A 144,179-nucleotide genomic window follows, 5' to 3' on the forward strand; every position below is an offset into this window, starting at 1 on the left:
GAAAACTGATTGTTGGAATAGAAGCAAAGCTCTAGAATTTTTTGTCTAGAATTAAGGAGCAAAAGATACAAAATGAAGAAAGTCACTCATGATCACCCTTGACACTGTTCTTTGTTATATCTTTTCATCTTACTAAATTGCCATGTATATTGATCTTAAATTGATTGCAATGCATGAACAGGCTGTGGTCACCACAGTATGAGTTATTTCATATTGCTGCATTTCCTTGAGGAAAATTGCCCTTGTGATGTGTCATGTAGTAGTTGAAACCAAAGGCTTCAGATTATGCTGCTTGGATTTGAATCACTGTCCCATGACTTTCAAGCTAGTACTTTAACTTGGGAACTTTTCTTTTTTAATGTAAGTGTTCTATTGAGGTAACACTGGTTTGTAACACTACATAAGTTTCATGTGTACAACATTATATTTCAACTTCTGTATACACTACAGCATGCTCACCAAAAAAAGTTTTTCCATTCATCACAATACAGTTGACCCCTTTACCAATTTCTCCTTCCTCCTACCTCTCTTGCCCCCTGGTAACTACTATTCTGTTCTCTGTATCTATATGGGGGGGGTTGTTTGTTTGTTTTGGTTTGTTCATTGATTTTTTCTTCTTTTTTTACAGTCCATATATGAGTGAAATCATATGGTATTTGTCTTTCTCTGTCTGACCTATTTCACTTAACATAATACCTTCAGGGTCCACACATGTTGCTGCAAATGGCAAGATTTTATCTTTTTATGGCTGAGTAGTATTTCACTGTCCATCCTTATCCACTGTCCGTGGATGGGCACTTAGGTTATTTCTATATAGCTATATTATATATGTTATATATTATATAAATATATATGATATTAACTCCTTACTGTTTATGTGATTTGCAAAATTTTCTCCCTTTTGGTAAGTTGCCTTTTCATTTTGTTAATGGTTTCCTTTTCTGGGCAGCAGTTTTTCAGTTTGATGTAATCCCATGTGTTTATTTTTGCTTTTGTTTCCCTTTCCTAAGGAGACATATCCAGAAAGATATTGCTAAGACCAGTGTCAAAGAGTATACTGACCATGTTTTCTTCTAGGAGTTTTGTGGTTTCAGGTCTTACATTCAAGCCTTTAATCCATTTTGAATTGATGTTTGTGTATGCTGTAAGATAGTGATCTAGTTTCATTATTTTTCATTCTGTCCAATTTTCCCAATACCATTTGAAGAGACTATCCTTTCTCCATCGTATGTTCTTTACTTCTTTGTGCTAAATTAACTGAAAATATATGTATGAATTTATTTCTGGGCTTTCAATTCTCCATTGATCTATGTATCTGTTTTTCTGCCAATACCATGCTGTGTTGATTACTATAGCTTTGTGGTATAATTTGCAATCAGGGAGTATGATACCCTCAACTTTGTTCTTTTTCTTTCAGGATTGCTTTCACTATTCAGGGTCTTTTATGGTTCCACATAGATTTTAGAATTTTTTGTTCTATTTCTGTGAAAAATGTCATTGGGATTTTGACAGGAATTGTATTGAATCTGTAGTTTGCTTTAGGTAGTATAGGCATTTTAACAATGTTAATTATTTCAATCCATGTGCATGGAATATCTTTTCATTTCTTAGTGTTTTTTTTTTCAATTTCTTTCAACAATGTTTTATAATTTTCAGTGTATGGATCTTTCACCTCCTTGGTTAAATTTATTCCTAGGTATTTTATTTTTTGATGTAGTTGAAAATGGGATTGTTTTGATTTCTTTTACTTTCAGTTTGTTGTTAGTGTATAGAAATACAACATATTTTGTATATTGATTTTGTACCCTGTAATTTTACAGTATTTCTTTATTATTTCTAATGGTTTTTTGGTGGAGTTTTTAGGGTTTTCTACATATAAAACCATGTCATCCACAAATAGTGATAGTTTTACTTCTTCCTTTCTGATGTAGATGCCTTTTATTGCTGTTTTCTTGCCTAACTGCTCTGATGAGGACTTGCAATACTATGTTGAATAAGAGTGGTGAGAGTGGGCATCCTTGACTTGTTCCTGATTGTAGAGGGATAGCTTTCAGTTTCACCACTGAGTATGATGTAAGCTGTGGGCTTAACATATATGGCCTTTATTATGTTGAGGTACATTCCTTCTATACCCATTTTATTGAGAGTTTTTATCATAAATGTGTGTTGAATCTTGTCAATGCTTTTTATGCAACTATTAAGATAATCATGTGGTTTTTACCTTTCATTTTGTTAATGTGGTATATCATGTTGATTGATTTGAAGATGTTGAAATATCCTTGCATCCCTGGAATAAATCCCATTTGATCATGGTGTATGATCCTTTTAATGCATTGTTGTATTTGGTTTGTTAATATTTTATTGAGGATTTTTGCATGCATGTTCATTAGAGATGTTGGCCTGTAATTTTCTGTGTGTTGTCCTTGTGTAGTTTTGGTATCAGGGGAGTGTTGGATTCATAAAATGAGTTAGGAAGCATTCCTTCTTCTTCAATTTTTTGGAAGAGTTTGAGAAGGATAGACATTAAATCTTCTTTGAATGTTTGGCATAATTTACCTGTGAAGCTGCCTGATCCTGAACTTTTGTTTTGGGGGTGGTTTTTGATTACTGTTTCAATCTCCTTACTTACTTACTTACTCTTACTAGTGATTGGTATATTCAAATTTTCTATTTCTTCATGATTCAGTCTTGGAAGGTTGTATGAATTTAGCTATTTCTTCTAGGTTGTCCAATTTGTTGTTGTGTAGCTATTCATATTATTCTCTTATAACCCTTTGTATTTCTGTAGTATCCATTGTAATTTCTCCTCTTTTGTTTCTGATTTTATTTATCTGAAACTTCTCGCTTTTTTTCTTAGTGAGTGTAGCTAAAAGTTTGCCACTTTTGTTTACCTTTTCAAAGAACTAGCTCTTAGTTATATTGATCTTTTCTATTGTTTTTGTAGTGTCTATTTCATTTATTTTCACTCTGATCTTTTTTTTTTTTTTTTTTTTAAAGGATTTTCTTATTTATTTATTTATTTATTTATTATTTTTGGCTGTGTTGGGTCTTCGGTTCATGCGAGGGCTTTCTCCAGTTGCGGCAAGCGGGGGCCACTCTTCATCGTGGTGCGGGGACCGCTCTTCATCGCGGTGCGCGGGCCTCTCTCCATCGCGGCCCCTCCCGTCGCGGGGCACAGGCTCCAGACGCGCAGGCTCAGCAATTGTGGCTCACGGGCCCAGCCGCTCCGCGGCATGTGGGATCTTCCCAGACCAGGGCTCGAACCCGTGTCCCCTGCATTAGCAGGCAGATTCTCAACCACTGCGCCACCAGGGAAGCCCTCACTCTGATCTTTATTATTACTTTCCTTCTGCTGACTTTGGGCTTATTTGTTCTTCTTTTTCTAGTTCCTTTAGGTGTAAAATTAGATTGTTTATTTGAGATTTTTCTTATTTCTTGAGGTAGGCCTTTATCACTATGAACTTCCCTCTTAGAACTGTTTTTGCTGCCTCCTACAGATTTTGGTATGTTGTATTTTCATTTTCATTGGTCTTCAGGTATTTTTCAATTTCTCCTTTGATATCTTCATTGACCCAATAGGCTGTTGTTTAGTCTTCACATATTTGTGATTTTCCCAGCTTTCTTTTTGTAGTTGATATGTAGTTTCCTACCATTGTGATTGGAAAAGATGCTGATATTATTTCAGTTTTTTAAAATTTATTGAGACTTGTTTTATGTCCTAACATATGGTCTCACCTTGATTTTCAAGGTTCCATTGAGAAGAATTTATATTTGCTGTATTTGGATGGAATGTTCTATATTTAAGGCCATTGTTTTCTTGTTGACTCTCTGTCTGGATGGTCTATCCATTGATGTAAGTGGGGTTTTTAAATCCCCTACTATTATTGTATTGCTGTCAATTTCACCCTTTAAGTCTGTTAATAATTGCTTTATATATTATGGTGCTCCTGTGTTAGATGCATATATATTAATAACTGTTATGTCTTCTTGATGACTTGTCCCCTTTATCATAATATAATGTCTACCTTTGTCTCTTGCTACATTTTTTGGCTTGCAGTTTATTTTATCTGATATGAGTATAGCTACACTCACTTTCTTTTGGCTGTCATTTGCTTCGAGTATCATGTTTCATCCTTTCACTTTGCACTTATGTTTGCTTTTAGAGCTGAGATGAGTCTCCTGGAGGCAGCATATAGTTGGAGCTTGTTTTTTAATCCATCTATCAGCTCTGTGTCTCTTGATTAATGAATTCAATTCATTTGTATTTAGGGTGATTATTGATAAATGGGGACTTAGTACTGCCATTTTATCTTTTGTCTTCTGGTTACTCTATATCTCCGTTGTTTCTTTTTCCTTGTGTTTTTGTCTGCCATTTTGGTTTGGTGATATTTCTGTTTCCTCTCTTTTTATATTGCATGTCACTGCTTCGGATTTATGTTTTGTGATTATCATGAGGTTTGTATAAAATGTCTCATAGATAAAATAGTCCTTTTTCTGCTGATGGCATCTTATCTTCATTTGCCTTTACTGGTTCTGTCCTTTTCTTCTGCCTCTTTTATGTTTTTGTTGTTTCAAATTATCCCTTTTTATGTTGTGAGTTCATTACCAAATTGAAGTAGCTATAGTTATTTTTTCCTGCTTTTTCCCTTTATTCTTTATGCTATAATTGTTTAACAACCTATTTGGATACAGAGTTGCAAGTTTCTGATTCTGTCTATTTATCACCCTACTCAAAGTTTTGTGTACTTTTTTGCCTTTCCATTTCAGGTAGAAGAGCTCCTTTCAACATTTCATGCAAGGCAGATCTAGTTGTGATGAACTCCCTCAGCTTTTATTTGTCTGGGAAAGCCTTTATTTCTCTTTCATATCTGAAGGATAACTTTGCTGGATAGAGTATTTTTGGCTGACAGTTTTTATCTCTCAATATTTTGAGTATGTCATTCCATTCTCCTAGCCTGTAGAGTTTCTGAGAAATCTGCTGATAGCCTAATGAGGGATCCTTTGGAGGTTACCCCCACCCCCACCCGGCTGCCTTTAAAATTTTCTTTGTCATTAACTTCTGACAGTTTCAATATGTGTCTTGGAGAAGGTATTTTTGCATTGAGGCAATTAAGTGTTCTTTTAGTTTCATTGACTTATATACCCATTTCCTTCCCCAGGTTTGGGAATTTTTCAGCTATTACTTCTTTAAATCAACTCACTGCTCCCTTCTCCCTCTCATCTCCTTCTGAGATACTTATTATTATTATGTTGTCCTTCCTAATGGAGTCAGATAGTTCTTGTAGAATTTCTTCATTTTTTTGATCTTAGCTCTCTTTCCTTTTCTACCTGTATCATTTCTAGATACCTATCTTTGTTCTTGCAAATTCTGTCTTCCATATGGTCTGTTTGATTTTCAGTGATGTCTAATGCATTCTTCATCTCATTTTTTGAGTTCTTCATCTCCAGAATTTCTGTTTGGTTCTTTTTCAGAGTTTCAATCTCTTTAATAAAGTATCCCTTTGTTCATTAATTTTATTCTTGAGCTCATTGAACTGCCTTTCTGAGTTTTCTTAGAGCTCAGTGAGTTTCTTCATGATATCAGTTAGATCAGAATTCTGGAGAATTGTCATTTTCTTTTGTAATACTGTGTTATTGTGGTTTTTCATGGTGCTTGATGAGTTGTTCCTCTGCCAGAGCATTTGAAGTAGTGAACACTTTTCTTCTTTAGGTAAAGTATTTTCTACTGGATTCTAACAACTCAACAGGTTAGTAATTAGAGGTCTTTATTTTCCTTTTCAGTAAGTGGCACTAGAGCACAAGCTTTTGATTTCTTTTACCTGAGCTGTCTCCAGCTATATTTGAGAATCCACCTTCTTTCTACCCTCTACCTCCTCTTCCAGAGGTGTTGCCAATGGCCTCATTGTCACTGCTTGTGTCTTCAGGGTCACTGGTGCCTTGCTGCTGCCAGTGTTGCTGCAGTCAATGGTATCACCACCTAGGGCACCGGGATGGCAGATGCCTCCATCACATCCAAGTTTGCCTGGGTCACACAGAGGGAGATGAAGCGTGGCAGGTAGAGTCATGGTCACAGGCACCTCTGCCATATCCAGGGTTTTTAGGTTTTGGGGCACCAATGCTGTGGCCCAGAATTGTGGGCACCTCCACAGCTGGAAGGACAGGGTCACAGGCCCCACTGCTGCTTCTGCTTGGTTCCCTGTGGCCACAGGTGTCACTGTGGTCAGGATGCTGGAGTCACATGTGCTACCTCCCCTGCTGTTACCAGGCTCTCTGGGGCTCAGTCCCCATGGCCAGAGGGCCAGGATCACAAGCACCACCTCTACTTTTCCCTGGTTCTGTCTCCTCTATGTGTTCCAGTCCACCCACCTTTAGATGTACAGATGTGTGGAACTCTCCAGCATCTCGGTGTGTTGGGCAAAGAAACATTTGTTGAGTCAGGGATGTTTTACTGTTGTAGATTAAAGGGGGCAGATTAAAAGAGCATCTCACACCACCATGATGCTGACATCTGTCCTTGGGAGCTTTTCCTAATTTTCCTCTTTGTTCCTCTGTTTTCTCATCCAAGAAAGCAGGGATATTGCTCCAACTAGTAAGGATGCTATGAGTATAAAATGAAATAATATATGTTAAGTGCTTGTCATAATACCTGACACATAGTAGTTGCTCATAAATTTTGGCTGCTATTATTATTTTATTGCCTACCAAAAATTAGTGCTTTTAAGATCTCACTCTTATAAGAAGTGAAACTAAAGCAATTCCCTACTGAGAACAAATATGCTTTCTGGTCCCTAAGTTAAACAGTTCTGAAAGAATTATATTTTCCTGTTTTTCATGCTAAATAATACTGGGCTGAACAAAGATATTTGTTACCAGAAGCACCTGCTCCTGGAAGGTAAGACTGTGAGCCAAGTAAAAACAACTTACTTGTCAAGATTAACAGCTGGCTCAAGAAGATTGAAATCATATAAAGTATCTTTTCTGGCCACAGTGGTATGAAACTAGAAACCAACAAGAAGAAAGCTGGAAAATTTATAAGCATGTGGAAACTAAACAATACACTCCTAAACAACCAATAGTTCAAAGAAGAAATAAAAATTTTAAAAAATCTCAGAACAAATGGAAATGGAAATACAACACACCAAAACCTACAGCATGCTGCAAAAGCAGTTAATAGAGGAAATTTTATTGTTATAAACGTATATGTTACGAAAATAGAGAGATCCCAAATAAACTACACATCAAGGAACTAAAAAAAGGAACAAACTAAGCCCCAAAATAAGCAGAAGGAAGGAAATAACAAAAATCAGAGTAAATGAAATAGAGACAGGAAAAAATAGAAAATACCAACAAAACTAAGAGTTGTTTTTTTGAAAAGATAAACAAAATTGACAAACTTTTAGCTAGACTAACCACAGGGTGGGGGAAAGAAGACTCAAATAAATAAAATCAGAAATGAAAGAGGAGACATTACAAAAGGTACCACAAAAATACATAAGATCATAAAAGACTACTAAGAACAATTATATACCAGCAAATTGGATAACCTAGAATAAATGGATAAATTCCTAGAAATATACACCTCACCAAGACTGAATCATGAAGAAATAGAAAATATGAACAGACCAATAATAAGTAAGGAGATTGAATCAGTAGTCAAAAACCTTCCAACACAGAAATGTCCAGGATGAGATGGTTTCATTAATGAATTCTATCAAACACTTAGAGACGAATTAAAGCCAATCCTTCTCAAATTATTTCAAAAAAACTGAAGAAGAGGGAACCATCACAAACTCATTTTAAGAGGCCCTAATACCAAAGCCAGATAAGGTCACTACAAGAAAACTATAGACCAATATCCCTGATGGATATAGATACAAAAATTCTCAACAAAATATTAGCAAACTGAATTCAACAATATATTAAAGAGATCATGCACCATGATCAAGTGGGATTTATCCCCAGGATGCAAGGATGATTCAACATATGCAAATCAAAAATGTGACACACCACATTAAATAGAATAAAAGGTAAAAACAATATGATCCTCTCAATAGATGCAGAAAAAGCATTTGACAAAATACAACATCTTTTCATGATAAAAACCCTCAACAAATTAGGTATAGAAGGAACATACTTCAACATAATGAAGGTCATGTACAACAAACCCACAGCTAACATCATACTCAATGGTGAAAGAGTGAAAGCTTTTTCTCTAAGATCACAAACAAGACAGATGCCCACTCTCACCTCTTATTCAACACAGTAGTGAAATTCCTAGTTAGAGCAATTAGACAAGATAAAGAAATAAAAGGTATCCAAATCAGAAAGGAAGAAGTAAAATTGTCATTATTTGATCTTATACATAGGAAACCCTAAAAACTATACAGCACACACATACAAACAGACACAAAAATTGTTAGAAAGAATAAGTAAACTCAACAAAATTGCAGAATACAAAATCAACACACAAAAATCAGTTGCATTTATACATTCTAACAATGAACAATCAAAAATGGAAATTTGGAGAACAATCCCATTTACAATAGCATCAAACAGAAAAAAAAAATACTTGGGAATAAATTCAACCAAGGAGGTAAAAGACTTCTACACTGAAAACCACAAAACATTGATGAAAGAAATTAAAGAAAATACCATAAAGGGAAAGACATCCTGTGTTCATGAATTGGAAGACAATATTGTTACAATGTCCATACTACCTCCAAAGAGTCTACATATTCAAAGCAATCCCTATTAAAATCTCATTTTTTACAGAAGTAGGAAAAAAATCCTAAAATTCATCTGGAACCACAAAACACCCTGCATAGCCAAAACAACTCTATGAAAGAAAACAAAGTTGAAGGCATCACATCTCCTGATTTTTAAACCTATTGCAAAACTACAATGATCAAAAGAGTATGGTACTGCCATAAAGACAGACATATAAAACAATGATACAGAATAGAGAACCCAGAAATAAACCCACACATATAAGGTCAACTAATCTTTGACAGAAGTACCAAGAACACACAATGGGAAAGAATAGTCTCTTCAACAGATGGTGTTGGGGAAACTGGCTATCCACATGCAAAAGAACGAAATTGTATGCTTATGTTACACCATACACAAAAATCATTTCAAAATATATTAAACACTTAAACATAAAATCTTAAACTGTAAAATTCTTAAAAGAAAATTTAAGGGAAAATCTTTATGACATTGGTCATGGCAAAGATTTATTGGATATGATGCCAAAAGCACAGGCAACAGAATCAAAAATAGACAAGTAGGATTACATCAAACTAAAAAGCTTCTGCCCAGCAAAGGAAATGATCAACAGAGTGAAAAGGCAAACTATGGAAAGGGAGAAAAATATTGACAAACCATATATATGATAAGAGATTAATATCCAAAATATATAAGGTAATACTACAACTCAATGACAAAACAAAACCAACAACAACAACAAAACCAAATAACCCAATTTTAAAATGGGCCAAGGATTTGAATAGACTTTCTCCAAAGAAGCCAACAGGTATGTGAAAGATGCTGAACATCACTAATCAGGGAAATGCCAATCAAAACCACAATGAGATATCACTTCACACCTGTTAGGATGGCCGGTATCAATCAGTCAATCAATCAATAGTCAACAAGTGTTGGCAAGGTTGTGGAGAAACTGGAATGTTTGCACACAGTTGGTGGGAATGTGAAATGTGCAGTTGTTATGGAAAACAGTATGGAAGTTCCTCAAAAATTTAAAAATAAAACTACCATATGATCCAGCTGACCCACTTCTGGGTATTTATCCAAAAGAATTGAAATCAGGATCTTGAAGACATATTTGCACTCCCACATTTATTGCAACACTCTTCACAATAGCCAAGGTATGGAAACCACCTAAATGTCTATTGTCCAATGAATGGATAAAGAAAATGTGGTATATAGAGACAATGGAATATCATTCAGCATTAAAAAAGGAAGGAAATCCCACTATATGTGACAAAATGGATGAGCTTTGAGGACATTATGCTAAGTCACAGAAGGGTAAATACTGCATGATTCCACTTACATGAGGTACCTAAAATAGCCAAACTCACAGAAGCAAAAAGGAGAATGGTGATTGCCAGGGGCAGGGAGGAGGAGGAGGAATGGGGAGTTAAAGTACAACAGGTAAAAAGTTTTGGTTAAAAGGAAAAAGTTCTAGAGATCTGCTGTACAACATTGTGTTTATAATTAACAATACTGTACTGTACACTTAAAAATTTGTTAAGAGTGCAGATCTTACGTTAAGTATTTTGAGCATCATTTTTTTTAAAAGTAATTTCCAACAAGCCAAACTGTAGGGCTAATTTGGCTAATAGCACCTGACCACCGGGATCATGACCCCCATGTATATCATGATCCTTTGGGCCCAGGACAAGGGACCATCATAGTAAGTGCTCAAAAGTAGATACTGAAAAAATGAAAACAAAATTAGGTCCATACTTTTGTGGATGTATTTCCACAATAAGTTTTTAATTCCCAAAGGAGAGAGTGATAACTTATTAATACGACTTCTCAAATTTTGTTCTCTGAGAAAATCTGATGTAGGTTTGGCTTAAAAATGAAAATATATCCATTACTTATAACAAAAGAGAATTAAAAGTAGCTCTATTATGAGAAAGGAGGCAATTTCCAAAAGATTGACACGATTCTTCTGTAAATAGCACATTTCTCACTAGAGGGAGCTCAGAACCCACTGATCAATGGCTAGAGAAGCAGAATAAAACGTCACTTCACTAGGGGATAAACGATTTCCAAAAGCTGGGAATATTTCATATACCAATTTTCTTTCAATTATTAACCTCTGCAATTTTAAATTATATAAAAGATGAATAATGCAAAGTTTCCTAATAACCAGTTGATTAATTTAATAAGCTAGTATTGTAAATAAGTATAGTGGGGGCAAATAAGATATATGGCATTATTCATGCCCTCTTGGGGGAAGAAACTCCTCGTATTCATGAGAAAGAGCAAATAATATAAAGTAATGATGATTATGGGTACCTAAAAAGGTTTCTTGCTCTCTTGTTGCTCTTTACCTGTTTCTAAAGGTAATTTTGTGGGGCTGTCCTTCTTATCTCTGTGCTTCTTTTTAAATAACATCCCCATATTTCAAATACATTTTTTTTTCTTATGGACCAACGTATTTAACCAGGTTCGACTGAAGCCGTGATGCTTGGAAGCAATCATTTGATTTTTGCTTATTTGTGCACCTATCATTTATGTTCAGATTTTACTGTGTAGATTTTACTGTTTAGCTTTCAGAGACAATCTCAAACACACACACACCTGCGGGTTTTTTGCTTGTTTTTTATCTGTTTTAATTCTTGGTTGGAGAGAGAACTTCACTCCAGAAAGTAGAAGAGCAGATCCAGTCCCAGTCCAGGATGTGGGCATAACGCCTGATTCCCAGATAGGGCTTGCACAGGGAGAGCCTGTGAGTGCAGCTTTCCATGGAACTCACCTCCGGAAGTCAGCGAGATTCTCTGAGACCATGTGCACAAGCTGGGCTTGCAAAGTAAAGACAACGCTCTACATGCCCAGACCTCAGCCCTGGGCACCGAACTCGGTCGAACAGATCGAAGGAAGCAAAGCACGCATGCGCATGGCGAAGCTGGAGTCGAAGACGCGCGGGTCGGGCGCACGCATGCGGCAGAAAGGCGGGAGGCGGGAGCGCGCGCCTGGGTGGCTGCTGTAGCCCTGGGTTAGCCAGAGCAGGAAGTGAACGTGCTATGGCTCACAGGCCGAAAAGGACTTTCCGGCAGCGCCGAGCGGACTCTAGTGACAGCGACAGCACCCAGGAGCCATTTGCTGAACCCGGGGCGCCGCGGGAGCATGCAGACCTGGGCCCTGCGGAGGAAGGGCTGCCGTCTGGAGGAGGCCGCGCAGAAGCGGCGGAACTACCACGCCGGGCCTGGGGTCGGGGCCGCGGCCGGGTCTGGGCCAGTTCCCGGCACGCCGCGAGAGCGGCTCCGCGCTTGGACGGAGGCTCGGACGTCCCAGGTGACGCGGGGCAGCAGGGTGGGTGCCCGGGTCGGGGTGTGGGGAGGATGGGGAAAGAGCCCGCGTGGTTCTCTAAAGGTTTCTACAACCCTTTGCCAACCACGAACAACGATGAATCGCGGAGATACCTGCCTGCGAACACTGGCCTGCTGCCTGCATCTCCGTATTGGGCCCCTTGGGGGAGTAGAAATAATAATACTGCAAGGTTTGGGCTTGTCCGTGTTTGCACTGTCAGATAAACCCTCACCAATTATATATAGCTTTAGTGCTGCACTTTATGCTTATGAAGAACCTAAATCATCACAGAAGAGTTTAAAAATTCCTGATACTCCTAGGTAGGTGAAGGTACTTTCTGTCCCCAATTCTTTTCCTCGAAAACAAGCAAAACGATACACTAGAAAAATTTAGATGACAGGCTTTGGGACATTTTCTTTTGCGTTCTGTTTTTTAATCGGTTGTTTAAAGAAAAGATAAAAATAGCAATATATGCCACTAACAACAGATTGGTGACCCTGTAGAGTACCAATAATGGTGTTAAATACAATGTAGTAATTTTGAAGTACCTTTGCGTTCTTAAAAATAGAATTCAAGCAGCATAAACTTGTTTACATAAGATGTGTTCTAGTTTGAATTGGAGTTTAATAATAATATAGTTAAAAATAAAACTATATAGTTAGGAAAAGTTAGAAATAAAAACACAGGAACAAGGACTTGGAAGGAACTTGTATAAGTACGGTCTTGAAGTTTAAATACATTAACTTCTGACTCAGACACACATAAAAATATTTGAGATTATGTTTCATTCTAAAAGAAACTTCTAAAAAAATTCAATAGTGAAGCTCGTAGTAAAGGCCCTAAAAGCAACCAGCTTCTCCAGATAAGTGACACTTTTTACCTACTTCTGTCTGCAAACCATGTTTCTCCAGGATGCCTAACACTCAAGTTTAATGAACTGAGGTAATCCCTGGCCTGTTGACATGAGTAGAATCTCCAATTTGTCACCTGTGGATGATGCCACCAATAGAATGATGATTCGGCATTTCTGGCTTGTCACAGGATGAAATAACCATGTAGAAAACAAGCCTATGTTGCTAATCATATGTTACATAATTTATTGTTATTTCCAAGACAGTATACATGGTATAATTTCAATAAATAAAAAAGTATCTGTAAAAAAAAATTATATAGTTTTTGGTTAGTCTTGAGGTAAAAAAATTTTCTCCCCACTATTTTTAGTCCAAGTGATTTTGGTGATTTCTTAGTCATTGTTATAATCACCTGTTTATCTGAAGTTCTGATGACTTTTAAAATATTTTTTGCTTTATGTAAGAGTCATCTGGTTAAACTTTAATGGGGGGGGGGCCAGGAGTTGCCTCTTCTCTTGCCTTCTAAAACAGTGAAACAGTGGTTCTCAAACTTTTTGGTTTTAAGAGTACCCTTTTGGTCTTAAAGGTATACCCTTTATACTCTTAAGAATAATTAAGGATCCTAAAGAGCTTTTGTTTCTGTGGATTATATTTATAATATTTACCATCTTAGGAATTAAGATAAATTTTTATTAATTCTTTTTTTAAATTAACTCATGTAGGGATAAGAAACATTTTTATGAAAAATAACTGTTTTCTGAAAAATAGTAAGAGTGACGTTTTCAACTTGCAAATCTCTTTAATGTCTGGCTTAATGGAAGACAGCTGAATTCTCACAGATATTTCTGCATTCAGTCTATTGAAATATGTTGTTTTGTTTGAATGTGTGAAGAAAACCACAGATAGATGATTAGGAGTACTTAAGAGCCTTTTTAGTTCATTGAAGGTGTTCTGCTTTAATATTACAACGAAGCTCAAAAAGTAATAAGTTCTTAAAGGTTAGTTTGCAATGTGTGTCGACTGAAGAAAATGCACAACGTGAAAGTTTGTGAGTTAAGTTTTATTTGGGGCAAAATGAGAACTATAGCCCAGGAGACAGCGTTTCAGGTAGCTTTGAGAAACTGCTCCACAGAGGCAGGGGAGAGGTCAGTGTTACATATGATATTAGTGAAGAGGGGTTTGTGGGGTCAAACACACATTTTGGCAGAGGCTTGCTGCTAGTCATGAGGAGTAGATGTCACCATTAATGATTTTAGTGCTTTTCAAGATATGAGGAGATGTAAGGATTGGGCTCATAAAATCTTCTGAAAATATCTGTCTGAAGGCCTGTTCTGCCAGTTTTTCCCAAAGCACAGAGTACCTCATTCCTCATCTCTGTCCTGAACTCCTTTCAGGGTGTGTTGAAAATCAGCAGCTACAGCAGTTTGTGACTTAATCCTTGTAGATGCAGAAGACAAGTGCCAATTTTTAGTTGGCACGAGAACGCTGAAACCATATCAGTCAATTTTTTTGTACTCCACTAGATTAAAATCTGTCAGTGTGTTTTGCACTTTGAATGGCTCTTTTACCCATGCATGATTGGTAACATCATGCATTGACTCTTTGGAAAGTAGTGGTTCACCGAGTTGCAGTTCTTGCAAGTGTTGGTACAATTTATCACAATGTCAAAAAAAACCTCTCTTAATGCTACTACTAACATCATCAGTCTTTAAGTATTGGAAAGCTATCAAGTTCACAGTAGAGGGTATGTTTTCCCAAAATTATAGACTTGACTTGAAATCTCTAATTCTTGAAGTGATAGGCACAACTTTGGTCGTTTTTAAGAAAATGTTTGTCAGATACCCGTGTCTGAATAACTAGAGTTTGTCTGTCATTCTTTCAAGTAGAAAGGTTTTCCTCCTCGAAGACAGTGGTTAAGTTCAACTTGCAGCTCATCACACAAGTGCTTTTCCTTGAGGCAACCATTGCATTTCAGTATGTGCCAGAAGTGCTTTATGCATGCTTCCATTTTGATCCACAGAATATTAAAAAGATATGTACTCAGGGCCAAAATTTAATAAAATTAAATTTTTATTGCTTCATTAAGGACAATAAGTGAAACTGACTATTTTTCTTGCTAGTACAAGGTGGCAAAGAATACAGTGGATGCTTCTGCACATTGGTATCACTGTTATGATTCATACTAAAAGATTAGCAGTTTTACCCACCAACGGAGTAAAAAGGGCAAGTAACATGTTAATGTTGTGATGAAAGTAGTTTGGCTTTTCCCTCAGACCGGCTGAAAGGGTCTGAGGGACCTCCAAGGGTTGATGGATCATACTCTGAGAACCACTGCTCTGGTGTAACTTTACTTCACTTTAAGAAGATGTAGGAGTTGTCATAAATAGCAGTAGCTAAGAAAAATGTAAGCTACAGCTATATTCCTTGTCTTTTACACTTGATCTTAGCCAAAAGGCCAAGAAGCAATATATTACTTTGTCTTTTAATTCTTAATTTTACTCCAGCTTTTTTGAAATTTATATAGGTTTTCTAATTAAGGAACGTTCTTAGTATAAGACTACTTATTTATGTAATCTTAAATCTTAAGGTTATTCACAACTATTACAAAATATTTGTGAACTAGCAAGTCCTTTTTTGTCAATAATACCATAAATTCCTTTACACTTTGCTCATTGGATTCTCACAATACCTCTGTGGGTGTTCTCTCTTAATGCTGTTTTTGTTTAATAGATTAATTGACTGTGTCCTTTCCAGAATCACACAATGGAAATAGATCCATGATTTGGTTTGAGGCTACAGTACTCATTATAGTACTTCTTACCACCCGCCATTGAAATGTAACTTAGTATTTATATTACAAGAGCCTAAATTCCAGAGTTGGATGAAATTAGATTGAAAGCCCAGCTTCTCCATTTTGTAACTTTGTGACATTGGACATGTTATTTAGCCTTTCCAATCCTTAGTGTTCTCATCAGTAATAGCATTTACTTTATAGAGTTGTGAATGTTAAATGAAATAAATCTTGTAAAACAGACTTCAGTATGTCTAGCACATAGGAAATGTACGTTAAGTATTCTTTTCTTTTTCTACTTATTCACTATCACTATTTTTCTTTTTTCATTTAAATATTCTTTCACTTTTTGTCATTTTCTTTTTTCTCTTATGTTCCCTTTCCTCTTTTTGTTTCATTCTTTAATGAAGGGACTATTTTACTAGTTAAGTAGATAACACAAATAGGATACATCCTTGTACATTTATTAGACCATCCATTGATTTCAGAAAGAATGGAAGTTAGAGAAAGATCTGCATATCTACTTTAAATATGTGGAGTAAAATTAAAACACCATATTTTACATATGCCATGTATTTTTCATAATTTCAATTATTGATTGCAACATCTTGACTCTTTCTTGTTATATTCAAAAAACATCCTGTTAGAATCCAGAGCGGTTGATCTTTCAACAGACGAAGAGGATGGAACACATCATTCTTCAGAAAGTAAAGATGATCAGAGTTCATCTTCCAATAGCTCTAGCTCGCTGGAAGAAGAGTTTACATCACTAGGTTGGTAACTTCTGAATTTTGTTTAACAACTTTATTTCTAATATTAGTATTTTTCTATAGCAGTGATTTTTTTAAGTTTAATTTTCTTTTTTTATACTGCAGGTTCTTATTAGTTATCTGTTTTATACATATTAGTGTATATATGTCAATCCCAATCTCCCAATTCATCCCACCCCCCACCACCCCACTTTCCCCCCTTGGTGTCCTTGCGTTTGATCTCTACATCTGTGTCACTGTTTTCCTTGCAAACTGGTTCATCTGTACCATTTTTCTAGATTCCACATATATGCGTTAATATACAATATTTGTTTTTCTCTTTCTGACTTACGTCGCTCTGTATGACAGTCTCTAGGTCCATCCACATCTCTACAAATGACCCAGTTTCGTTCCTTTTTATGGCTAATATTCCATTGTATATTGTACCACATCTTCTTTATCCAATCGTCTGTCGATGGACATTTAGGTTGCTTCCATGACCTGGCTATTGTACATAGTGCTGCAGTGAACACTGGGGTGCATGTGTCTTTTTGAATTATGGTTTTCTCTGGGTATATGCCCAGTAGTGGGATTGCTGGGTCATATGGTAATTCTTTATTTAGTTTTTGAAGGAACCTCCATATTGTTCTCCATAGTGGCTGTATCAATTTACATTCCCACCAACAGTACGAGAGTGTTGCCTTTTCTCCACACCCTCTCCAGCATGTGTTGTTTGTAGATTTTCTGATGATGCCCATTGTAACTGGCGTGAGGTGACACCTCATTGTAGTTTTGATTTGCATTTCTCTAATAATTAGTGATGTTGAGCAGCTTTTCATGTGCCACTTGGCCATCTGTATGTCTTCTTTGGAGAAATGTCTATTTACGTCTTCTACCATTTTTTGATTGGGTTCTTTGTTTTTTTTAATATTGAGCTGCATGAACTGTTTATGTATTTTGGAGATTAATCCTTTGTCCGTTGATTTGTCTGCAAATATTTTCTCCCATTCTGAGGGCTGTCTTTTCATCTTGTTTACAGTTTCCTTTGCTGTGCAGAAGCTTTTTTATTTATTTATTTTAATTAATTTATTTATCTATTTATTTTTGGGTGTGTTGGGTCTTCGTTTCTGTGTGAGGGCTTTCTCTCATTGCGGCGAGCGGGGGCCACTCTTCATCGCGGTGCATGGGCCTCTCACTGTCGCGGCCTCTCTTGTTGCGGAGCACAGGCTCCAGACGTGCAGGCTCACGGGCCTAGTTGCTCCACGGCATGTGGGATCTTCCCAGACCAGGGCTCAGACCCGTGTCTCCTGCAATGGCAGGCAGATTGTCAACCGCTGCGCCACCAGGGAAGCCCCTGCAAAAGCTTTTAAGTTTCATTAGGTCCCATTTGTTTATTTTTATTTTTATTTCCATTACTCTAGGAGGTGGATCAAAAAAGATCTTGCCATGATTTATGTCAAAGAGTGTTCTTTCTATGTTTTCCTCTAAGAGTTTCCCGTCTTACATTAGGTCTTTAATCCGTTTTGAGTTTATTTTTGTGTGTGGTGTTAGGGAGTGTTCTAATTTCATTCTTCTACATGTAGCTGTCCAGTTTTCCCAGCACCGCTCATTAAAGAGACTGTCTTTTCTCCATTGCATGTCCTTGCCTCCTTTGTCATAGATTAGTTGACCGTAGGTGCGTAGGTTTATCTCTGGGCTTTCTATCCTGTTCCATTATTCTGTATTTCTGTTTTTGTGCCAGAAACATATTGTTTTGATTACTGTAGCTTTGTAGTATAGTCTGAAGTCAGGGAGTCTGATTCCTCCAGCTCCGTTTTTTTCCCTCAAGATTGCTTTGGCTATTCGGGGTCTTTTGTGTCTCCATACAAATTTTCAGATTTTTTGTTCTAGTTCTATAAAAAATGCTATTGGTAATTTGATAGGGATTGCATTGAATCTGTAGATTGCTTTGGGTAGTATAGTCATTTTTCACAATATTGGTTCTTCCAATCCAAAAACATGGTATATCTCTCCATCTGTTTGTGTTATCTTCGATTTCTTTCATCAGTGTCTTATAGTTTTCTGAGTACAGGCCTTTTACCTCCCTAGGTAGGTTTATTACTAGGTATTCTATTCTTTTTGTTGCAATGGTGAATGGGATTATTTCCTTAATTTCCCTTTCTGATCTTTTGTTGTTAGTTTATAAAAATGCAAGCGATTTCTCTGCATTCATTTTGTATCCTGCAACTTTGCCAAATTCATTGATTAGCTCCAGTAGTTTTCTGGTGGCATCTTTAGGATTCTCTATGTATAGTATCATGTCATCTGCAAACAGTGACAGTTTTACTACTTCTTTTCCAATTTGGATTCCTTTTATTTCTTTTTCTTTTCTGATTGCCATGACTAGGATTTCCAAAACTATGTTGAATAATAGTGGTGAGAGTGGACATCCTTGTCTCGTTCCTGATCTTAGAGGAAATGCTTTCAGTTTTTCACCATTGAGAATGATGATTGCTGTGGGTTTGTCATATATGGCCTTTATTATGTTGAGGTAGGTTCCCTCTATGCCCACTTTCTGGAGAGTTTTTTATCATAAATGGGTGTTGAATTTTGTCAGAAGCTTTTTCTGCAGCTATTAAGATGATCATATGGTTTTTATTCTTCAGTTTGTTAATGTGGTGTATCACATTGGTTGATTTGCATATATTGAAGAATCCTTGCATCCCTGGGATAAATCCCACTTGGTCATGGTGTATGATCCTTTTAATGTGTCGTTGGATTCTGTTTGCTAGTATTTTGTTGAGGAGATTTGCCTCTGTATTCATCAGTGATATTGGTATGTAATTTTCTTTTTTTGTAGTATCTTTGTCTGGTTTTCGTATCAGGGTGATTGTAGCCTCGTAGAATGAGTTTGGGAGTATTCCTTCCTCTACAATTTTTTGGAAGAGTTTGAGAAGGATGGGTGTTACCTCTTCTCTAAATGTTTGCTAGAATTCACCTGTGAAGCCATCTGGTCCTGGACTTTTGTTTGTTGGAAGATTTTTAGTCACAGTTTCCATTTCATTACTTGTGATTGGTGTGTTCATATTTTCTATTTCTTCCTGGTTCAGTCTTGGAAGGTTATACCTTTCTAAGAATTTGTCCATTTCTTTCAGGTTGTCCATTTTATTGGCATGCTTTGTATTTCTGTGGTGTCCATTGTAGCTTCTCCTTTTTCATTTCTAATTTTATTGATTTGAGTCCTCTCCCTCTTTTTCTTGATGAGTCTAGCTAAAGGTTTATCAATTTTATCTTCTCAAAGAACCACCTTTTAGTTTTATTGATCTTTGCTATTGTTTTTTTTTGTTTCTATTTCATTTATTTCTGCTCTGATCTTTATGATTTCTTTCATTCTACTAACTTTGGGTTTTGTTTGTTCTTCTTTCTCTAGTTCTTTTAAGTGTAAAGTTAGATTGTTTGGAATTTTTTTTGTTTCTTGAGGTAGGATTTTATTGCTATAAACTTCCCACCTAGAACTGCTTTTGCTGTATTCCAGAGGTTTTGGATCGTCATGTTTTCATTGTCATTTTTCTCTAGGTATTTTTGATTTCCTCTTTGATTCCTTCAGTGATCCCTTGGTTATTTAATAACATATTGTTTAGCGTCCATGTGTTTGTGTTTTTTACGTTTTTTTTCCTGTAATTTATTTGTTATCTCATAGCGTTGTGGTCAGAAAAGATTCTTGATATGATTTCCGTTTTCTTAAATTTACCAAGGCTTGATTTGTGACCGAAGATGTGATCTATCCTGGAGAATGTTCCGTGCGCACTTGAGAAGAAAGTGTAATCTGCTGTTTTTGAATGGAATGTCCTATAAATATCAATTAAATCTATCTAGTCTATTGTGTCATTTAAAGCTTGTGTTTCCTCATTAATTTTCTGTCTGGATGATCTGTCCATTGGTATACATGAGGTGTTAAAGTCCCCCACGATTATTGTGTGGCTGTCGATTTCCTCTTTTATAGCTGTTAGCTTTTGCATTATGTATTGAGGTGCTCCCATGTTGGGTGTATATATGTTTATAATTGTTATGTCTTCTTCTTGGATTGATCCCTTGATCATTATGTAGTGTCCTTCCTTGTGGCTCGTAACATTCTTTATTTTAAAGTCTATTTTATTTGAAATGAGTATTGCTACTGCAGCTTCTTTTGATTTCCATTCACATGGAATATCTTTTTCCATCCCTTCACTTTCAGTGTGTATGTGTCCCGAGGACTGAAGTAGGTCTCTTGTGGACATCATATATTTGGATCTTGTTTTTGTATCCATACAGCAAGCCTGTGTCTTTTGGTAGGAGCATTTAATCCATTCACATTTAAGGTAATTATCGATATGTATGTTACTATTACCATTTTCTTACTGGTTTTGAGTTTGTTTTCATAGGTCCTTTTCTTCTCTTGTGTTTCACACTTAGAGAAGTTCCTTTAGCATTTGTTGTAGAGCTGGTTTGGTGGTGCTGAATTCTCTTAGCTTTTGCTTGTCAGTAAAGCTTTTGATTTCTTCTTTGAATCTGAATGAGATCTTTGCAGGTAGAGTAGTCTTGGTTGTAGGTTCTTCCCTTTCATCACTTTAAATATATCGTGTCCCTCCCTTCTGGCTTGTACAGTTTCTGCTGAGAAATCAGCTGTTAACCTTACGGGAGCTTCCTTGTATGTTGTCATTTTTGCCTTGTTGCTTTTAATAATTTTTCTTTGTCTTAATTTTTTTCAATTTGATTACTATGCATCTTGGCGTGTTTCTCCTTGGGTTTATCCTGCCTGGGACTCTCTGCACTTCCTGGACTTGGGTGGCTATTTCCTTTCCCATGTTAGGGAAGTTTTCGACTATAATCTCTTCAGATATTTTCTCAGGTTCTTTCTCTCTCTCTTCTCCTTCTGGGACCCATATGAGGTGAATGTTGGTGAGTTTAATGTTGTCCCAGAGGTCTCTTAGGTTGTCTTCATTTCTTTTCATTCTTTTTTCTTTAGTCTGTTCCACAGCAGTGAATTCCACCATTCTGTCTTCCAGGTCACTTATCCGTTCTTCTGCCTCAGTTATTCTGCTATTGATTCCTTCTAGTGTAGTTTTCATTTCAGTTATTGTATTGTTCATGTCTGTTTTTTCTTTAATTATTCAAGGTGTTTGTTCTTTTAGTTCTTCTAGGTCTTTGTTAAATATTTTTTGCATTTTCTTGATCTTTGTCTCCATTCTTTTTCCGAGGCCCTGGATCATCTTCACTATCATTATTCTGAATTCTTTTTCTGGAAGGTTGCCTATCTCCACTTCATTTAGTTGTTTTTCTGGGGTTTTATCTTGATCCTTCATCTGGTACATAGTCCTCTTCCTTTTCCTTTTGTCTCTCTGTGAATGTGGTTTTCGTTGCACAGGCTGCAGGATTGTAGTTCTTTTTCCTTCTGCTGTCTGTCCTCTGGTGGATGAGGCTATCTAAGAGGCTTGTGCAAGCTTCCTGATGGGAAGGACTGGTGGTGGGCAGAGCTCAGTAAAACTTTAATCCGCTTGTCTGCTTATGGGTGGGGCTGAGTTCCCTCCCTGTTAGTTGTTTGACCTGAGGTGACCCAGCACTGGAGGCTACAGTCTCTTTGGTGGGGCTAATGGCAGACTACGGAAGGGCTCATGCCAAGGAGTACTTCCCAGAACTTCTGCTGCCAGTGTCCTTGTCCCCGCGGTGAGTCACAGCCACCCCCTACCTCTGCAGGAGACCCTCCAACACTAGTAGGTAGGTCTGGTTCAGTCCCCTATGGGGTCACTGCTCCTTCCCCCTGGGTCCTGATGTGCACGCTAGTTTGTGTGTGCCCTCCAAGAGTGGGGTCTCTGTTTCCCCCAGTCCTGTCAAAGTCCTGCAGTCAAATCCCGCTAGCCTTCAAAGTCTGATTCCCTGGGAATTCCTCCTCCTGTTGCCGGACCTCCAGGTTGAGAAGTCTGACGTGGGGCTCAGAACCTTCACTCCAGTGGGTGGACTTCTGTGGTATAATTGTTCTCCAGTTTGTGAGTCACCCACCCAGTGGTTATGGGATTTGATTTTATTGTGATTGTGCCCCACTCCCGTCTCATTGTGGCTTCTCCTTTGTCTTTTGATGTGGTTTATCTTTTTTGGTGAGTTCCAGTGTCTTCCTGTCAATGATTGTTCAGCAGTTAGTTGTGATTCTGGTGCTCTCATAAGAGGGAGTGAGCGCACGTCCTTGTACTCCACCATCTTGAACCAATCTCCTATACCAGTGATTCTTACTATTAATAAACTCTAGCGAAGTGTGGGGCAAATAAGTCATTACCAATGATTGTCAAGGGACCAAAATTGGCTGCTCGGTTCCATTACATAACATGCCCACGGTCAGATGGCTTATAAGAGGCAGAGCTAGGATTCCAACCCAGGGAATCTGCTCCAGAGCCTAGGTTCTTAACCACTGTGCTATACTGGGTGATTCATGGCAGTATCTAAAAATGGTAAGAATTTGTCTGTGAGGATGTTTCAGGTATAGGATGTAGCATATATAAAACCCTAGGGAAGATAACATAGCATGTGCAGAGAACTAAAATGTAGTTGTTGGACTGAAAATACTTGGTTTAAGTTTAATAAAGAAGAACAAAAAGAAGAGGGACTGACTGGAGTCAGATAATACAGGGTTTTAAGGGAACTACTGAAAATTTTATGCAAATAGATGACATGACCATTTTTGTGTTTTAGAAAGATAAATCCAGTTCTGGGGTTGGCAGATTACCACCTGTGGACCAAATGTGGGCCATTGTCTGCTTTTGTGAATGAAATTTTATTAAAGCCATGCTCATTCAATTATGTATTGTCTTTGGCTGCTTTTGCACTACAATGGCAGAGCTGAGAAGTTGTAACAGAGACTTTATGGCCCAAAAAGCCAGAAATATTTATTGGCCTTCTACTCTAGCTCAAGGGTTCTTAACTTGTCTTGTGCTGTGGACTCTTTTCAGTCTCATGAAGCCTAAGACCCCTTCTGAGGAAAACAAAGTAAAATGTATAGCTTTATAAAGGAAACATTAATTTGAAGTATAATTGTTAAAATATTTTTTTAAAGATTTGTAGTATAGTAGTAAGTGCTTTATTAACATGTGAAGTAACAGGACCCAGAAGCTCTTCTAATTTTTTTTCTTAAACAAGTTCACTAAACTACAGAAGTAATTAGTGATGAAGCCAGTATTAAGAATTGAAGCCTAGTAGACAAGTGAAGCTTTGTCTAGACTCTAGGTACAGTGCTGTCCAATAAAACTTTCTGTGAAGGTTCTGTATCTTCACAGTCCAGTACATTAGCCACTAGCCACATGTATCTATAGAGTTCTTGAAATGTGGCTAGTGTGACTAAGGAACTGGACTTTTAATTTACTTAAATTTAAATAGTCACATATGGCTGGTGGTTACAGTACTGAACAGTGGTGCTGTAGAAGATGGCAGATTAGACAGTGTAAGGCAGTAATTGTAAAGTGTAGGTAGCATTGGGAACCTAAGGAGAAAATGCAGTGTTTGGAAATATGTAGGATAGTTTTAAATTATCATAGTGCCTGAGGTGTTGCTGGCATGTAGTGCCCTGAGGGCAAGAGATGATACAGATAAAGAATGTGGGACAGTTTACCAAGGTGAAGAATTGTCCCTCCTTTGATGCCCCTTTGAGAAACACTGATTGAAAGATGAAAACTTGTCCTGTAAGGAACACTTTGTGGTTTTTTTTTTTTTTTCTTTTTTTCTGGAGAGGAAAAGAGTAAGAAGGAATGAGATAAGTTTAAGGACTGGTATGTAGAGATGGAGTGCATTTATTTTTTTCTTCAGATGATAGAACTATTAGAATGATCCAGTACTGGAATATTGGCCTTGAGATGTGCACTGTTGCAGAGACTGCTTATCAATTGGGCATGATATTAACCTTTATTCTTTTTTTTTTTTAAATTGAAGTATAGTTGATTTACAATATTGTATTAGTTTCAGGTGTACAGCAAACTGATTCAGTTATATATATACTTTCCAGATTATTTTCCATTATGGGTTATTATAAGATATTGAATATAGTTCCCTGTGCTGTACAGTAGGTCCTTGTTGTTTATCTCTTTTATGTATAGTAGTTTGTATCTATTAATCCCATACTCCTAATTTATCCCTCCCCCACACCCTTTCCCCTCTGGTAAACATAAGTTTTTTCCTATGTCTGTGAGTCTGTTTTTGTTCTGTTCTTGCCTCCTTTGTCATAGATTAATTGACAGTAGTTGTGTGTATTTATTTCTAGGCTCTCTATTGTTTTCCATTGATCTATATATCTTCTTTTGTGCTAATACCATGCTGTTTTGATTACTGTAGCTCTGTAGGACTGTCTGAAGTCCAGGAGAGTTATGCTTCCAGCTTTCTTCTTTCTCCTCAGGATTGCTTTGGCAATTCTGGGTATTTTGTGGTTCCTTATACATTTTAGGATTATTTGTTCTAGTTCTGTGAAAAATATCATGGGCAGTTTGATAGGGATTGCATTAAATCTGTAGATTGCCTTGTATGGCCATTTTAACAATATTAATTCTTCCAATCCAAGAGCAGGTGATATCTTTCCATTTCTTTGAATCATCATCAATTTCCTGTATCACTGTTTTATGTATAGTTCTTAGCATATAGGTCTTTCACCTCCTTAGTTAGGTTTCTTCCTAGGATTTTTTTTTTTTTTTTTGGAATTTTTTTTTTGATGTGATTTTAAATGGGTTTGTTTTTTTACTTTCTCTTTCTGATATTTCATTGTTAAAGAAATGCAACAGATTTCTGTATATTAATCTTGTATCCTAACTATCTTGCTGAATTTATTTATTCTAATAGTTTTTATGTGGAATCTTTATGGTTTTCTGTATAGAGTATCATGTCATCTATGTATAATGACAGTTTTATCTCTTATGTTCCAGTTTGGATACATTTTATTTCTTGTCTGATTGCTGTGTCTAGGGCTGCCAAAACTATGTTGAATAGAAGTGGTAAGATATTTGTCTTTCTCTGTGTGACTGACTTCATTTAGTATGATAATCTCCAGGTCCATCCATGTTGCTGCAAATGGCATTATTTCATTCTTTTCGATAAATATCACAAATATCATATGATATCACTTATATGCGGAATCTAAAAAAAATGATACAAATGAACTTATTTACAAAACAGAGTCACAGACTTAGAGAATGAACTTATGGTTACCAGGGGGGAAGGGTGGGAGGGAGGGATAGATTGGGAGTTTGGGATTGACATGTACACACTGCTATATTTAAAATAGATAACCAACAAAGACCTACTGAGTAGCACAGGGAACTCTGCTCAATGCTCTGTAATAACCTAAATAGGAAAAAATTTTGAAAAAGAATAGATACATGTATATGTATAACTGAATTATTTTGATGTATACCTGAAATTAACACAACATTGTTAATCAACTATACTCCAGTATAAAATAATAAATAAATAAATAAGAGACACAATTCTTATTTGCATTCCTTGTAGAAAAATCAAGTACACATAGCACCGTTGCCTAGAATCATTACATTTCTTTAAAATGTAAGCAGAATTAAATCTTTCATGATTATTTTATGAGATGGTAATATATTTTTCTCCTTTGACCCATGTACTTGGTAATGTATTGGAATAAATTCTGGAATGTATACTGACTAAGAAAAAAAAAGTGGTAAGAGTGGCATCCTTGTTCAGAATTTAGTGGGAAGGCATTCAGCTTTTCACCATTGAGTATTATATAGGCTGTGGGTTTGTCATAAATAGCTTTTATTATGGTGAGATATGTTCCCTCTATACCCACTTTGGTGAGAGTTTTTATAATGAATGGATGTTGAAGTTTGTCAGATGCTTTTTTATGCATCTATTGAGACAGTCATGTGATTCTGGGCTTTCCTTTTGTCGATGTGGTGTATCACATTGATTGATTTGTGTATGTTGAACCATCCTTGTGACCCTGGGATGAATCCAGCCTGATCATGATATATAATCTTTTTTATGTATTCTTGGATTTGATTTACTATTTTGTTGAGGATTTTTGCATTGATATTCATCAAAGATTTTGGCCTATAATTTTCTTTTTTTTTTGTAGTGTCTTTGTCTGGTTTTGGTAGCAGGGTGATGGTGGCTTCATAGAGTGAATTTGGGAGTGTTCCCTCATCTTCAGTCTTTTGGAAGAGTTTGAGAAGGATAAGGATAAGTTCCTCATTGTATGTTTGGTAGAATTCCCCTGTGAAGCCGTCAGGCCCTGGGCTTTTGTTTGTAGGGAGTTTTTTTTATTACCAGTTCTATTTCACTTCTAGTGATCAGTCTGTTCAAAGTATCTGTGTCTTCTTGATTCAGTTTTGGCAGACTGTATGTTTCTAGAAACTTGTTCATCTTTCTTGGTTGTCCAATTTGTTGGCATATAATTGTTCATAGTATTCTCTTATGATTTTTTGTATTTCTGTGGTATCAGTGTTATTTCTCCTCTTCCATTTCTTATTTTATTTACTTGGCTCCTCTCTCTTTTCTTCTTGGTGAGCCTGGCTAGAGGTTTGTCGATTTTGTTTATCTTTTCAAAAAACCAGCTCTTGGTTTTATTGATCTTTTCTATTGTTTTTTTGATCTCTATTTTATTTATGTCCTCTCTGATCTTTATTATTTCCTTCCTTCTGCTGACTTTGGGTTTTGTTTGTTCTTTTTCTGATTCTTTTAAGTGGTAGGTTAGGTTGTTTATTTGAGAATTTTCTTGTTTCTTGAGGAAGGATTGTATCACTATCAACTTCCCTCCTAGAACTGCTTTGCTGTATCCCATAGATTTTATATGGTTGTGTTTTCATTGTCATTTGTCTTGAGGTATTTTCTGACTTCTTTTATTTCATTGTTGATGCATTGGTTTTTTATTAGTGTGTTGTTTAGTCTCCATGTGTTTGTTCTTTTCCCATTTTTCTGTCTGTGGTTGATTTCTACTTTCATACCAGTATGGTCAGAAATGCTTAAAATACTTTCTATACTCTTAAAATTTTGAGGCTTGTTTTGTGCCCCAGTATGTGGTTAACCCTACTGAATGTTCCATGTGCACTTGAAAAGAATGTGTATTCTGCTTTTTTTGTCTGTAGTGTCCTGTAGAAGTCAATTAAGTCCAACTGGTCTGTTGTGTCATTTAGGTCCTCTGTTGCCTTATTGATTTGCTCTCTGGAAGGTCTGTCCATTGATGTCAGTGGGGTATTAAAGTCTCCCACTATTACTGTATTCCTGTCAATTTCTCCCTTTGTGCCTGTTAGTATTTGCTTTATATACTTAGGTGCTCCTATATTGGGTACATATATGTTAATGAGTGTAACACCCTCTTCTTGTATTGATCCCTTTATCATTATATAATATCCTTCTTTGTCTTTATGGCCTTTGTTTTAAAGTCTGTTTTGTCTGATATGAGTATTGCTACCACCACTTTCTCATCGTTTCCATTTGCATGGAATATCTTTTTCCATCCCCTCATTTTCTATCTGTGTGTGTCTTCCACCCTGATGTGAGTCTCTGGTAAGCATCATATTATGGGTTCTTGTTTTCTTATGCAACCTGCCCCTCTGTGTCTTTTAATCAGAGCATTTAGTCCATTGACATTGAAAGTAATTATTGATAGGTATGTATTTGTTGCCATCTTAAACCTTGTTTTCCAGTTATTTTTGTAGTTCTTTTCTGTTTCTTCTTTTTGTTTTTCCTTTTGTAGTTTGATGGTTTTCTTTTATATTATGCTTGAGTTCCTTTCTTTTTGGATTTTGTGAATCGATTGTATGTTTTAAATTCGTGGTTACCATGGGGTTCAAGTATGTTGACCCATAACTATACTTGCTTTAAAGTGATAGTCATACAAGTTCAAACACATTGTAAAAAAAAATCTACATCTTTAGAGTCCCCCTCCCTCACATTTTTTTATTTTGATGTCATATTTTACATCTTCATGCTTATTCTTTTGCTGTTCATTGTAGTTATAATTGCTTTTACAAAAATATTTTTAATTATTGTTTTTAAATCTATGTACCAGCTTGTTTAAGTGGTCTTCAGTCCTTTTATATATTGGCTTTCCCATTGTGATTTTCCCTTACCTATAGATTCTTGTTTCTCTTTTATTTAGAGAAGACCTTTCAATATTTCTTCTAGGGTAGGTTTAGTAATACTGAATTCTTTTAGTTTTTGCTTGTCTGAGAAATTCTTTCTCTCTCCTTCTATTCTAAATGATAATCTTGCTGGGTAGAGTATCCTAGGTTGCAGGGTTTTCCCTTTCAGGACTTTGAATATATCATGCCACTCCTTTCTGGCCTGCAGAGTTTCTGCAGAGAAATCAATTGATAGCCTTATGGTGGTTCCCTTGTAATTAACTCTTTGTTTTTCTCTTGCTACCTTTAGAATCCTCTCTTTAACTTTTGCCATTTTAATTATGATGTATCTTGGTGTGGGTCACTTTGTGTTCATCTTGTTTGGGACCCTCTGTGCTTCCTGTGCCTGGATATCTGTTTCTTTCTTCAAGGTTTGGGATGTTTTCAGCCATAATTTCTTCAAATATAATTTCAATCCCCTTTTCTCTCTCTTCTCCTTATGGAACCTCTATTATGCATAGTTTGGCATGCTTTATATTATTGCATAGTTCTTATATGTTATCTTCATATTCTGTTCATTTGTCTTTCTGTCTGTTGTTCTGATTGAGTGATTTCCATTATTCTGTCTTCCAGATCACTTACATGTTCTGTGTTATTTAGTCTGCTATTCATTGCTTCTAGATTGGTTTTTATCTCAGCAGTTGAGTTGTCTAATTTTGATTTGGTTCATCTTCATAGTTTCTAGTTCCTTGTTACAGTGCTCTGCATTTCTATTGATAACCTTTCTTAATTCCTTTAGCATTTTTATTACCTTCTTTTTGAACTCAAGGTCTAGTAGACTGGTGAGGTTTGTTTCAGAAATTATTTGTTCTTTCAGGGGATTTCTCTTGTTCTTTTAATTAAGAGTAGTTCCTCTGCTTTTTCATTTTACTTAACTTTCTCTCTGTGAATTTAGGAGAAACATTTATCTACTGTGGTCTTGAAGGGGTGTTTTTATGTGGGAGCATCCCTGTGTAGACTGTGTGAGTCAAATATTTTTGGTGTGTGGGCTGGTTTTGATGTGGGTGCCAGCCACTTCTTTCCTTAGCATTTGCTGGCCATTAACCCTTTGATAGGGGGTGTGATTGGTGTTGAAGCGCCTAGAACCTGGGCTCTATGGTGGGCAGGACCTCCTCTTTGATCTGAGGCTACCACAGCTCTGTTGAGGGTGGGGACTGCTCCACAACTGTTGGAGTAGAAGCCCTGAAGTTTGTGTTTGATGAAACTTCATTGCCCTTGAGTGCGTGCCCTGCCCCAAAGGAGGCGACTGTTGGTGCAAGTGGGGCCTGTGTGGTCACACTGAACCCATGCACTGCCTAGGCAGGAATCTGCAGTTCCTCTCAGATTCAGTGCAGTGTTGTGTCCCTTTCTCTGTTGTGTTCATTCCAGACCTAGTGGTAGGCTCTTTTGCGGAGTGGGCTGTGGCTGGAGGCTGCGGCGCTGTGACTGCAGGATCAGGGTGGTTGTGCTGCTGCCTGGGCTGCCTCTGTGGTACACCTCTCCCAGGACCTGTCCACCCCAGTTCCAGCTCCAAGCTGAGGTGTGGAGTGGGCAGGGTCTGGAGCACCCCCACCGGCAGATGAACCACTGCATGCTGCTGCCCAGGACCTTTCCACCGAACCTCAATGCCCAGCCACTGTGCATTTCTGTGATACCACCTGGTGTGCTCACTGACAAAGTGTGCCACAGCTGGACCCACCCCTCCCTGTGTACATTGACAGTGGGCTCCATGGTTCAGCCTGGACCACAACCCAGGCCGTCAGGGCTGTCTCCACTGTCTCCACGCAGGTAAATGGACTCCTCTCCCACATCCTGTCTGCCCAAGATTCAGCACTTAACGTGTTTGTGGTCCCACTTGGCGCATGCTTCGGATTGGGAAGTGAGGTGAGGCTTGGGAAGTGCAGCAAGGCATCAGCCACCAGCACTGGTCCCATTCCATCCTGATTGTTAGGAAGCCAGCATGCCTGCACTCCTCACAAGTGTAGTCTAGGCTTCCCCAGCCCCTCTGTCTGTCCCAGCAGATTTCCCAGCTGGCCCAGGGGGCTCCCCAGGCAAGGGTCTGCCCGTGTGGACCTTCTCTCCTTTACAGATCTCTCCCAGGCGCACAGATCCTTTCGCTTTTTTTTTTTTTTTTTTTTTCCTGTCCTACCCAGTTACATGGAGATCCTTCTTGCAGCTTTGATTATGTGGGAGATCTGCCTGTTTCCAGTTGGTTTTCTATGGGAATTATTCCACATGTAGATGTATTTTTGATGTGTTCATGGGGAGAGGTGAGCTCCTACTCTGCCATCTTGATCCCCCTCATAACCTCTACTCTTCAGATAGGATGATGTATGTGAAAATTATTTATGAATTATAAATCTACAAAAACATGATTTTTTTTATTATAAAGCAATATGCTAATATTATTAATTCATCTCATGTCTGACCAACATCTGCTATGTGGGAACCCTTGAGCTAGGTGTTAGATACAGACAGGACAGGATGGAATACTCTTCTCTTCCTTGAACTTGTATTTCTTTATTGTAGTTTGAGAGAGGATTAGCTTTATGTAACACTAGTATTTCGCTAGTGAGTCCATTGCTTGTGATTTATTAATTAAACCCCACCAAATCACTTGCCGGTGAATTGCTTCAAGTATTTCTGTTTCTGTATTCATACACTTGAATATTTGAACCTAAGTGCATCATCTTAACTCTGGTGACCCATTAAAATCCCCTAGAGGGATATAAAAACATACTGCTGCTCAACTCCACCTCAGATCAACTGCATTTAGATCCCGTGTTTTGGATGGGAGCCTAGTTATCAGATTATCAACCTTCCCAGGTGATTCTAATGCATATAGCCAGGGTCAAGAAATGCTGGCATTATCCTGAGTGTTTTGGGAGGATGAAGAGACACCTTACCTGCATCATTTTCCTGGTACTATTCTACAAAAATTTCTAGTCTATAAAAAATAAATCACTTATTTGATATTCCTTGTTTTTAATGAGCGTATGTTGCTTTCTAGGGCTCATCACTTACTGCTTCATAATTAATTCAAGCACTACTTGTTTTCCTTAGTTCTAGTGTCAAGTATATTGATCTATAATTTCTGAAATCTCTCTATCTCTTTCAAAAATCAGAGTATTTGTGTATCTCCTGGCATATGGCATCTTTTCTATTTATTTCTCAAAGGATTTGGACCAATTTGTGGGAAAGGTTAGAAAATTTTACTCAGTGGCTTGGTATCCCTAATTAATATCTTGAAGTGCTTGAAACAATGATTTCTCTTGCTATTTTGTTTACCTTAGTATTTTGCTTAAGAAACCATTTGTTTCCAGAGTGTAAAGATAAATTTCAGCTTAGATCATGCATGAAGAAACTTGTTTTGAGTTAGAAGAGTCTATATTAATGAAGTTTGTACTGAATAAAATGAAGAAAAAATAAAACAAGCCTCTATTAAAAGATGTTGTCCCTTAAATATTTTAAACCTGGTAAATTACCTGATTATTTCTTTTATACTTTTTAACTTATGTTTATTCATGTGAGAATCGCCACAGGACCTTGGAGGCTGATTTGAATGTGTGCTGTGTTTTAGTCTGTTTCTCACTCCCTATGTGCCTGGATGCCCAAAGGCGAGGGGCAGGTCATAGTAGAATGTCCCTGTTACTTTATAAGGCAGACTGCTCTACCACTTATCATTCTACCCTCCATGCTTCAAGAGTAGCTCCATGCTCAGCCCTCTCCACATCCCTACCCTGATAATTTCAGAGCTTCTGTTAATGAGAAATAGCTAGCCCTCAACAAAAAGTCAGCAACAACACCTGATGAAGAAGAGAGATAAAAGATAAATTGGAGTCATTTCAATATTTTCTGATACTTCTAGATTTGTTTCATTTCTTTAATTTATATTTAATCTCTATCAAAATAATTATCTTCTATTGATACAAATTTTGAATGATTATTCATATCAAAATAGTGAAAAAATTAGAAAAACAGTGTTCTTTTCCTTTAACTATGAGGAATATTTCTTTCTGTTGGTATTTTGTTTTCAATGTCCTCCTCTTTGTTTCTTTCAGTAAATATCCCTGATGCAGCTTTTATTCAGGCAGCCTACCGAAAACGTGAATTGGCCAGGGCCCAAGAGGACTATATTTCTTTGGATGTAAAACATGCCTTCACCATCTCTGGTATGAGGAAAAACACTGAATATCCTGAGAGTGAGCCTGATGATCATGAAAATATAATACCATTTACCCCGAAGCTTCAAACACTTAGACAAAAGATGGCTGAAGAAACAGGTACATATTTAATTTATTTATAATAAATGAACATTAAGGCATTTTTCCTTAGAATATAATATTATGATAAAAATATCCATAAAAACATAATGTAGTGTCTCCTGTTCTAAAGGTTATTTATTTTTTTAATACCAATTTACTTACTGACATCATGGCTTCTAAAATACATGTCTGTATCAAAATGTTATCAAAGGGTACATGCAATAATAATGTTTACTGTTATCTGATCTCCACTTGATCTTTCTTGGCAGGTTAAAAAATTTGTAGAGTTGCTTATTTTTGATATTGAAAACTTTCATTGTCACCTTTATAAGATTTTTTTTTAACATGGAAACATTGGTAGGATTTTGGTGTCATGTGTTAAAATCTTCCCTGCTCTAGTAAAAAGTTTTCCTCAACCAATAATCCTTAGGTATCAAATAACTATTTTCACATTTCTCATTTATAAACAATAATGATTTACCAAGTTTTTGTCATTTCAAATAATACTATTTCAGAATGAGACTCTTGGTTCCTATTAACCCAGAAATTATTTTTGCATGTTTAGATTCTCAGGTAGAATTGAGAATCTCTGATAAAACCAAATGTTGCATTTTTTCCAAGCTTTTTTATATGTGAGACCATGATGTTTTGAGTGAGACAGTTTGGTGATAAATGCAGATTCTGAAGTCAGATTGCTAGATTCAGGTCCTAGGTTCAACACAGTCCTTAGATATAGGACTGTGTTATGTAACATGCTGATATCTGAGTTTCTTTGTTTATAAAGAGAGAGTGAATTATGAATTGTGAAGAAAAGGTTAACACATATAAAGAGCTGCTAAGCCATTTATAAGCTCCCCAATTGCTAATTGCTGCTGCTATTAGAATGGAAAAATATAGAATATTTATACATGAACTTTTTTTTCAAGCAGCCAGAAATGAAGAAACAAGTGAAGATAGTGAAGAAGATAAAAAATATCAAGATATTTGGGAGCAGCAGCAGATGAGAAAAGCAGTTAAAATCACAAAGGTAATAATCTTTTATGCCATATGTATTAGTTTCCTGTGGCTACTGTAACAAATTACCACAAACTTGATGGCTAAAACAACAGACATTTATTCTCTCACAGTTGTTGAGGCTAGAAGTCTCAATTCAAGGTGTTGGCAGGGCTGTGCTCCTTTTGAAGGCCCTAGGAAAGAATTCTTTCTTTTTTCCTTTTTCCCCCACCCCCCTGTTTTTCTTTTTTTAATTGAAGTAAAGTTGACATAACAGTATTATGTTAGTTTCAGGTGTACAAGATAGTGATTGACTTTTAAATACATTATGAAATAAATCACCATGATAAGTCTAGTAACAATCTTTCACCACGCAAAATTATTACAGTGTAATTGACTATGTTCCTTATGCTGTATATCATATCCCTGTGACTTATTTATTTTATAACTGGAAGTTTGTACCTCTTAATCCCCTTCTCTTATTTCACCCTACCCCCATCCGCCTCCCCTCAGGCAACCACCAGTTTGCTCTTTGTGTCTATATTGTCTGTTTCTGTCTTGTTTGTTTCATTTTTTAGATTCCACATATAAGTGAGATCAAAGAGATTGTCTTTCTCTGTCTTGTTACACTTAGCATAATACCCTCTATGTCCATCCATGTTGTTGCAAATGGCATGATTTCATTCTTTTTTATAGCTGAATAATATTCAATTGTGTATATATACCACATATTCTTTATCTATTTGTATATCAATGGACACTTAAATTGCTTCCATATCTTGGCAATTGTGAATAATGCTGCAGTGAGCATAGGGTTGCATATAACTTTTCAAATTAACATTTTCGTTTTCTTCAGGTAATTACCCAGAGTGGAATTGCAGGATCATATGGTAGTTCTATTTTTAATATTTTGAGGAATCTCCGTGCTGTTTTCCATGGTGGCTGCACCAATTTACATTCCCATCAACAATGAACAAGGGTTCCCTTTTCTCCACATCCTTGCCAACCCTTGTTGTTTGTTGTCTTTTTGATAATAACCATTCTAATATGTATGAGGTATCTTATTTTGGTGTTGATTTGCATTTCCCTGATGATTAGTGATGTTGAGCATCCTTTCATATTTCTGTTGGCCATTTGTAAACCTTCTTTGAAGAAACGTCTTTTCAGATCCTCTGTGCATTTTTTGATCAGATTGTTTTTTTGATATTGAGGTGTATGAGTTATTTATATAATTTGAATATTAACAATTTATCAGATATATCATTTGCAGATACCTCCTCCCATTCAGTAGAGTGCCTTTTTGTTTTATTGATGGTTTCCTTTGCTTGTGCAGAAGGTTTTCAATTTGTAGTCTGATTTGATTATCTTTGCTTTTATTGCCCTTGCCTGAGAAGACATATCCAAAAAATATTGCTGAGACTCATGTTAAAGAGCATACTACCTATGTTTTCTTCTAGTTTTATGGTTTCAAAAATGAGTTTTGTATATGGTATAAGAAAGTGGTCCAGTTTCATTCTTTTGCATGCAGCTGTCCAGTTTTCCCAGCACCATTTATTGAAGGGACTATCTTTTCCCCCATTGTATATCCTTGTCGCCTTTGTTGTAGATTAATTGACCATATAAGCATGGGTTTATATCTGGTCTCTCTATTCTGTTCCATTGATCTATGTGTCTGTTTTTGTGACAGTAACATACTGTTTTGATTACAATATAGTTTGAAATATATAGAGTGAAATCCGGGAGTTTGATATCTCTAGCTTTGTTCTTTCTCAAGATTGCTTTGGCTATTTCAGGGTTTTTGTAGTTCCATATAAATGTCAAGATTATTTGTTCTAGTTCCATGAAATATTTCATTGGTATTTTGGTAGGGATTGCATTGAATCTCCCAGCAGAGAATTCTTTCTTGCTTTTTGTAAGTTCTGGTAGCTCCAGGTATTCCTTGCTTTGTGACTACATAAATTCTATCTCTACCTCCTTCTTCACATGGCCTTCTCTATGCCTCTACTTTGTGTGTCTCTTATAAGGATACTTGTCATTGGATTTAGGGCCTACTTGGATAATCCAGAATGATCTCATCTTGAGATTCTTCACTTAATTATAACCACAAAGACTCTTTTTCCAAATAAGGTCATATTCAGAGGTTCCAGGGGTTAGGATATAGACCTATCTTTGGGAGGTCATCATTCAACCCACTATACCATGTGCATTATGTTTTTTTCCCACTAGATTATAAATACTTCTACATATTGTAAGTCCCTTGAGGGAACCATCTTTTTTACTTTTAATTTTACAGTTATATGGTAGATGCCTAAATGTGAAGTTCAAACAAATAAATAGTGAGGGTTAAAACAAAACTAACAAACAAAAAAAAGTATTATACTTGGGGTGGAAAGTCCTAGATTTGGGTTGTGGCTCTACCACTAAAAAATACTCTCTCTGAAGTCAAGAATTATTAACTACTTTTTTCAGTTTTATATCCCATAGTGCCTAATATTGTGAGAGCTCAATAATTATTTGTGTGACTTTGAGAAAATAATTTCATGTTTCTAAATCTCAGTTTTCTCATCAATAAAGTGGGAATAATAAAGTGGGAATGATAATGTTACCTACCTGAGTAGGTGGCTGTAAGGCTCAAAGTTATAATGATCTAATCTAAGTCAAAGTGCTTATAAATTTTATAACAAATGCAAGTTTTATTTTTAATCTTTTTAATAGGAATGCTTTGAAAGATTTTTTGCTCTTTTAAGCAAGAAAGTATTGTACGATCTTCATGTTATTAAAACTAAAAAGCTAAGTAAAAGTAAGCCTTCAGTTGCAATTTAGAAGTCTCTGAGCCATTTTTTTTTTTTTTTAGTTATTTGCAATCTGAATTTTTTTGCTATTAGTAAGAACTGGTAAATATTTGCTTGGTTTTTTTCCTTCCTTTTTTTTTTTCTTTCTTTTGTTCAGATGTGTGTTTTTTGAACTTTTCTCTTAAGGTAATGGCCAAGAGTGGTATTACTAATAAAGAAGATGAACATTTTTATGGCACTTACTACATTTTTCTCTGTTGTCTTCTAGAGAAAATTTAGATCACTCCGTAATGCCACTGTTATTATGGGAATGTTTTACCATAATCTTGCCAGCTTTAGGTATAAGTTCACTTGGTGAAAATGGAATCTCAAGTTTATTTGATTTGCATTTTTATTACTGATGTGGGTACATTTACTGATTTCTTTATTAAAGATTTACTGCATACCACTGTATTCATTTCCTGTGACTGCTCTGATAAATTACTGCAAACTGAATGACTTGAAAGCACCAAATTCTATTTTCTCACACTTTTGGAGGCCAGAAGTCCAAAATCAAGGTGTTGATATAGCTACACTCCTTCCAAAAAGCTCTAGAGGATAATCTATTCCTTGACTATTTTAGCTTCTGGTGGCTGTTGGCATTCCTTGGTGTATAGCTGTATCTCTCTACTCCATCTTCACATCACCTCCTCTTTTTGCATCCCAAACTGTCTCTCCTTCTCTTCTATGAGGCTACATGTAATTACAGTTAGGACTCATTTAGTTAATCCAGGATAAGCTCCTATTCTCCAGAACCTGAACTTAATCACATCTTTTGCCATATAAGGTAATATTAATTCACAGGTTTGGGATTTTAGAACCTGGGCATATCTTTTGGGGATCACCGTGTAGCCTCTGTAACTACTTAACAGTGGTAGACAAAAGAATGTACAATCTTTGCAGGGGAGAGACAGCTAAACCAAATAATTGTAGTAAAATCTTACAAGGTTCTGTGGCAGAATTCTGTACAGGGTTCTGAAATAGCACAAAGGAACAAGTGAGTGGTCAGTTTTATAGGCGAGAGGGTGGATGGGAAGGTTTGGAAAAGCCTGTAAGAAAATGGTCAAATTTGAATGAGTCTTTGAAAGATGTTTATGATGTAAGGGATTTGAAGCAGAAGAGGATATCAGGGGTGAAGACATGAAGTTTGAAAAGGTCTGGTTAATTTGGGAATTTGTAGGTATGATTCGAACTGGATAGGAGACTTGCTAAGAATTTATATGAGAAATGATGGAGTCTCATGGAAAATATAAAAAGTATAGTTAAGCCATTGAGTTGACTAATTATCTGGTCCACTTCTTCACATATCCTTTTCTAAAACAGGTTCTTCAGAACCTTTTCAACATTCTAAGCATGATGGTGATGAGTGAGTTATGATGAGCCAGAGGACAGTAATATGAAATGTACTGAGTTACAACATATATGAGCTAGGAATGCATTCCTCTGCAAGTAACAGAAAACCCAAATAATGGTGGCTTAAAGAAAATTAAAAGCTTTACCTAGAAACCCACCAGCAGACTTCCATTTGCTTTCCTTTCATTAAACTGGAGTTAGGTGGCAACATCTATCATGAAAAACAGGTGTTTGGTTTGTTGTTGTTTTAATTTATTTTACTGAAGTATAGTTTATTTATAATATTGTGTTAATTTCTACTGTACAGGAAAGTGATTCAGTTATACATATATATACATTCTTTTTCATATTCTTTTCCATTATGATTTATCACAGGATATTGAATAGAGTTCCCTGGGCTATAGAGTAGGACCTTGTTGATTATCATTCTGTATATAATAGTTTCCATCTGCTAATCCCAAACTCCCAATCTATCCCTCCCCCACTCCCCCTTGTCAACCACAAGTCTGTTCTCTATGTCTGTGAGTATGTTTCTGTTTTGTAGACAAGTTCATTTCTGTCATATTTTAGACTCCACATATAAGTGATATCATATGGTATTTGTCTCTCTTTCTGACTTACTTCACTTAGTATGATAATATCTAGGGCCATCCATGTTGCTGCAAATGGCATTATTTCATTCCTTTTTATGGCTGAGTAGTATTCCATTGTATATATGTACCACATCATCTTTTTTTTTTTTTTTTTTATCATCTTTATCCATTCATCTTCAATGGGCATTTAGGTTGTTTCCATGTCTTGGCTATTGTAAATAGTGTTGCAATGAACATTGGGGTGCATGTATCTTTTTGAATTATAGTTTTCTCTGGATGTATGCCCAGGAGTGGGATTGCAAGATCATATGGCAACTCTATTTTTAGTTTTTTGAGGAACGTCCATACTGTTTTCCACAGTGGCTGCACCAATTAGCATTCCCAACAACAGTGTAGGAGGGTTCCCTTTTCTCCATACCCTCTCCAGCATTTGTTATTTGTATACTTTTTAATGATGGCCATTCTGACTGGTGTGAGGTGATACCTCATTGTAATTTTGTTTTGCATTTTTCTAATAATTATCAGTATTCAGCATCTTTTCATGTGCCTGTTGGACATCTGTATGTCTTTTTAGATAAATTTCTATTTAGGTCTTCTGCCCATTTTTCTATTGGGTTGGTTTTTTTTGTTACTGAGTTGTATGAGCTGTTTGTAGATTTTGGAAATTAAGCCCCTGTCAGTTACATCATTTGCAAATATTTTCTTCCAGTCTGTAGGTTGTCTTTCCATTTTGTTTATGGTTTCCTTTGCTGTGCAAAAGCTTATAAGTTTGATTAGGTCCAACTTGTTTATTTGTGCTTCTATTTCTGTTGCCTTGGGAGACTGACCTAAGAAAACATTGGTAGGATTTATTTCAGAGAATGTTTTGCCTATGTTCTCATAGAGTTTTATGGTGTCATGTCTTATATTTAAGTCTGTAAGCCATTTTGAGTTTACTTTTTGTGTATGGAGTAAAGGTATGTTCTAACTTCATTGATTTACATGTGGCTGTCCAACTTTCCCAACACCACTTCCTGAAGAGACTGTCTTTTCTCCATTGTATATTCTTGCCTCCTTTGTTGAAGATTAATTGACCATAGGTGTGTGGGTTTATTTCTGGTCCCTCTCTTTTCCATTGATCCATATGTCTGTTTTTGTGCCGGTACCATGCTGTTTTTTTTTTTTTTTTTTTTTTTTTTTTAATGCTATTCTTGTCTGCTTACATTCTTTTTATGTATGTATGTATGTATGTATGTATGGCTTTGTTGGGTCTTCGTTTCTGTGCGAGGGCTTTCTCTAGTTGTGGCAAGCGGGGGCCACTCTTCATCGCGGTGTGGGGGCCACTCTTCATCGCGGTGCGCGGGCCTCTCACTATCGCGGCCTCTCGTTGCCGAGCACAGGCTCCAGACGCGCAGGCTCAGTAATTGTGGCTCACGGGCCGAGTTGCTCCGCAGCATGTGGGATCTTCCCAGACCAGGGCTCGAACCCGCGTCCCCTGCATTAGCAGGCAGATTCTCAACCACTGCGCCACCAGGGAAGCCCCCATGCTGTTTTTATTACTGTGGCTTTCTAGGATTGTCTGAAGTTTGGGAGGGTTATACCTCCAGCTTTGTTCGTTTTCTTCAGGATTGCTTTGGCAATTCTGGGTATTTTATGGTTCTATATAAATTTTAGGATTATTTGTTGTAGTTTGGTGAAAAATGGTATAGGTAATTTGATAGGCATCAGATTAAATCTGTAGATTGCTTTGGGTAGCATGGCCTTTTTAACAATATTAATTCTTCCAATCCAAGAGCATGGGATATCTCCCATTTCTTTAAATCATCTTCAATTTCCTTTATTAATGTTTTATATTTCTCAGCATATATCTTTCACCTCCTTGGTGAGGTTTATTCCTAAGTATTTTCTTTTTTGATATGATTTTAAAAGGGATTGTTTTTTTCTTTCCCTTTCTGGTATTTTGTTGTTAGTGTAAAGAAATGCAACCAATTTCTGTGTGTTAATCTTGTATCCTGGCTACCTTGTGAATTCGTTTAACAGTTCTGATAGTTTTTCTGTGGGTCATTAGGGTTTTCTACATATCATGTCATATAATGACAGTTTTACCTCTTCCCTTCCAATTTGGATCCCTTTTATTTCTTTTTCTTGTCTGATTGCTGTGGCTAGGACTTCCAGTACTATGTTGAATAGAAGAGGTGAGAGTGAGCATCCTTGTGTTGATCTAGATTTTAGCGTGAAGGCTTTCAGTTTTTCACCATTGAGTATTATATTGGCTGTAGGTTTGTCATAGTTTTTATTATATTGAAATATGTTCTCTCTATACCCAGTTTGGTATGAGTTTTTATCATGAATGAATGTTGAATTTTGTCAAATGCTTTTTCTGCATCTGTTGAGATGATCATGTAGTTTTTGTCTTTTCTGTGTCAGTGTGGTGTATCACATTGATTGATTTGCATATTTTGAACCATCCTTGTGACCCTGGGATGAATCCAACTTGGTCATAGTGTATGATCTTTCTTATGTGTTGTTGGATTCAGTCTGCTAGTATTTTACTGAGAATTTTTGCATCTATAATCATCAAAGATATTGGCCAGTAATTTTCTTCTTTTGTAGTGTCTTTGTTTGGTTTTGGTATCAGGGTGATGATGGCTTCATAGAATGTCTTTGGGAGTTTTCCCTCCTCTTCACGCTTTTGGAAGAGTTTGAGAAGGATCAGTATGAGTCCTTTTTTGTGTGCTTGGTAGGATTCGCCTGTGAAGCCGTCAGGCCCTGGACTTTTGTTTGTAGGGAGTTTTTTTATTACAGATTCTATTTCACTTCTAGTGATTGGTCTGTCCAAGGTATCTATTTCTTCTTGATTCAATTTTGGTGGGATGTTTCTAGAAACTTGTCCATTTCTTCTAGGTTGTTCAATTTGTTGGCATATAATTGTTCATAGTATTCACTTATGGTGTTTTTTATTTCTGCAGTATCAGTTGTGATTTCTCCTCTTTCACTTCTCATTTTGTTTATTTGAATCCCCTCTCTTTTCTTCTTGGTGAGCCTATCTAGAGGTTTGTCAATCTTGTTTATCCTTTCAAAGAACCAGCTCTTGGTTTTATTGATTTCTTTCTATTGTTTTTTTAACCCCTATTTCATTTATTTCCTCTCTGGTCCTTATTATTTCCTTCCTTCTGCTTACTTTGGGTTTTGTTTGTTCTTCTTTTTCTAATTCTTTTAGGTGTTAGGGTAGGTTTTTATTTGGGATTTTTCTTGTTCTTTGAGGGAGGCCTGTATCACAATGAACTGCCCTCTAAGAACTGCTCTGCTGTAGCCCATGGATTTTTGTATGATTGTATTTTCATTGTCATTTGTCTCAAGGTATTTTTTAATTTCCTCTTTGATTTCATCATTGACCCATTGGTTTTTTTGGTAGCATGTTGTTTAGTCTCCATGTAATCTTTTTTTTTTTTTTTCTCTTTTCTTTTTCTGTGGTTGATTTCAGTTTCAAGCTGTTGTGGTTAGAAAACCTGCTTGAAAAAATTTCTATACTCTTAAATTTGTTGAGGCTTGTTTTGTGCCTCAGTATGTGGTCAACCCTAGAGAATGTTCCATGTGCACTTGAAAAGACTGTGTATTGGGTTTTTTGGATATAATGTCCTGAAAATATCAATTAAGTCTAAATGCTCTAGTGTATCATTTAGGATCTCTGCTGCGTTATTGATTTTCTGTCTAGAAGATCTGTCCATTGATTTGAGTAGGGTGTTTAAGTCTCCTACTATTATTGTACTCCCATCCCTTTTCCCCTTTATGTCTGTTAGTATTTGTTTTATGTATTTGGGTGCTCCTATATTGGGTGCATATATGTTGACAAATGTAATATCCTCCTCTTGTATTGATCCTTTCATCATTATATAGTGTTCCTCTTTATCTTTCTTTATGACCTTTGTTTTAAAGTTCATTTTGCCTGATATGAGTAGTGCTACCCCTGCTTTCTTGTCATTTCTGTTTGCATGAGATATCTTTTTCCATCCCCTCACTTTTAGTCTGTGTCCTTCACTCTGAAGTGGGTCTCTTGTAGACAGCATATGGTAGGCTCTTGTTTTTTAATCCAATCTGCCACTCTGTATTTTTTGATTGCAGCATTTAGTCCATTGACATTTAAGGTAATTATTGATAGGTATGTATTTATTGCCATTTTTAACCTTGTTTTCCAGTTGATTTTGTATTTTTTCTTTGTTCCTTTCTTTTTGTTTTTCCTTTTGTGGTTTGATAATTTTCTTTTGTATTATACTTGTTCCCTTCTTTTTGGTTTTTGTGAATCTGTTGTATGTTTTTTGATTTGTGGTAACCCATATGGTTTTCAAGTATGTTGACCCATTACTATATCTACTTGCTTTAGACTGATAATCATATAGGCTCAAACACATTCTAAAATTTAAAAATCTACATTTTTTTACTCTCCTACCCGGCATTTTATGATTTTGATACCCTCTTTTACATCTTCATGTTTATCCTTTTTCTGTTCATTTTGCTTATCATCCCTTTCACAAAAATGTTTTTGTTTTTTACTTTAATCTGTATCCTGGCTTAAGTGATTTACTTTCCATTTTTGATTTTCTCTTTTATATAGATTATTGCTTCTTTTCTATTTAGAGAAGGCCTTTAATTATTTCTTTTAGTATAGGTTTAGTATTGCTGTTATTCTTTTAGTTTTTGCTCTTCTGAGAAATTCTGTCTCTCTCCTTCTATTCCAAATGATAATCTTGCTGAGTAGAGTATCCTAGATTGCAGATTTTTTCCTTTCAGGACTTTGACTATAACTTGCCACTCCTTTCTGTCCTACAATGTTTTCTATAGGAAAATCAGGTAATAGCCTTATGGTGGTTCCTTTGCAATTAACTCTTTTTACTCCCTTCTGGCCTGCAGTGTTTTCTATAGGGAAATCAGGTAATAGCCTTATGCGGTTTCCCTTGTAATTAACCCTTTTACTCTTGGTGCCTTTAGAATCCTCTCTTTATCTTTAACTTTTGCCACTTTAATCATAATATGTCTTGGTGTAGGTCTGCTTGGGTTCATCTTGTTTGGGACCCTCTGTGCTTCCTGTGCCTAGATATCTGTTTCCTTCTTTAGGTTTGGGAAGTTTTCAGCCATAATTTCGTCAAATACATTTTCGATCCCCTTGTCTCTTTCTTCCCCTTCTGAAATTCCTATTATGCCTAGATTGGCACACTTTATATTTAAGATTTTAAAAACTTTTATTGTGGACATATAATAATATAATGAATCCCCCTCTGTGGACCATCATTCAGCTTCAAAGATTGCCAACTATTGGCTAACTTTGTTTCATCGATGCCCTCATGTACTCACCCTGCCCATATTATTATGTTTTAGTTAATAGACTTTTTTTTTTTTAGAGAAGTTTTAGGTTCACAAAAAATTAAGCAGATAATATGCAGCATTCCCACCTCTCCCTCTTCACCTAGTTTCTCCCATTATTAACATCTTGCATTAGTGTGGTACATTTGTTACAATTGATGAACAATACTGAGACATTATTATTAACCAAAGTCTATAGCTTATATTACAGTTCACTCTTTGTGTTGTACAGTTCTATGAGCATAAGCTGTTTATTCCACAATTTATAGAGTCGATTATCCCTAAGACCATAAATGTCTGGACTAAATGTAAACTGCCTTCTAAATCTTTAGTCCAGGAACCAGTGAAGTGATAAAAAAAGCCCTTGGAACTAACTGAAAATTGTAAAGTTGAGACAACAGCAGACCATACTAAAAATCACCACTCCTGGTACATAAAAGCAACTGTAGCGCAAGTCATCTTTGCCCAAAGTGTGGGTGGGGCTGTGGGCTGAGGAGGAGCCTTCATCCTGCCCTGGCCCTTGTGGGCCTGGAGGAGACAGAACCCACTCTTCAAGGAACAGTAATTTTAATTGAAACAACATTGTTGAGGCAGCAGGAGCAGGAAGGAGAGCGTAGAACTTTCCACAAGCATGACTGGAGTCAGAACCTCCGAGGTCCTTGCAGCAGGGAAGAGAGGCCTTTGAGTCAAGTACTGCAGTTCAGTGCTTTGGCCTGGGTGCTATACATGTCACTTCTACTCAGACTTCCTTAGCTGCAAGGAGGCATGTGGCTGTGCCCGGCTTCAAGGGAGAGCAGAAGTATCCTACCTTAACGGCAGTGTCCATGTACTCCAGTTGCTGGGGCCTCCACAAACTATGACCCATGGAGACTGCTGCTGCCATTAAGTCCCAGAGGTGGGGATGGGGGAGAGGTTCGGGGCTGCTTCAAGGCCTGGGCCCCACCAGTGGGTGACCCTGGCGAGGGCTCTGGAGCTCTGCAGGACACAGCCCTCAGCCTGTCCCTGAGCCCCTAGCTCACCCTCCAGCCTGAGGCCAGAGGACCTGGAGGGCCCAGGGAGAAGGCTGTGATCCTCCTCTCACTGCACTCTCTGCAGCGAGGACCACTGCCAGGCTGATTGTTGGCAGAGCAGGACCTCTAACCACTGGCAAGCTTTATATTATCCCATAGATCTTTTATATTGCTTCCATTTTTTTCATTTCTTTTATATTGGCTTTCTGTCTGCTGTTCTGATTGGGTGATTTACATTATTTTGTCTTTCAGAACACATTTGTTCTGCATCATTCAGTCTGCTATTTATTGCCTTTAGCTCAGCTTTCATCTGGGCAACTGAGTTTTCTAATTTTTCTTGGCTCCTCTATATAGTTTCTAGTTCCTTTTTACAGTAATATGTATTTCAATTATAGCCTTTCTTAATTCCTTCAGTATTTTCACTATCTCCTTGTTGAAATCAGTATCTATTAGATGAAGATGTCTGTTTCACTGTTTGTTCTTTCAGGGCAATTCTCTTGATCTTTTAATTGGGAGTGGTTGTTCTGCTTCTTCATTTTACTTATATTTCTCTTACTCTATGAGTTTAGGAGAAACAGTTAACTACTGTGGTCTTGGAGGGCAATTTTTATGTGGGAGTATCCATGTGTAGCCTGCATAGGTTTAATATTTTTGGTGGGAGGGCTGTTTTTAGTATGGCTGCCTCTTTCCTCAGTGTGTGCTGGCCGTTATCACCTTAAAAGGGGGTGTGACTGGTGTTGTGGTGACCCGAGCCTGAACTGAATGTTGAGCGGAGCCTCCTCTTTGCTCTGTGGTTGTCACAGCCCTGTTGGCAGCAGTGTCTACCCCCTAGTTGTTGGAGTAGAAACCCTCAGATCTGTTTCTGATGTGTGGTGTGAGATAGGTGGAATTGGAGCACTCCCACTGAGAGAGGAGCCACTGAGTGTTCCTCTACCGGAGCTATCCACTGTGAAGTGCGCGCCATGGTGTCACCTGAAACCCATTGTGAAAGCTCACAAAGTATACTGTTGGTGGCATGCCCTTGGCCCCACCTCAACTTTGGGAATGCAGGCAGTAGTCCCTGGTGTCCCTCAGGCCCTGTGTTTACAAAGCCACCAGCGCAAATCAACCAGTGCAGATCCACTGAAGTCAGGTACCACGACTGCAGTAGTTGCACACCTGGACCCGCCATGGGAGCTATGGAAGCAACGCAGACCCTGTCCCAGCCTGCATGTGCGTGCACCCACAGAGCCCACAGATGCTAAGGCCAGACCCATCAGAGCTGCAGGAGCACCCGTTGTCCATTCAGATGTCGTGCAGTCGCTGAGTTTTTACAAAGCCAGTGGCCGTGGCATAAATCTGCAGATCACACAGTTGTGGGGAGATGGCTTAGATTTCAGCCCCGCTTCCTAAGTTGTGTGACCTCTGGTAATCAACTCGGATTTCAGCCCTGCCTCCACTTGTGGGCAACCCCCTGGTACTTGCATGCTCCCAGAGCTTGTAGAGGTGGTGCCAAGCCAGCTGAGAGCATGCAGAGAAGGAGGCTGCTATGGCGACCCCGCCCCTCCCTTCACTCACATGCACGTTAACAGTGGGGTTTCAGTGGCAGTCCCACTCCCTCTGTGAGCATGCCAAATGTGAGGCTGCTAATGGCAGGCACCGCCCCTCCCTTCTCACACCCCCTTAACAATGACACTTCACTTCTATGGCGGGCCCAGGCTTCTTCCATGTATACCCACCAGTTGTCGCTGTACCACACTCCAGCCCCTTCCTGCTGTCTCCACACAGCCAACCCCAGTCCTCCCCCTGGGTCTGTCCTCTAAAGCTGGAGTATCAGCACCCAGCCCCCGTGTGCACCAGCCAATGTGCATCTCAGGCTGGGGAGTGCAGGGCAGTGGCCTAGACCATCTGTTCTGGTCTCTCTATGCAAACTGGCTGCTGCTGTCTCCTCTGAGCCTCTGAAGCTCCCTTTCTGTCCCACATGAGGGGGCTTCCGAGGTATGGGAACCTTTTCCTCTTTCGTGACTCCCTCCCAGGGACACAGGTCCCATCCCGCTTCCCTTTTTTTTTTTTTCTTTCATCCTACCCAATTACATGGAGATCTTTCTTGCACTTTTAGGTTCTGAGATCTGCCAGGTTCAGTAGGTGTTCTGTGAGAATTGTTCCACAGAGATGTATTTTTCATGTATTTGTGGATGGAGGTGACCTCCATGTCCTTCTATTCTGCCACCTTGATTGGAGCCTCCAGTATGTGGTTTTTTGAGAGTATATTAGATCATAAACAGAACTAGCTATATAAACACTGAGAACCAAGCTTTTGTGAAAAATAAGATTTTGTAATTTGCCTCTTGCACGTGAATTTAAAGTTCTAAATTTTAAAACTGTGTGCAAATTTTAAAAACATTTTATTACAACCATGAAAAATGTCAGAGGCATGGAATTTTGAGCTGGTGAGACCTTGGTGTATCCAATCTGCTTTCATGCTATTAATATTTGTAACACTAATGAATGTTGAAAACAATATAAATTTTCATATTATTTTTAGGGACGAGACATAGATCTCTCTCATAGCAGTGAATCTCAAACAGTGAAGAAGTTCGATGCTTCCATTTCATTTCCACCAGTAAATTTAGAAATTATAAAGAAGCAACTAAATACTAGGTAAGTAATATTAATTTTAAAATTTACATTTGTCATAGACATTTAATAGTAAAAAAAATGAGCACTATAATCTTTTTAACTATTAAATATTAGTATTAAACAGATTTATAGGAAAAAATTAGCATCACCTGGGTTACCACATTAACATAACTGATTTCCTTTTTTATATGTCTTTTAGTGTTTATAATAAATATATATCATATAGTTATAATCAATAAAATCCAGTTCTGCTTTTTTCACTTACTATTTTTGTTAGCATTTATCTGCATTGTTAAATAGCCTTTAATTTTTCAAAATAATATGTCGGGAGTGATGGCAGCAAGATGCCAGAATAAGAAGCCCTAGACTTCGTTGCCTCACAGAGATACCAACTTAACAACAACATACTGTCCAAAAAGCCTTTATGAGTACTCCAGAAATCAGGAAGTTGTAGTACCCCAGGCAAGCTCAAAGCCCAAAATAGCCACATCGTAATGGGTAAGAAAAACCATTTCATTCCAACTGCATCTAGCCCCTCTCACAAGCCAGCACTGCTTTTGATGGAGAGAAAAAACCCAAGTCATAGCTTTTCCATTGGGAAGGAGAAAGAAGAGTGGAACACTGTCTTTTGGAAGTACTGCCCAAGGGACTTGTTTCTGTCTTGTCTGTCTCAGAGCACTGATGGGGAACCATCATACATTAGATGCCTGAGGGCCACAGAGGACAAGAAAGAGCTAAGCAGCCTGTTGCAGAGCCAGAAAGTCTGCAGTACTACAAACACCAGAGGGAACAAGAGACTACAGAATCCTGAAAAAGAAACCCACAAATCTCTATAATTAGGAAATTTCATATAGAAGCCCAGAGAAGGTGCATCCCCCAGGAAAGGTTTGAGAAGACACTCTTCCCCACACAACACCACTGGGAATCTCCAGTCAGGCTGATTGAAATGCACTTAAGGGAAACAGCTTCATATGGGGGAGAAACTCCCCTTAAGTGCGTTTTCAAATACACAAAACACAACAGAAAGATAACCAGATACATGAAGAAACAAGGAAACATGGCCCAATCAAAGGGCCAAAATTAATTCCAGAACTAAAAGAAACAGAGGTCTATGAATTACCTGACAGAGAATTCAGAATAATCTTCTTAAAGAAGATTAATGTGCCATAAGAGATCACAGACAACTAAAGAAATCAGGGAGATGATACATGAACAAGGTTGGAATACCAACAGAGTTGGAAACTAAGAAAGAACCAGAGGTTCTAGAGCTGAAAGTGTAATAACTGAACTAAAAAATTTACTGAAGGTAAGCAGACTATATCAAGCAGAAGAAACAAGCAAGACCTCAAAGAGTGATCATTTGAAATTACCAAGTCAGAGTAACAAAAAGAGAAAAGAATAAAGAAAAGTGAAGAAAGCCTAAGGGATTTATATGATGCTATCAAACAGAACAACATATACATTATGGGAATCCAAGAAGGAGAAGAGTAGCAGAATGGGACAGAGAGCTTATCTGAAGATATAATGGCCAAAGACTTATCAGCCTGAGGAAGGAAATGGGCATTCAACTTCAAAAAGTTAAAGGGACTCCAACAAGGATGAACACAAGGAGGCTTACACTGAGACAAGTATAATCAAACTTTCTAGATACAAAGAAAGAATTTAAAAAGCCACAAAACGAAAGCACCTCATCATGTACAAGAGAGCCCCGTAAGATTAACAGGAGACTTCTCAACAGAAGCATTACAGGGGCCAGAAGGGAGTAGGATGATATATTCAAAGCACTGAAAGAAAGAAACTGCCAACAGAGATTACTGTATCCAGCAAAACTGTCCTTCATGTATGAAGGAGAAATAAAGACCTCAGGTAAACAAAGCTGAGGGAGTTCATTACACTAGACCTGCCTTACAAAAATTGCTGAAAGATATCCTTCAAGTTGAAATGAAAGGACACGAGACAGTAGCATGAAGCATACAAAAATACGAAGTTCTCTGGTAAAGGTAAATAAATATATAAATACAGAATCCTGTAATACTGTAAGAGTGGTGTGAAAATCCCTTTTAATATAGAATTTTAAAGGTAAAAGCACAAAAATAACTATAACATGTTAATGGATACAAAATTTTTAAGTGTAATTTGTGATATCAATAACAAGATATGGAGGGGGAGATATAAAGGAGTAGAGTTTTTGTATGTGATTGAAGTGAAGATGTTGTCAGTTTAAAATAGATTATTAGAATTATAAGATGTTTTTTGGTAATCCCCATGGTAAACAAAAAGGAAATACCTATAGAAGATATGCAGAGGAAAATGAAAATGATCCAGAGCACATCACTACAAAAAAAAATCAACAAAACAGAAGGCAGCAAGAGAGGGAGAGGGACAAAATAACAAGACAGACAAAAATCAATTTAAAAATAACAATCGTAAGTCCTTCCATATCAATAATTACTTCAAATGTAAATGGATTATATTCTATAATCAAAAGACATATAGTGGCTGAATAGGTTGGGAAAAATAAAAGAAGCAAGATCCGGGAATTCTCTGGTGATCCAGTGGTTAGGATTCTGTGCTTTCACTGCCTAGCACCTGAGTCTGATCCCTGGTCAGGGAACTAAGGTCCCACAAGCTGCACAGCCAAAAAATTTTAAAAAGCAAGAGCCAACTATATACTATCTGCAAGAGGCTCACTTAGATTTAAGGATGCATATAGGATGAAAGTGATAGGATTGCAAAAATATTCCATGAAAACAGTAAACAAAAGAGAGAGGAGTGGCATTACTTAGAGAAAAGAATTTTAAGTTTAAAACTACAAGAGACAAGGATATTATGTAATATAAAAGGGTCAATTTATTGGGACAATCTAGCAATTATTTATATATATATGTATGCAACAGTAGAGCACCTAACTGTATAAAGCAAATATTGACAGAGCTGAAGGGAGAAATAGCAATATTATAATAGTATGAGACCTCAATATCACACTTGCAAATAATTGATGAAATAAACAGAGAATCCTAAGGAAACAGTGATCTTGAACAAAGCTAAATGAACCTAACAAATATATGGAATGTTCCACCCAACAGCAGCAGAATATACTTTCTTTTCAAGCACACAGATCATACTCTGCAGGATAGATCCCACATTAGGTCACAAACAAGTCTTAACAAATTTAAGGTTGAAATCATACCTTTTCCAAGCACAGTGCAGTGAGACTAGAAATCAGTAACAGAAAGGGAAAGGGAAAATTCACAAATGTGTGGAAACTAAACACGCTCTTGAACAACCAATGTACCAAAGAAGAAATCAAAATGGAAACTATAAAGTATCTTGAGGCAAATGAAAACAAAAACACCAAAAGTTATGGGATGCAGCAAAAGCAGTACTAAGAGGGAAGTTTATAGCAATGAACACATTAAAAAAGAAGAAAGATATCAAATCAACAACCTAACTGTACCTCAAAAAACTTAAAAAAGAACAAACTGAGCCCAGAATTATCAGAAGGAAGGAAATAGTAAAGATTAGAGCAGAATTAAACATAATAGAGCATAGAAAAAAACTGAAGAAAAATCAAAACTGAAAGTTGTTTTTTTTTTAAGATCAAAAAAATTGACAAACCTTTAGCCAGGCTAAGTGAAAAAGAGAATAGGTTCAAATAACAAAAATAAGAAAGAGAAATGTTACAGCTAATGCCACAGAAACAAAAAGGATCATAAGATACTACTCTAAACAATTATACACCAACAAACTAGATAACCAAGAAGAAATGGATCAATTTCAAGAAACATACAACCTACCAAGACTGATTTATAAAGAGATGAAAAATTTGAACAAACCTGTTACTAGTTAGGAGATTGAATTAGTAGTTAAAAACCTACCAACAAAGAAAAGCCCAGGACAGATAACCTCACTGTATAATTCTACCAAACATTTAAAGATGAATTAACACCATTCCTTCTCAAACCCTTCCAAAAACTGAAGAGGCGATAACATTCCCAAACTCATTCTATGAGGTCAGCATTACCCTGATCCCAAAATCTCAGACAAAGATAGTACAAGAAAAGAAAGTTAATAAGCCAATATTCCTGATGAATATTGATGTAAAAACCCTCAGGAAAATACTAGCAAATGTAATTAACAATACATTAAGAGGATTATACACATGACCAAGTGGGATTTATTCCTGGAATACAAGGATGATTCGTAAGAAAATCAGTGTGGTATACTACATTAACAGAATGAAGGGCAAAAACCACATGATCATCTCAATTGATACAGAAGACACCTTTGAGAAAATTAAGCACACTTTCATGATAAAAACCCTCACCCAACTAGGAATAGGAAGAAATTACTTGAACATAATAAAGGCCATATACGAGTAGCCCACAGCGAACATCATATTCAGTGGTGGAAAACCAAAATCTTTCCCTGTAAGATCAGGAACAAGGCAAGGATGCCTATTCTTGTCACTTCTATTCAAAGTATTGGGAGTCCTAGCCAGAGAATTCACGCAAGAAAAATAAGTAGATAAATAAATAAATAAAAGACATCCAAATGGGAAAGGAAGAAGTAAAATTATCTCTGTTCACAGATGATATGATCTTTTATGTAGGAAAGCCTGAAGACTACACTTACACACACACACACACACACACACACACACACACACACACACCTTGTTAGAGCTAATAAACAGATCTAGCAAATTGCAGAATGAAATATCAACACACAAAAATCAGTTGTTTCTATGCACTAACAATGAAAAGTCCAAAACTATATATTTAGAAAACACTCATTTACAATAGAATTAAAAAGAATAAAATTTAGGAATTAACTTAGTCAAGGAGGCAAAAGATTTGTACATCAAAAATTATAAAACATTGCTGAAAGAAATTGAAGACATAAGTAAATGGAAAGACATCCCATGTTCATGGATTAGAAAACTTAATACTGTTAAAATGTCCATATTACCCAAAGCAATCTATAGATGCAATGCATTCTCTATCAAAATCCCAATGGCATTTTTTGCAGAAATAGGAAGAAATCCTGAAATTCATATGGAATCTCAAAGGACCCAAGAAAGAAAAAGCACAGGCAACAAAAGCAAAAATAGACAAGTGGGACTACATCAAACTAAAATGTTTCTGCCTAACAAAGGAAATAATCAACAGAGTGAAAAGGCAACCAACGGAATAGGAGAAAATATTTGTAAACCATATATATGATAAGTGGTTAATACCCAAAATATATAAGTAGCTCATATAACTCAACAACAGACTATCCAACTGAAAAATGGGCAAAGGACTGGAATAGACATTTCTCAAAGAAGACATACAAGTGGTGAACAAACATGAAAAGATGCTCAACATCACCAATCAGGGAATTAACAAATCATAACCACACTGAGCTATCACCTCATACCCATTAAGGTGGCCACTATGAAAAATACAGAAATTGACTAGTATTGTCAAAGATATAGAGAAAAGGGAACTCTTATACACTGTTGGTGGGAATGTAAAATGGTCAGCTGCTATGGAGAACAATTTCCGAAAAAGTTAAAAATAGAATTACCATATGATCCAGCAATCCAACTTTTGGATATATAGCCAAAAGAATTCAAAAGAAAACAGTTCAAGAGATATTTGCACATTACAGCATTATTTACAATAGCTTAGAGATAGAAGCAACTTAAATGTCCATCAGCAGATGAATGGGTAAAGAAAATGTGGTATTTACACACAATGGAGTATTATCAGTGGTAAAAAAAAAAGATATCCTGTCATGCCACAACATGGATGAACCTTGAGGACTAAGAGAAATAAACCAGTTACAAAAAGATAAATACTGCATGATTCTACTTATATGAAGTATCTAAAGTAGTCATACTCTTTGGAACTGAAAGTAGAATGGTGGTTGCCAAGGGTGGGGGGAAATGGGAGTTGTTGATCAGTGGGTATAGAATTTCAGTTCTGCAAGATGAAAAAGTTCTAAAGATCTGTTATACAACAATGTGCATATCGTTAACACTACTGTAATATACTTTAATGGTTAAGATTGTAAATTTTGTTATATGTTTTTGACTGCAATAAAAAATAATAAGCATATTAGTAACATTTTGTTCATTGATACAGTTAGTATATCATGATTTATTTAAGTATTTCTGTGTTAGACATTGACATTTTGATTTCTAAATTTGTCTATTATAAATAATGCTACAGATGTTCATTATGAACGTTTTGTTCCTATAAGTCACTTAAACTGTTATTTTCTTTTTTTTTATAAACTTATTATTTTTGTCTGTGTTGGGTCTTCATTGTGGTGCACGGGCTTCTCATTGTGGTGGCTTCTCGTTGCGGAGCATGGACTCTAGGTGTATAGGCTCAGTAGTTGTGGCTCACGGGCTCTAGAATGCAGGCTCAATAGTTGTGGTGCACAGGCTTAGTTGCTCTGCAGCATGTGGGATCTTCCCAGACCAGGGCTCGAACCCGTGTCCCGTGCATTGGCAGGCGATTCTTGACCACTGCACCACCAGGGAAGTCCCAAAACGGTTATATTATTTCTTAAGATAAGTTTCTGGGGAAAGTTAACTGCAGCAAAATTAGGCATATTTTTATGGTTCTTGATACAAATACATTTCTAAAGCACAGCTAACCATTCATTATCTAATGCTATTAATAGTTATCTCTTAAATAGTATTAATCTCACGTTTATAAATAGTATTTTTTGTTAAAAATAAGGCAAACCCCATAATAGTTTGTTTTGTTTTAAATATTTATATATTTTCTGTTTTACTACTTAGGATCTAGTGTGCATCTTTAGATATATGAAAGAATAAGTATGACAGTAAAAGTCTCATTAGTCCTTACAACATTTAATACAAGGAGAGAGCTTGGTTCTCCTGCCACCAAAGCAAGTATTCTTAAAGAACATTTTTGTTGCTTTTTTTTTTTTTTTTATACCTGGGAAGTTTTTTCTAATACCTTGGAATAGGTTCAGAATTTTCTCCCCCTGTATCTTTTGTATAAATCAGGTTTACAGTAGCTTCATTCCTTGATCACACTGCAACTAAAATATGTTGGTCATGGTTTATTTAAATAGTTTGATGCAGAAAAGGACCTTCTGTAACATTTTATTGTGAAAGATATGAAAATTTTAGATGTACCATTTTTAGATTTCAGGTTATCTCTGTATTCTAGGAGGTTGGCAAACTACCAGCCTACTGCCCCTTTTTGTATATAAGGTTTTATTGAAACATAGCCATGCTTGTGCAATGTATTGTCTGTAGCTGCTTTTGTGCTACAGCATAAAATTGAGGAGTTACAACAGCAACCATCGAGCTTCCAAAGCCTAAAATGTTTACTATCTGGCCCTTTACCAAAAAAGTTTGCCAGCCTCTGTTCTAGGTCATTGTTTTTCAGTAGTGATGTTAAGTGATGAGATTATCTTGATTAAAGATGATTTTTGTAATGTTTTCACTATCATTTACTCTCCTTCTGATACAGAGCTAGAATTATAGATAGATTTCATCTAGAATCACATATAACTCAGAACTTTTTTTTTTTTGAGATTGTGTTTGAGAGAGTTGTCTTGCATGAGTAATAGAACAGAAAAAAATAGCAGACCACTGATATAGATTAGCATTTCACTTTATCCAGATAAATGTTATTTTTAACTTTAGTGTACTTTATTTTTTTTATTAACGGGGTTCTTTATTTTAAAAGAAAATGTATTTTATGGTTTAAAGACAGAAAAGTCAAACAGTACAAAAGCTTATACAGAGAAAAGGAAGTCATCTTCCCCAGAGGAAACCATTTCTACCAGTTTCCTATGTTTCCTTACAGAAGTAATATATATGTATGTCTGTATAAGCACATATGTACTTATATATTGCCCCATTTTTAATACAAAATTGAAGCACACTTATATACCCTGTTCCATACCTTGTTTTTCCATATATGTACTTACACGTTTACTGCTGTAACCGGCAATACTACACTTAAAGCATTTAAAGCTACACTTTAATACTACACTTAAAGCATTAATAATGCTTGCTGTACATTATTATCTTGATTTATTTCTTAACTGCCTCTGTTTTTTATATAAAGCAAGGAAAGACTTTCAGAGACAAATGCAGTAGTCATTGTTCAAGGGAAACTTGAGAAGAGGACATTTGGCCTAAGCAAGTGCTTGCTAATGAGTTTTCATTTTAGAGGAGGTTAGCAGAAGTTTAATTTTTTTTAATTGTTTGATTCAAGTCCACATACTATGAATTTGTTATTTCATTTAGTTAATTCTCTAATTCTAATGTGCTCACAGTGTCAAATATTAGTGTAAAATACATTCTAGATTTTTTATGTGTTTGTTATATGTAAGGGGTAAGTGAATTTTAAAAGATAAGCAGATGTTGAATTGTATTTGAGAGTTTTTTTTATGTTACATCAGTTGATACATGTGATATTCACAAGAGCTGAAAGAAACTGGGCTTTCTGAACATCAACAGAGCAGTATAGGGGCTACAGCAACAACAGAGGGAATGAAATGCACCTCACGGAACATCAAATTCTAATGACAAAACAGAAACCATTATGAGTCACAAAACAGATAAATTATATCAAATCATAACATGCTCAAATGGTTTTAATACCAGCTCAGATACCCATATTGCAAGGAAGACCACAGACTGATTTAACAGTAACTCCACATGGACTCCTGTGTTTCAAATATAAAACCACTGATTATTGCAGGAACTCACCTTGTTTATAAAATCTGATCAATCCACACTTACTAACTTCTCCTCTAAGACTAACTTATGATTAGCTCCAGCACCTAAAAATCTTTAAGTGTCCTTTCCTACCTTTCCCTTTGAAACCTCTTTTATCCTGGTGTTTTCCTTTGCTCTACAAGTCTTATAAACCCAGGTTCATATGATTGTCAGTTTACTTGGTGGTCTTTATAAGGTAGATTTGAAAAAAATTTTCATTAGACCGCTACTTACTATAATAGAAATAAAACTTTGTAATATAAAGCAATTTTTATTTATTTTTATTTTATATTTATTTAGATTAACATTACTACAGGATACTCACCGCTCACACCTGAGGGAATATGAAAAATACATACAAGATGTCAAGAGCTCAAAGAGTACCATCCAGAACCTAGAGAATTCATCAAATCAAGTTCTAAATTTTAAATTCTATAAAAGCATGAAAGTTTATGTGGATAATTTAATTGACTGTCTTAATAAAAAGGTACATATCTATAAATATGTAATCATTTCCTTTTTATGGAGAAATTCCCTTACAATGTGATTTTTTTAAAAGTCTAAATCCCATAAGTAAATATTTCATCTAGGACTCTTGCTACACATTTTTGACATACTGGAGTATTAAGTGTTCCCTCAATGTTGGACAGTTAGACGTTTTTTGTAATCATTTTGCAACTTATAAATAGCAGTATACATTTTTAAAATTCCATCTGTTTAAGAAAAGTTCCTAGAAAGTAAATTATTAAGTGAAAGGGTCTAAATATTTTTAAGGCTTACGAAACATTGCTAAATTATCCTCCAGAAAGATTGTATCTAGTTTACTACATTAAAAAATGGTTTTTGTTTTTACATATTTATTTTGATCTCAAACAAGCCCTTTGTTTTGTTAACACATGTAGTTTTTCTTCTTTTGAATAATTGTGTCCTTTGCCCTGCTATCTTCTTGGTTTATACGGAGGTTTTTTGTGGGTTTTTTTTCCTTTTTTCTTTTTCCAGTATATGGTGAACAGTTCTTTATTGCTTAAAAATTTTAGTGCTTTATCCTATTTGATGTAGGTAAACATTCCAATTTGCTTTGTCTTTTGATTTTGTTTGCAATGGTTTTTTCACATTAGATATGTTTTTTTGTTTTTAATTTTTTTTATTGAAGTATAGTTGATTTACAACGTGTTAGTTTCTGGTATACAGCAAAGTGATTCGGTTATGTATATGTATGTTCATTTTCATATTTTTTTCCATTATGGTTTATTACAGGATATTGAATATAGTTCCCCGTGATGTACAGTCGGACCTGGTTGTTTATTTTATATATAGTAGTTTGTATCCACTAATCCCAAACTCCTAATTTATCCCTCCCCCACCCCCTTTCTCCTTTGGTAACCATAAATTTGTTTTCTGTGTCTATGACACAGAAATATGTTGTCTATGTCTGTTTCTGTTTTGTAAATAAGTTCATTTGTATCATATTTTAGATTCTGCATATAAGTGATATCATATGGTATTTGTCTTTCTCCTTCTGACTTATTTCACTTAGTATGATAATCTCTAGGTCCATCCATGTTGCTGCAAATGGCATTATTTCATTCTTTTTTATGGCTGAGTAGTATTCCATTGCGTGTGTGTGTGTGTGTGTGTGTGCATGCGTGTGTACACCACATCTTCCTTATCCATTCATCTGTCAGTGGACATTTAGGTTGTTTCCATGTCTTGGCTATTGTAAATAATGCTGCTGTGAACATTGGTGTGCATGTATCTTTTCAAATTAAGAGTTTTCTCCAGATACATGCCCAGGAGTGGGATTGCAAGATCATATGGCAACTCTAGTTTTAGTTTTTTAAGGAACCCCCATACTGTTTTCCATAATGGCTGCACCAGTTTACATTCCCACCAACAGTGTAGCAGGGTTCCCTTTTCTCCACACCCTCTCCAGCATTTGTTATATGTAGACTTTTTGATGTTGGCCATTGTGACCAGTGTGAGGTGATACCTCATTGTAGTTTTGATTTGCATTTCTCTAGTAATTAGCAATGTCATCAGATGTTTTGAAATTTTTGTGTTAATCAGATTTATGAATCATTCTTTTCCATTATAATTTCTGTTTTTGTTTTATACATACTAAGTCCTTACACTGGGGTCTTAAGTTGTCCTTTTTTTAAAGTAGACTAATCATTTTTAAAATATACTCTACTTTCTGCATTACTTTTAATTTACTTTTAAAATATTATAAATAATTGTATTTTCTGCCCTATTGTTTTAAGTTGACTACCTTTAATATCACTTGGTAGTTACTTTTCTGAAATATCTATTACAATGTAACTTTCTTCATTCATCCTTGAAGAATTCCACTGTCAAAGGCTTGAATCCATAGCATTAGCTATGGAACATTGTTGGAGTTGGGGGGATTGTTGCCCAAGAAATATAAAAATGCCAATTTCAACTAATCACTCAATTCTTCTTGACAGCTTTCTTACTTGTCTGGTTAGGTCTCTTCCATTCTCTATTTTTTTCAAATTTTACCAGTTTCCTCAAGTGTTCCCTACAGTCTGCCCCTGCTCAGCCTGTGAAAAATAGCTGCAGTCATCATTTCCTCCTTCTCTTTTAGCTCAAAAAAGAATCCTTCTTCTTATCTATCCACTCTTACCATGTTCCTGACTCCAGCCCGTTAGGTTTTATTATTTATGATATTTATAGCTGTTTTAATACACTAAGTTGATTTTCTAGTTTTATTAGTATTAAAAGTATTGGAAGCTAGGTCTGTTCCTCACAATGTTCTTTTAATTGAGATGAGATGGTATAAAAAATGTTTCTGTATATGAGAATTGAGCATGTAATGTGCTTATATATAAATATTATTTTTTATAATTCATTAATGATGACCCACAAAATGTTACTTATATATGTATTTCAGATTATCAACATCCAAGAAATAGAATCAGCCATGCATGCACTCCTTGTAAAACAAGCCATGATCTTTATGAAACGCAGGCAAGATGAATTAAAACATGAATCAGCGTATTTACAACAGTTATCACGTTAGTGTTTTTCATGTTCAATGTGATTTTTTATTCATTAAGCTAAATTATCAGCTAAAAGATAAAAATATTTTTATTCCTGTATAAAAAATGTTTTTTGAGTATTTTCCCACTAACCTTTCACTTAGCCCCTTCCAAAAATCCCAAACCATTTAAGCTAGGGCTTCAAAATGTCTTAAATGCAGTCTAAAACTAAACAATGAAAATTATAACTTCTAATCACTTAGTATTTGAAACAAAATATTTATAGGACCATTTAATGACTGTTTGGAGATGACTTGACATAAATATATAGACTGTGTCAGAAATACAACTTTATAAATTTTCCATAGCCCGTCCACAGATTGTTTGTGGAGGTTAAAGAAATTCTGGTGGTTTCAGCATAGAATCATCTGTAAGATCTTATTATATTAATAAAAGATTTGGATGCTTCCCTTCAGTTCTCACACTGGTTTTGTATTTTCAGAGATGTCTTCCATTGATTAAGGTGCTGTCAGGGTATAGTGAAAGAAATGGGACCATAGCATCAAGTAGATGATAAAAGCAAAATGAGAATGACTCAAATACATGACATTCAGTTGGTCATAAATTACAGTACATGCTAAAATAGGAAATAATATGAATGACATATTGGTAATGCAGATGTTTCTAGCATTTGACTATAGGGACAGAAAAAAAACTGGTGAAAACTGCTGAAAAAGAATACGAGGGAAAGAAACTTTATATTAAATTTTGTTACTGTTCTCAAGTGCTGAACTATATTCGCCATACAAGGTACATTTTCTTAGACTAGCAAACTCAATGACTGTTAATATTGTGATAGGGAGTTAACATTGCAATTTCATTGCATGATGAAATATGCAATTTAAGCATATTCTATGTGTGTGTCTTTATATATACAGATATGTATATATACCTAAGATATAACTTGTTTTCAAAGTGTTTCACTGTATTTCTTTTGAGAATTTGCAGTATGAAATCAGTTTTATTCATTAACAGGCAAAGCTGAGATGTCAACAAATAGAAGCTTGGCTATAGATGAAAAAACTCAGTGGATTTTAGAAGAGATTGAATCTCGAAGGTAACTATATAAAGACTTAAAGCATCATTGAGCAAGTATTTTTTGCTACTTAAATACAATTAACCATATAGTATAAATAACCATAACCTAGCATATTAATTTGTGAGAATGATGTAAAACCAAAATTTATGGTTTAAAGATGCACTGGTATATTTGGATCAGTCAGAAGGAATGGGTAAAATGACATTTGTCAGGCTGGGAATGGCTCATACCTAGAAGCTGGTCCTAATTACATTGTTACCTGCTCTTCCAAATCTGGGTAGGCTATGGGAATGTCTTACAGGAAAAAAGAGGGAGAACCAATTCAGATTAATGAAGCTAAAATGTCAAAAATATTAACATAAAATTGCATGCAAATGTGATGGTTTATTTCTGGGTATTTTAAGTAAGTGATGACTTTACTTTTTGTTTTAAAGCATTTCTTTTCAACAGGAGCTATTTGTTTTTTATTTGGTTTTGGTTTATTGCAAAATATAGGGCACGAAGAAGACAAGCAAGGGTTCTTTCTGGGAATTGTACTCATCAGGAAGGAACATCTAGTGATGATGAACTATCTTCAGACATGATTGACTTCCAAAAAAGCCAAGGTCAGTTATCAAGTTTCTAATGTGTCTTGAAGTATTGAAATGATGGAAAATGCTTTACTGTGATTGCCCTTAATTATTTAAGCTATGTAAAATAGTTGGTAAAATTCAGGAAAAAAGGAATACATTTTTTTTTTGCATATATGACTTGTCCTTACCTCTGAAAAAATGGATAAAATGGAGGAGCATGATGAGTATTCCTGAGTTTTCTCCGTCAACCTTTTTCATCTCCTGTTATAAAGGAACCATGAACATTTTTGGCTTCATTTCACTACTGCATACTTTCTATATTATAATTTTTAATTTAAAATAATTGAATTTAGTAAAGCCCAGTTTTAGCATTATAAGGTAAAATATGTATAGTTGAGTGTGGGCTTTACAGTCAACCAGATGAGTTCAAAGAGGGGATCTAGTCTGTGTGATCATTGGCAGATTCCTTGACTTCACTATATCTGATATTGTTGTTTGTTTGCTTGTTCTTTGTCTGTAAATAGGTAGGCTAGAAGCACCTACCTTATAGGGAACATAGTTATGATGATGAAATGAGATAATGTATTTATAATGTTTTGGCATATAGCAGGGGCTCAATAAACAGCAGACTTTACTAGTGTCAATTGTTACTAAAGTGTTTTTTTAATAAAACCTAATTTATATGTTAACGTCAAAGGATAATTTTCAGCTCAGTTGATTACATAAGTTATATATAACTATGTTTATAGGAAGCAAACTTCAAAATCATAAACTTAAAATGCATATTATACAGAGACTCATTTTCTTCACAGGTGACATTTTACAGGATCATAAGAAGATTTTTGAAGATGTACACGATGATTTTTGTAATATCCAGAATATTTTATTGAAATTTCAACAATGGCGAGAAAAGTTTCCTGATTCTTATTATGAAGCTTTCATTAGTTTATGCATTCCGAAGCTTTTAAATCCCCTAATACGATTTCAGTTGATTGATTGGAATCCTCTTAAGGTACATAAGCTTAACATGTGAAAAAAATAATCCTGATCACATTTAGTTACTTAAATCCTCTAGTTATCAGGTTAACTATAAAGTACCTTACCTTTAACATTGGAATTGATAATTTGTGCTTTGGAGTAATAGTCTGCACTCGTCTTTTCTTGGTTCTCACTCTGTTTTTAAGGCTGAGTGACACTTAACATCAGTAAAAGAAACACTTTTTCTTTTAAATCTTCTTCTATGATAAGTTTAAGATCACTCAAAAAAGTAAAGGTAGTATTAGACCTTAAGAATTTTACTGTCTGTTTGAGTGAAATTAAAATAGGTACCAAGAGTTCTGAAGTTGGAGATGACATAATGGGAATACTTGGCTAGGAAAGCTACAATGAAGATGAGGAATTTAAATGAGGATTTGAAGGATATATAGAATTTAAACAGGAAGACAGAGGAAGGAAAGGGTATTTCATAAAGGTACATAGGGAGAAATATTAGTTTAGTAGAGACTGCGTAGATCCTAAATTAAGAGATATGAACTTGTTTTGATAGGTAATGGGAGGCGTGACATGATGAAGGTAATGTTTTAGGAAGCCCTGAGCAACAGGCTAACTTGGAGGCTAGGGAGAAAGAGTTGAAGGTATATACTGAAAGGCTATTGCTGTAGCCCAAGTGCAGGGTGAAGAATTCCTCACGTGGGGTGATAGTGACAAAGGGAAGGGAAAGAAAGTGTTGATTACAAGGGAAGAGAAAGAAAGTGTTGATTACAAGTGGCGTTATGAAGTAAGAATCAGTAAAATACTGAGAATAACCCTAACACAACACATCAAAAAGATGACCCCAAGGTTTGGAGTCTGAGTTATTAGTACAATGGTAGTTCCATTCATAAAAATGGTGACTTTTCAGAGAGGAAAACATTTTTGATGGAAGTTTTACTTTATAGACAATGAAATGATGATGGGACATCCATGTGGATATGCCTGTTAAGCAAACAGAAATGAGAAAATGAAACTCTAGGAAGAAAGGAGAGCTGAAAATAAAGATTTAACAAAGTAAAGGATGGATCCCTGTCGTTTTATCTTCCTCTGCTCTAGTCATGCATGCCTTTAGGCTCTGTGTTAGGGCCATGCAGTGTTCATAGTTTAGGAGCCAAGCTTATCCCTAAGAAAGTGGTAGGTAGTTGGTCGGAAAGCAGCCTAGTTGTTAACCACTCCAGCTGAACTGAGTACTCTGTTACATCTGGCAAAGATCTGTTCATTCAGTTATTCAGCAAATAATAATTGGCCATCTGCTGTTTGTTTAATAATAAGCTAAACCACATGCAAAGTATACATTTGTGCCAGTGAGACTTGAGAGAGCCAGAAGTGAATTTTGCGTGAGGTAAGTGTATTTTTATAAACAAAGTCCATGGCTATTTTAACTGCTGTTGTTATAAACGTATATTTTGCTCCTAACAGTACCTGCCATGTAGTAGGCTCTGAACACATAGTGGACATTTCTGGATATGAATGAATGCATGAAACGCAGTGTTCTGTCCTACTGCCTAGACATCATGTCTTAGTCATGTCATCCTGCCTACCCTTGGTGGTCTAGTACTGTATATATTGGGTTAAAATATGGAATTATTCTCCTTTGATCCTTAGAAAAGCTCTGGTAATTACTGAAAAAGTTAACTATTTAAAAATAAACTAATGTTTAAGAATTTATTTATAACTTGGATAATTTTATTTATAAGTTTGATTCCATAGGTCTAAAACAGATGCCATGGTTCACATCTATAGAGGAATTTATAGATAGCAGTATGGAAGATTCAAAGAAGGAAGATAGTTCTGATAAGAAAATCTTGTCTACTGTCATCAGCAAAACAATTATTCCTCGACTTACAGGTACTGTTTTGTAATCTTGGTAAAATTAAATTGTTCTTTGGCAAAGTATAAGATCATTAATTTCTGTTACAGTCACAAATTTTTTTAGACGTTTTTGAACACAAGAACTGTAATATGCAGTAAAAATCAACAGATGTTATAATTTAAGCTGATTAAAAATGCTTGTTTGTGCAAGTGATTGGCTATCAAACTCCTGATACTTTTGGATCTTTAGTATTTGTGACATTAGTGTTACTTTTATTTTTATTTTTTTAAATTTATTTATTTTATTTTTGGCTGCGTTGGGTCTTCATTGCTGCGCACAGGCTTTTCTCTAGTTGGCGGCGAGCGGGCTGTAGAGTGCAGGCTCAGTAGTTGTGGTGCACGGGCTTAGTTGCTCTGTGGCATGTGGAATCTTCCTGGACCAGGGCTCAAACCCGTGTCCCCTGCATTGGCAGGTGGATTCTTAACCACTGCACCACCAGGGAAGCCCTAGTATTACTTTCATTAGTTACTTTTTTATAAGTCATTTATTAGGGGCACACTTTCATCTCTACTACATGTATTTCTTTCTTTCCCTTAACTTCTCCTCTTATGTTTCTTTTTTTTTTTTTTAATTTTTATTGGAGTATGGTTGATTTACATTGTTGTGTTAGTTTCAGATGTACAGCAAAGTGAATCAGTTATACATATCCACTCTCTTTTTGGATTCTTTTCCCATATAGGCCATTACAGAGTATTGAGTAGAGTTCCCTGTGCTATACAGCAGGTTCTTATTAGTTATCAATTTTATATATAGTAGTATGTACATGTCAATCCCAATCTCTTGATTTACCCCTCCCCCCCATCCCTTGGTAACTATAAGTTTGTTTTCCATATCCATGACTCTACTTCTATTTTGTAAATAAATTCATTTGTACCCTTATTTTTAGATTCCACATATAAGCGATAACGTGATATTTGTCTTTGTCTGACTTACTTCACCCAGTATGACAATCTCTAGGTCCATCCATGTTGCTGCAAATGACATTATTTGTTCTTTTTTATGGCTGAGTAATATTCCATTGTATATATGTACCACATCTTCTTTATACATTCCTCTGTTGATGGACATTTAGGTTGCTTCCATGTCCTGGCTATTGTAAACAGTGCTGCAGTGAACATTGGGGTGCATGTATCATTTTGAATTATGGTTTTCTCCAGGTATATGCCCAGGAGTGAGATTGCTGGGTCATATGGTAGTTCTATTTTTAGTTTTTTAAGGAACCTCCCATACTGTTCTCCATAGTGGCTGTACCAATTCACATCCCCATCAACAGTGTAGGAGGGTTCCCTTTTCTCCACATCCCCTCCAGCACTTACTGTTGGTGGACTTTTTGATGATTGCCATTCTGACCGGTGTGAGGTTATACCTCATTGTAGTTTTTATTTGCATTTCTCTAATAATTAGTGACGTTGAGCAGCTTTTCATGTGCTTTTTGGCCATCTGTATGTCTTCTTCAGAGAAATGCCTATGCAGATCTTCCGCCCATTCTTTGATTGGGTTATTTGTTTTTTTGATATTGAGCTGCATGAGCTGTTTGTATATTTTGAGATTAATCCCTTGTAGGTTCCTTCATTTGCAAATATTTTCTCCCATTCTGAGGCTTGTCTCTTTGTTTTGTTTATGGTTTCCTTTGCTGTACAAAAGATTTCAAGTTTAGGGTATTCCCTGGCAGTCCAGTGGTTAGGATTCCCATGTTCTCACTTCTGAGGTCCTGGGTTTGATCCCTGGTTGGGGAACTAAAATTCCACAAGCCATGTGGCGTGGCAAAAGATTTTAAGTTTAATTAGATCCCATTTGTTTATTTTTGTTTTTATTTTCACTAGGAGGTGGATCAAAAAAGATCTTGTTGCAATTTATGTTAGAGAGTGTTCTGCCTATGTTTTCCTCTAAAAGTTTTATAGTGGCTGGCCTTACATTTAGGTCTTTAATCCATTTTGAGTTTATTTTTGTGTATGGTGTGTTTCTTCTTTCTTTAAAAAACATTACTACATTTCCCTCACATCTGCCACTAGCACTCAGAAGCCCTTGGGCATTGATGCTTGTGCTTCAGTCTGAAGACTTGTTTTATCTGAAATTGTACTTGATAAGGATCTGTTCCACCATGTCACTGAGAATGGATTCTGACAGCAAAGTCTGCAGAAGTCTTAAAAGATGAAGCAACTTACTTTATATTGCTTCTCAGCCAACTTGACTGTACTTTAAAGATTTTTCTTCATATAACTTGCAGTGCAATCATGGGGTATCTTAGAAAGATAGTACTTTTAACTATTTACTTTTAGCTATTAAGCACTATTAATGATAGCATAGAATATATGTGCCTCATTTAAGTACTCATCTGAAAACTCCAAATATTTCACTTACAAGTAAACAGTTCCTCAAATAAGTAGCATTATGAGAAATTAATACTGTATATTTATTCTCAAGTCCTATCCTGGACCTTCTTCATACTCTTCATGAGCTCCCTGGGTAATTGCAGACTCTCCTCTAGTGCCATCTCTATCTGTGTTGCTCAGTATGGTAACCACTAGCAATATGTAGCTATTAAAATATAAATTTCAAATTAGTAAAATTAAAATTCAGTTCTCAGTCACACTAGTCACATTTTAAATCTTCAATAGCCATATATCACTCATGGCTATCATATTAAATAGTGCAGATGTAAGATGTTTTTTCCATCATCACAGAAAGTTCTTTTGGATGGTACTATTCTGCTTCATTTTAAATCAGAAAGAACTGGAAGAACAAGTCCAGATGTCTTCTTAGAGCACCAGATCTCTCTTATCAAAGTACCTTCTGAGTACATCTACTTGACAACTCAAACTCCACATGCAAAATTATACTTGTCATCTTTGCTGCAGACCTGCTCCTCTTATATTCCTTGTCTAGAAAATGGTACCTCCATCTACCCACATATTCAAACCAGAACTTTCAAGTCATCCACTCCTCCCTTTTTCTTACCTCCTTATATAAGCAATTGCCAAGTCTGTTTTTTTTTTCCTTTTTCTAACCCATTTTCTATACAAAAACCATGGTGATCTATCTAAAATATGTCTGATTCTGTCATACCTCACGTAAAACACTTTAATTATTCTTAACTGTCTTTAGGATGAAGTCTAAACTCTTTAACATGCTTTCCAGGCCTTTCAGGATTTTGTCTCCTTTTAGTAGTGCTTTAGCCCCATCTCCTGCCAAGCTCGGTTCCTTCTTCCCCTCATTTCCACCTCTACTGGACTTCAGCTATATTCTCCTTGGCCTTTATATCTTCTACCCTCCATCCACTTGACAAATCCCCTAACTCTACCTCTTTCATCTAGCTAACTTCTCCTCATCTTTCAGAACTCAGTATGGACATCACTTCTAGGAACTGGATTAGGCATACCTTTCAGGGTTCCTGTAGCACTCTGAACTCATACTTAGGGTGGCATCTACACATTTAATTATAATTGCTTACCTAAACTTTTGTATTTGCCATTAGACAGAATTGTTCAGAGGCAGTTACCTAGTCTTACTTATTGCTTTGTTTCCTGTCGTTAATGCTAGGCACATAGTAGGCTCTCAGTATTAGTTGACCAAATATTTCTAAGGTTATTACAAGCCTAACCTTCTAGACGCCTGAGAAATCACTGTTTTATATTTGACTTGGGGTGTTTCTTTTTAACCTATTTAAATTTAAAAAAGTTATTTAACGTGTATTTTACAAGGGTCAAGCACAGTTGTTACTTCAGTGTATACAGCAATGAACAAAATAATAATCCCTGCTCTCATGGAGCTTACATTCCATGAAGAAGACAAATGATAAACAAGATAAATAAATAAAATCTAGAGTATGTTGGTTAAAATGGCCAAGGAGAAAAATAAAGTAAGGGAAAGAGATACAAATTATGAAAGAGTAGTGCAATTTAAAATAGGTTGGCCAGGGAAAGCTTTCCTGGGAAGGTCACAAATGAGCAGATTCCAAAAGGAAGTAAAGAAGTGGCCCATATGAATATCTGAGGTAACAGCATCCAAGGCAGCAGAAACAGCAAGTACAAAGGCCCTGAGGCAGGAGCTAGCCTGATTTGCTTGAAAAACAGCACATAAGCCAGGGTAACTTTAGTAGAATGAGCAAGGGGGAGACTAAGAAGTGGTGAGCAGGATGAAGTGTCTGTGTCATATGGGGCCTTATAATCATTTGTAAGGACTTCTACTTAAGTGAAAGAGTGAGAAGCAGTTGGAGAGTTTAGAGCAGAGAAGTGACAAGATCTGCCTTAACATTTTAACAGAATTACTCTGGTTATTGTGTTGAGGATGAACTGTAGGCAGACCAGTTAGGAAGCTTTTGCAGTAATCCAAGCAACAGATGATAGTAGCTTAGGCTTGAGTGTTAAAAGTGGAGGTGGCTGGAAAGTGGTTGAATTCTGTATAAAGTATAAATATAAATAGGAAAGAGAAGGTAAGTGACCTGAGTCCTGAGGTACTCCAGCATTTAGAAAGTCAACAAGATGACAAGCAAACAGTAAAGGAGACCAGAGAGGTAGGTGGGAAACGGGAGTAGTATCCTGGAAGCCAAGTAAAGAAAAGTGTTGCAATTGTTGCTGATAAATCAGATGGGGAGTAGAATCAACCATTAGATTTTACAAATGTGAAGGTTATCTGTGACTTGGTAAGAGTAGTTTAGGAGAATAGTTGGAGATAAGGCCTAACTGAAGTGAATTCAGGAGTTTGAGGAGAGAAATTGGAGATAGGAAGTTTTTTGAGTAATTTTGTTATAAAATGAAGGAAAGAAAGAAGGCAGCACTGGAGGGGAAAGTAGGGTCAAGAGAGGGATTATTTTTAATACAAGAGAAATAATTGTAGAGTGATAGAAAAGATCCAGTAGAAGTGAGAGGGCAGAATTCCAGGAACAGGATCTTCAAGAAAGCCAAAGGGGTTAGGGTCTTTTGTACAAATAAAGGGTTGGCCTTGGCAAGGAGTGTAGTGCTTTGTCCATAGGAATGGGAGACAAGTTAGAGTTTATGAGCACAGGTGCTGGTAGTTGTGTAGATGCTGTAGGAGGAGCTTGTGGAGCTTCTCTTCTGATTGATTCTATTTTTCTCATCAAATGGGGAAGTAATCAGCTGAGAGTGAGAGCAAGTGTGGAGAAAAGAAAACATAAGAAATAGTCACCTGGAAGAGTAAAGTCCATTAACTGAGAGCAAGGGGGAAGGATAAGGCAGGAAATAATTGTCTAGGCCACAGGGAAAGAGAATGGACCAGGGAAACAGAATGTGATTGCTGGGCAGCATTAAGGTCTCACTGGAGTTTCATGGTGATCAATTTAAAGTGTATTTTTTTCCAGCTATGTTTTAGCTGCATGGTTGCAGGCACAGATGCTGTGACAAGGTGATTTAACTAGGGTTGCAGTTGAGCCAGACTGCAACAAAAGAGAGTGTATGCAAATACGTAATGGTACTGATTGTCATGGATTTTAAACCACATAAGGAGGGAAGTAGTGTTTGCTAAAGGCCTCAATTGTTTATATGTGATAAGCAAAGCTTAGTCTAGTAACTAAATTGTGCACCACCAAAAATTTTTGTTTCAGACTTTGTAGAATTCATTTGGGATCCCTTATCAACCTCACAGACAACAAATTTAATAACACAGAGCAGAATGATTCTTGAAGAACATTCCACTTGTGAAAATGAAGTTATTAGTAAAGGCAAACAGGTAATAATTTCTAGAATTATGAATTTCTTGATATATTTGTAAATTAATATAATTTATTATAAATCTTTGTTTACAGAAGATGCAGAAGAAGTAATTATCAGAAAACTATTTAGGGAAAAATATTTAGGATTGACCATTTTTTGCTCTTTATAATTAATAAGATGAAAGAATACACCTTGATATTTCTGAACATTCTTACAGGAATGGTAATGCTTATAAAAGGATACACATACATTCAATAAGATCCAGATTATTACTTTCATTCTTATTAGCTTATTTCTCTCTGTTCAGTGGTCTGCTTTGTGTTCTCATGGCCCAGCCAGCTGTCTTTCAGGTTTGTGAATATACATTGGCCCTGCAGAGACAAAAAGGCATAAATACATTAGTGCAAATTCATTCCTTCTAAAAGAAAAAAAAAAATAATTACCTTTGTTTTTTGGCAAAAGTCTAGTAGTATTATGACCTTACTTTAACAATGATTTTAAAACTAGGCTAACATTTATTATATTAACTAGTTTTCTATAATCTGCCAAAGTTGAGAACAGTAATCTCTTTGAGGATTCAAGCTTCAATAGGATAGATTCTCATCTTAGCATAATTTAGAATTGAGTTTCACTGAACATAAGACATAAAGAGGAAGGAACTTTTTAGAGGCTCTGTTGAGAGTGTTGAATCTTACTCTTATTGTAGTACTCTTTTTTATCATTCTGTTTGTTGATAATAATATTGTATACTCATGCAGTTAAATAAGTAAACCAATTTTATGTTGAGTTTTAAGAGAATTAAGAGAGAGATTGACAGACTGGAGGGTACCCAGAGTGGAATAACCAAGGTGGTTGAAAAAGCAAGGAGACATGTCATATTCATATTCTGAACACCAGTAAGTTTTAGCACTTGGAATTGCTGTCATGAAGGAGGGAAGCTGTAAGAAATAAGAGGGAGAATAGGGATACTAGCACGATTCTGCCTTTAAGAAGCATGTTATCTTAGAGGAAGCAAGATGTACATAAACTGTTATTTCAAATAGGAAGTAAGTGGGAGTGACAAGGAACACTTGTTTATCTAATTCCTGCTATGTACTAGACACTCTGTTAGGTCTTATTCCTGTATCATCCCACTTAGTCCCAGCAATCCTATTAACAACGGTGACAGCTTAATCTTACAGTTGAAGAATCTGAATCTTGAAAAGTTGTTCACAGTAAAGCCTTGAGTCAGAACTAGGATTTGTACCTTGGTTAGTCTTACTTTAAAGCCCAGGCTCATCTCACTGACCACATTGCCTCCCCATGAGTGGCCCAGATAAAGGGCTATGAAACCTCAAAAGAGAGGCAGGAGAGAGAAATTACTTTCTGCAGTGAAAGAATTTTTGTTAGATGTGGCATTTGAGCAGGGACCCTGAAGGAAGGAATAGGATTTGAACAGTAGCAACTGATGGAGTAAGGGCATTTTCCACTTACCTCCAACAGGATAAAAACATGTGAAAATCATGCATGAATTAGAAAGATTCAACTTAAAAGAAGATGTGCATAGAGATAGTGTTTATATTTGAAGAAGGAATGGATTTATTCTGTGTTGTTATAAAGCATAGAACCAAGATTAGTAGGTTAGAGCTACAAGGAAGCAGCTATATAATCCTGTATTTGCTCTCTATGTGGGATTATTTAATTATAGCCCAAATGTAAATAGTGCTTTGCCATTTTTTAAACACTTTCACATTTTCTCATTTGATCCTGATAACCTTGTAAAATGTGTTGACTTTAATTGCATTTTACAGGTGAAGAATCTGGGGCCCAGAGTTCCAAGTCACTTTTAAAAGATAAAAGTGGCAGACCCAGCACTTTGTAACCACTAAAGTCTTTCAACCGTGTTATGGATTCACTCATGAAGTTTTTATACTGGTAATTTTAATTCTGGAAGCCCTCCCACTCTGAATGTTGAAAATGGGGTCTTTGCATTCGTAGAAGACTAGAACTACATCAGGACTTTTCAACTTTGGCACTCTTGACATTTGGAACAGATAGTTCTTTGTGGGAGGCTGTCCTATGCATTAAGTTCCCCTGGCCTCTACTCACTAGATGCCAGTAGCACTCCCCTGTCTTGACAACCAAAAATATCTCTAGACTTATAAAATATTCTGAGGCATGGCAAAATTACCCCTACTTGAGAATCAGTGTACTATGTAATATTCCAGGTTAGTAACACAGTTTGCCAGTGAGCTCACTCAATTTTTTTCAGTGATATTTAAGAATTGAAGAGAATGAGAAAGGTTCCAGAAGAACAAGTCAGACAGCATAGTTCCTGATTTTGAAGTGAAAAGCAAATGATTCTGTAAACTAATGTCTGGTGAGAATAGTTTTGATTCTGGTTAATGTTCTAAAATAGATTATTACAGAGATGGATTACAAGCACTTAAAATAAGAAAGCAGTGTTTACTGTAATCTTTCATTGATGGGGTTCCTAAATACAAACAACTGTTTATCAAAGCATATTCTTCCATATTATCTCAGTTACTTTCACTGATAAATAAGGAACTGTACAGGTACAGTAGATAATGTATTTAAATATGTTAAGATTTTCTTATAGATCAAATGGGAAAAGATATGGTATAGTTAGATATAAAGAAAACTGGTAGAGTATACCTAAAGAATACTGACCCATAGGGCCAGAATCTTCTCAGCTTTGTCCTGTTCAGTATTTTTATTGAACTGGATGAAGATGTAAAATACATGCTAATAAAATTTCTCAGTGCTGAAAGCTAGGAATTCTATCATAGATCTATGGATAATAGAATTAGAATCCAAAAGAATTTCAAAATACTGAGAAAATGGGCTGACTCTCAAAACATAAAATGTAAAAGGAATATACATATGTCCTACCATTGTGTTCAAAAATTCAACTGCATAAATAAAAGATGGGAGAGGCACAGCTTTGAAGCATCATAGGTAACACAGAGAGGGATTATAATCAACCGTAAACCCAATGAGTCAACAGTGTCACTTGAGTAGCAGAAAGACTAATGGGAGTTCATCCTACTAGGTGTCTGCTCTTTTGAGTAAAAATGTTGTATGTGCTTTCCTCACAAGTAAGACTTCCCTGGGTATTTTGCATTTAATTTTAGGTTAAAGTATATTAAATGGAGAGTGTCTAAGATGATATGGGAAAGAGAAAATGTAGAAAAGTGAGATATCAATCTTAAACCTGAAGAGTTTTCATATGGAAGGATGATTAGATTTGCTCTGCATGATCCTGAGAAGTAAACCAGGACCAACGTATGGAAGGTGTAGGGGAGAGAAGTTTGTTTCTCATTAACTGAAATCTAATAGTCAAAAGATGCCCGAAGTTATGCACAGCCTCAGGGGATAGTGCAAAGGTTGATTGACCGGTTAGTGGAAATGTGAAAGTGACATCAGATGAATGCTTAGATAGATTAGTAGTTTTCAGATTTCTTTTTCTATCCACAGAAACTTTTTCAAATAAAGTCTTACACACCCCTGTACACAGACACACACAAAAGTAATGCTGCTCTTGCTGTGGTGAGCACCTACTCTCATTCTCCCCTGAGGGCCTCAACATCTGCCCATGCCACCCAGGATTATCACTATGGATATGCAGAGCATCATAAAAACTACTAGCTAGAGCTTTTAAGTGCCTTTTCAGAGCTGTTTTAGAGTCTTTATATAGTGCTCGCTTCAGCAGCACATATACTAAAATTGGAATGATACACAGATTAGGATGGCCCCTGTGCAAGGATGACACACAGATTCGTGAAGCATCCCATATTTTTATCATGTGTGTGAAACTTTTGAAAATTGTAAAGCATTGTAGAATTCAAAGAATCTTTCAATAAGAAAATAATAAAATAAAAATAAAGTCTATATACAGAAGTGTGTGTAGTTGTTAAAACTTTACTCTTTAGAGAACTTGTTTTTTCCACCAAAGGTATTTTACTACTTGGAAAAGTTAATGAGCTCCGAGTTATAAAATATGTGAATTTAAGTTTACTTTTGTTTTAAACAATTATTTGGAAATAATGGCAACTTACAGAAAACTCTCATGAATAAAAATAGCATATTCATAGGCCTTTTACCCAGATTGACCTGTCGTTAATATTTTGCCCCATTTGCATTAGTATTTGCTCTCCCATTAGATATACACACACACACGATTTTTTTTCTCCTGAACACTTTGAGAGTAAGTTGCGTATTTGCTAAGGATAGTCTGTTACATAACCATAGTACAGTTAGCAATTTCAGTAAATTTAACAGTACTTAATCTACCATCCATATTCTACTTCTGTCATTTGACTCAATAAACTCCTTTATAGCATTTTTTAGAGAACTATTTTTAAGAAACAAAAATTAATATGGAAATATTTATCAAGGCTGAGATTCAAAATCATTTACATTAAGTGGAAAAAAATCAAAGCATAATTGTATTTTAAAAGAATTCAAAATGTTTGAGAGAGTAAAAGAAAATTGAGTTTTTATTTGTTTTTAATGTTAATATTGATGTGCAGCCATTTGAGGAATATGTTACAGATATTTAAGTGAAAAGAGAAACAGGACTTCAGTTAGATATACCTTTTATGAAAAAATATATTTGGTTGAATTCTACATTTATGAGTAACTTGCTTAGTATAGGGTATATGACAGCTTAATTTGTTCTACACACATTGTCACTGACTTAAAAAAATAACTTTCCCTCTAGTATGTAGTATGCTGTTTCCATTTTTCAAATATGGATTCCTTTTTTAAGTGTAAGACCAGTATCTTATTATAGAAATTTTTATCCTCGTACAAAGACTGATACCATTGTAGGATATTTTCAGCCTACCTTTTATTTCAGAATTATAATACTAATGGACATGTACACTCATATCCTACTTCTTCCACTTAAATATTAAACATTTAAATTTGCATGTTACTACAGTCTTCATAAACTTTAGCTAAATACTTCATGCACTGGATGGACATAACATGTCCTTAAAAGTTCCCATGATTCAATGTTTTGGTTATTTTCAATTTTTGATATACAAACAATAAAATGAGTTTGCCAAAGTGAATATACTATGTCAAAGGATATTGACAAACCAGTGAAGAAACTGTATTTAAAAAGCAAATAAGAGATAGAACCTAATTTAAATTTAAAAAAAAAAACAGATATGTAGACAAGCAGCTTAATTGGGTACTTTGCAAAGGGGCATATCCAAATGGTAAATAAGAATATGAGAAGATGCTCAACATCACATTACTCAATAGGAAAATAAAAATTAAAACATAATAAAATATGACTACATACCAGAATTGCAAGCATTTTAAAACCCTAAAAATACCAGGATTTAGTAAGGGTGTAGAGAAACAGGATTTCTCATACATGGCTAGTGGGAATATAAATGGGATACCACTGTTTCAGAAAACAATTTGGCGTTCTGTACAAAGTTGAACATATAAACATGAACTGTATTCCAGCAGTTCCATCTCTACATATATCCATTAGAATGTATACCTATGCATACTAAAAGACATGTTCTACAAGAAGTTTTATAGCAACATGATTCCTAGTAACCCCTAAACTGAAGACCATCAAAATAAATGTCCCATCATGCAACAGAATATTGTGCTGCAGTGAAAAGGCACCAACTACTGCAGCATGCAACAACATGGATGAATGAAGTTCTCTTGTACCTAACTGATAGTTATTTTAACACCTAAGTCTGTGAGTGTGTACAAATTTGCACTATTCTGTTAAAATTGCTTCTTTTGGTAAACACATTTCTACCTGTAACTATCAGTGATGCTTTTAATTTTTTTTTAAAATAGGATTTACTTAAACCCATTGTTTCAAGAATGAAGAAGGCAATAGATGATGATGTTTTTATTCCTCTATATCCAGAGAGGTAAGAGTTGCTAATTTCTAGATTTTATGAAATAGTAATTCCTGCAATACAGATTTATTTAAGAGTGTAATGTAGAAGAAACTAACAGTATTAAGTGGTTTCAAAACACACATACCTATTAAGATGCAAATTGAGATTTCAACAAATATTTTTCAGTCACCTTTTATATTGCCGTGTATGATGTCTGGCACTTGGACATAGGTTTTAGGGGGTTTTTTTGGTTGGGGGTGGTGGTTGTTTTTTAATGATATTCCTAAGAACATGACAGTTGGCATGGCAGAGTGGTTAGAAACACAGATTCTGGAGCCCAGATTCACCATTACTAGATATTTGACCTTGGGCCTTTCTGCGCATCAGTGTCCTTGTATATAAAATTGGGCATTAAATTAATGCCTGCCTCACAGGACGTTGTGAAGATGAAGGGAGTGCTCAGAACAATGCCTGACACGGAAAGCCCAGCATAAGGCCTGGAACGTCACTGAGGGGCCAGAAACTGCATCTTTGAATTCTATATTTACCTTTAAATGATCAAACAACTAGTATTTGATACATATTCTTATATTTGCTAAGAAGGCATCAGTTATAGTAATGGACCATGAACTGAATCTGTAGAGTACTTACAGGATGGAAGAGCTGTATGGAAAGAAAAGAAAGGAACTTCTAAGCTTGCTAGTTAATGTGAATCCTGAAGAGATGCCTGCATGTAAAAATTCCCCCCCAGTAAGGTTTGTAATATTTTAGATAAGTAATATAGTCCCATGGTTAAAAAGTATGAATGTGTATTTTAAAATTTTGTTTATGTTTAAAATGAAAAGTCTTACTCCCTCCCATTCCTGACCTCCATCCACCCAGTTTTTGCCCTTCCTTCTCTGGACACATACATGCATGCAAGAATGCTCAATGTTGGTAAATTTTTATACCTTTTCAGAATTTCTTTATGCAATTAGAATTAAATACTTGTAGAATTTTAATACTTACAATGCAATTAGAATTAATCTTATTTTCCTCTCCTTTTTTATATATTTACTTATAAAGTAAGTATATTGTAGTCATAACCATTGTTTTGTACCTTACTTTTTTGACTTAGTACATCTTTGAGATCTTTTTATGTCGTCACATAAGTTGTTTCCTCAGTCTTTTTTAAGCTTCACAATATGCCATTATATAGATGTACTGTAATTGATGAGCATGTAAGCAGTAAACCATTACTAACAAGGTTGGGAATAATTTTATGGACATATTATTTCTGTACATGTGGAAATGTATCTGCAGAAGGCATTCTCAGACATGGATTTATTGAGTCAAAAGTGTGCATGCATTTGTAATTTTAGTAGATATCACTAGAACACCTCCCTTTATATTCTGTTAAGGCTTAGTTTGGTTTATTTAAAAAAAAAAAAAACATTCAGTTTTTTAAACTCTGTTTCTGAAAGATGAACAGTAATTTGCATTTTCTTCTTTCTCTTTCTTTTGCTTCAAATTAGTGCTGTAGAAAACAGAATGTCACCACATTCAAAGTTCCAAGAAAGACAGTTCTGGTCAGGTCTAAAGGTAAGCAGAAAACGGCAGAAATAAAAATTATTGTTTTTATTTTTTAAAAAGTTTACTATAGAGTGAAGATCAGCAAAATTCTGTAAAGGACCAGACAGTAAATATTTTAAGCTTTGTAGGTCATATGGTCTCTGTTGAACTGTTCAGCTCCGCCACTGTAGTACAAACAGTCATAGACAATATGTAAACAAATGAGCGCATGTCTTCGGTTCAGTAAACTTTACTATCATTTAAAATTATAAAAACCATTCTTGGGACTTCCCTGGCAGTCCAGTGGTTAAGACTCCACGCTCCCAATGCAGGGGCCCAGGTTTGATCCCTGGTCAGGGAACTAGATCCCCCATGCCTCAACTAAGAGTCCACATGCCACAACTAAAATAGCCTACATGCCACAGTCCCACGTGCTGCAATGAAGATCCCTCATGCCGCAAATAAGACCTGACACAGCCAAATAAATAAATAAATATTTTAATACATACATAAATAAATAAATAAACATTCTTAGTTCACCAACTCTACAAAAACAGGCAGTAAGCTGTATTTAACTCACAAGCCATAGTTGTCTCACCCCTGGTCTAAACGATACAGGATGAAGTCGGTGCTAAGTCAGTGGCAAAGGAAGGTAAGGAAAAGATGGATTCAAAAGATATTAATTACGTGTGAACAATGTAGGGTTCTAGTCAAGTTTTTGACTTTGGCAACCTGGTAACTTATCATGACATTCTTTGAGGGCGTTGGAGGGGTTACAGGAAGAAGAAAAGGTTTGGGAGGAGAGATAAGATCTGTTTTGGACATGGTGAATTTAAGGTATCTATGGGACAAATGGAGGCAATTGGATATATGAGTCTGAATTGCAGGGGACAGATCTGAGCTGGAGATTTGGGAGTCAACCACATATAGGCAGTATTTGGAGGCATGGTCATGAATAACAACCTCTGAGGAGATTGCATGAAGCATGAAAAGAAGGCTAAGGATAGACCCTTGGGAGATAGTGAGATAAGAGGTGGGCAGAGAAAATGGAGTCTTCAGAGAGGCCTTAAGAATGAGTTGTGAAACTAAGAATGGTCATAAGAGAGTGGCATCAGGGAAACTAAGTGAAGGGCTTTCAAGAATGAAGACAGTGTTAATGCCACTGAAGAGAATTGGAACGAAGACTGAAATTTTTTTACTGGATTTGATGATGATAAGGTAATGGGTGACCTCAGCAAGAACAATTTTGATAGGGTGAATCAATACTTGTCATGTGGTTGAGTCAGGAAAAAGGCTTTTCAGGAAGAGGGAGCAACATCAAAAATGACATTGTGAAAAGGCATTGCATATTAGTACAATTGGATGTAGTTTAGCACCTAGCGTGATAAATATATTACTGGAAAGAAAGTGGAAGATACCATAAAATTCACAGAAAGATCTGCATTTAGAGGAGGGAAATGCAACCCATGTTACTTTTATTAGATTTTCTTAAAAGTATTTTACCCAAGGTATCTCCAAAGTCACAGATTATTATTAATCTTATTTTCTATATTAGAGCAGTGAGGTTCTCAGGTTTGATTGATTTCTCAAGGTCACACATTGGTAACAGTAGCACTGGCTTTAACAGCAGTGCTTTTATGAATCCTGAGGTCCTGCGGTCTTGTATCTGATGGCCCGAGCCTCCAGGAGAGTATGGATTGAGAAGGAAGATTATTGATCAGGAAAGGCTCCAGCAAGGTAATTTGAAATAGATTTTGAACGGTTGTCCTAAAAAAATGAAAATAGGATGAACAAATATATGGAGGTTGGAAAGAATCAAGTGTTTATTCAGAAATGTTTTCTGTTGATTCTAAAATTGACAGTTCCAACAGTGCCAATTGTAGTGAGAGCTTAAAAGAGTTTGACCAACTTTTTATGTTTGTTGGATACTATTACGGTTTTCCTTTGGAGAAAAGGTACATAGTCACTTGGCATTTTATTGTGTTTTAGCTCTTCCGCAATATTCTTCTTTGGAATGAACTCCTCCCAGAAGACACCTTGCAAGAGCTAGGACTAGGGAAGCTGCTGAATCGTTATCTTATTATAGCTCTTCTCAATGCCATACCTGGGCCAGATGTTGTTAAAAAGTGCAACCAGGTAAGTTGTATAGAAACTGATTCTAATTTTATCATTTTTAAAATTTAGTTATTAAAATCAATTTTGTAGCAAAATAATTAAAATTGTGGTACTCACATTAACAACAAATTAATTTAACAGACTAGAAACCCAGAAGAACCCAGTATTTAAAAAAAGTATACTGGTTAACTGTTTACAAAATGAATGTTAGATCCTCACCTCTCACTACATACCAATGTAAATTACAGGTGAAGTAAAGAATTAAGTGTAAAAATATGAAACTATAAAATATTGTACTAAGAAGATAAATGACTATACCTGATGTTAAGGGAGTCCTTTCTGAACTTAAAAGCAAAAATGGTGAGAAAAAATAATAGATTTGACAAAAATATAAAACTTCAGTAAATCAAAATTGTATCAGGATTATTTGAGTATTGTTAAAACTGGAAGATGGGTTCATTGGGCTCACTATACTTATTCCTTCTCCTGTTGTTTATGTTTGAAATTTTCTATAACGAAAAGTTAAAAAGAAAGTTGAAAAACAGAGAAATAAGTTACAATGCATAACGAGGATAAGTACCCACATTTTTAAAAAGCAGTAAACAATTCAGATATTCTTATTGAAAATGACCAAAAGACATGCAACATGGTGAATTGTCTAATTCACCAAAGAAAGAATATGCAAAGATAACTTCTGAACATGTGGAAAATATTAACAGTACTAATAATCAGAGAATTGCAAATAATACACTAAGGATATTGTTTTTACCTGTTATGCTGGCAAACTTTTTGCTGTTATTTCCATTATAATTCCCAGTATTGTCATAAGCACAGGGAAACAACAGCCCCACATCATTCCAGGGATACCATTCATCTAGAACATGTGGAGTGGCAATTCTGGGAAATAGTTTCTGCACTGTGGAAAGAGGAATACAACTCTGGAGACTATTTTGGAATGATTGATATAAAACCTTTAAAGTTTATACCCTTTTACTTAGCAGTTTTACTTCTAGGAAATTATCCTATGTTAAAAAATCAGACGTGCATAAAGGTTTCTACATACAAAGAATATTATTGTAGCATTATTTATAATAGAAGACAGTTGGAAAGAATCTAACTGTCTAAAAACATTAGTGTCTATCCATAAGATAAAAGTCATGAGGAAAATTTTTTAAGAATGTGGGAAAATATTTACATCCTTAAATAAATTTTTTAAAAATATAAATATATATGTAACGTTATTTAGCAGTTCCTAGACAACCTCCATTTTTCTAGCTGTGGTTTTTATTTCATGTAGTTTTTTTGTTTGTTTGTTTGTTTGTTTGTTTTAAAGTGGTAATTATGTCTCTGGGCTGCTTCAACTTAATTTATTTATTTATTTTTGGCTGTGTTGGGTCCCCGGCTCTGCGCGAGGGCCCTCTCCAGCTGCGGCAAGCGGAGGCCACTCTTCATCGCGGTGCGCGGGCCTCTCACTATCGCGGCCTCTCCCGTTGCGGAGCACAGGCTCCAGACGCGCAGGCTCAGCAGTTGTGGCTCACAGGCCCAGTCGCTCCGCGGCACGCGGGATCCTCCCGGACCAGGGCTCAAACCCGTGCCCCCTGCATTGGCAGGCAGACTCTCAACCACTGCGCCACCAGGGAAGCCCTATTTCATGTAGTTTTAAACTACATTATCTACCAGAAATTTCAATCATCATCCATCCTATGTGTCTTTCAGGTTTCAGTTTAGTTCTCTTTGACCATAGGCTCTACTATACAGAAGTAAGGAAGAGGATATATGACATTCTTTCCACAGCTTGTGGCCAGAAAACCAGGCCAAGACAATGTGTTTATAAGTCCCAGGATCATTTATGGAAAAGCTAGATAGTTCCTTCAGAATTTTATTGAGACTTGTGGTACAAAACAAGGGGAAAGCAAGTGCAAATGACATTAAATTCCAAGCCAGTAAGGGCTGGTTTTTAAACTTTAAAAAGATACAGTTTGCATAATAAGACTTATAGGACTTTCTGCCTTAGGCAATCAGTTTGTCTGTATTTTTTCTGGATAATTGAAAAAGGTGATTAAAAAATAGGATAAATCATTTTCCTCAACTGTGTTTTCAGTGTTGACCAGTCAGATTTATTTTAGAAAGAGTGCATTCCAGAACTTTCATTTAACATATTTTATAATATATATATGGTGCAACTTTCTACTTTCTAGAAGTACGTACTGATCTTGATCTTACCAACTATAGCAAAACCAAGAATTTCTTTAAATAGTATGATCTCAGATTTTTCCTTGCTCCCATTCTCTCTCCTTTTTAAAAAAAATTCTTCCTTCTGCTATGAGGAAGTTTTTCTTTTCTTTTTTATTTTGTTAACATTTTTCTTTTTTTCCAAAACTTTTCCCCAAATCATGTATTACCTTTGGCATGATGATGATAAGTGTTGTTTTGGGTTTTTTCCCCCCCAAAAGAAAAAAATGAATGCACATACATTGACTCTTTATGCTGCCATGGACATTTAAAGCAATGTATTAAATTACAAGAAAATCAAAGCCATAATTAATTTTTTTCACTCAGTGTATCTTAGAATGACCTTGATTTATTTGTTCATGTAGATTATACACAAACTCACCCAATTTCTTACTGTGAAATCATATTAAATGTACCTATTTTATACAGTTGACCCTTGAACAACACAGGTTTGAACTGCATGGGGCCACTTCTACATGGATTGTTTCAATAAATACATACTAGAGTACTACACAATCCACAGCTGGTTGAATCCTTGGATGCAGAACCACAGATATGGAGGGCCGACTGTAAAGTTAATACACTGATTTTCAATTGCGAATGGGTCACTGCCCGTAACCCCCTGCATTGTTTAAGGGTCACATGTAGGTATGTTAACTAAAAGTGTTTTGTGTCTACACATTTCTGGTGTTTAGTTATAAATGTTTTGTACAATGTAATCGCTCAGGAATACAGAGTATTGAAAGTATCACAAGTACTAGGAAGTATTTATAAAGAGTAGTCTATTTTAAGCTCTCAGTATCAAAATATGATTTTTTTAAAGTATAAAACCTTGACAAATAAAGGGGAAATTCTCAAAAGTTATTTAACCGTGAACTATAAAATGGAAGAATAATACTCAACCAACATGAGTACTATGAGGATTAAATGAAATTATGTTAGCTAAAGTCCTCAGATAATAACTGTCATTATTAAAAATAATGTGTTTTGATTATCAGATAGCAGCATGTTTACCAGAAAAATGGTTCCAAAATTCTGCCATGAGAACATCTTTTCCCCACCTAGAAAACTTCATCCAGTTTTTACTGCAGTCTGCACGTAAATTATCTACAAGTGAAATCAGGTAATGCATATTTTATTTGTACCTCCATAAGCATAGTTTAGGGTTCCGTTCTCAGCAATTTTTAGAAAGATTTGTACTTTACTTTTAAAAATCTGAGACTGTCACTGAAGAGTTAGGAGATATTTTCATGTATGACCTTTAGAATCACTCAATATTTTATATTCACACCTCATGCATATTAGTTCATATTTTTAAATGTAAATCTCTTCCAAAATAAGCACTTCCAGAAAACTGTATCACAGGGGAATTTAAAATTAAAACTATAAATCAAAAGCCTCTTAACAAGCATGTTTTTAATGTCTTCTTAATTTTCCTAGCCATTTCAAAATCTCAACCTTTGTTAAGTACAGGTCTGCAACCTGGCGTTTACCCAGCAGTAGCTAGATCTCCGTTTTGGATATCTCATTCACAGCACTAGATGTTTAAGGACTTAAATACAGTGGTATTCTGGTAAACCACCTCTCCAAAAAGAAAAAAATGTTAAAACCTCAAATTGTAGCATTTGATGGTATCTGTGGATAAATACTGCTGCCAGGATAGCCCATATAAGCTGCTGGTAGCAGTAAACCACAACTCAGATTCCTGATAGATTTGCTCTGTGCTTTTCTCCTTTTTTATAGTCATTCACATTAAAATTTGCCAGAATACATCCACTAATAGTCTGTATTGGAACTTCATGATTATGTGGAGAAGGTAGCATCTAAATATTTTATGCTATTTTAGATATTGGCATACGGTAAAGTTTTTGTTGTAGATTAACTACTTATGATTCACTGTGCCCTTATACATTGCATTTCTAAGAGGGAAAATGCTTTTTTGTTGTTTTTTTTCAGGGATGAAGTCAAAGAAATAATTCTTATTCTGGTGAAAATAAAAGCTTTGAATCAAGCAGAATCCTTCATAGAAGAATATCACCTAGACCATCTTAAATCAGTAATTAAAGAAGTTTGAGTGAACTTTATAGGAAAGTACTAAAATGAGGTTTTAATATAGTCACACTTGGCTCTTTTGCTTGGAGAAAGAAGAAAAAAAAAAAAAAAAAAGTGTTGCCACTTCTTTATTCCCAGTAATGGAGGGGAGGATTTGCAAAACCCGAAAAGCAAGGACTCTTGTCTTTCCATTCCTTCCACCTTCTACCTTCTGGTATCATGAAAGGCTGCACCTTTTTTTGCAGTGTTTGCAGGAATTAGACACACAGGAACAGTAAGAGTTTAACATATTTCCATTTCCATTTGATTTTTCCATCGACTTTTCCAGCTTAAGAAAGGAGTTGAAGGAAGCTTGTTATAGCTGTTTTGGCTTTGGTTGGTCTTCTGTCCTGAACCATAAAAACCTCTTTTAGTTCTCTTCATTTTAACTATCTCTGTTTACAAATGAGTTTAAATGAAAATCTTAATCGTGATGAATTACTTGTTAAGTATTCTGATTAAGGCATTTTAGGGCTTTTGATAACTAATGCTTGTCAAATTGTTCTTCAGAAATGTGTACCAATGTATTGTACCAACAGAAGTCTAAGGAAGGCCAATGAATCTCTACCAGCAATAGGTATCATTTTTTTTTTAACTCATTGGCACTTAATAGGTGAAAAAAATCTTATTTTAATTATTTGTTTTGGCTATTAGAGAGTGACTACTTGTTTTTTGGCCATTTGTAATTCTTTTTGAAATATCTATTCATCTTTTTCTTATGGATTTGTAAGAGCTTTATAATTTAGAGATACTGATGTTCTGGGAATTCCCTGGCATCCAGTGGTTAGGACTCTGCACTTTCACTGCCAAGGTCACAGGTTCGATCCCTGGTCGGGGAACTAAGATCCCGCAATCCACACAGCACGGCCAAAAATAAAAACAAAAACAAAACAAAAAACAAAACAAAGATACTCGTGTTTTGGCTGTGCTATGTTATAGTTTCCCTCATTTGCCATTTTCTTTAAATTTGTGTATGTTTTTGGTGTACTAAGTTATCGCTTGTTAGGTAGTTACTATTTTTTGTTGTGGTTTTTTTGTCATTGGTGGTAGGCCTAGATAGGAAACAAGTATTTTAAATATTCAGCACAGCGACTTCCCTGGTGGCGCAGTGGTTAAGAATCCACCTGCCAATGCAGGGGACACGGGTTCAATCCTGGGTCCGGGAAGATCCCACATGCCATGGAGCAACTAAGCCTGTGTGCCACAACTACTGAAGCCTGCACACCTAGAGCCTGTGCTCCGCAACAAGAGAAGCCACCGCAGTGAGAAGCCCCCATGCACCACAATGAAGAGTAGCCCCTGCTCACCGCAACTAGAGAAAGCCTGCGTGCAGCAACAAAGACCCAATGCAGCCAAAAATAAAAATAAATAAAATTGATTTATTAAAAATAAATAAATATTCAGCACATGTGATTCATTTTCTAATAAAAAATTTGTGTGATTAAGAAAGTGAGGCAAGGTCATTGAATCAAAAGGAAATTGAGGGACTTCCCTGGTGGTCCAGTGGTTAAGAATCCACCTTCAAATGCGGGGGACTCAGGTTCGATCCTGGCGGGGGAACTAAGATCCCACATGCCATGGGGCAACTAGGCCTGTGTGCGGCAACTAGTGAGAGGCCCTAAACAAAGAGCCCCGCGTGCTGCAATGAAGACCCAGCACAGCCAAAAAAAAAAAAAAAGGTTCTTTGTGGCACTCTCAATAACTATAAAATAAAAACTTTGAAACATGCTATGTGTATGAGAATTTAAAAAAAAAAAAAAAAAAATTGAGAACATTTTTCAAAGTGAGTTTACTGAAATAATTTCTGTTAAATCTATTTGTTTAAATAACTTGAGGGCCATCCTAAATGTATTATGCAAATTGTTGCCCAAAAGATAATCAGGAAAAAATTGATTATGTGTAGGATTTGAGCATGTGGCCTCTGACATTATCACCCCTAGTTTTGAAGCTGCATGTAATTTATTTTAGCAGGTTGGTGTGTGATTTCTACTGCAGTGAAGACTCATGATTCACTGGTATGAACAGTTTTTTAAAGTTTATTTTGGTTACACAAATTATGAAGAGTAGAATCTCATCTAGAAAATTCAAGCCATTGCTAAAAAGGATTTAGCATTCTTACACAATTATTGTTCCCAGAGGTAACAGCTGTTTTCATTTTGTTATCCTTTCCGACCTTGTCTCTACTTAAAAAGTACGTATGTGTGTATACACACACACAGACCTTTGTTTTTTATGTAAATGGCAGATACTTCATTGTGTATGAAATTTGTAACTTTTTTATTGTTAAAGTGTACATTTGAAATTTCCCTGTAATTTTTGCATTTGTAATTAAAGGTGTGTTAGATGATCCCTTACATTTTTAACTTGGGCAGAGAGATTTCTCTTGATTTTTGTAGAGTGGAAAATATTAGAACTGCTTTTAAAACTAAATTGATTTAAATTCCCAATAGTTTTCAACTAAATTTCATTATGCTTGCAGTTTGAATCTCAGTATTTTTATGCATCATATACTATATCTGAGGATATTCAAAAACATTTGTGAAGCTTGCCTAATCCTCAGTGCAGAGTTCCTTTTTTCAACCCCCCCCCCCCTTTTTTTCCTGTTACTGTGAAATGGATGGAATGAAGGAGACAAAACAACTAGCAAAAACAAATCTTTGAGTTAGCAATTTATCTCACATCTCAATTCTCTCCCTGGGTTTTTTCAGCTTTTTGTTCACTTAATGTAAAATGTTTACAGAATCAGACAGATGACCTTTTTGTTTTTACTTCTTTCATATGGCTTTTAGGAACCTTTCAATGGCCATGAAAACATACCTCAGAACAATTGAGTTTTGCATTTGTTAGGCTTGTGATAAAATGATATTTACATAGATGACTCCTAAGAAATACCGTATGCGGTACAAAACCTGAAAAAGGTATTACAAGAAAAGAAAATAGACCAATATTCCTCATGAATATAGAAATAAAAATTAAAATATTAGCAAATTGAACCCAGCAATGTATAAAAAGGAAAATACTAATACATCATGACCAAATAGGGTTTATTCCAGGAAGGCAAGTTTGGGTCAACATTAAAAATTTAATCAGTATAATTCACCTATGAACAGAATAAAAGAGGAAACCCATACAAGCATCTCAATGATTACAGGAAAAGCACTGGACAAAATTCAACACCCTCCCACAGTACAAAAACAGGAATATAAATTCTTTAATAAAGAGCATCTGCAAAAGAACATCCACACTTAACATCATACTTAATGGTAAAATATTAAAGCAAGGATGTCTGCTCTCCATTTCTGTTCATCCTTGTTCTGTAGGTCCTAACCATGCAATCAGTCAAGAAAAAGGCATGAAGATTAAAACACAAGAGTCGTCATTCACAAATCACAAGATTGTTTATGTAGAAAACCTTAGGCACTCTACAAAAAAAAAGTCAGAACAAATAAGTGAATTTAGCAAGATCTTACAAATATTAAAGTCCAGGGGCATGCTAGTGATTTAACTGGAAACAAATTTTTAAAACAACACTTCAGTAGCAGTGAAAAACATCAAATTCCTAGGAACAAACCTATAGAAAGACTTTGCACTGAGGAGTACGAAAATTGCTGAGGAAAAAAAATGTTTAACCTAAATAAAGGCTTTCCTGGTGGCGCAGTGGTTAAGAATCCACCTGCCAATGCAGGGGACATGGATTCGAGCCCTGGTCTGGGAAGATCCCACATGCCGTGGAGCAATTAAGCCCGGGCACCACAACTACTAAGCCTGAGCTCTAGAGCCCACAAGCCATGACTACTGAGCCCACGTGCCACAACTACTGAAGCCCACACACCTAGAGCCCATGCTCTGCAGCAAGAAGCCACTGCAATGAGAAGCCTGCACACTGCAATGAAGCGTAGCCCCCACTCACTGTAACTAGAGAAAGCCCACGCACAGCAATGAAGACCCAACACAGCCAAAAATAATTAATTAAACCTAAATTTAAAAATGTATCATATTCATGAATTGGAAAACTCAGTTATTGTTTAAGGTATCTTCTCCCCATATTGATTAATAGGTATGCAGTCCCTGTCAAAATTCTATCAGGCTTTAAAAAAAAAAAACAAAAGAACAAAGACTGGTTGATTAAAATATTAAAATTAAAGTTTATGGGACTTGCCTCGTGGCTCAGTGGTTAAGAATCCACCTGCCAATGCAGGGGACATGGGATGGATCCCTGGTCTGGGAAGATCCCACATGCCATGGAGCAACTAAGCCCGTGCACCACAACTACTAAGCCTACCCTCTAGAGCCGGCGAGCTGCAACTACTGAAGCCCACGCACTCTAGGGCCTGCATGCTGCAACTACTGAGCCCACATGCTGGGACTTCCCTGGTGGCACAGTGGTTAAGAATCCGCCTGACAATGCAGGGGACACGGGTTCAAGCCCTGGTCCAGGAAGATCCCGCATGCCATGGAGCAACTAAGCCCATGCACCACAACTACTGAGTCTAGAGCCTGCGAGCCACAACTACTGAGCCCACGTGCCTATAGCCCATGCTCTGCAACAACAGAAGCAACCACAATGAGAAGCCCACGCACCGCAACGAAGAGTAGCCCCCACTTGCTGCAACTAGAGGAAGCCTGTGTGCAGCAATGAAGACCCAATGCAGCCAAAAAATAAAAAAATAATAAAGTTTATGTAGATGTACAGTGACCTTAAAATAGCCAAACCGATCTTGAAACGGAAGAACAAGTTGGAAGACTTGCTCGTTCTGGTTTCAGGACTTACTATAAAGCTACAGTAATCAATACTATGATATTAGGATAAGAATAAATTAATACATCAATGGAACAGAATCAAGAGTCCAGAAATAGACCTAAACATATATAATCAATTTTTGACCACAGTGTCAAGTTAATACAGTGGGAAAAGGAGAATATAACAGTTATTGGTGGAACAACTGAATAACTATTAAATAAGATGAGCCTCAACCCTTAACTTTCCACACACGCACACAGGTGAATCATAGATCTAAATGTAAAGCCCAGAAACAAAAGCTTGCAGGGAGAAACATAGACTGTGTTTGACCCTGGAGTAGGTAAAGATTTTTTTGGGGTAGGACACAGAAGGCACCAACAAAGAAAGAAAAAAAGGATAAGTTGGACTTAATCAAAATTTTAAATTTATTCAAAAGTATTCTATATCTTAGGTCAGCTGGGAAGTACAAATTAAAAGTACAATGATACACCAGTTCACATCCACTAGAATGACTGAAAAAGACTAATATCAACAAATGCTGCCAAGAATACGAAGCGATTGGAACACTCCTAGTTTGCTGATGGAAGTGTAAAATGGAACAACCACTTTGGAAAACTGTTCATCAGTTTCTTATTAAAGTTAAACATTTACTAACCATACAACTCAGCAATACCACTCCTACATATTTACCTAAGAAAATAAAAATATGTTCACAAGAAAAGCTTGTACAAGAGTGTTGATAGGAGCCTTATTAAAAATAGCCCAAAACTGTAACCAAAATGGATAAAGTGGTGGATTCATACAATGGAAAACTACTCAACATTAGAAATAAACTAATGTATACAATAAGTAAACTTCAAAAGCATCATTAAATGTAAGCAGTTAGGTAAGAATACATTATGACTCAATGTATGTTAAATATAAGAACAGCCATAATTAAAATGATGGAAGAATGAAAAAAGACAAGGTAACTTTCAGTAGTGATGGAAATGCTCTGTCTTGATTTGCATGGTGGATACATGGGTATACTCAGTTGTTAAAAATTCAAAGAGAAAATCCAAGATCTGTGTATTTCATTGTACATTAATTATGCATCAATTTTTTAAATACCTTGTTAAGTCAGACAAGTGTCTGGAATAGTGAACTATCTCTGGTGGTGTTACAGATGGGCTGAGCAACATTGAAGACCTTACTTCATGAGACTGTTTTCAAAGGTCATCAGTGGATGTTAATGGAGGAAAACTGATAGTGATATTCAGAGACATTTTTGCTTTTAACATGACACCGTCCATTTGACCAGTGGTGCTTAACCTCTTTTCTGCCCAAAACTAAACCTAACAAGTTTCTATCAAAAATAGTGCTTTAGAATCACTGCCCTGGATATTTCAGTATGATCTGCTAACCAGAAGTGCCCCAGGAAGATTCTGTAAGATAGTCATAAACACAACATTTTTTATGATATTCTCTTAAACTTGAATAAGTTTCATGGAGTTAAGCCAGAGAAATGTGAATTAATGTTTGTTAACACAGGTTTTACAGGCTTCTTACAAAATGTCAAAAGAGCATTAAGGTTGACTATTCATTTGAATATTTTCATGCAGTGGTTGCATGACAGAATTAAATGTCTATGGACCCACAGTTCCCAAACTGTCTTCTGAGATGCCCTGTGGCACCACTGTGAACTCAAGAGGCATTGTGGGACATTTTTTTAAATTTTTTATTTATTTATTTATTTTGGCTGTGTTGGGTCTTCATTGCTGTGTGCGGGCTTTCTCTAGTTGTGGTGTGCGGGCTACTCATTACAGTGGCTTCTCTTGTTGCGGAACATGGGCTCTAGGCATGCGAGCTTCAGTAGTTGCAGCACGCAGGCTCAGTAGTTGTGGTGCACAGGCTTAGCTGCTCCGCGGCATGTGGGGTCTTCCCAGACCAGGGCTCGAACCCATGTCCCCTGCATTGGCAGGTGGATTCCTAACCACTACGCCACCAGGGAAGCCCCTGTGGGACATTTTGAATTTTCAAGGAAAACAGCAGTACCTGTCAGAACCACTGGAGATTATAGCCCAAGGTTGTTCAGTTTCAACATTAGATCATGTGACATTACTTTAGAAGATGATATGTATTTGTGAAGCTGGGTTTTCAGAAGTTGCTGTGATAAAAAGCAAATACCACCTGAAATTCTATGTGGAAATAAGTTGGTAGTGTTCAATATGATTCCAAGATTTGGCAAGTTACATAGTGGCCAGCAGATGAACACAACCCCAATTAGTAATTATGATTTAAGGATGCAATAAAATTAATTTACATGTTTTAAAAAAAGAAAATATTTGGATCTAAATGGTTAAAAAGGGGCACTAAGTATCTTTTGGCAAGGGGTGTGGGGAGAGATAAGGGATGGAGCACCCTTTTAAAATTTCTGAAAAACTAAGGGCTCTGTGAAGTGAGAATGTGAGAACACTGATACCTTGTTCATTGGAAAGCAAAGAATGTTTCTGGACATATTTGGGCTTCTTATGCAAAATCATAAAGGAATACATAGGAATACCACCTCCCTATTGTGCTCTAATTTTCAGGAACACATCTAGGATTTTTAAATTATAAAAGGCTATTACAGGGACTTCCCTGGCAGTCCAGTGGTTAAGAATCCATGCTCCCAGTGCAGGGGGCACAGGTTTGATACCTGGTCAGGAAACAGATCCTGCATGCCGCATGGAGCAGCCAAAAAAAAAAAAAAAAAAAAAGGCTATTACAGATAGATACTTAAATTCCATAAATATGTGGCTGGTAGGATGACCAGCCATTTGGTTTGCTGGGACTAAGACGTTTCCCAAGATGCAGGACTTTCAATACTAAAACTGGGGAGTCCCCAGCAAACGAGGACAAGTTAGTCACTCTACTCCCTTCACTGAAAATGGTATGTGGACATTTTGGTTAGCTGCCTAATTTAGAACAAAATGACCTGCCTTGAATTTCACCTCCATTCTGCTGTTCCTTAGGAGCAAGATGTTAAGTGCAGTGGTTCTCAAAACTAGCTGTACATTAGAGTCACAATGAGAGATTTTTTAAAAATGAATATCCATCCCTCACCTTCCCCATCATAATCTAATATAGTCTGGAGATATTTTTTTTAACTGAGTTTAAAACAGTTTTGAAAACTCAGACATTTCTGTGTTTAAACATTAGCCTCATCACCTATCTCCTGTACCACTTTAGACAAGCTACTTTCCTCTCCCAAGCTACCTCATTTGTAAAAATAGACACCTATCTCACCAGGTTTTTGTGAATATTAGAGACAGGAAATGCCTTGCACAGTGTCTGAAACATAGGAGCCCTTCTACTGGGACACAGACTAGCCTGTCCTTGAACACTGAATTTTTAAATCATTTTTCTATGTATAATAGGAAAAACCTAACTTTTTGAACTCTGAGTCATACAAAAGACTCAGGGAGTTATTTCTTTTAAGATAATAATTGTCCTACCACAATGCTAAAGCAAGGTTTAAAAATAGCACACACTTGAGAAAAATGATGGACTGGGCACATCCAAGATCTTGATGTCCCAGAGAAACATTGAAAACATGAGGAACATTCACAACCAGATTTCCCAGAACTCTGGAAAACAGTCAAAAGTTTATAGCAGCCAAGTAAACACTGAATCCAAAAAAAAAAAAAAAAGGCAACTTTTAAATGGTAGGAAGTCACCAAGATAGCAACATAGGACATGCCAGGCTTTGCTCCTGACTTCACTCCCCTTCACAAGTTGAACTAACAGCTATTCATAGGCAAGACACCACTGAGAAAATCTTAGAACATGGAGGTGAGGCTGAAGCACTGAAGCTTCAGTCTCTGAAGCACCACAGAGGCTGAGACAGACTGCATTAGAAGGGTAAGAGAAGCAACTGCATTCGAAGCACATTGCCCCTCCCCCAGGCAAGGGCAACACCACACCAAGAGGGTTCCACTGAGCCTACAATTCCTCCAATGGGAACAAAGAGCCCAGGGTGGACATCCAGCTCCCCCAGCATTGTTGGCTGCTTCTTGGGAGTTCCACTCTGGCCTCATCTCACAGGGGAAGCATGATTGGAACACCTGTAAAGCTGTGTAACCCAACAATGCTCGAGCAGAGATTATAGTAGGCAGAGCTAATCATCCACAGAGCAAAGCCAGGGACACCACTCAACCAGGGAATTTGGGGTGAGGGTTAGCTTGATTCAAGACCACAAACAGAGCTTTTCCAGACTTGGAGCTGGTTCCCTCTCTCTGCCCAGGCAGAGGAGCTAATTCATAGCCTCACCCACTGCTGAGTATAGCTCCCAGCCCCTCTGAACCACAAATCCTGGCTGGAACACCTGGAAAACTGTAGCCCAGCAATAGACTCTGACAGGCACAGGTGATCATCTGCAAATCCAGTGGCCCCATTTGGCCAGGGAACTTGGCACATGGGTAGGCCTGAGTCAAGACCACAAATATCCTTGCTAACCTTGGATCTGATTATTCCACTCTGCCTGACAGGAAAATTAATTTGTAGCCTTGCCTACCCAACCAGGGAACTTAACCAGTGAACTTGGGAAGCTGCATAGCTTATCCAACAGCTCTGCTTACAGTGGCACTTGAACACAGAGCCAGCCTGTGGTTTCCCTGTCTGCAGAACAAAAGGAGTGGCCCCATCTGGCCAGGGAATTCAGTTTACAGACTTGCCTGATTCAGGTCACCAAACAATAAACCATGCAGGACCTGGGACCTGTTCTATTGCCCTGCCAGATCAGGCAAGCTAACTGCTGAGTATAGTACCCAGTCCTGAGCATCTAGTAACCCTAACCAGAGAACCTATACAGCCTTGCTTGGGCAGGGAACTAAGCCAGCAGTCCTTTCCAACTGTTCTCAGCCAGCAGCACTCCCCCAACCTCAGATCTCAGGCTGTGACCTCACCACAAAGTAGACCCTGATAGCAAGACCCACCTGCCCTAAGACGTTACCAGTTGACAGGTCCAAAAACCCAAACTGAGCTGACTGCCAAGGCAAACCTAAAAAGTCTAGAACAGGAGACTGCTAACTCAGATGCACAGATACCAATGTAAGGAGTCCAGGATCACAATCAGGTAAACAGGACAGCACCAAAGGAACTAATAAAGTTCTAATAACTGACCCTAAAGAAATGGAGATCTATAAACTGTCAGAAAAAAAAATTTTCAGAATAATGCTTTTAAAGAAATTTAGTGAACTACAAGAACTAAAGGAAATTAGGGGGGAAAATACACGAAAAAGAAGTACAAGAAAGAAATAGAAACCATCAAAAAACAAAGCCAAAGAAAATCCCCAGAAATCCTAGAGCTGAAAAATACAATGACTGAAGAAATCAACAGAGAACTTCAAAAGCAAACTCAACCATGCAGAAGAATCAATGACTTATAAGACACTTGAAATTATCTAATCAGAGGAACAGAAAGAAAAAAAGAGTGAAAAAAAAAACCTATGGGACTTATGTACACGATCAAAAGAAATAATACCTGCATTATAGGAATTCCAGAAGGAAGAGAGAAAGGGGAAAAGTATATTTAAAGCAACAATGGCTGAAAACTTTCATAACCTTGGGAGAGAAATGAGATTCATATCTATTCAGAGCCATAAGCCCCAAAGGACAACACTGAGATAAATTATAATTAAATTGTCAAATCAAAGACAAAGAATTTTGAAAGTAGGAAAAAAAAAAAAGTAACATACAAGGGAACGCCATAATAGTATCGGTGGATTTCTCACGAAACGTTATCAAGCCAGGAGAGAATGAGATAATATTTTAAAAATATCAAACAAAAAAACTGTCAACCAGGAATTCTATACCTGGAAAAGCTGTCCTTCAGAAATGAAGGATAGATAACTTTCTCAAACAAACAAAAGCTTAAGGACTACATCAGCATTACTCTGCCTTACAAGAGAAGCTAAAGGGAGTACTTTGAATAGAACTAAAAGGACACAAAACAAGGTAGTGTAAAACTCACTGTTGATGATATAGTTAGATTCTGTAATATGGTATGGTGGTATGTAATTCACTTACAGCTCTAGTTTAAAAGTTAAAAAAATAAACATAGTGAAAATAACCATAACTACAATAACCTGTTGTTGGCTGTTCAATATAAAAAATATATATAGAAACTATAACATCAATAACCTAAAATATGAGGGGGAAAAGTCAAAGTGTAAATTGTAGGGATGTTATCAAAGTTGTTATCAGTTTAAAATAGGGTGTTATAATTTTAAGATTTTTATGTAGCCCTCATGATAACTACAAGGGGGAAAACCTGTAGTGATTACACAAAAGAACAAGATAAAGAAGTCAAAAACTCTGATACCAAAATACATCAAACAAGAAAAACAAACAAACAACACAAAACAAAAAAACAGGAAAAGAAGCAAGGAAAAAAATATATCTACAAAACAGCCAGACAGCCAAGAACACAAACAATGAAACGTCCATTGTAATTCCCACCTATCAATAATTACTTTAAACAAAAATAGATTACTTCTTCTGTCAAAAGACATTGAATGGCTGGAAGGATAAACAAAAAGACCCATTGATATGCTGCTTACAAGATACACATAGATTGAGCATGATGGGATGGAAAAGGATATTTCAAGTAAATCAAAAAAAAAAAAAAAAAAAAAGGCAGTAGCTGCTATACTTATTTCAGACCAAATAGATTTTAAACTAAAAATGGTAAAAGAGACAAAGAAGGTCATTATAAAATTATAAAGAGGTCAATCCATCAAGATATATAACAATTCTAAATATTTATGCACCCAACATCAGAGTAACTAAATATATGAAATAAAAACTAACAGAGCTAAAAGGAGAAGTAAACAGCAATACAATAATAGTTAGGAATTTTTATACCTGACTCAATAATAGATAGATCATCCAAACAAAGAATCAAAGAGAAAAGAGTGAATTTGAACAACAGAGACCAAATGAACCTAACAGACATATATAGAACATTCTATCCAAGACAGCATATTCTTCTCAAGTACACAGGAACATTCTCTAGGATAGGCCATATACTAGACCACAAAACAAGTCTAAGCAAATTCAAGAAGATGGAAGTCATACCAAGTACTTTCTCTGACCACAGTGGTATGAAACTAGAAATAAATAACAGGAGGAAACTGGAAAACTCACAAATACAGGGAAGTTAAACAACACTCTCCTGAACAACCAATGGATCAAAGAAATTAAAGGAGAAATAAGAAAATTATCTTCAGACAAATGAAAATGGAAACACAATATGCCAAAAGTTATGGGATGCAATGAAAGAAGCTATAAGAGGGAAGTTCATAGAAAAAAACACACCTACATTGAGAAACAAGTAAGATCTTAAATAAACAACCTAACTCTACACCTCAAGGAACTAGACAAGGAAGAACAAACTGAGCCCAAAATTAGCAGAAGGAATGAAATAATAAAGATCAGAGCAGAAATAAATGAAATAGAGAACAGAAAAACAATAGAAAATATTAACAAAAGAGTTGGTTCTTTGAAAAGATAAACAAAATTGACAAAACTTTAGCTAGGCAACCAAGGAAAAAAGAGAGGACTCAAACAACAAAATTATAAATGAAAAAGGAGATATTTAAAACTGATATAACAGAAATACAAAGGATCATAAGAAGCTACTATGAACAATTATATGCCAACAAACTGAAAAACCTTGAAATGGAAAAATTCTTAGAAACATGCAGCCTAACAAGACTGAATCAGGAAGAAATAGAAAATCTGAACAGACCAATTATTAGTAAGGAGATTGAATTAATCATCAAAAATCTCCCAAAGAAGAAAAGTCCAGGACCAGATGGCTTCCCTCATGAATTTTACCAGGCATTTTAACAGGAATTAATACTAATCCTTCTCAAGTTCTTCCCAAAATTGAAGAGGAGGCAATACTCTCAAGCTTATTTTATGAGGCCAGCATTACCCTGATACCAAAGCCAGGAAAGGACACTGCAAGTAAACTACAGGCCAATATCCCTGATGAATATGGATGCAAAAATTCTCAATAAAATACTAACAAACTGAATTCAATAGCACATTATAAGGATCATTCACCATGATCAAGTGGGATTTATCCCTATAAGGATGGCTCAACATCCACAAAGGGATAAATGTGATATATCACATTAATAGAATTAAAGAAAAAAATCATCTAAAGAGATACAGAAAAAGCATTTGAGAAAATTCAACATCTGTTGATGATAAAAACTTTTAGGAAATTAAGTAAAGAAGAACCAAATAGCAACATAATATAGGCCATATAGGACAAGACCACAGCTAACATCATACTCAATGGTGAAAGATTGAAAGCTTTTCCTCTAAGACCAGGAACAAGGCAAGGTTGCCCACTCTCGTTATTCCTCCTCAACAAATTACTGGAAGTCCTAGCCAGAGGAATCAGGCAAGAAAAAGAAATAAAAGGCATCAGAATTGGAAAGAAAGAAGTAAAATTGGCTATATTTGCAGATGACGTGATTTTATAATCCTAAAGATGCCCCCCCCAAAAAGTATTAGATCTAATCAATAAATTTAGTGAAGTTGCAGGATACAAAATTAACAAACAAAAATCTGTGGTGTTTTTGTACACTAACAACTATTATCTGAAAAAGAAAGAAAACAATCCCCTTTACAATAGCATCAAAAACAATTAGAAAAACTTATGAATAAACTTAAGGATGTAAAAGATCTCTCACTTAAGATGCTGATGAAAGAAACTGGAGAAGACGTAAGTAAATGGAAAGGTATCCCATGTTCATGGATTGGAAGAATGAATACTGTTAAAATGCCCATACTACCCAAAGCCATCTATCAATTCAATGCAATCCCTATTAAGCTTCCAATGGCATTTTTTACAGGAGGCAAAGCAATCCTGAGAAAGGAGAAGCAGGAAGCATCACACTTCCTGATTTCAAGCTATATTAAAAAGCTTAGTAACCAAAATGGTATGGTCCTGGCATAAAAACAAACACAAAGACTAACGCAACAGAACTGAGAACCCAGAAATAAACCCATGCATATATGTCAACTAATATTTGACAAGGCAGCCAAGAACACTCAACAGAGAAAAGACAGTCTCTTCAGTAAATGGTGCTGGGAAAATTGGATATTCACATGTAAAAGAATGAAATTAAACCCCTGTATTTCACCACTCACAAAAATTAACATGAAATGGATTAAAGATTTAAATGTAAGACTGGAAACCTTCAAACTCCTAAAAGAAAACAGAAAAAATGTTCCTTTACATGAGTCATGGTGATGAATTTTTGGATATGACACCTAAAGCTTAGGCAACAAAATAAAAGATAAACAATGGAGACATCAAACTGAAAAACTTCTACAGAGCAAAAGAAATGATCAACATATGAAAAAACAGTCTATGCAATGGGAAAAAATATTTGCAAACCACTAGTCTGATAAGGGGTTAATATCCAAAATATATAAAGAACTCATACAATGCAACAGCAAAACAAATAATCCAATTTAAAATGGGCAAAGCACCTGAACTGACATTTTTCCAAAGAAGATATATGCCAACAGGTGCATGAAAATGTGCTCAATATCACTAATCATTAGGGAAATGCAAATCAAAACCACAATGAGATATCACCTCACACTTACTAGAATGATTACCATCAAAAAGACATGTGGAAAAAAAAAAAAAAAAGACATGTGGTAACAAATGCTGAGGAGGATGTGGAGAAAAGTGAACACTTGTGCAGTGTTTATGGGAATATAAATTGGTGCAGCCACTATGGAAAATAGTATGCAGATTTCTCAAAAAATTAAAAATATAACTGCCATATGATCCAGCACTTCTACTCCTGGGTATATAGCCAAAGAAACGAAAACACTATGTCAAAGAATTATCTACACCCTCAAGTTCATAATAGCATTATTTACAATAGCCAAGGCATGGAAACAACCTAAGTGTCCATCACCAAATAAATAGATAAGTTATGGTATATTACTCTGCCATAAAAAAGAAGGAAATCCTGCCATTCGCAACAATAAGGATGGATTTGAAGAGCATTATGCTAAGTGAAATAAGTCAGAGAAAGACAAATACTGTATGATCTCACTTATATGTAAATCTGAAACAAACACTCAAAAAGAGGTCAGATTCATGGTTGCTATAGGCAGGGGGCAGGAGGTGGAGGAACTGGATGAAGGTGACCAAAAAGTACAACCTTCCAGTTATAAGACAAATAAGTACTGGGGATGAAATATACAACTCGATGACTATAGTTAACACTGCTGTATAGTATACTATAAAGTTGTTAAGAGAGTAGATTTTAAGTTCTCATCACAAGGAAAAAAATTTTTTTAATTTTTGTATAAATATGAGATGATTGATATTAACTAAATTTATTGTGATAATCATTTCATAATATATGCAAGTAAAACCATTAAGCTATATACATTAAACTTACACAGTGTTCAATTATATCTCAATAAAACTAGAAAAAAAAATTTAACAGAAACAAATGGTAGGGAAACTTTGTGACATTTTTACTTGCCTTTCCCCCACCCCTCCTTGATGTGGCAGCTGTTTTGAAAATGACAGCTTCATTCTCAGTGTTGAACTTCAGTCCCTGTCTCTGGATGGTGCAGAGCAGACCTCATTCACAAATTATTGTATATGTCTATATTCTAGCCTCTCTGGGGGTTCCTTAAGGACTGAAGCAAAGCACTCGTTTCTGTTTTGCCTAACTCGAAACTCAGGCCAGAATGTAAGGCAAACCAACAATCCACAAATGCCTGGGTCAAAAGATTACAATTGAGATACATGATAGACCATCTAAGGACTGGGAAAAAGCTGTGGGTGGGGAGTTACTTTGGGCAATTAGGATATTCAAAAGCATATATAGGGAAATTTAGAAAGCCACAAATGTACAGGGCAAGAAGCATGCTTTAAAAAGACCCAAAAGACCCTAAGCCTTCAATTCAGGCTAATTGTTAGGCTTAGTGAAAGCCTGGTTTAGTGTTGAGGGAGTACCCTAGAAAAGTGATAACCTGCAAAAACTGGGAGAGGTGTGTTTGTTTTAGCTCCTGAATTTTAAGGAAACCTATCAAAACACTATCTAAAGACAAGGTAAGAAACAGATTTCAGTGATCACACACAAGGAATATATTCTTTGCAAAAATAATTTGAAAACATCGTTAAGCAAATGGACTACTACAGTCCAATAATCAAAATGAAGAAAACCCTAGGGAAGGAGGTCAAATCTGATTTCCAGAATCACATTAGAATATTTAAATGTCCAATTTTCAACAAAAATAATCACAATACATTCAAAGACACAGGAATGCATGGCCATCAAAAGGAACGAATTAAATAGAAACAATTGCTGCAGAAGTAGAGACATCAGAATTAACAAAGACTTTAAATAACAGTCTTGAACATGCTCAAAGAGCTAAAGGAAAACATGGAAAAGAACAAAAGGAAATTTGAAAAGGGATATATGAACAAAATGAGAATATCAATAAAGACATAGAAATTATAAAAGGGAAACAAACAAATTCTGAGGATGAAAAGTACAATAACTGACGTTAAAAGAAAGCACTAGAGGAGTTCAACAACCTGTATAAGCAGGCAGAAAAAAGAATCAGCAAACTTAAAACCAAGACAATTACAATGATCATGCCTGTGGAGCAAAAAGAAAAAAAAAAAATGAAGAAAAGTGAACACGGTCTACAAAACTGATGGGACACCATTCAAAAGACCAACATGTGCATTATGAATGTCCCAGAAGAAGAAAGAAAGAAAGGAGCAGAAAGAATATTTGAAGAAAGAATGGGCAAACACATCCAAAATTTGATGAAAGACATGAATCTGTAAATCCAAGAATCTCAATGTCCAAGCAGGATAAACTCAGAGGTGCACACCAAAACATATTATAATCAAACTGGCAAAAGACAAGGTCAGAGAGAATCCTGAAAGCAGCAAAGGAGGATAAACCCCTCATGATCAAAAGATTCTCAAAAAATTTAACAGACAATTCTCATCAGAAACCTTGGAGGCCAGAAAGCAGTGGATGAGATATTTAACTTGCTGAAAGAAAAGTTGTGTCAACCAAGAATTCCCTATTAGCAAAACTGGCCTTCAAAAATTAGGGAGAAATAAAGACATTCCCAGATAAACGAAACCTGAGGCAGTTCATTGCTATTAGACTGTCCTACAAGAAATGCTAAAGGGAATCCTTCAGGCAGAAGTGAAAGGACTCTAGGAAGTAACTTGAATCTACATCTATTTTGTGATGAAATAAAGACCTCCAGTAAAGGTAAATACATGGGAAAATATAGCTATTATTGTTGTAATTTTGTCTTGTAACTCGTTTTTATCTCCTACAAGACTTAAAAGACAAATGCATACAAAACAATTATAAATCTATAATGCATACAAAATAATTATAAATCTATATTGTCAGGCACACAATATATGAAGATATAATTTGTGACATCAATAAAGGGAGAACAAAACTTTATAGGAGTAGCAATTTTGTATGCTATTGAATTCAAATTGGTATCAATTCAAATTAGACTGTATAATGTTGACTATAATCCCCACAGTAAGCACAAAGAGAACATTTAACAATTACGCATAAAAGGAAATGAGAAGGGAATCATAATCGTTCACCACAAAAAATCAACACAGAAGGAAACAGTAATGGAGAAAATGAGAAACAAAAATGGTATAAGACATAAAGACAACAAATAAAATGGCAGAAGTTCTTCCTTACACTAATTATTTTTCTTTAAGATTTTTTTTGACATGGACAATTTTTTTTAAGTCTTTATTGAATTTGTTACAATATTGCTTCTGTTTTATGTTTTGGTTTTTTGGCCACAGGCATGTTGGATCCTAGCTCCCCAACCAGGAATTGAACCCGCACCCTCTGCATTGGAAGGTGAATTATTAACCACTGGACTTCCAGGGAAGTCCCATACTAATTACTTTAAACGTAAATGGATTAAACTCTCCAAACAGAAAGCAAAGATTGTCAAAATGGATAATAGAGAAATAAAAATAAATGATCCAGCTATATGCTGTCTATAAAAGACTCACTTTAGCTCCAAAGACACAGATATGTTGAAAGTGAAAGGATAGAAAAAGACATTCTGTGCAAATAGTAACCAAAAGAGAATTGGAGTGGGTATACTAGTATTAGATAAAATAGACTGTAAGCCAAAAATTGTTTTAAGAAACAAAAATGTATATTACATATTGATAAAAAAATCACTTCATCAAGAAGATATAATTTATGCACCAACAGAGCCCCCAAAATATATGAAGCAAACATTGACAGAATTAAAGAGAAAACTGGATAGATCTATAAGAATTGTTAGAAAATTCAATATTTCACTGTCAAAAAATGGATAAAACCTTTAGACAGAAGATCAATGAGGAAACAGAAGACTTGAATAACACTATAAACAAACTAGACCTAATGGACATATATAAAACACTCCAACCAACAACAATAAAATATACGTTTCTCAAGGGCGCAAGGCACATTCTCCAGGATAGACCATATGTTAGGCCACAAAACAATTTTCAGTACATTTTAAAAGACTGAAATCATACTAAGTATATTCTCTGACCACAATGGAATGAAGCTAGAAATCAATAACAAAAGGAAAAGTGGAAAACTCACTTGTGGCATATTAAATGTGTCAATTAAACAACACACTCTTTAAAAACCAATAGGTCAAAGAAGAAAGTATAAGGAAAATTTCAAAATATATGATCCAGCAATTCTACTCCAAGGTATGTATATATCTGGAGTATATATTTTCAAAATATTAAAAAAGCAACTCAAAGGGAAACTTGTATATCAGTGTTTATTACAGCATATTCATGATAACCAAAAGGTGGAAATAGCCCAAGTGCTCATCAACAGATGAATGGATAACAAAAATATGGCATACATATACAATAGAATATTATTTAGACATAAAAAGGAATGAAATTCTGATACATGCTATAACATGGATGAATCCTGAAAACATATTAAACAAAATAAGCCAGGCACAAAAGAACAAATATTGTATGATTCCACTTATAAGAAGCAGAATAGGTAAATTCATATAGAAAGTGAGTAGATAAGAGCTTACCAGGAGCTGATGGGGAGAGAGGAATAGGGAGTTATTACTTACTGGTTAGAGTTCCTCTCTGGAGTGATGAAAAAGTTTTGAAGATAATGGTGATGGCTGCTCAACATGAATGTAATTAATGCCACTGAAGCTGTACATTTAAAAATGGTTAAAATGATAAATTTTATGTTATATATATTATTTAAACATTTTTAATAACAATTTTATTATGGTAAAATATACATATATATTACCACAATAAAAAATTTAATGTATTAAGATTTGTTTTTTCTGAGGGAAATTTCACAAGAATTTTAAAGAGAATCTTACAGAGTAAAAACATGACTTGCTTTGTTGTTATGAGCACATGTACTTATGAGCCAATCATACATTTGCACAGCTTTAGATCTCGAAATGTACCATTCATCTGCCCTTCTACCAAGAAGACTGCAGAGTGTTTATCAAGGTAAAAAATGAACAAGCTTTAATGATTCTCTTCTGACAAGTTAAACAGAAGAAAAATATAGGATATAGGCTGTTAAAATTTTACTTTGAGAGGCTATCTCAGCAAGTAATCTAAATAAGTATAGGATGGTATATTCATTGCTTTTTGAAAATAGTTAGATGGCTGTGTAACTTTTAGTGAAAGAGCAAGGTAGCACTGAATGTTAAGAACCCCAAGGGTTAATATCTGAATATTTCTCTCAAAAGAAGTCTATTACTGGGTAAAGTAGCTAAATAGGTTAATTTGTCAGATGAATTATTCAAATAACCACAAGAATATACCACAGGGAAAAAGACAAACCTTCAAGGAAGGAGAAAACAGGACAAGATGCAAGTAGTACAAAATGTTGAGAAACATATGGATGAGATATAAAACCACAAGAGAGAACAGAACAAGAAACAAGCAGAACAAAATTCTGAAAGCTGAAAAAGCATATGGATGGACTGGCAGACTCAAGAAAGGCAAATCAAGCCAGCAGTGGAGAAAGATGAGAATCAACCCAGTTCACCTCTCACAATTGCCAGTCAGCAGATGCAGTACCTCAGGGGGTACTGGACAGTGGCTAAAATAATGAGAACATGATGAAAACTATTTGGAGGTTATATTCCTGATATCCCTTTCCCAACTCCCCACCACTGCTTGTCTGACCTTCCCCCACACCAGCTAAAGTCCAGAGGTTTATTCTCTAGAGCAGTTAAAGCAGTTTTCTGGACTGCAGGCACTGGGTACTAAGCCAAAAGTGTATGTGTGGGAGGGGATGGACAGGATGGCCATAAAAATGTAGAATGCCAGAAATCCCGTTCTTCTCTAATATGGCAACTGGAACACTAGCAGACAGACCCTTAGCCTCCAGGAAGGAGATTGGAAACCTCTACTCTGGAGAATCTGACCAAAGCAAGATATTCATGTGGAGGAGGGGACTCCCAAAAAAAGCCCACCCAGATAACCCTAAAGCAAACCCCATCCACAAGTCCAAGGCTTCTAATCAGCTTTTTAGTCCACTATATGTCTACCATAAGTAGACAGCCAAGGATTGCTAGATGTCCTAGAAAAGCCTAAAACATAGAAAAAGAAATAAATACATGAGAAGAAATTTGGAGATAACAGATTCTACAGAAAAACAATTTCAAAAGAAAGAACACAGGGACTTCCCTGGTGGTCCAGTGGTACAGAATCCACCTTCCAATGCAGGGGACGTGGGTTCAATCCCTGCTTGGGGAACTAAGATCCTGCATGCCGTGGGGCAACTAAGCCCGTGCTCCACAACAACTGAGCTCGTGTGCCTTAATGAGAGAGTCCGTGTGCCACAAACTACAGAGCCCACGCACCACAACTACGGAGTCCACAGGCCCTGGACCCTGTGCCACTGCCACAGACCGGCTGCAGAAAGCTAGAAGTTCCTGGCGGTGAGGGGTAAGGAACTGAAAAGCACCAGTATGGGGTCAGAAGGGCCAAGACAACTGATGGTTGCAAGGCAAGTTTATTCAAAGAGCATGAATGTATATATAAGTTTAGTACAGAACGAATATTAGACAATAAATCAGTAAACCCTGTAATTCCACATAATTCTGTCGCCACTATCTATGCACCACTATGTATGCGTCAGCATGCCTTATGGGCCATTCTTTGGAGATACAGACTTCCCCCTCAGGGCAGCATGTCCTTCTTCTGGGGAACAACCAGGGGCTCTTAGATCCAGAGCAGGCACCTGGAATGAAACTGGCCGCAAGCCATTTTCCTTTTTTATGCTCAATACCGCAGCGTCAGGAGTGCATACCAAGAAAGAGACAAGCAGTTCTCTGGAAAGCAGAAAGCTGAATAAGCTTACAGCTTGGGGGCCACCACATTTCCCCCCTTTTTATTATTTTTTAAAGCTTGATAATGTAGTTTTAAGCCATGAACATCCTGACGCAAGACAGCGAGGTGCCCCATTACAAATCTGACAACACAAGGTAATAAACCGATCACCAATAAAAGTAGTACACCAATTGATATCAGGCCCGAGAGCCCTCCATGAATCCATTGTATCAGATTTAGCCATTGTAGTTGATCTAATAATCCTTGAATCAAATTCTGGGGTCCATCTTCGTCCAGGTGGGCCTCTTGAATAGCTTGTGTTTTGGCATTTAACTTTTGAATATCAAGGCTAATGTGTCCATCAGTCCATACACTTAATATATGCATTTTTACTTTTTCCCAATCCCATTGTGAATCATTATATAAATGTTGAGTTACACAAATCCAGGTATATTTGGCATGACAAATCAAACGCATTTTTAATTTTAAAGCCATAACTTGATCCCCTATTTCTATTAGAACATTTTTTAATTCATCTACTTTCGTTTTTAGTTGGGTATCAATATGACTTTGTAGGGCTAATGCTACACTAGTATTTTTAGATAACTGATTAACATAATGAGCCTGGTGAATAGTTTGTGAAAGAGCAATCCCAGCAGTGGCCACAGTAGCAATTAAAGCTGCTAAGGCTAGGATTGCACATATTAGAACACCTATAAATCTCTTTGGTCGTTTTAATGCTTCAGTCAATTCCAGCCAGGCTTGCGTGCCAGTGTTATGATACCATGGTTCAGACAAATTAACAGGTAACATTATATAAGAAGGTTGCTTCATAATCATAACAGATGCAGATCCTTTAATGGGCAAAACACAACTACTAAAGATACAATTAACACAAGTAATATTATAACCTATAGGATTCATAGTGTTTTCTACAATTAAATCTCCAATCAATAAAGCATAAGGAGGAGCGATGCAAGTAATCACCGGTCTATAAGAAAAGGATAAGGCAAGTTTCCAGAATTCCCATTGCTTGTAAAAAACAAGGCTGTTATTATTAACGGGGACAGAAGAAGCTAGTATGGTGCATTATCATAATCTAAAGTCCACCAGACAGAGGCTGTGGTCCATGTATCGTTACAAACAGGAAACTCAGGCTGCGGGAATTCAGAAGCCATAAAAGCAGGAAATTGTAGTCCTGTGACAGTCTTCACGACCGTAATTTGATGTGCAGCTAATAACGTCCCTTGATTACCCATGGTAGTTTCAATACACAAATAATGTCCAGTATCTTTAATCCTCAAGCGATATATGCATAGAGAATGATCCAACGAAGTATTACAAGCAAGCTTAGTTACTCTAGCATTCATGTGAATGGGAACGTTATCCTTATACCAAAATACAAAGGTGGATAAATCTTCTCGTCTAGAAACAGTCTGTTTGCAAGGAAGACAAATATTAGATCCCACAGCTTTATAATTTTTACGTAAATGAGTAAAAAATTGAGAATTTACAGTGGTTTGGTAAGAAATAGCATGTTCTAAAGCAACAGCCTTAACACAACCCGAATTGGTACTCATAGGACTTAAACAAACAGGGGGAGTATTAAACCAATTAGAGTAATTAACAGAAGTATTAGTAATAGACAGATTTCCTAGCACTCTTCCAAAAGTAGAATCATTATAGAAAATTGGAAGGTCAGCTTCAGACCATGTAACAGGTTGTAATAAAGGAGGATCGGGTACATAAGCCCAATAAGATTTAGCCTCTATAGGTGGGGCTGCCAATACAGCTATCATGGCTAAAAAAAAAGTAAGAGGAGAGCGAGGATGAGCACTCTCCTCCATAGTCCTACGTGCTTGAAATACTAAACATTGCAATTGATACCAAGTAATTTGATTTCGATCTCCCCTCGCCTCCCTGACAAGTTGTCTCCTACTCCTCGCCGCATTCTTCTCGTCCGCCGGGGGAACCGGTTGGGGTGTGCTGTGGTCGACTGCGAGAGCCTCAGGCGACGCATTCTTCGAGTCAGGGTGTTTATTGGTGATGGCATGATAATGTCGAACCAAGCGCTCCGGGAGCCACCGAGGAGAGTCTGCCTCCCTAGGGAAAACACAAACATGGCCTCGGCCCCATACTAAAACAGGGTCTGGTCCATGCCAAAGGTTAGTCATGGGATCTTTCCATTTAACAAGCGCTTTTTCAGGAGGGGTTCCATAAAGACCTGTAAACAATCGTTCATAAGGCGTGTGACTAAATGCATCTAAAGTTAAAAAATTTAAAATAAATAAAGCATGATTAAGCATAATCTGAGGAGATCTATCATATTCCCCCTTTTTTATTTTTTGTAATGTAATTTTTAATTGTTGGTTGGCACGTTCTACAATACCTTGACCCTGAGGATTGTAGGGAATGCCTGTTTTATGTGAAATATGGAAAGTTGCACAAAAATTGGCAAAAGCTTTACTCATATATCCTGGAGCATTATCTGTTTTTAAAGCTTTAGGAATTCCCATAGATGCAAAACAATGAAATAAATGAGTAATTACATATTTAGTAGATTCCCCAGCCAAAGGCGTAGCACATATAAAATTAGAGTAAGTATCAACAGTTACATGAACAAATTGTAATTTACCAAAAGAGGGAATATGAGTAACATCCATTTGCCAAAGATGAAGAGGGAGTAAACCCCGAGGATTGACGCCAAATTGTGGAACAGGAAGGTGGGGTAAACATTCAGAGCAGGACTTAACAATGTATCGGGCTGTTTCTCTAGAAATAGAGAATTGTTTTTGAAGCATAGCAGCAGATTGATGATGTAAATTATGTGATTGTGTAGCAAGATCCTGAGGTTGAGATAAACTTAAGGCTATAATCTTTGTATTTTCGTCAGCCAATTGATTTCCCAAAGACAATGGGCCAGGGAGACCTGAATGGGCTCGAATATGTAATATGGCTACAGGAAAGTCATGCTGATGAATAATCTTTTATAGTTGAAAGAAAGTCTGAAACAATTGAGAATCAACAGTATTGCCTATTATAGCGGTTTCTATGTTACGCAAAATAGTAACCAAATAATGGCTATCCGTATAGAGATTAAAAGAACAATGTGAAAAGATTTGAAAAGCCAAGGAAATCGCATGTAATTCAACTCATTGGGCAGAGGTATGATCTGTTTGTTCTTTATGAAGTAAGTCATCAGAAATAACCACAGCGATGCCATTGGCAGAACCATCAGTAAAAACATTTGGGGCATTGAGAATAGGAGTTGAACAGATAGTTTTAGGAAAAATAAATAGATGTTGAGTAGCAAAATGAAGGAGCTTATTAGAAGGATAATGATTATCAATAATTCCTGAATATCCAGCAAAAGCAAGAGCCCAAAAATCAGAGACAAATAATAGCCAAGAATATTGATAAGTAGTATAAGGTATAATAATAGAATTTGGTTCATATCCTACCAACTGAATATTTCTTCTACGACCCAATTGAACAAGGGTTGCTATTAACTCATAATAAGGTGTAATGACTTTATTAGGCGTATTTTTCACATGAATCCATTCAAGAATTCCTGTTTCCTGCCATAATAAGGCGGTAGGGGTATGTGACGTAGCACAGATTATTAATAGTATAGGTAAAGAAGGCTCAATTCTAGTTAGCTGAGCAGATTGTATTGCTTTGTTTACAAGCTTGAGTGCTTGTTGAGCTTCAGAAGTTAAAATACGAGGGGAAGAAGGATCAGGACTTCCCTTTAGGATATTAAAAAGAGGCTGTAACTGACCCGTAGTTAATTTTAAAGAAGGTCGCAGCCAATTAATATCTCCTAATAACTTTTGAAAATCATTTAAAGTTTTAAGAACGTCAGTCCGTATCTCTATCTTCTGAGGTGTAATATTATAATTTGTGATATACTTACCAAGATATGAGAAAGGTGGGTTCATCTGTACTTTGTCAGCAGCAATGACTAGTCCTGATCATGACAAATGACTTTGAAGGGAATTATAAGCCTTAAGTAAAATATGTTTATCAGAATAAGCGAGTAATAAGCCATCCATATAATGAATAAAATATATCTGAGGGAACTGTTTACGAACAGGGGCAATAACTTGAGCTACAAACTGTTGACATAAAGTAGGACTATTAGCCATACCCTGAGGCAGCATTTTCCATTGATAACGTTGCATAGGTTCTATAAAATTTAAAGAGGGTAAGCTAAAAGCAAATCGCAAGTTATCAGCCGGAAATAGAGGAATAGTAAAAAAGCAATCCTTAAGATCAATAATAATAATCATATAATTTTTAGGTATGGCTGCGGGAGAAGGCAAACCTGGTTGCAGAGCTCCCATAATTACCATAGTTTGATTAACAGCACGTAAATCTTGCAATAAACGATATTTTCCCGATTTTTTCTTTATAACAAATATACGAGTATTCCAAGGGCTATTAGACTTTTCTAGTCTGCCCAAAGCAAGCTGTTCATTAATTATATTATGGGCCGCCATTAATTTCTCCTTAGAAAGGGGCCATTGGTCCACCCAGACAGGATTATCAGAAATCCAAGTTATAGGGTCAGCATGTGGTGGAGGAGAATCCAAGGCCCCTAGAAAAAACCCAAGCCTGTTTTATCCCGTTTATTATCAGTCTGTAAGGGTAATTTATTTCCCTGTTGATTTTTTCCCAAACCATTCCTAGGATCATACCCTTGATTTAACAACATATTAGTTACAGTAGGGTTGGGACTAAGCAATAGGATTCCCATTTGTTGTAATATATCTCTTCCCCAAAGGTTAACTGGCAATCCGGGCAATACGTAGGGTTTGAATATTCCTTGATTACCTTCAGCATCCTGCCAATGTAGGTATTGCGAACTTTGTTGTGGAGAATTAGATTGGCCAATACCTTGCAACTGTGTAATGGTTTGGTGCACGGGCCAATTTTTTGGCCAATGTATAAACGAAATAACAGAAACATCAGCACCAGTATCTAATAACCCAGAAAAAGGCCTTCCATTTATTTTTAATACCAATTGTGGTCTTTCCCTACCAATTTGTTGAATCCAATAAACTGCATCAGAGGAACCAAAAGCCCCAGTTCCTCTTTTGTTATGTTGTAAAATTTTTCCTTCTGGTATATATGGAATTAATAGAAGCTGAGCTATTCGCATACCGGGCGTGATAAGAAAAGATCCTTTTGATGTTTGAACCATAACCTTTAATTCCCCTTCATAATCAGCATCAATCACCCCAGGAAAAATAGTTAAGCCTTTCATAGACATACTACTTCTTCCAAGGATTATACCAACCGTTCCCTGGGGTAAAGGCCCAAAAGTTCCCGTAGGAAGGGCTTGGGGTCCCATATCCGAGGTTAATAAGAATTGGGTGGAGGCACAGAGGTCCAGTCCTGCACTATTTGGCGTGGCCCTTTGAAGGGAGGAGATTCCATTCCCTGAGGAACAAAGGTCTGAGCTGGAGGCGGTGGAGCAGGTTGTGGGGGGATTATTGACATTGCTCCAATTGTTTGATGGGGCCGGAGCAGGCCCCTCCGGAAGTTTCCCCGACAAGGGAGTTCCATCTTTATGAGTCACTGATCGACATTCTTTAGCCCAATGCCGTCCTCTTTGGCATCGGGGACAAATTGTGGGAGGAGGAGATTTACCTTGAGGCACAGAATTTACGATAGGAATATTAGGAGTATCAACAGTACAATTTTTTGCAAAATGACCTGGATTCCCACATTTAAAACAGTTTTTACTTTTAGCATTTGGCCCAAATCCTGCCTTAGTTAGGGCTGCAGCTATAGCTGCTCCCTGTAAGTAAGATGATCCAATATCAGAACAAACTCGAATATAATCCTCTAAATCTCCTTTCTTTTTCCATGGACGTATAGCTGCTTGACAAATATTATTAGCATTTTCGAAAGCCAATTGTTTGACGGTAATTGCTCCAGAAGGACCATCAGAAATAATTCTATTAACAGCCTGTAATAATCTATCCACAAAATCAGCATAAGGTTCATCTGCCCCTTGCCTTATTTTAGCAAGGTCTTCAGTCCTAGTGGAGGCAGGTAAATGTTTCCATGCATGTAGAGCTATATGATTGATCTGAGCATAAGCCACAAAAGGGAAAGTTAATTGATCCTGTAATAACTGATGTTGTCCTTCCCCAATCAACATCTCATAATTTACTAGCACATTATGTGCAGTATTTCTTTCAGCTTGTTCAGCAGCCTTTTCATAATATTCTGATTTCCAAAGTAAATAGTCGCCACCAGTGAGACAAGCACGAGCAATAGATTTCCAGTCTGCTGGAGGCAATGCTTCTGTTGCAATAGTATCCAACATAGTAATAGTGAAAGGGGCTATAGGCCCATATTGTGCACAGGCTGCTTTTAAATCTTTCAAAACCTTAAAGGAGAGAGGCTGATATTCCCGATTATTTTGTTGTGGATTTTGAGGATTGGGTCGTTCCACCACTGGACAGCAGAATAAAGGATCCTCCCCTCTATTAAGAGCTCCCCGTACTGCTTGTTGTAAAGGACTAAGCTTAGGAGGGATAGGGACAGAGACATGTAATTGCTGTAACCGTGGAAGAATATTTTCATCAGGATATTTTTCAGCCTCATATTTGGCTTCTTCATCCACTAGATCAAAAGAAAAGTCATCATCATCAAGTGAATTAACACTCTTTATCCTCGGTGGCAACGGAGGAGCAGTAGCTACTGCAGCAATATGTTCTACAGATTTAGCTGTTAATTTTGGAACTGAATCATAAATTGGATTAAAACAATCTCTTATTAAATTCCACAAGCTAAAAATGGAAACTGAAACAGAAGATGGTCCATGTGCTTCATGATATTTAGATAACTCATCTCCTACACGAGTCCAAATTGCTAAGTCCACTGATCCTCCTTCAGGGAACCAAGGACAAGCATCATATACTAATTGCAAAAATTCCAGAAGTTGTGAGGTAGTTACCTTAGTTCCACGGGCTTTTAACATTGAAAGCAAAACCTGAGCAAATAAATCACGCTCCTTAGAGCCCTTTTGTCCCATATTATTTTACTTCTGACTCTTTCTTGAGTTACCGTCCTAAAAACGAAATTATTTCTTGTGGCCACACTATCTCACTCGAGAGTTCTACTTACCTGAAATCTTCCGAAATGCCTCACGCACTCAGGTCCCTGTTCGGGCGCCACTTGCCGCAGACCGGCTGCAGAAAGCTAGAAGTTCCTGGTGGTGAGGGGTAAGGAACTGAAAAGCACCAGTATGGGGTCAGAAGGGCCAAGACAACTGATGGTTGCAAGGCAAGTTTATTCAAAGAGCATGAATGTATATATAGGTTTAGTACGGAACGAATATTAGACAATAAATCAGTAAACCCTGTAATTCCACAAAATTCTGTCGCCACTATCTATGCGTCAGCATGCCTTATGGGCCATTCTTTGGAGATACAGACTTCCCCCTCAGGGCAGCACGTCCTTCTTCTGGGGAACAACCAGGGGCTCTTAGATCCAGAGCAGGCACCTGGAACGAAACTGGCTGCAAGCCATTTTCCTTTTTAACGCTCAATACCGCAGTGTCAGGAGTGCATACCAAGAAATAGACAAGCAGTTCTCTGGAAAGCAGAAAGCTGAATAAGCTTACAGCTTGGGGGCCACCACATGCCACAACTAGAGAGAAGCCAACGAAAGATCCGCATGTCTCAATGAAGATCCCGTGTGCTACAACTAAGACCCAACACAGCCAAAAAAAAAATAAAGATAAATAAATATTAAAAACAAACACAATCATGAACATCCTCAATGGTAACAGAACAAATCCATAGACAAGAATATAAAATAAGAACCGAGTACTATATAAGAAAAGGAACTTTCAGAAATCATTAAGGGATCTTGAGATCTAAAAATATAGCAAAGAGTTGGAAGACTGAATCAAAGAGCTAAAGAAGAGATGGAGAGAGGGTAGGAAAACAGAGATCCAATCCAACATCAAAATATCAGTTCCAGAAAGAGAGAAGCAGAGGAGAGGAAATCAATGAACACTGAAAGTTTCCCAGAACTGAAAGATATGAGCTACCGCATGGAAAGGGTTCATCAAACACCTAAGATAATGAATAAAAATAGACCCACACCAAGGCCTGTCGCTGCGAAATTGCACTACCCTGAGAACCAAGGTATTCTACAAAGCTTTCAAGTCACATTCAAAGAGCAGAAATCAAAATGGTTTTGGATTTCTCAACACAACTGGAAATAAGACAATGAAGCAATACCTTCAAAATTCTGAAGGAAAATTATCTCCCACCCAGAATTTTATAAAATATTAATCAAATATGATAGATATGCAAGGTCAAAAAATTTACCTATATAGATACTTTCTCTAGAAGCTAACAAAGGGTGTGCTTCACCAAAATGGAAAACAATAAAGCCAGTAAAATGGAAAACAAAACTCCAGAAAACAGATCAGCACAGGAGAAGAGTAAATGCAAATCCCAAAAGCTTAGGCACAAGAACATAGATTTAAGCAGAATAATTCAAGAGACAGGTTAATGGTTACCCTCATCAAGATCAGTGCTAGTACTGTACTCTTTTAAACTTGAGGAACAGCATGCCCAGGTGAAACTGGTCCTAATTATCTGTAGGTTGGTCTTTACCATGTATGATGACATGCCAGCTTTCCATTCCATCTCAGCTACAAGGATCAGCAAAGACACTCACATCACCCTATGGAAGTACTGTCTTGACCTACTCCTTTGAGCTAGAATTTAATTCCTCATGGACTGAGAACCAGTAAATACAAAGAAGTCTACTCCCTCCAACCACATTTTTGTCAGACATCAATTATGCAGTCCACACTATAGGCCCTTCCAGATACCCTCTGGTGAGCCTTCTATTTAGCAGGACTCACTCATGACCTTAGCCACGAACTTCCTCAAAAGTGATTTTTGTGAACTCTCATGGAAGCTGAAGCCAGACTATGACCCAAAGACTTCGTTATGCTCTCCCTGAAGCTTTCATGTAATAATGACAATGTTGTCCTTTTATACCTGCCAACAGATTTTTCAAAAGTAAATATATTGTTTAAGAGTGTATGTGTAGGGCTTCCCTGGTGGCGCAGTGGTTGAGAATCTGCCTGCCAATGCAGAGAACGCGGGTTCGAGCCCTGGTCTGGGAAGATCCCACATGCCGCGGAGCAACTCGGCCCGTGAGCCACAATTACTGAGCCTGCGCGTCTGGAGCCTGTGCGCGGCAACGAGAGGCCGCGATAGTGAGAGGCCCACGCACCGCGATGAAGAGTGGCCCCCGCTTGCCACAACTAGAGAAAGCCCTCGCACAGAAACGAAGACCCAACACAGCCATACATACATACATACATACATACATACATACATAAAAAGAATGTAAGCAGACAAGAATATCATTAAAAAAAAAAAAAAAAAAAAAAGAGTGTATGTGTATATAATAAAATAAAAGAAATGCAAAGGAATGATTAACACAAAGTCAGGATAGTGCCTACATCTGGAAGAGGGGAGGGATGCAATTACAACACACAACAGTCTTCTTAGATTCTAGTAAATGCTCTATTTCTTGACCTTCTTAGATATTACAAATGTCTTACTTCTTAACCTGATGGTGGGTATATGAATGCTCATTTTATTATTACTCTTTAAATCATACACTTTTTGAATTTATAATTTACTTCACAAATTTAAAAAATCATCCTATCCACTTCCTTGCTCAGATTCCAAGCTCAATGAAGACCATTCTGGTAACAGTTTGACTCTATTGTAGCTTTGCCTCCATTAAGAGAATGGACATCAGACCACTTGGCATGTACATTTTTCTTTTTAAAGTAATAAACTGGTGTGCTAATTTTTTAAATAATATTCATAAAATAATGAATGTTTGGTTGATTTAATGACTATGTCCTTATATATGAGATTAAATTTGTTTCTAAATAAATCCTCTGAGAGACAGTATATCCTCTGCAAGTAACCAAACTCATTCTCAGATCAGGAATTTTTCGATGCTTCAATTTCATCCCATATTGCAGCTTCAATTTTTGAAGTGTCATATTCCCTCATCATATCAAACTCAAGCCATGGCTGACTCCACTTCTGGGCTTCTTTCATTTGCTCTTCAGTTAAACAAAGATCAAATCTGATCCCCCTGATATTAAATTTTGGACGTTCCCAGCGTTTGGACCACGGCTTGGGCTTCATTTTTACTTTCAGCTAAGGAAGATATAAGGAAAGGAACAAATTAGGCTGAGAGTTGCAAGCAAAAATTCTTCTAAAAGTTTTCTTTAAGATGATTCTTAGTTTATATTTGAACTTCCAGTTCCAAATGTACAACTTATACCTGATTAACAGGAACTTCTTGGCTAGGTTCTTGTGCTATTGGCTTCATATTCATATCAAAAGTGCTGTATTCAGGAAGGGCATCTCGCAAGTATAGCAAGCTATCATCCAGCCGTTTCTGTAATTTGACTACTTGGATCTCCTGTATTCGAGGATTATAAAGTTCAAAGCAAATCTCAACACCTAAAAGAGAAGAAAACATATTCTTATAATCTAAATTCAGATTCCTGCATACATCTCATACTATAAAAAAGCTATTTCATGAAGGAATTAGCTCAGAGTTTTGCATGTAGGAAATGTGATATAAATTTATAATCTTTAAAATGAAGATTATTGAAAGAAATAGAAATGAACAAAATCATGTAGATTAAAAAATGAGAAAACCTGAATTAGAATGATAAAGTCTAAAGAAAACTGTCTTCTATAAATATATTGAGCCATTTATTTCTTCGATTTTGATAGTATTAAATTAGTTGGAAGTTTGAATAAATTCTTCACTTTGTTATGTTCTTGTTTATTTCCCAATTACTTAAATATAACTCTATCTTCTACATTTTGACTCTATCTTCTACATTTTGAGCAACAGAATTAATGATGCAAAAAGAGTAAGTACATTTTTAAGTTCTAACTTTGATTTAGAAGTCATCTTAAGATGGCCTAGGTTTGTTAACACTCTGGAGCCCTCCATAGGAGAAACAGCTTTGAGTGTTTCCAAGATGCTGACATAAAAGGTTAATATATATCATCTGTATCATCAAACATTTAAAGGGAAGAGTGTATTCTGAGGTTTCCTGGAATAATCCCAAGAGAAATATAAATAGTAAAACATACGATCAACGTTAACATCAAGTGTTTAATGTCAGGATTTAATCCAGTATCCACTGTACATCTATTCTGGTATAGGCACTGATTTAGGAGCTGTGCCTATAGCAAAATCAAAATAGGTAAAATTCTCCTCTTCTCATAAAGCCTACATTCTAGTGGATGACAAACGATAAATAAACCAACAAGGTACTTTCATATAGTGAAGACAATACAGGGTGATGACATTGTGACTGGGGAGGGGGCAAATTTATGTATGTATGTATGCATGCATGCATGCATGCATGACACACTGCACGGCTTGCGGGATCTTAGTTCCCTGACTAGGAATTGAACATGGGCCCCTGGCAGTGAGAGCACAGGGTCCTAGCTACTGGACCACCAGGGAATTCCCAGGGGCAACTTTAAATAGTATAGTCAGGGAAAGCCTCTCTGAAAAGATAACATTTAAGCTGATACTATAAAGAGCCAAGAATGCTCCAGGCAGAAAGAACAGCAAATGCAGAGGCTCTGGGGTCTTAACAAACCTGCCATGTTGGAAAAACTAGAAAAAGGTCCATTTGGCTGGAGCATAGTAACTTGGTGGGCCAGGAAAGTAAGCCAGAGATACTGCACAGTTGCAGGCAGGAGACGATGGTGGCATGGACAAGAGTGGTAGCAATGGAGATGGAGAAACAGGCAAAATTGGGATAAAATTTTTGGAAATTGAGCCATGAAAACTTGCTGATTGACTGGATGTGTGAAAGAGAATAACTAAAAATAGCTCCTAAGTTTTGGGTTTAAATAAATGGGTGCGGAGTGGTACAACTTATGGAAATAGAAAGAACTGTTAAACGAACACATTGTGAAGGAAACAAAGAGTTCTGTTTTGAACTTGTTTTATGCTTATAAGATGCCCAAATGGAGATGTCAAATAGGTAGTTGTATGTGCAAATTTGGAACAAGGAAAGGGTCAGTCCTTGACACATAAATCTGGGAAGTTAATACCACATGGATGGTATTTAAAGCCAATGGACTAGAAAGAATCATCAAAGTAGGAAGTATCAATGGGGAAGGTACAGGCAGGTCACAAACAGTCAAAATGTTAATGGTAGAAAATAGCAAGAGAGAACTAATACTTTTGAGTATTCTGTGTCCAGTACTTCATATAGAACATCACAATAAACTGACCACAACCCTGGGAGGTAGAAACTATTATCTCAATTTTAAAGAAAAAAATCATCTCAGGTCTATCATACCTTTGCTCCTGCCTTTCTATTATAAGATTTCTCCAAGTACACAACCTGATTGGAGGCCCAAGTTTCTGTAATCAAGTTCTGCTGAGTTCCTACATGCACAGCACCACAGGTCATTATAGGATAAGGAAGACAGTAACGATTCTCACATGTTCAATTTCTTTCAATATACTACTTCACTGTTGGGGACCATGAAGCACACAACTTTAAGTATGAAAAATGTACTGTTCCTGCCAATTTTTTTTGTCTTTATTTCTTTAAAAAATTTTTTTTTAGTTTTATTCATGTTTATTTTATTTATTTTATTGAAGCATAGTTGCTATGCAATAGTATATAAGTTACAAGTATATAATATAGTGATTCACAATTTTTAAAAGTTATACTCCATTTATAGCTACTATAAAATATTGGCTATATTCCCCATATTGTACAATATATCCTTGTAGCTTATTTTATACATAACAGTTTGTACCTCTTAATCCCCTACCCCAATATCGCCCCTCTCCTCTTTCCTCTCCCCACTGGCAACCACTGGTTTGTTCTCTATATCTGTGAGTCTGCTTCTTTTTTGTTATATTCACTAGTTTGTTGTATTCTTAGGTTCCACATAGAAGTGATAACATACAGTACTGGTCTTTCTCCATCTGACTTATTTCACTTAGCATAATACCCTCCAAGTCCATCCATGTTCCTGCCATTTTGATTCATAATTTTTCTAGAATTTTACCACTTGTTCCCCTATCTTATTGGCATAACAAATGTAATTTTGCGTTTTAAAAAATTCCTCCAATTCTTATAAAACTAATAATTGTGGTGACTGTTGTAATATAAAGCAAAATGGGGGCCATTCATTTTAGGAGAAAGTTAACTTGCAAGGACATCATTATGCTTATCTTAATGTTTTCAAGGGTTATTTGCTCCTAAAATGAATGTCCCCGTACTGCTTTATAGTCACTTGTCTCCTCCTTTGATGTTGCCATGATTTGGAAAGTCTACTTCTAATGGTTGTTGTCCCTATAACAAAAGAAGCCTTCAGGAGAAAGCAAAGCACCAACTGTATTTACTCAGCTACCTCAATTCTCATACCATTCTTAGGCCACAGGCTCCATGTCATCCCTCTGAGCTCCCTTTCACTTTCAAGTTCCAGATGTCTTCACCCAGGATGCAGAAAATAAAAAAGACTCCTGAGATAACATTTTCCAGAAAATCAAAATAATGAAATGAAACCTACCTTGTCCTTCAATAGTATTCCTAAGGATAAAAGTAGCTCCAAGTCCTGTTCCTGATCTCTGGATGCAAATTCCCAGAAACTGGCTGGTTTTTCCATTGGCATATGGGTTAGCAGTAGTAACACGAAGAATGCTTCCTACAAATTCAAAAGAAAAGTGAACTTTTACATGAGATGCAGAATCAAACAACGGCATTTCCAGGTAATTCAAACATCCTAAATATTTTAATATAATATTAGGAATAAGTACCTCATATGGGCAAAACACAGATAGGTGAAAAACAATTTTCTCTTTGTCGAGAAAACTAACCCTCCAACCACTAATAATAAAAGCATCCAGCTCTTACTGACCAACATAGAACTCTGGAATGTGAAGTATTTTTCTCCTTTCTAACATATCTTTTCTTTCTATTTGAAATTTCAGAGGATTTGTTCTTCCCCTTGGAGGAATGAATTCAGGACTCAAGAACCTGTGAAAAATATAGAGTAAAATAGATTAAAAGCAAACTTAAAAGACCACTAAAAGAGAAACCACTGCTTTACCAAAAAAAGTGAAAGATTAGGATACTGACATGTTTTATTCTTCCTTCTCTAAATAAGAAATGTCCATCTTATTTCTAAAATTGTTGTCAATTCTCATGAAAATAGCTAACAATTTCTGAGTACTCACCCGGCATTGTGTTAAAAGCTTTATTAAACATCTATAGCATAACTTAAACCCTACAACAACAAGGTGAGTTTGGTGTCATCATCTCCTTTTCACAGATCAAGAAAATGAAGCTTGGAGACAGTAAACAACAGACCTATTACTACATTAGCTATAAACTTATCAAGCCAAGATTAACAGACTTATTACTACATTAGCTATAAACTTATCATGTCTGTCAGATTCCAAAGACTGTGACCCACAGGCCTCACGCTGAGTTGTACATGTTATATTAAATTATGTTGGAAAAGATATAAACATATAAATCATCAATTGTAAACTAACTAAAAATAATCTCCCTATTAGCAAACTGATTTTAAAGTCATTATGAAATATCTAATCTGTAGAAAAGTATAAATGACATTACAATGAAAATATATGTCCCTATCACCCATCTCAAGGAATAAATTAACAATATAGTTGAAGCCCCTGTGCACCCCTCCCTACCCCCATAGTTAATTACTGTGGGGTAATTAACTAAATTTGGTGTGATGATTATTCCTATTAATTTCTTCCTTTTCCTCAATTTCCTGCTTTAAAATGTTTCAAACCTACCAAAAAGATGAAATAGTAATACAATGAACACCCATATATACTTCACCTAATTTCACCTACTGCCAACATTTTGCCGTATTTGCTTTATATGTACATATAATTTTTTTCCAGAACCATTTGAAAATGTCAAACAGCAAGGCATTTCATCCCTCAAACTTTAGAAGGCTTCTGCTAAGAATAAGGACTTTCTCTTACATTTATCACAATACCTTTATGACACCTAAGAACTTCAGCATTAATTCAGTAGTATAATCTAATACAGTTCATATTTAAATGTACCTAATTGGTCCTGGAAAAGGTCTTTTATAGCTGTTTGTTGCTCAATCCAAGCTACAATCAAGCTTCACATATTATATCTGGTTGTTAGTCTCTTAAACTAGTACCCTTCCCCATTTTGTATTTTTGTAACATTGACTCTTTTGAAGAGTCAAAGCCGATCATCTTATAAACCATCCCTGGATCTGAATTTGTTTACTGTTTCCACATGCCTAGACCAAGGATATATATTTTTGGTAAAAATATTACAGAGGTGATGATGTGACCTTCTTATTCCATCACATCAGGAGACATATAATGTCAACTTGAACGGCTATTGGGAAAACTAGGTTTGATTGCTCTGTGAAAGTAGAGAATTTCCCCTGTATATTTTTTTATACTTTACATATGTATGTATGTCTGGGCAATACAAAAATGCTACCATACTTGTCAATTCTTCTGCAGGTTGCTTTTTTCACACATCATAGTTGAAGTTCATCCATGTTAACTCTAGTTCATTCATGTTTCACTGCTGTATAATAGTCCATTATAAGAATGTATTTGCTCATTCACCTACTGAAGGATATCTAGGCTGCTTCTAAACTTTTATTACAAACATTACTTTTGTGTTCATTTTTGTACACGTCTCCTTGTACATATTACTTTCCTTAAGTTGTATACCGTCTGGGTGGGAAGGTACAGACAACCTCAAACTTACTAAATTTTGTCAAATTGTTTCCCAAAGTAGTTACTCCCATTTAACTGAATTATATTGTGTTGCCATTTAAGAGAAATATTCCCTTTTCTACCTTAAAAAAAAGTTGTACAGAGAAATCTTTTCTGAATCTCTAGGGTCCATAAATTCAAGTTTATTTCAACTTAGAACCACAGGATATTTTAAATATTAAACACAAATACATATGCAGAGATAATCGAATCGACAATATAGAGCCCTTTCATAAAGCCTAAATCACACCAATTTCCCCCCCTAAAATTTGCTTTTTAATAAGGTTGTTATACAATTCTACAGAAACACTATCTGCAAATCCTAGATATCTAAATTTACACATACCTACAAAGTTACCACTGCCTGCTTAAGTGAACCAGGCTTTTAAGCATACTGTTTTGAAGAGCAAATTTCAGAAACAAATTAGTAGAAATTTTTACCACCGTATCGCTTTTTCAGGGACACTAAAACACAGTTGGGAAACTGAAACAGGGTGAGTTCTGGCCAATCCATTTCATCTAGGGAGAAAAGATCCGTTCCTTAACGTCAACAGGTAAAATACAATGTATTTCACAGAAAAATTCTCGATACGGGCCAAAGAGCTTCAAATCTGGGGAATCCCTACTTGAAATTCTGATCTAATATGACTGCAGAAAAAGTTCAATGCCGGCTTGGGAGAAGCGAGGAAGTCAAACCTGAGTTGGGTGCGCTTCACGCATTCGTGAATCCTGCACACAAGCTCTTATCTGGGAGTTCCAGACCCCAGGATAAGACCCGTTTCAGACCTCGGAAGCAACTACAGGTTCTAGAGCGCACAGACCCAAAAGGCAGGAGTCGCGTCCAGGTCCGGGCTCTCACCTGCTTTCCCGGCGACGGGGATGGCGCTTGTCCACGATAATCGGTTTCGGCGGTGGCTGGAACGCGCCGGGCTCAGAAGGTCCAGTGATCTGCCGCCAGCTCGGCCCCGCGAGGGTCTCTGCGGGAGCGCACCACAGAGGTCAAGACTGCTCGCTCCAGCCCAGAGCTCCCGCGAAACCTTGCAATCGCCCCCAATGCGCGGTCCCACGAGAGGCCTCCTCCCATGTCGCCCCTGACTTCCAGAATCGCCTCCCCCTAGCCTGACCCTAAGCTCCTTCTGTCCCCGGCTAGCAAGCCCCGCTGCACTTACGGCAGGCGACAGAGGCTGGCGCAGGGCGCAGAGCCCAGGCGCATCGAAAGCTCCGGCCCAGGGCCATTGCAACCCGGCAGCCCCTGGCAATAGAGGCCGCCATGCTTGCTCCCTCAGTCGAGACTACAACTCCCAGTAATCAGTGCGACAAGGTCGCGGTCACTTGAGTCAGATGGCGCCTGCTAAGGGACAAAATAGCCAAGTCTTTCTCCACCCACCCCACCCCCACTCCCCACAAGGGCCCGGATATCTTAGGGGAAGTGCACTGTATTTTTCTAGTTCTCCGCATGTGCCAAGGTATATCCCTCTACGGGAGTGTTCTCTCAGCCTAGAAAGATTTCCTCCCTCTTTGAATCAACTCTATCTTCAATTTCTCAGGCAAGACTTCAGTATGTCAAAATTCTCATTATAGGCTCTCATTCTTCCATTAACAGCTCTGATGTCATTTGCAATTTTAATTTTTAATTTAACTTAATTTTTAATTACTTGTGTAATTATTGGATTAGCGTCTAACTCCGCCATTATACTGTAAGCTCCTGAGGGCATGGAGTTTGTCTTTTGCTCGCCATTTTCTCTCAGCATCTAGCTGGTCCTCACTCTTTGTTGAATGCAAAAAAAGGAAAAGAAAATGGTTCCTGACAGAAGGGGTGGGACAAAGTCCCTGAGACTACAGTGAGCATTACTCCCTTGAGGAGCTAAACCTGAGTTTGGGCTGAGCAACTGTAGGTAGGGATTATATTACCCTGAAAACTGGGTTCGCCTTTTTTTGGGTGTCGAGACAAGAGACACAACCAAGCCAATATCAGGAGAAGGAAGGATGTATTACTTACAGCAAGTAAGGGGAACACCTGGGATCTTTCCCAAAGCAGTGTCTCCCTGCACAGCAAATTTGAGGAAGTCTTAAGCTAAGCATACATGCATATTCATGAAGGGGCTTGAAAAGGAGAATCCAGCATAGAATGTTGCAGCTAAAAGCTAGCTAAAGCAGTTTTAGTCTCCATTATTTTATGCTCTACTCACTTTCTTTCACCTGCCTCCCACAAGTGATTTCTTTTCCTAGTTAATTGCTTTTACAAATGATTACTTATTAGTTAGTGTTATATTGTGCACCTGGTATTTTTCCTCCTTTGAAACACTCCCTAACACTCCCTTCCATTGTGAGCATTCTTCTGTTGTGGAAGGGGGACCCCTTCCAGGGCTCTTGTCTAACACTCAGAAATGAATTTTGGAGGAGACAGGTGCTGACAAAGCAAGAAACTTTATTGAGAAGGGGCACGTGGGCAGAGAGCAGCAGAGTAAGGGAACCTGGGAGAGTGCTCTGCCACATGTCTTGCAGTCTCAGGTTTTATGGTAATGGGGTTAGTTTCTGGGTTATCTCTGGCCAATCACTGTAACTCAGGGTCCTTCTTGGTGGCACATGCATCATTCAGCCAAGATGGATTTCAGTGAGAAGGATTCTGGGAGGTTGGTAGGACATATGGACTGGAGTCTCCTCTCTCCTTTTGACCTTTCCCAAATTCTTCCAGTTGATGGTAGCTTGTTAGTTCCGCATTCCTTACCAGGACCTCCTGTTGTAAGATAACGTATGCAAGTGGTTACTATTGTGCCTGGCCAGGGTGGGTAGTTTCGATCAGTGGTTCCCCTAACAACTCCCCACTGAGAGACTTCATACTCAAGATACATCTTGGGAATTGGAGCAGAGGTTTCTTTCTTCTGTAACTACTTCCTGCTGAGAGTGGGCGTAGTCCTGCCTAGTAGAGTAGAAGTCTCTCTCTACCTGATCTAAATCAAGTTATCCCATGTCTGAAACTGGCTTCCACCCTTGTAGTAACAACAGTTTATCCTGAAACTGTTGGACCCTGTAGGAGATAAACCTTGTAAGCAGTTGAAACACACAGGGGCCAAACAGGATTGTCATCACTGGGCCCAGAAAAGGAAGGCAAAATTTGGGGTGAGGGCTGCAGGGTGTGTGACTTTCTTCTGATTGGTTGGTGGTGAGGTAACAGGGTGATGCTCCGGGAATCTTGCACTCAACTTGAAGTTACCATCCTCCACTTGGTTGGGGGCCCCAGTTCTGCAGAAGAACTCAAAGATATTGTTCTGTATACTACTTGAGGAGGAACCAGGACCCTGCCCCAAGGCTGCATTTTTGTTTCTTGACTGCTCCTTCTTTCTGCATTCCCTCCCTTCCCTGATTAGTAATGGTTTGAATCTGCCCTTTGGAACTCACAGAAGGTCAAGGAAGCTGAATGAAGCCTATTTCCTAAAAACAAGAAACAAGGGACGCAGAAAGGTTTTTGTATCCAAAGGGGCCCCACAGGGTCCTGCTCAGTTTCAAGATCACAAAATGGCTTAAGCCCAAAATGTCTTCTCTTATGTCAAAAAGCTGTAACTGGTTCTTTTCCTCTGGGGACCCTCTACCCTATCTGCTTCCAATAGGTGGCAGAGATGAAAACTAAAAAGGTAAATTGTAAGTCTTGTTAAGAAATTTGAAATTTGTACTCTCGGCAATGGTGTGCCACTGGAAGGATTTCACACTCAGAGTTGTCGTGGTCTGAATGCAGGTTGGAAAATAATTTCTAGACACAAGGCAGAATGAAAAGAAGATAGAATTTATTAGAGGGAAGGGTCACTGTCAGAACAGTGGGCCAACTTCCTGATAGCCGGGGGGAGTCAACCCTGAGCAAGGGTTTCTGGTCTGTTTTTATAGCCAGGGAACAAGAGAACCTGGGAGTCATCTGCTGATTGGGCAGGGTGTGTATACTTACAGTGTGCAGAGCATGAGAAGAATGGGACAAATACCTTTCCTTATTTGGGATGGGAAAGGGACAGGGCATGCTGCTTGGGAGGGCTCTGGGACATTGTAATGGTCGCAATGTGACATAGTGATAAGAGTCCTCTAACTCTTTGTTCCAGCAATATTGGCCCTTTGACTTTATCTTGTTCTTTGTCCTTGGAGCATCACAAGAGTGAGATGATTACTTAGTTACTTATTGGTCATTCCAGTTGAATTAATGTCCCAAAGAACCTCAAACTCAATGTGTCCATATTGAATACACTATGTTCACCTCCAAACTTCCTCCCCAGTATTAGCTATCTCAATGAATGGCTTCAAAATACAATCTGTTGCTTAAAGCCAAAAATCTCATTGTCATTTCTGATTCCTTTATGTCTCTCCCTAGGAAAAGTTCCTAAAACTACACCTGGCACCATCAACTATCTCAAATATCTTAAACTTTCTCATCCTCCCATCCACATTGCTAATCCTTACCATCCTTTCTCCTCAGGATCACTGCAAACCACTGCAACTGTCTTCTCATTGGTCTTCCTGCCTCCAGTTCCCTTCAGTCGTTCGCCACATAAAAACCAAAAAGGTGGCTCAGAAATGCATACCTAGTCCTTGTTTTTTCCCAGTTTAAAGCCTTCCACAGTTTTCAGTTGACAGATAAAAAATAAAATTCTCAAAGAAAGCGAGCCATGTTCTGAGGACAGAATTCAAAGTACCGTGAAGAGGGACAAAGTCTTCTTTTAACTCCAACTTCCTTGATTAGAACAGAATTTAACTTATAATAGCAAGGAATTACACAACCAAAGTTTCAGATTAGCTAATTTTAGGCTCTCTCTGCCCACCCAAAAAGGATACTTCAAACCTTTAAGAGAAGTAAAAAGGGAGGAGAGACAAAGATAATTATGACTGGTAGTCATGATCAGAGATCAGGCTTGTCTTATTCACTTGCATTTTACCTCAGAAGATAAAGATAGAGAGATGGGCTAGGGCCACTGGTCCTAGAGAGATTAGCAGATTGAGCTGCTACAGAAGAACGGGAGGGTGGGAGTTGGAGGAATACATGATGTGTGGGCAGAATCCCATGCCTACTGTTAGGCATATGGGAAGATAGATAGGGAAATCACTGTAGCATACCAACTATGGAAAGAGATGGCTGCAAGGATCAACCCTAGACTACCCAGAATTATTTTTACTAGAAAACTGAATTTCACTAAGATTTGAGGAATACTAGCTTGAGAAGTATGTTTTATGTGAAAGAAAATATAAAATGTAATGACTTAGACTTCTACTTTCTTTTTAGGTATTTGTTTATAGACACATATCAATGCATTTTAATCAACATTACCTAGAGAATCAGGGAAGGAAAATAACAATTTGCTAGAGACAAATAATTTCTAACTGTATAATAATGTTGATTGGTTTGTTATCACAGGAGTAACACATACTTGAAGGAACTGGGATTTGATTTTCCCCTGCTTACAAGTGAATAAGTTGTTTTTGTCTCATAGACATTGGTAGAAGACATGAGACTCCTGAGACAAAGGACTTTATTACTGATGGCACAAGAAGTAAGCAGCATGAGCATCAGCATGTTTGCAAACGTTTCCTTTGTCCCCAAACCCCACACGTTGACACCATGGGCACAGATGGATGGTGTACGTGCAATGGGTTTGCTTCACAGCTGAGGAACACTGAACTTACTAAATCCTTTGCTTTTATAGCAAGCAGTAAACAAGCCTGTGGTTTGTCCTGGTGAGACATGGACATTTATCCCTCAAGGTTGCTCATTGTAAACTCAATCTTGATAAATGGTCTGGATAGCATACCCACTAAGACACGTAGGAGCTCAAGAGACCCATGGAAAACTCTCTCCCAATAATACTTCATCTAGGAAATGTGAAAAAAATAACAAGGAAAATCTACCTCCTAAACTTTGAGAAAGGTTTATGGACGGCCACGGGAATCACACTTAAAGTTCAGGTGATAATATTTTTGAAACTGGGACACAAATACTCCTGTTAGGGACACCTAAAACCTCTCACACATTCTCGACCTCACGGTTTAGGATTGGGATTACTCTCTCAGGGGGGTCACTGAAGGGCCCCCATTTCCCAAATTCTCAAGGACAATCCTTCAGGTGTCCCAGAGATGGTGCTAATGTCCTCTGCCTTTGAACATGGTGAGAGTTTCCTCACAGAGCCTGTCCACTTCTAAGCCATAGCCTCTTCCCCAGTATTCTGTAAAACCTGAGCAAGTCAAAGAAAAGGCTTGGAATAGCAGAGCATCCAGACTATCAGTGTGCTGGATCCTCAAGGCCACAGGCAGCCTTGGCTGTAGAAGCATGTAACACAGTGGTCTGTACGTATTAGTGGGATGTTTCCCACAGAGGCTACTAATCCATATGGATATAGGCCATGAGCGGTTCCCAAACCTGGCTGTTCCCTCTCAGTCTCTTGTATTGGATTTTTATCTGTACCTGTTTCCTGGCTTGCTGGGTATTCCCATACAATCTCCCACAGGAATCTCAAATTCAATGTGTTCTTAATTGACTTAATCATTTCCTACCTCTCCAGATCCGTTCCTGCTCCTGCATTTCTATCTTGATGGATGAAATACTCAGCCACCCCACTGCCCAAAGTACAACCTTGGGAATCTTGATTGACTCCTCCATCTTGCTTATCCTGGATCATCCATCTAAGACCAACTCTTGTTGATTTTACTACATAAATATTCCTTATACCTATTCTTTCCCCTGAATTCTTTGCCACTTCTCTGGCTCAGCTCTTCATCATTTCTCCAGTAGATTTGCAATATCTTCCTTACTAATCTCTTCCATGGATTCTCAAAGGAGATGCTATTGGCATTTTGAGAAAGACAGTTGTGCATTTGTGCAAGATGGTTCCAGCATCCAATGATTGCGTGCATGAAATGTCAGTAGTGCCCCCTAGTTGTAAGAACCAACCTCTCGTCCCACAAGTGGTGCTAGAAAGGAGTTAATGCTGATCAGAGACCCAGGGATATCAAGGGGCAAAGTAGAGTCACAGGAACCGTCAGGGCTGATCTGAGCCTAATCTGAAGGCAGGAACCTGGGTCCCTGATGGGGCTCCTAGGGTAGGAATGTGGTTCCCCCTGGGGTTTAGATGCAGCAGGCACTGAATCTCTACTCCATACCTCATCCTTCTTTAATTGTCTTCTCTTTCAAATTTTCCTCTTCTTACTCTACACATTAACCTCAGAGGTTGTTTTCACTTGCAAGATCCAAATGTCATGTAAATGCCAATTTGTACCAAACTTGCATCTCTAGCCAAGATATCTCTTTTGACCTTGAAATTTTGTATATATTGAAATTTAGTATATAAAAAGCGTGGCTATTCAAATCAGTTCAGAAAGGTAAATTACTCAAAAAATTGTGTCTATACATACAGAAAAAAAGTTTAGATCCTTAACCAAGTACAGAAGTATGTTCCTAATGGTTAAAGAAATTGATATAAAAATTATAAAGTCATAAAAAATTATAAAGTCATAGAAGAAATATAAAAGGAATGTATATTTGAAGATTCCAGTTTGATGGTGACATAGGAAGGTCCTGAATTCACCTCTTCCCACATACACACTGAGGCTATAGCTACATATGGAACAATTTCCTCTGGAAAAAACCTAAAGGCTGGTTAAGCAACAACTACACACTGGTAAATAAGAAGAAAACCACATTGAAGTGGGTAGGAGAGGCTGGGATACAATCTCATTATAAACCTCATCCCCAGTTTATAACTCGCAATCAAGAGGGAATTCAAAACCTGAAGCTTCTCTCTGAAGAGTGAAGGATTTGAACCCTATATTGGGCACCCCAAATTTTAAGACCTGCACCAGAGAGATGAGGCCCCAAAACATCTAGTTTTGAAAACCAATAGGACTCGCTTCCACAAGACTGTAGCTATCTGAGAAACGGGTCTTCAAGAACTCATCTGCTCCAGGGCCCAGGGCAGAAGCAGCCTATCGCACCCAAACTATGAGTGTACTAGAACACTCTACCAGGATGCTGGGTTGGAGACTGGTGGGCACTATCTTCGCTCTCTCCCTCTATCTTGCTATAGCTGGGTGGGTGGATGGGAGAAAGGGGTGAAGTTGGTCAAAGATCACAAACTTTCAGTCACAAAATTAAAAGAAAAAACAACAGGCATGTAAAATTCACTTAAAACAAAAATGAAAAACTATGAGGGAGGTTGATAAACCTGATCACAGGTGTACCTCATTTTATTGTGCTTTGCTTCATTGTGCTTCACAGATACTACAGTTTTTACAGATTGAAGGTTTGTAGCAACCCTGCACAGAGCAAGTCTATCAACGCCATTTTTCTAACATCATTTGCGCACTTTGTGTCTCTGTGTCACATTTTGGTAATTCTCGCAATATTTCAAACCTTCCACCAGCAAAAGAATTATGACTTGCTGAAGGCTCAGATGATGGTTAGCATTTCTGGTCTATAAAGTATTTTTTAATTAAGGTATGTACATTGTTTTCTTAGACATAATGCTATTCACACTTAATAGACTACAGTATACTGTAAACATAACTTTTATATGCACTGGGAAACCAAAATATTCGTGTGGCTCACTTTATTGCAATATTCACTATCCTGTGATGGCCTGGAGCCAAATTTGTAGTATCTATGAGGTATGTCTGTATATCAATACTGGTACGAATAACAGAAGTAATCATAAACAAAATTAAAGACTGAGTAGTTATAACCAACGACTAATATCCAGAATATACAAAGAAATCATACATATAAAATAACACACATACTTCAATATTGAACTGTAGAGAATATATTAATAAGCATTCACAGGAGAAAATAATATAAATGACCATGAAATCTGAAAACAATTTCCATCTAGTTTGTAATCAGGGGAATTAAAATTAGAGCAACAGTAAGATTATTTCTTCAGAGAGAGAATACAAGTGGAGACAAGGTATTTACTCCACACATTGTTAACAGGGTTTAAGATTTCAGTACTGAGGTAACAGGAAATTTGGCAGTATCTTAGAACTTAAAGTACACATACTCTTTGACTCAGTAATTCCACATCTTATCTACTCCTAAGGAAAACTCACACATATGCACAACACACACAAGAATGTTCATTGCAAAAATGCTTGTTCTAACAAAGAATGGAAAGAAACTTGATGGTTAAGTATAGTGTGACAAATCAACAGCGAAATATACTGTGGTTTGTTCTATCCTAAGACATTACACAACAGATTTAAAAATTACTTACATATGTACTGATGTGGACATTCGGTGAGAAGATGTAGGTTCAAAAGTAAAGCAATATTGAGAACTCCCTGGTGGTCCAGTGGTTAGGACTCTGCCCTTTCACTGCTGAGGGCTGAGGTTCAATCCTTGGTCAGGGAACTAAGATCCCCCCCAAAAAAGAAAAAAAAGCAAAGCAGTATCATACACTGTCATATAAAAATAAGCAGAGTGAAAAGAACTGCTTGCCTTATAACGGAAAGGAAATATTTGGTAACATTTTGTAAAGGGTGAGTAGCCATGAAGGAGTTAAACTGTTAACTTTTTTTTTTTTTGAAAGCAGGGAGTCCTAACCACTGAACTGCCAGGGAATTCCTAACTTTTTGAGAGTTTTGTTACAATACACACCCGTAATATTACCATAAGAAAAATAAAATAAAAGAATATACCCGATGTCACCCCTTCCCTTTCCTCTTCAGGAAAGGGAACAAACCGTGAGGATGTAGAACAAAACATAAGCAATTACATCAGAAATGAATCCTTCAGCTTGAGTTTTCTCCCTTTTATCCTTCCCAAAGGAAAAAAAGAACAATCAAGAGCAAGCAGTCGGCCCACCAGGTGGCACTACTGGCCAGCTTCACACTCAGAAAAAAGCACTACAGCTCATTAGGGTTTTTGAAGCCTGACGTTATTTAGAAACACTTCTCTGGTAACATACAATAGAAATGGTCCCTGAAAGTGTAGTCTTAAGCTTCTGCCATTTGCCTTTGTTGAGATTAGGAAGTTTATTCCTATTTTGTTGATGGAGAGATTTCTCCCACTCCCCATCCAACAGTCCTTCAGGAGAATATATTTCTTATAATTACATTCCACAAATTTAGCAAAGCACTTTGGAACCCATTAAGTAATATTTCTCAGAGAAAGCATAATTCACAAAGTTCTTAATTAGCTAGTACCATACAACTACCCAATCAGAAGTGATTATCATCCAACTGATAATGGCCTCTACCCCTGTAGCTATTCAACACACAAGAACCAGCTTCCCAGTTGGTGCGGGGCTCCTCTCTGTGATGAGGATACTAGAAAGTTGATGCTACCTATACTGGAATAAACCAGGTATGGCTTAAGTGTAGATTTGAGGTTATTTTTAATCCTGCTTTGTGTCAGGGGTTCAGTGTCAATGGAGATTTTTAATGCTCAAAACAGCAACAATTATGTTGTATCATTGTGCTTCTTAGATATCTAAGTGGAAGTGGTGAGTTGGCAGTCCCAGGTACAATAAAATCATCTGAGCTAGAGATAGGGTCCTTGTATGGCTATTAGCATAAATGATGCCGTCTTGGGCCCATAGAGTTCCTCCTGTCCTTCCACTGACCCTACCCAGGACTGTACTATGTGGCAAATCACTTCTCTGTTATCAAGGGCTTTGTAGTTAATACATATTATTTAATAATCATTAGGACCAGGTTGCCTCGATGCTCTGTTAGTCCCCAAACAATAATGAAGACCTTTGCTGATGTAGTCCTGGCACCCATGAGACTAGTTACCCATTCATAAATGTTGACTTGGGAATGCATAGCCTGTTTCCAAGCACGTACCCCCATACCCTAGGTTAACTATAAAATTGTCCCAATGGCCCTTTGGTGGTGCAGAGTGCATTTGTTAATGCTTTCGGATCGTCATTTGCCTGATCCCACCCGGTGAGTACGTTACCCTATAGTAAACTGATCCATTGATTATATGGAGCTGCCTGCCTCGTTTTTCAATCTCAATATGCCTTCTCAGTTTGGTGGGCACTTTTTGTTCCCTCCCTCCACCAGCCCTCTTCTGAGGAAATACAAATAAATACAAGCATTAGAGTAATATTAATTGAGATATTAATTGATGTTTTTCTCCTCTGTGTATTTTCCTTTATTTATTTATTTATTTTTTCTGAACTTTCCCTCAACCATCTCCATCCCAGAAGTTGGTCCAGTTTAATTGTCTCAGGGAAGAAGAGCAAGAGCAGAAAACATCCTGCTAGTCTCTGGCTAAAGCTCAAATACACTAAGGAGATTAAGTGAGATGTCTCTGAGGGTAAACACCACAATAGAGGGAGTGCCTTTAAACCTAAAACCATAATTAAGAGTTCCTTTGGGTGGGGTGGGGCTGGGAGGAAGTTGGGAGTCCGAAGAGTAGGAAGATTCCAGAAAGGAATGGTTATATCCTCCCAGTGGTTGTTCCCAATTCTGAAGCCCAGAGCGTTGGATGGGTCCTGAAGAGAGGGTCTATGCATGATGCTAACTGAGCAGAGTTCTTGGGTGAGTGGGGAGAGCAAAGGGCATTCAGACTCCAGAGAGATCTTAGAGGACCCGAGGCCAGTGAACAAGCAGTGATATCAGAGAGATGGCACAGAGGAGGCAGAGAGCTGTGGGGTGGGGCAGGGATGAACCAAAATATATTGGAATTAAATTTCCACTCTTCCTATGGAAAGTGGCATTCCTGGTGGTCGTGGGGCTCCAAATAGAAATTGAAGTAAATCTAGATGAAGTTATATTTCATTTATATGAGTCTGAGGACAGAGATTCCTCCCTGAAACACAGATGTATCTTGTTTTCTTATCAATACTACACAGTAATACAGAAATTAATACTACACAGTAATACAGCAGAAATGAAGAGGAGGAGAAAGAATCTTGAGACAGTGATGAGAGAGAACAGATAGCCGTAATGACCAATTTGATGTGGGGGGTAAAGGAGAAGGAGGCAGCATCTGCAATGAGCCCCAGGTTTCTTGCTTGGGGCCTTGGGGATAGAAGTTGGGGCCATTTACTAGGACATGGAACACATGAGCAAGAGAGTCTTTGTGAGCCTGGGAGACTTGGGGAAGTCACGTAATTCTCTCTCTTACTCTGTGGCCTCATCTCTAAAATGGGGGCAGTGCTTCATACCACAGGGCCCCACTCATTTCACAAAGCCCTGTTAGAGTGCTGTGGGCTAGAGTTGATAACTGAAATGCTAGCAGTTGAGAAATACAACAGTTGACGGAGGACATTAGACCAGAAGGGAACTTAAAGAACGAAATGTTCCCCATCTCTCTAAGTGAATAGATCAGAGCCAGAGACATCCCTTCTAGTTTGACACTGCTACTTAGTATCCACATCATGGCCCACCTTTACTGGGCCTCCGTCCCCTGTAAAATGAGGACCACAATGTGGTCCCACCTCTAAGCAGGGGCAGGACGTGAGGAGGGAAGGAAGAGGGACTTCAGATGATGGTTACTACTGATTGATCTGTCTTCAGAAGCATGGCAGCAGCATGCAGGATGAGTATGGAGCCAGGTCAGTGCCCAGAGAAGACTGGATGCTGAAGAAGGACAGAAGCAGGAGGGACATGAGATGTGGGGGAGGAGTTGGTGCCTTGCAGATGGCTGGGGAATTGTTGTGGGGGAGGGAGACCAGAGAACATCTGTGACCTAGGAGAATCAGGGTGGTTCAGACCTGGGACTGCCACATCAGCCCCCTCCCTGGGCCCTGGAGAGCATTACCAGGCTTAAGGCAGCCCCAGGATGGCAGAGCTGGGCAGAGGATTCATAATGCAGGTCCTCACCACAGGGTCCTCAGTGTAGAGAGGAAAAGAGAAAGAGAGGAGATCATTGGCTTCAACAATCTTTGAACTTAACAACACCCATTCTGGTCCTGAACTACTTCCTCTTCTGGCTAAATGTCACAGTGGAGGTACTAGACTTTTCTTCCAAACGACTGGCAGGCCCTTGAGGGTAGGGACTCTAGTTTCTCCTCCTCCTCTGGCTTCCAAAGCCCCAGCAAGGCATGGCAAAGAGAGAGTGCCATGTAAAGATTCAAGTCTCACTCAAATAGTTAGAAAGTCTAGTTTGTGCAATAATAAAAATTCAGGAGGGAGGGGCAGTCACAGAAAGTGGAAAAAAAGTGGTGGTTTTCTCATATAATGCACGTCCTTGAGGAAAAGGGCTGACCTCAGTCCTGAGACACTGCTGCACTTTTGTAATGATTCATGGAAGGAAAACAGCTATCAAAAATGCTGTTTAGAAGGAGGTCAAGATGGTGGAGGAGTAGGAAGAGGTGGAGTTCATCTCTCCCCACAAATGCATCAAGAATACATCTACAAAGGGAATGATTCTCACAGCGCACCAGCTGAACACTAGCAGAGGACCTCGAACACCTAAAATGACATGAAAGATCCCTGTATAACTGGGTAGGATGAAAGAAAGAAGGGAAAAAGAAGAGAAGAGGAAGCAGGACAGGACCGGTTCCCAGGGGTGGGGGTAGCTGAAGGAGAGGAGAGGTTCCTGCATCCATGGAAGTCTCCTCACTGGTGGTGAGATCAATTGGGACAGAAGGGGAGGTTTGGGGGCTATCAGAGGAAAGTGCAGCAACCGGGCTGTGGCAGGCAGGACACAGTGAGACTTACACAGACAGTCCGTGCCACAGCCCTGCACATCCCAGCCTGAAACATGTGTCTGCCAGTGCAGACGGGGGCTGGGTGCTGGAACCTGGGGTTTGGAGAGCAAACCTGGGAAGAGGACTGTTGTTGGCTGCAAGGAGAAGGCCTGAGGGGATGGGAGTGAGGAAGTCTGCAACCAGGAATGCTTGTGGAGGAAACCTGGACTGCCATAGAAACAAAGCACCATTGTTAAGTGACACACAAGGGGCAAGGCTGCCATTGCAGCCTCTCTCCCTATGCACTGGCCCTGCCTCCCTGGACACTGGGAGGGACCCCCACTGGGGCTGGCTCTCTTGCACCTGCAACCTCTGGCTCCCTTACACAACTTGTCACCACCAGGGCTGGCTCTCTCATGCCTGTGGCCAGGCACAAGGAAGGGCCCCTGCTGGGGCCGACTGTCTTTTACCTGGGGCTCCCAGCTCCCATGTGCACCCATTGCTGCCTAGGATCCCATTACCCCATCCACGATGCCACCTCCACACACCCTCTTCACCAGGGTAGACTTGTGTCTCCAGAGCAGCCTTGGGAGCAGACTCTGTGGGTGGCCCACACGTAAAGATGGAGCTGAAACCACAGCTGAGCTCCAGGGGGCCATACAACTAAGGAAAAAAAGCTCAAATCTCTCCTTGCAGCTGTGCAAACCACGAATTGACACCCCTGCAACTGGCTTTGTAAACTCAGTGCCTACAGACATCTGAATGAACAACAAGTGCTCCTGAAGCCAAGACGGTTCTGGCTTTAGCAGCTGTAGACTTTGTGGGCATACACGCATGGGGGTTGGGCCAGGCTAGAGTCTGAGTTGCCCCAGTAGTACCCACAGTGGGTCCAGATCCATGATTACTGCAATCCTGGGACCAACTTCAGTGAATCTGTGCTGGTGGACTGGTGAAAACGTCTGAGAGACACAAGGGCCAACTGCTAACATACTCAGAGTTGAGGTGTAGCCGAGAGCAGTGTTAACAACAGTGTAATCTGAGACCTCGCACAAAGGGTGAAAGGTGACACAACAGAGAATACCTACAGATGAACAGCTCCAGAAGAGGAATACTCAGTCACTTCCCTCCTAGTGTGAGTGATTAATCCCACCTAGCTTGCATCACAGATCAGAAACACAGTGAAGAAACAGATTAGGGGGCCTCTACTCCAACAACTAGGGGGCAGAACACGCCCCTGAAGGGCAATGAGAACCACAGAGCAAAAGGGAGGCCCTGATCAATATCCAGGGCAGGCTCTGGTCACCACACAAGTCAAACCCCCTATCAAGGGGATAATGGCACAAGCCTCTGAACCAACCTCACTCACCAAGGGGCAGACACCAGAAACAAGAGGAACTATGATCCTGCCACCTGTGCAAAGGAGACCACAAACACCATAAGTTAGACAAAATGAGATGACAGAGAAATATGTTGCAGATGAAGGAACAAGATAAAAACCTACAAGAGCAACTAAATGAAGAGAAAATAGGCAATCTACCTGAAAAGGAATTCAGAGTAATGATAGTAAAGATGATCCAAGATGTCAGAAAAATAATGAAGGTATGGATCAAGAAGATACAAGAAATGTTTAACAAAGACCTAGAAGAACTAAAGAACAAACAGAGAGGAACAATACAATAACTAAAATGAAAAATATACTGGAAGAAATCAATAGCAGAATAACTGAGGCAGAAGAAAGGATAAGTGAGCTGGAAGACAGAATGGTGGAAATCACTGCTGTGGAACAGAATAAAGAAAAAAGAATGAAAAGAAATGAGGACTGTCTCAGAGACCTCGGGGGCAACATTAAACACACAACATTCCAATTATAGGGGTCCCAGAAGACGAAGAGAAAAAGAAAGGCCTGAGAAAATGTTTGAAGAGATTATAGCCAAAAACTTCTGTAACATGGGAAAGGAAATAGTCACCCAAGTCCAGGAAGCACAGAGAGTCCCATACAGGATAAACCCAAGGATAAACATGCTGAGACACATAGTTATCAAACTAAAAAAAAACTAAATACAAAGACAAAACATTAAAAGCAACAAGGGAAAAGCAACAAATAACATATAAGGGAATCCCCATAAGGTTATCAGCTGATTTTTCAGCAGAAACTCTGCAGACCAGAAGGGAGTGGCATGATGTATTTAAAGTGATGAAAGGGAAAAAAATACAACCAAGAATACTCTACCCAGCAAGCCTCTCATTCAGATTCAACAGAGAAATCAAAAGTTTTACAGACAAGTAAAAGCTAAGAGACTTCAGGACCACCAAACCAGCTTTATGACGAATGAAACAGTAACTTCTCTAGGCAGAGAAACAAAAACAGGCCACAAGTAGAAACAAGAAAATGACAAATGGGAAAGCTCATTGGTGAAAGCAAACATACAATAAGAGCAGGAAATCATCCATACACAAATATGATATCAAAGCCAGCAACAGTAAGAAGACAAGAGTACAAATGCAGGAAATGGGAACTGCATTTGAAATTAAGAGACCAGCAACTTAAAGCAACCTTGTATACATATAGACTGCTATGTCAAAACCTCATGGGAAATGCAAACCAAAAAACTACAATAGATACATACACAAAAAAGAAAAAGCAACCCAAACACAACACTAAAGACGGTCATCAAACCAAAAGAGAAGAGAACAAAGAACAAAAGAGGAAGGGAAGAAAAAAGACCTACAAAAACAAACCCAAAACAACTAAGAATATGGCAACAGAAACATACATATTGATAATTACCTTAAATGTAAATTGATTAAATGCTCCAACCAAAAGACATAGACTGGCTGAATGGATACAAAAACAAGACCCATATACATGCTCTCTACAAGAGACCCACTTCAGACCTAGGGACACATACAGACTGAAAGTGAGGGTATGGACACATATATTCCACACAAATGGAAATCAAAAGAAAGCTGGAGGAGCAATACTCATATCAGATAAAATAGACTTTAAAATGAAGACTATTACAAGAGACAAAGTAGGACACTACATAATGATCAAGGGATCAATCCAAGAAGAAGATATAACAATTGTAAATATTTATGCACCCAACATAGGAGCACCTCAATACATAAGGCAAATGCTAACAGCCATAAAAGGGGAAATCGACAGTAACACAATAATAATAGGGGACTTTAACACCCCACTTTCACCAATGGACAGATCATCCAAAATGAAAATAAATAAGGAATCACAATTTCTAAATGACACATTAGACCAGATGGACCTAATTTATATTTATAGGACGTTCCATCCAAAAACAACAGAATACACTTTCTTCTCAAGTGCACATGAAATGTTCTCCAGGATAGATCACACAGTGGGTCACAAATCAAGCCTTGGTAAATTTAAGAAAATTGAAATCATATCAAGCATCTTTTCCGACCACAATGCTATGAGATTAGAAATCAATTACAGGCAAAAAAAAAAAATGTAAAAAACAGAAACACACAGAAGCTAAACAATATGTTACTAAATAACCACTGGATCACTGAAGAAATCAAAGAGGAAATCAAAAAATACCTAGAGACAAATGACAACGAAAACACGACAATCCAAAACCTATGGGATGCAGCAAAAGCAGTTCTAGGAGGGACGTTTATACCAATACAAGCCTACCTCAGGAAACAAGAAAAATCTCAAACAAACAATCTAACCTTACACCTAAAGGAACTAGAGAAAGAAGAACAAACAAAACCCAAAGTTAGTAGAAGGAAAGAAATCATAAATATCAGAGAAGAAATAAATGAAACAGAAACAAACAAACAAAAATAGCAAAGATGAATAAAACTAAAAGCTGGTTCTTTGAGAAGATAAACAAAATTGATAACCTTTAGCCAGATTCATCATGAAAAAAAGGGAGGGGACTCAAATCAATAAAATGAGAAATGAAAAAGGAGAAGTTACAACTGACACCACAAAAATACGAAGGATCATAAAAGACTACTACAAGCAACTATATGCCAATAAAATGGACAACCTAGAAGAAACGGATGAATTCTTAGAAAAGTACAACCTTCCAAGACTGAAGCAGTAGGAAATAGAAAATAAGAACAGACTAATCACAAGTATTGAAATTGAAGCTGTTATCAAAAAACTTCCAACAAACAAAAGTCCAGGATCAGATGGCTTCACAGGCGAATTCTATCAAACATTTAGAGAAGAGGTAACACCTATCCTTCTGAAACTATTCCAAAAAATTGCAGATGAAGGAACACTCCCAAGCTCATTCTATGAGGCCACCATCGCCCTGATACCAAAACCAGACAAAGATATCACACAAAAAAGAAAATTACATGCCAACATCACTGATGAACATAGATGCAAAAATCCTCAACAAAACATTAGCAAACTGAATCCAGGATCATACACCATGATCAAGTGGGATTTATCCCAGGGATGCAAGGATTCTTCAACATTTGTAAATCAATCAATGTGATACACCACATTAACAAACTGAAGAATAAATACCATACGATCATTTCAATAGATACAGAAAAAGCTTTTGACAAAATTCAACACCAATTTATGATAAAGACTCACCAGAAAGTGGGCATAGAGGAAACCTACCTCACCATAATAAAGGCCATATACGACAAACCCACAGCAAACATCATTCTTAACAGTGAAGAATTGAAAGCATTTCCTCTAAGATCAGGAAAAAAACAAGGATGTCCACTCTTGCCACTTTTATTCAACATCATTTTTGAAGTCTTAGCCAGAGCAATCAGAAAAGAAATAAAATGAACCCATATTGGAAAAGAAGATATAAAACTGTCACTGTTTGCAGATGATATGATATTGGGTTGACCAAAAAGTTCATTCCATAAGTTGTTATGGAAAAACCCGAATGAACTTTTTGGCTAACCCAATACTATACATGGAAAATCCTAATGATGCTACCAGAAAACTACTAGAGCTCATCAGTGAATTCAGTAAAGTCACAGCATACAAAATTAATACACAGAAATCTCTTACATTCCTATACACTAACAACAAAAGATCAGAAAGAGAAATTAAGGAAAGAATCCCATTTATCATCACATCAAAAATAATAAAATAACTAGGAATAAAGCTACCTAAGGAGGCAAAAGACCGGTACTCAGAAAACTATAAGATACTGATGAAAGAAATCAAAGATGATGCAAACAGATGGAGAGATATGCCATGTTCTTGGAATGGAAGAATCAATATTGGGAAAATGACTGTACTACCCAAAGCAATCTACAGATTCAGTGCAATCCCTATCAAACTACCAATAGCATTTTTCACAGAACTAGAACAAAAAATTTCACAATTTGTGTGGAAACACAGAAGACCCCAAAGAACCAAAGTAATCTTGAGAAAGAAAAACGGAGCTGGAGGAATCAGGCTCCGTGACTTCAGACTATACTACAAAGCTACAGTCATCAAAACAGTATGGTACTGGCACAAAAACAGAAATATAGATCAATGGAACAGGTTAGAAAGTCCAGAGATAAACCCACACATCTATGGTCACCTGATCTATGACAAAGGAGGCAAGAATACATAATGGAGAAAAGACAGTCTCTTCAATAAGTGATGCTGGGGAAACTGGGCAGCTACATGGAAAAGAATGAAATTAAAGCATTCTCTAATCCCATATGCAAAAATCAACTCAAAATGGATTAAAGACCTAAATTTAAGATCAGATACTATAAAACTCTTAGGGGGAAACATAGGCAGAACACTCTCTGACATAAATTGCAGAAAGATCTTTTTTTGATCCACCTCCTAGGTAATGAAAATAAAAACAAAAATAAACAAATGGAACCTAATTAAACTTAAAAGCTTTTGCACGGCAAAGGAAAGAATAAACATAACGAAAAGAAAACCCACAGAATGGGAGAAAATATTTGCAAATGAATCAACTGATAATCTCCAAAATATACAAACAGCTCATGCAGCTCAATATCAAAAAAACAAACAACCCAATTAAAAAATGGGTGGAAGATCTAAAGAGACATTTCTCCAAAAAAGACATACAGATGGCCAAGAGGCACATGAAAAGATGTTCAACATCACTCATTATTCTAGAAATGCAAATCAATACTACAGTAACGTATCATCTCACACCAGTTAGAATGGCCATCATCAAAATCTACAAACAATAAACGCTGGAGAGGGTGTGGAGAAAAGGGAACCTTCCTACACTGTTGGTGGGAATGTAAACTGGTACAGCCACTATGGAGAACAGTATGGAGATTCCTTTAAAAACTAAAAATAGAGCTCCTATATGATCCAGCAATCCCCCTCCTGGGCATATATCTGAAGAAAACCATAATTCTAAAAGATACTTGCTTCCCAATGTTCATTGTAGCACTATTTACAATAGCCAGGACATGGAAGCAACTTAAATGTTCATAAACAGAGGAATGGATAAAGAAGATGTGGTACATATATACCATGGAATATCACTTAGCAATAAAAAACAACAAAATAATGCCATTTGCAGCAACATGGATTGACATAGAGAATGTCATACTGGGTGAAGTAAGTCAGACAGAGAAAGACAAATATCTTATGATATCGCTTATATGTGAAATCTAAAAAAATGGTACAAATGAACCTATTTACAAAACAGAAATTTGAGTCACAGATGTAGAAAACAAACTTATGGTTACCAAGGAGGCAAGGAGGTGGAGGGATAAATTGGGAGATTGGGATTGACATACACACACTACTATATATAAAAGATAACTAATAAGAACCTACTGTATAGCACAGAGAATTCTATTTGGTGTTCTGTAATGACTTATATGGGAATGGAGATGGAGTCTAGAAGAGAGTGGAGATTTATATATATATATATATATATATATATATATATATATATATATATATATATATAAAACTAAATCACTTTGCTGTACAGCAGAAACCAACATAACATTGTAAATCAACTATACTCCAATAAAAAAATTAATTAAAAAATTCAGAACCGAAATTAGCATTCAATCTTGTCCCATCTTCCTACCTGCAGCAGAAGGTAGGTGAAAATAATCTACTGTCTTACAGCCCCAGGGTGTCAGCTTCTTGCGCTCTCTCCTCATGTTTCCCCAACCCCCTATAGAAGGTTGGCGACTGGACTGGACACAAGTAATTAGGAGACAAGGACAGGGTCTTCTGCCATGGGACCTGTGTCTAACATAGCCTCCTCGAGAAGCAGATATCTGAAGCTGAGTCTTTCCCTTGTGGTACATTTATGGTCTCTTCAGACACCCCCTGCCAGTCCCTCTGACCATAGGTCTTGTGACGTGGGTAGTGCCTTCTGTCCCTTTGGATATCATTCCCCTGAGTCCCTGGTTTGCTCATGACCCATTCTTCATTGAATCTCACTGTTGGCATCCCCTCAACCTCCAAGACTCTGCTCTCAGGCAGGGCTTAAAACCTCTTCAGTCAGGTTCTTCTACCTTTTCACGGTCTGTGAAACACTCACACATCCTTACTCTGACAAATTCTGGGAGAACAGTCCAGTTCTGAGGCAGCATCTTTTATCCTGCTGCCCAGGCTGCCTTAGCTATATCAACATTTCCTGTACCCTCCCCTCCCCGACTTTGGGAACACAGTGCAAGATCTTCTACTGCAACCACAGAAGCCCCCTTCAATAAGTTTGAGGGGAAGAGGCTGCCTCTGGACACTCCTCAAAAGGGAGTAGGGACTTGGCAACAGCACCCTACAAATAAATCTTTGTGAAACTCCCTGCTCCCCTCCTCTCTAGATACAGACTCTTCTATATTCTCAAGTAGGGGACAGTGCCTGAGGATCATAGAATCAGATCTTGGAAACTTCCTTTGTGAATTCTGCACATTGTGAGCTGACCCACCTTCAACCTTGCTCAGGCTTCAGTTGATACTGAGGCAGGAAAAGTCCCATCTAACAAGTCTGTGACATAAAGCTCTAGTAGGATGAGGTGTCAATTCAGAGATTCTCAATTCACTCACTCATTTACTCACTCCCTCATCACTCACACAGCAGCTGTTCTTTGAGTCTGGAAACTGGAAACAGTCCAGGGACTGTCAAGCTTAACTGGACAGTCAAGCAGCCCTTATTGCATTCAATTTGGATTGTCTCTAAGTCAACAGTTTTTAGTGAGGCTACTGACTGGGACTAAATTCAGCAGCATATGGAAGTGGTCAAAATTGCTCCACAAACTTGGGGTGCAAAGGTGGGCATATCTCTCTCATTTTCCCAGTTGCATAGCAAGTAACCTCCATCTACTCAGCCGAAAATCAGCCTTTCCTTGAGGTGGCCCCTCTCACCTGTCCGAGATGATCTGAGAAGGTCCAGGATGTATGATGGAGAGAACACTGGGATCTGCTGTGTCCGCTGCTGCCACTGCTCAATGCTGCCATACGGTGGCGCCGTTGAAAGTCCTTCAGGCTTCCACAAAGGGGCTTTTGTCCTTGTCCCCACACAGCGGCTCAGGTTCTCTGAAGGAGAATAACCCCATTCCCTCAAGCGGTAACTTCAGCCGGGGTGAACGCCACACACCAACTAGAGCTCACGAGGTTGCAGCTTAGCTGAGATCTGCTGCCAGTTTTTTTTCATAGCCCCCATCCAGGTGCCAACTGGTTCATGGATCCCCAGGGCAGCACAGGCTCCCAGGAATCCCTGTGAGCCTTTGTTTTCAACTCAAAACACAAAGTGTCCTGTTATCACCTCCTCTTCCTGAACAACTGGGCTAATTGCCAATCATCTAGAGTTCTGAAAAAAAGTACTCTCAATAACTTGCTAGGGAATTCCAGGATGCCCTTGTAACAGGGAAGAGGCAAATCTGACTTCATGTTGGATCTGTTTCTTTTACTTTAACCTTTGCTTCCTGTTGCTTTTGTTCACTAAAAGGATACTGTCTATACAAAATGGCCTGCCTCAGGGAACCCTGCCCCTCTGCCTGAATGTTAAACCAAAGTGCCTTTGTTCAGGGGAACATCCTGACCCTGTCCACCTGTGGATGGATGAAAGGAAGAAGAAATTAACACATCCCCTCCCCAAGGCTGGCCATTCCAGGGGACATTTGTAAATCTTATGGCCTTTTTACTTTACTTCCTCATCTCCTCCCCCTCTCTCTGTTCTATAAAAGAAACTGGCATCCAAACCTGATAACTGTTTTTTTTGCAGATATTAGTCTGCCATCTTCTCGGTCTGCCAACTTTCCAAATAAAGTCATATTCCTTGCCTCAACACCTCGTCTCCTGATTTATTGGCTTGATGTGCAGAGAGCAGAGCAAACTTGGACTCGGTAACACCCTGTCTCTTCCCTTCCCCTTCTCTCCACCTCATGTTAGCAGCCCAAGGAGGCCAAATTGATTTTCTGTCAAAATCTACAGGCCAAGAAGAAGTTGGCACTTTTCTCACTTAATAAAGGGGCTACAAATGTAATCTTTTAATCTTCCTTAGGCATCCCTCAAAGTAAGGGGTGTCTCAAAGTCACCCTGCCTCAAAGTAAAAGCATGTCTCACATGTTTTAAGATCTGGAACTGTCCATGGCCCTCACCTTCAGAGCAGACCTCTGGGAGTGCATTTGAAAATAGTGCCACAGTCTGACCCCTCTGACTGAAGGAAGTGATTTCAGATTCCAAGGGCTTGTTCGTGCAAGTTTAGAAACTTTTAAAGTTTCTAAGAACAAAGGTTAGTCTCCATGGAGACGCAGAGTGGGGAACCCAGTGTTTCTGTTGCAGGGATGGAGATCATGGAGTGCTGGATGTCACACTAGTGACTAAGCCACATCTCACCTTTAGTGAGTAGGAGCCAGGCACTGAGGGGAGCAGAGGTGAGAGGGTGAGGCAGTACATCCCACAATCTGGGATAACGACAGTTAACATCTTTGAACATGGCCTATATGCAAAGCATTTTGGGGGTTACTTTGCATATGTTAATTCTAATCTTCATGATCACTCTATTTGGTAGATATTTATTACCCCCATTTTGCAGATGAGGAAAGTGTGACTCAGAGAAATAATCAGTCCAGTGTCACACAGCTAGTTGTGGAGTTGGG

The 144,179-nt window shown here is 37.3% G+C and overlaps 2 protein-coding genes and 2 non-coding genes across 9 annotated transcripts; 2 read left to right on the forward strand and 2 right to left on the reverse strand.

Annotated features, from left to right (window-relative positions):
- The first annotated feature begins 11,698 nt into the window (after positions 1 to 11,698).
- On the forward strand, positions 11,699 to 84,857 carry GCFC2 (GC-rich sequence DNA-binding factor 2). 6 transcript variants are annotated; one of them, XM_057558407.1, is made up of 18 exons: positions 11,699 to 12,045; positions 16,350 to 16,475; positions 32,629 to 32,850; positions 33,759 to 33,859; positions 47,474 to 47,589; positions 56,630 to 56,816; positions 59,241 to 59,364; positions 60,364 to 60,445; positions 60,923 to 61,032; positions 61,812 to 62,011; positions 63,729 to 63,879; positions 69,465 to 69,589; positions 75,409 to 75,485; positions 76,109 to 76,210; positions 76,970 to 77,036; positions 78,996 to 79,142; positions 82,352 to 82,476; positions 83,310 to 84,857. In XM_057558407.1, the coding sequence occupies exons 1-18, from the start codon at positions 11,775 to 11,777 to the stop codon at positions 83,425 to 83,427; spliced, it is 2,451 nt and encodes an 816-aa protein (XP_057414390.1). In that variant the 5' UTR covers positions 11,699 to 11,774; the 3' UTR covers positions 83,428 to 84,857. The 6 variants fall into 6 exon arrangements, 5 of the variants coding, with proteins under 5 accessions (XP_057414390.1, XP_057414391.1, XP_007174750.1 ...); XM_057558408.1 differs by having other exon boundaries at positions 33,762 to 33,859; XM_007174688.2 differs by lacking the exon at positions 76,109 to 76,210.
- On the forward strand, positions 73,270 to 73,373 carry LOC114236797 (U6 spliceosomal RNA). The gene has a single exon (XR_003622654.1). It is a non-coding gene; the product is annotated as a U6 spliceosomal RNA (small nuclear RNA).
- Positions 84,858 to 111,906: 27,049 nt separating the features above from the next.
- On the reverse strand, positions 111,907 to 121,786 carry MRPL19 (mitochondrial ribosomal protein L19). The gene is made up of 6 exons (XM_007174690.3): positions 121,669 to 121,786; positions 121,359 to 121,476; positions 118,609 to 118,727; positions 118,261 to 118,395; positions 114,974 to 115,155; positions 111,907 to 114,846 (listed from the first exon to the last, which is right to left on the reverse strand). The coding sequence occupies exons 1-6, from the start codon at positions 121,769 to 121,771 to the stop codon at positions 114,625 to 114,627; spliced, it is 879 nt and encodes a 292-aa protein (XP_007174752.1). The 5' UTR covers positions 121,772 to 121,786; the 3' UTR covers positions 111,907 to 114,624.
- Positions 121,787 to 130,247: 8,461 nt separating this feature from the next.
- LOC114236796 (small nucleolar RNA U3) lies at positions 130,248 to 130,458 on the reverse strand. Its single transcript, XR_003622653.1, has one exon. It is a non-coding gene; the product is annotated as a small nucleolar RNA U3 (small nucleolar RNA).
- Positions 130,459 to 144,179: the final 13,721 nt, after the last annotated feature.

This window comes from Balaenoptera acutorostrata, chromosome 12, assembly GCF_949987535.1.
Source record: "Balaenoptera acutorostrata chromosome 12, mBalAcu1.1, whole genome shotgun sequence".
Lineage (NCBI taxonomy): Eukaryota > Metazoa > Chordata > Mammalia > Artiodactyla > Balaenopteridae > Balaenoptera > Balaenoptera acutorostrata.

Excerpts from the sequence above, each read along its gene's own strand:
- MRPL19 (XM_007174690.3), bottom strand. The coding sequence starts at position 121,771 with ATGGCGGCCTCTATTGCCAGGGGCTGCCGGGTTGCAATGGCCCTGGGC. Across the intron at positions 118,396-118,608 it reads CATTCCAGAGTTCTATGTTG|GAAGCATTCTTCGTGTTACT; the intron begins GTCAGTAAGAGC and ends TTGAATTTGTAG. Across the intron at positions 115,156-118,260 it reads GAATACTATTGAAGGACAAG|GTGTTGAGATTTGCTTTGAA; the intron begins GTAGGTTTCATT and ends CTTCTCTTTTAG.
- GCFC2 (XM_057558407.1), top strand. The coding sequence starts at position 11,775 with ATGGCTCACAGGCCGAAAAGGACTTTCCGGCAGCGCCGAGCGGACTCT. Across the intron at positions 59,365-60,363 it reads GTATTTACAACAGTTATCAC|GCAAAGCTGAGATGTCAACA; the intron begins GTTAGTGTTTTT and ends ATTCATTAACAG. Across the intron at positions 82,477-83,309 it reads TTATCTACAAGTGAAATCAG|GGATGAAGTCAAAGAAATAA; the intron begins GTAATGCATATT and ends GTTTTTTTTCAG.